This window comes from Pituophis catenifer, unplaced genomic scaffold, assembly GCF_029215685.1.
Source record: "Pituophis catenifer annectens isolate HBS135680 unplaced genomic scaffold, rPitCat1.0.hap2 SCAF_1, whole genome shotgun sequence".
NCBI lineage: Eukaryota > Metazoa > Chordata > Lepidosauria > Squamata > Colubridae > Pituophis > Pituophis catenifer.
In genome coordinates, this window is record NW_027256881.1 from 331,246,615 (window position 1) to 331,390,793 (window position 144,179).

Genomic DNA, 144,179 nt, shown 5'->3' on the forward strand with positions numbered 1-144,179 from the left:
ACCCCCCTCCCCAAATTGTCAGCTCAGGCCAAAACCCAAGTTTGTTTAAGTTGTTGCTCATTCATTCAGTTATTTCTCATTTTTTGTGATATCACTTCACCAAGTCAGTATCGGTTTTACTAAGTTCTCATAAGCTCCTGCTTGAGTCATCAGCTATAGTATCTCCCTAGTATGTTGGATTTTCAGTTTCCTTTCATTTTTCCAAGCAATAGGATCTTTTCCAATGACTCTTGGCTTTGTTTTCTGTGTCCAAAGTATCTAACCTTTAGCTTCATTCTTAGTGCTTCTAGTAAGCAGACTAGTTTTACTTAATCTAATACCCTGTTTCCCTGAAAATAAGACATCCCCTGATAATAAGCCCAATTGGGCTTTTGAGCCCATGCACTAAAATAAGCCTCCCCCCGAAAATAAGCCCTCCCTGAAAATATTTAAACACAGAGCTGGAAATCAGGTAAGACAGCAAGAGGAGCCCCATCTTGTTCCACGCGCCCCAAAATAATAAGACCTCTCCAAAAATAAGGCCAAGTGCTTATTTCAGGGTTCAAAAAAATATAAGACAGGGTCTTATTTTCGGGGAAACACGGGTATTTATCTATTTATTGTACTTATAAACCTTCCCAATCAGTGTACAACTAAGTAAAAAAAAACACTCTGGACACTCTACAGCAAAAACAAACCAAACATTAATTATTTCTTCTTATCCATCGAAGTTAGTCTCAAAAATTTCCTAGCCCCACAAAATCCTAGAAACCAGGAGACTGTGAATTCTAGTACCACCTTAGGCATGAAAGCCAGTTGGGTGACTTTGGGCTAGTCAATGTCACTCTCAGACAAAAACAGGCACTAATAATTTTTCATGCACTTTTTCTATTGATCCAGCTTTCCAGCCTTATATTTCAATTAAGAAAGAAAAAAACCCAATAGCCTTGATAATGCATGCCTTTTTGGTAGGTACAATGTCTCTGCAGTGCCCGTGACTACAATTTTCATAGTCTCCCAAGTTGTAGATGGGTTGTTATTTCATAGTTGCAGTTTCCATTCCTGTCAATTTTTGAAGCTAAGGAAATAAAGGCTCTGCTACTTCCTGCTGATTGTACTGGGTTGATATTTTCAATTGACATAATAGAACACAGTAGATGAGGGTGTCAAACTCTCATCTGGACTCGGGGGCTGGATTCGGTCCGCAGGGTGCTTAGATCTGGCCCACAGGGCTGCTCTGGAAATAGTGAAGGACTGGCCCACAGTGCCTCTGCCAGTGAAAATGGAGCTCAGGAGTGCCACAAACGGCCCTCCTGAGTTCCATTTTCTCTGGCAGAGGGTTGCCGGAGGCCGTCGCAGCCAAAAACAGAGCTCAGGAGCCTGTTTTCGCTGGCAGATTGCTCAGGCCACCACAGGGGTCCCTGACACGAGTGACATTGAGCTGGCCACGCCCACCCCGAGTTCAAACACAAGCCTGATGCGGCCCTCAATGAAATCGAGTTTAACACCCCTGCAGTAGATTAAACAGCCAACTGCCTTTTATAGTTTACCTTCAATGAGAGATTTCTTGGGTCTTCCTTGCTTTTAGCTGTTCAAGTGGTATTTCTGGGGTTGCTGATCTGTCTCCTGGAAGTTTTAATTTCAATGGCTCGTAGTTCAGCTTTTTTCATGATATATTCTACATGTGTTAAATTAGTAAATGGTTATTACACAACCCTGCTACACTCCTTTCTCAGTTTGAAATGTTTAATTTCTCCATATTCTTAGTCTTTAGCGGCAAAGGATCAAAGGAGTCTGGCAGCAGCTTTTTTTAACCAATAAATTTAGTCCGAAAAGGTATCGATTTAAAGGCATCAATTTTCATAAACTGTAATTCATTTCATCAGATGCGTTTAGTGGCTAGACTATAATTGTTGCTAGTCATCATGTACATTTTTGTATATGTGGCACAAGTGGCACAAAGAGCCATATTTGTTGTGGTCTACACAGTTAAGAGGGTTAGTATAATCAGTAAGGCAAAGCTAGATATTTGGAGGGAGCTCCTTTGCCCTTTCTATTACTGCTTGGATGTTAGCAATGTGATCCCAGGTCAATCAATCAGAATAGATCTGAAAGGGACCTTGGAGGCAGGGGTGGGTTCTACTTACCTTTACTACCAGTTTGCAACGGGATCGCGCGCACTTCTGCACATGCGCAAGTCGCTTCTGATGACATCAAGGTCAGTGGGCGGAGTCTCCTGCCGGTTTTACTACCGGTTCTATAGGGGCAATCCACCACTGCTTGGAGGTCTTCTAGTCCAACCCCCTGCTGAAACAGGAGACCCTATACCAGTGATGGTTAACCTTTTTGCCATCGCGTGCCAAAAGCGGGGGGAGTGCGGGGTGGTCATGCATGCCCACACTCATAATTCTACGAGCCCTGCCCCCTTGCGCATGTGCATGTGATCCGCCATGTTCCCCCCCACTTTTGTCATGTGATGGCACAGTGGACCTGGTAGGCCTGTTTTTCGCCCTCCCCAGGCTCCAGAGGCTTTCTAGGAGCCTGGGGAGGGCAAAAACAGCCTTCCCCTCCCCAGAGGCCCTCCGGAGGCCGGAAACAGTCCGTTTGCCAACTTCCGGTGGTCCCAGAAGGCCTGAAAATCAGCTGGCCAGCGCACGCATGCATGCTGTAGCTCAGCTAGGGCAACGCTTGCATGCCCACAAATATGACTCCGCGTACCACCTGTGGCACACGTGTCATAGGTTCGCCATCACAGCCCTATATCTTTTCACATAGGTGGCTGTCCAGTCTTTTCTTAAAAATCTCCAGTGATGAAGCACCCACAGTTTCTGAAAGCAAGCTATCCTGCTCTTGTTTCCCCAACACTTCTGAATCCAGCTTATAAATCGAGCTGGATCTTATTCTATATACTGCATTTTTAAAGTCTGGCCTGCACTCTTGAGCATTATCTTATTAACTATGAAATAAGCACAGTTGTTTGATAGTTTGAGCATTCTTTCCTACTGTCATTCTTAGATACTGGAATATCAATTGATCCTTTCTGTCCCATGGTCACTGCCCTGTTTTCTATACTTCTCGATAAACTATATCACATCACCTGCACCTCTTGTAAGAACACCTGCAGCTTTGTTCTTAAATACAGGTAGACCTTGACTTACAACCACAATTGGGACCGGAATTTCTGTTATTAAGCGAAGGTGGTTGTTAAGTGAGGTGCGCCTGATTTTACAACCTTTGTCATAGTCGTTAAGCGAATCACTGCAGTTTTAAAATAAACCAGGTGATTGTGAAACAAATCCAACTTTTCCCATTGACTTTGCTAGTGAGAAGCTGGCTGGGAAGGTTGCAAATGGTGACCACATGACCCCCAAGATGACGCAGTCATCATAAATACATGCTGATTGTCAAGTGTCAAATTTTGATTACATAACTGGGGGGATGGTGTAATGGTCGTAAGCACGAGGACTGGATGTAAATTACCTTTTTCAGTGCTGTTGCAAAGTTGAACGGTCACTAAATGAAGGGTTATACACTGAAGACCATCTGCATACCATATTTTCTAGGCCCAATTTAACTTCACTTTCCAGGATGTTCATCTCTAGTTCCAGGGGTGCCCATAGGGTGTGGTTTTAAAAAGTCAAGTTGTGTGATGGATATAAACAACAGATAGAACTTCATCTGCACCATTGTGGCTGACACCTTTGCCTTTTTTAAACTATATCCTGTGGACATTTGGTCTAATTCAGTGCTGGAGAGCAATTGTCCCATTTGGGAGCAGGGCTCAAGGGGAGAATTAGTCTGAACCCGTTACATAAACGCAAGAGGGCAAGGTCTGACCCCCCCTCCTTTCACAATTGTCCTTCAGCCTAGTCTAATCTTTCCCAGGTGAAAGCTGCCAGTCTGGGGAGATTCCTATAAAATAGGCATGCAACAATAAAGTAGCTGGTTTGAACCAGTGGTGAAATCTAATTTTTTTTTACTACCGGTTCTGTGGGCGTGGCTTGGTGGGCATGATGTGGCTTGGTGGGTGTGGCAGGGGAAGGATACTGCAAAATCTCCATTCCCACCCCACTCTAGGGGAAGGATATTGCAAAATCCCCATTCCCTCCCCACTCCTGGGGGAAGGATATTGCAAAAACTCCATTCCCACTCCATTCTGGGACCAACCATTTGCTGGTTCTCCAAACTGCTCAAAGTTTTTGCTACCGGTTCTCCAGAACCTGTCAGAACCTGCTGGATTTCATTCCTGGTTTGAACTCTACATGCATGGGCCTGGTTGATCGTTCTTGACATTCAGTGACCAAACCTTTATATGTATTATCAACTCAGATATTTTGCCCAGTTTCATTTATTACAATCCATTTTTCGTATCTTCAATAGCTTTTTTGTCTTCTTTGATTTTTATGATGTTCATCTTTGCATAAAGTTTATTTTATTTATTTATCAAATGTACAGTATATGGCCACCCATCTCACGGAAAGAGACTTGGATAGTGTAAAGTTTCAAAAAAGTAGTTCCAAACTCATTTATGTTCCTCTCCATGGAAATCTTTAGTAAAAGATGAAAATTTTATATGATTCGAAGAGAAACCAGAGTATATATAACGTTTCCCTAGATTACTCTATTTTTAAACAAGTCCCTTATCTTTCCCATTAAACTATTGGCCTCAGTTTCTTTGCATTACTTATGTAAATGTACAGTGTCTCTTCTTGTTCTTAGGAACTCAGTGTTTGACTGAGTAAATTGTCCTCTGTCTCAGATGCTTTTTCTTTCTGTCATTTTTTCAAATATTTTCAACAGGTTAACAGACATTTTGCCTTCTTTTGTTTTTGTTTGTTTGTTTCAGGATGTTTCCTCCATTTTGATGATGTCTTGAATTTCATTTCAGGTTTCTTCATGCCTTTTATTTATCAATTCCAGTCCATTTTTAATCTTCATCATATATTCATTTTTCTTTAGTTTCATTTCCAGTCCCCAACCCCCAAATAGTACATAATCTAAACTAAAATTAGCACAGATCCTGTTTTTGCTGACAAAATAGAAATTTTCCATCTCTGCTCACAGAGTATATAGACAGTTTGATTTTGGTCTTGTGCAACTGATGATGTCTGTGTACAGATGCATCTTTTAGATTGTTGGGAAAAGGTGTTGTTGTTAGTTGCAAAGTCGTGTCCAACCCATCGTGACCCGATGGACAACTTTCCTCCAGGCCTTCCTGTCCTCTACCATCCTCGGGAGCTCACACCAACTGCTTCACTGACTCCATCCAGCCACCTCGTTCTCTGTCGTCCCATTCTTCTTTTGCCCTCAATCTTTCCCAGCATTAGGCTCTTCTCCAGTGAGTCCTTCCTTCTCATTAGGTGGCCAAAGTATTTGAGTTTCATTTTCAGGATCTGGCCTTCTAAAGAGCAGTCAGGGTTGATCTCCTGTTCTGCCCCAGCTACGGAGCCCAAGAAATGTAGCACACACAAAACTCCAAACAACTCCGTTTACTACAAACACAGTCTTTTTCAAATGCAGGCTATTACTAAAAATGTCCTTAACAGCCTGCCAGAAATTCCAAAGATTAGATAAAGGCTTACAATAGTTGGCAATTAGCCCAGAAACCAGGTTTGCAAGGAAAATTCACTCTCAAATGCTCAACGAACGACCAGATGAACACACGTTGTTTCCTGCAACGTTTGCCAGCTGTGTGCAAACTTAAATAGGTTAAGGGAGTGGCCAATTAGCCCCAAGCCTTACTCTCAAGGAGACCTTCTCCTGAGTAACCACTCCTGTCTTTTGGCAGTTCTGCGTGCTCGTGCATTGAGAAGAGGCTCCTCCACTTCACTCTCTTCACTTGAAGGAGCCTCTGGAGGATCTGAAGGCCCTGGCTGAATCTCTGCCTCTGGCACCACATCTTCTTCAGCCTCCTCACTGTCTGACTTGAGCGCCGGCTGCACAGGCTGCTGGTGCGACACCACACCAGCCTCCTCGTCATCAGCATCAGCCACAATCCGTGCAGGCCACTGGCGGGCCACAACATCTCCTACATCTCCTCTAGGACTGACTGGTTTGATCACCTTGCAGTCCAAGGGACTCGCAGGAGTCTTCTCCAGCATCATAGTTCAAAGGCCTCAAAGGCCTGGGAAAAGGTATTTGCCTTCAAAAATTTGAATTTCCCCAAGCTGATGGCCTTTGGAAAATATTTGAAAACCTGGTTCTGCCATCTTGCTTGAAGCTCACAGCGGAGCACACAGCTGTAGAGCTAGTTAGTGCCCTGAAAGCCATTCCCTTGCCTTTTAATTAATTTTAATATCACTGTTTCTAACTGTTCTTGCCCCATTTTAAATGTTTACATTCAGTTTTTTATGTTTTTAACATGTTATATGCTTTTAACACTATATTTATACACTGCCCAGGGTCCCTCTGTGTGGGAGATGGGCGGTTTCTAAATTAATAGAGATAGATAGATAGATGGATGGATGGATGGATGGCTGGATGGATGGATTGGATGGATGGATGGATGGATGGATGGATGGATGGATGAATAGACGGACAGACAGACACAGAGATAGACACGGTAGGTAGGTAGGTAGGTAGGTAGGTAGGTAGGTAGGTAGGTAGGTGGATGGATGGATGGATGGATGGATGGATGGATGGATAGATGAAGAGAGAGGGAGGTGAGGGAAAGAGGGAGGGAGGGAGGGCTGGATGACTTTGGGCAGTGACTCTCAGTCCAACTCATCTCACAGGCTTGTTGTTGTGGGGAAAATAAGAGGAGGAGGAAGACGGGTTAGATATGTTCACTGCCTGGAGTTATTTATAAAAATAATAAAGGTGGGAAATAAAGATAGATAGATAAATAGATAGATAGATAGATAGATAGATAGATAGATAGATAGATAGATAGACAGATGAGACAGATAGATAGAAAGAGAGATCTTCTGCTTTGCTTCCTACTCTACAGTTAAATTTCCCAGTTATACCAGATGTTTTTACTTTCAACTTGAGAATGAGGATCTTGTTTTTCTCCACCGTTGAGTTGCCTTTGCTGGGCCCCATTTCCTGGCACCATTTGCTCTGCTGACAGTTGTTTCAGTGCCTGGCAATGTCACTAAGGCTGCTGGGTGACTCACCCATTCGAGTGTGCGGTTGTGCTCTGTGTTTCTGGGGATGAAACAGCAGTGATGATCACTGAGATGCTTTGTTCTCGCTTTGCACCTGCAGAGATCAAAGCATCTTTGTAGGACCCTTCATCTTGACACCCATCCCAAGAACAGACCTCTCTCTGTCCAACCCAACCTATAGCTCCTGGAACATTGCTCCTTCCTTGGTTGAGAGGTTGGTTTCTACTGATGAATAGCAAACAACACTCAGTTGTGTCAACTAGGACAGGGTTCTTCAACCTTGGCAACTTTAAGCCTGGAGGACTTCAACTCCCAGAATTCCCCAGCCAGGGAAGGAGAGAGACAGAAATGTGACTTGGGGCTCTTTGAAGATTATAAATGGAGGGTTTTTTTTTGGTAAATCTGTTTCTAATTGTGTGTTTTTAATAAATGTCTAAACACACATCAAATACTGTATTTAAGAAAAGCTTGCATACTTTCCACAGACATACATAATGAATGATGTCTTCTGTTAGCAATATTGCATGTAATAGGAGCAGGAGTCGGAGAACTCCGAAGTAATTTGTGTTATATGCATTTATTTTTTTTAAAAAAATGAATGACCATAAGTAAAAAGCAAACGGGAAAAAAAACAAATAGAAGGAGGAAAGGAACAAAATATATAGAAATAATTATATATATATACATCCTGGTCTCGTTGCTAATTTATCTATGTTGTTCTTGATCTTTCAAAAAATGAATTAGTATTGCTATTGCTGTGGCCTAAGTTTTCCACGGAGGTGGGTGGAAGCGGACATTCAGAAGATGAGATTTAATATAATATTAAGATTTTTAAAATGTGTCTGAAAGGGGGAAAACCCCTTTTATTCTTGTTTCTTTCTCCTTTCTTTTCTTTAACCATTAATTGCTGCTTCAGTATTTTTTAGTAAGGTTTAAACTTCAATGATTGTTACTCATTTCTGTTTAGATTGTTTTATTTTTGATAAAACAGTTTCTTTTTTCTTCAAACACCCAATTCTATGTGTTTTAATTGGCCTGGCTGGATGATATGTTAAATTTAAAAGAATTTGCTTGAATTTGGTTAGACTTCTGTTATGAATATTTTAATATCCTCTAGTTTTGGCTTTCCAAACACATACACTCTGCAAGATTTCTCTTCTCCTGTGTTGTGCCAGATTGATTCTTGCCATTGTTAGTGTGTTAGTATGATTGTGACAGTCCACAGCTGTGTTTAAACTGGATGAATTAGAAATGCAATTTAATCAAGTACAAATAGCCCTCAACTTACAGCCATTCATTTAGTGACCATTCAAATTCATAACACCACTGGAAAAAATGACTTACGACTGTTTTTCCCACTTACAACCATTGCAGCATCCCCATGGTCACATGATCAACATTTGGATGCTTGGCAACTGACTCATACTTATGACGGTTGCAGTGTCCCGGGGTCATGCGTTCTCTTTTGCGAACTTCTGGCAAGCAAAGTCAATGGGGAAGCCAGATTCACTTAATAACTGCGTGACTAACTTAACAGCTGCAGTGATTCATTTAACAACTGTGGCAAGAAATGTTGTAAAACAAGACAAAATTCACTTAACAAATGTTTTGCTTAGCAACAAATCTTTTGGGCTCAATTGTAGTTATAAGTTGAAGATGACCTGTAATTCACTTTCAATTCAATTGAAATTGGTAGCCTTGGTAGAAGAGCCTTGGTAGTACAGTGGTCTAAGGCATCCTGTTATTAAGCTGGTTATTAAGACCAGCTGCCTGCAATTACTGCAGGTTCGAATCTCGCCAAGGCTCAAGGTTGACTCAGCCTTCCATCCTTTCTAAGGTAGATAAATTGAGGACCCAGTTGTGGGGACAATAAGCTGACTTTGTATAAATATACAAAAGGATGAAGGCTATTGCTTAACGCATTGTAAGCCGCCCTGAGTCTCCGGAAAAGGGCGGCATATAAATCAAATAAAAAAAAAATCAATTGTAATTCACTTTCAATTCAATTATTTCATGCTTAGGTAAGCATGAAATAATATTTTTTTAAGTGCAATCAAATCAATGACCACTTTATATTTTTTAATTTATTTTATTGAAAAGACTGTGCCATGTCAGGATAACAATGCAAATAAAGCAAAGCCAGAGAGAGATCAATGATAAATCTTAACATACATGCTAATAACTATAACTGTACTTGCAACAATACAACCAAAAAAACCCAAAAGGAAATAAAAGAAAACTTCAACTAACTTTCTACTTACATTAGCTTATTTACAATTTTTTCCATATTAAGGTAAAGGTAAAGATTCCCCTCGCACCTATGTGCTAATCGTTCCTGACTCTAGGGGGCGGTGCTCATCTCCGTTTTAAAGCCAAAGAGCCAGTGCTGTCCGAAGACGTCTCCGTGGTCATGTGGCCGGCATGACTAAATGTCAAAGGCGCATGGAATGCTGTTACCTTCCCACCAAAGGTGGTCCCTATTTTTCTACTTGCATTTTTTACGTGCTTTCGAACTGCTAGATTGGCAGAAGCTGAGACAAGTAACGGGAGCTCACCCCATTAAGTGGTACTAGGGATTTGAACAGCTGAACTGCCGACCTTTCAATCGACAAGCTCAGTGTCTTAGCCACTAAGCCACCACATCCCTGCTTTTCCACATTATACCATTCTTAATGACACACAAATTATTTTCCATGGCAATCAGCCTTTAACTTAGTCTTTCAGGTCTTCATACCCCATCTCCACTATTACTGAGTCCATCAGCCTTACTGCTGGCCATCCTCTTCCTTTCCCTGCATTAGAGCCTTTTCCAAAGAGTTGGGTTTTCACATAATGAATCCGAAGTAGAACAATTTGAGCCTTTCTATCAGACCTTTGGGAATGGGTTACACTCATTAAGATTCATATTTTAATACAGAAAATTCTGAAAACGAAGATAAAGATGAAACCGGAAACTTTTCTTTTGGGGTCTAATGGAAAAAGAGTTGGAGAAAAAAAATTGGAACTTTGTCCCTATATAGTTTGACAGCAGCAAGACTATTGTAAGCACAAAAATGGAAGGGCACTTCGATCCCCACTATGGATGAATGGTTGCAGAGTTGGCTGAAATGGGAAAAGTGACTATTTTGATTAAAGAAAAGAACATAAGTATTTTTGTTTCCACATGGAGACAGCTTCTGAACTTTGTGGTTGAGGTAGAAAAAAACGAAACTCTGATTTTGGGGTTTACCGATTAGTTTGATAGATGCTTATAGAAATGGCTAGTTTATATTATTATGAAAAAGCAAAAAAGTTGTGGTTTGATGTTAATGCCTCATTTTACTGCAACAGAGGAAGTCGGAAGTTAACGCTTTTTTTTTCTTTTTCCCAATTCTTCCTCACTTCTCTTTCGCCCCGCTTTCCCCCCACTGCTTTTCTGTTTACTTTTGTATTTTGTATCTTATAACCAGGGGTGAAATGTAAAATTTGTTACTACCGGTTCTGTGGGCGTGGCTTGGTGGGGGAGTAATGTGACTGGGTGGGCGTGGCCAACTTTTTTTTTTTTTTAACTTTTCAAAGCATTTTTTCTAATGCTGTGAAAAGCCTCTGCCGATCAGGCAACTCAGCTGGGATCGTCAGAGAGGCTTTTTAAAAAATGCTTTGAAAAGCCTCTCTGACAATCAGGCAACTCAGCTGGGATCGTCAGAGACTTTTCAAAGCATTTTTTTTACCACCTCTTCGGCCAAGAGGTTGCAGAAAAAAATGCTTTGAAAAGCCTCTGACGATCCCAGCTGAGCCGCATGATCATCAGAGGCTTTTTTTTTTACTTTTAAAAGCATTTTTTCGTCGGAAGAGGTTGTAGAAAAAATGCTTTTAAAAGTTAAAAAAAAAAGCCTCTGATGATCATGCGGCTCAGCTGGGCATGGGTGGGGGGGGCGCAGGGGTTTTTGCTACCAGTTCTCTGAACCACTGGCCACCATCACTACTGGATTGGGCGATCTGGTCTGAACCGGGAGCATTTCACCCCTGCTTATAACCTAATAAAAGGTTTAAATTTGGAAATGGATTATACTCGGAGACTAAAACCTCCACACTTCACATGTACATTAATAGAGTTTTGAGCAGTCTGCATCTACTCAGGGAAGAGATCTCAGGGTCACAGTGAATAACTTCTTGAAGATGTTGGCACAGTATGCAGCAACTGCAAAAAAAAAGGGGGGCAAATGTTATGGTAGGAATCATTAGGAGTTTTTTGTGGCTGTGTATTTCAAATCAGTGTCAACTCCTGCTTACTGTCTGGCGAGATCTTTGCAGTTTTCTTGGTAAGGTTTCCTGCAGAAGTGATTTGCCATTGCCCCCTTTTTTAGGGTTGAAAGAGAGTGACTGGCCCAAATTCACCCAGCTGGCTTTGTGCCTAAAATGGGACTAAAACTCACAGTCTCCCAGTTTCTAGCCTGGTGCCTTAATCACAACACCCCACTGCTCTCTCTCATCAGGAATGAGATCAAGAATAACCATGCTAACATTGTAATGTTCTTATATGAATGTAGGGCAGTGGTGAAATGTAAAATGTGTTACTTGGTGGGGGAGGTGGGGGTAATGTGACGGGGTGGGCATGGCCAACTTTTGTTTTTTACTTTTAAAACCATTTTTTCTACAACCTCTTTGGCTGAAGAGGTTGTTTAAAAAATGCTTTTAAAAGCCTCTGACGATCAGGCAACTCAGCTGGGATCGGCAGAGGCTTTTAAAAGCATTTTTTCTACAACTTCTTCGGCTGAAGAGTTTGTAGAAAAAATGCTTTTAAAAGGCTCTGCCGATCCCAGCTGAGCCGTGCGATCATCAGAGGAATTTTTTTTTACTTTTAAAAGCATTTTTTTCGGCCAAAGAGGTTGTAGAAAAAATGCTTTTAAAAATAAAAAAAAAAGCTTCTGATGATTGCATGGCTCAGCTGGACATGGGGGGGGCAGGGATTTTTGCTACCGGTTCTCCGAACCACCCGCCACCATCGCTACCAGATCGGGCTATCCAGTCCAAACCAGGAGCATTTCACCCCTGACGTAAGGGGATATCAACATCTGGAATGCTGTATGCAATTCTGGTTGTTCCATTTGAAAAAGGATGCCATGGAGCTGGGAATGTGTAGAAGGGGGCATTTTATATTAACAGCAGGTGCAAACTCCTTCCAAAAGACAAGCTGAATCTTTTGGGGCTATTTAGTTTCGGGTGGGGAACTGAAGGATAATGTGATTAAGGTCTCTGCAATCATGCGGAGATGGAGGAAGTGAATCAGGAGAGATTTATCTTCTTTCAAAACACTGGGAATAGGGAAGCTGATTGGAAGGAGATTTAGAACAGAAATCACTCTGTTTCAGAGTCCAGAATTAAACTCCAGCATTCATGACAGATGGCTGCCAACCTGGATGATTTTAAAAGACAATTGGATAAATTCACAAAGGACTGGCCTATCAAGGGCTATTTGTCTTGACGATTAAATGCTGCTTCAGGGGTGGGGGCAGCATGCCTCCAATTGCAATGCCTCTGGCCCTCAAGCATCAGAGAGAGGTAACAGTTTGGCCAATCCAGAAAACAAAACATATCGTCAGGCGCAAAGGATCAGGACCGCATGTTAAGTTGCAACACAGAAAATTCATTCAAGCCTATATACAAGAATATAGTCAACTACGGGTAGTCCTCAACTTGGGGCCGCAATTGAACCCAACATTTTTGTTGCTAAGCAAAACAGGTGTTTAAGTGAGTTTTGCCCTATTTTACAACCTTTCTTGCCAAAGTTGTTAAATGAATCACTGCAGTTGTTAACAGTAACATGGTTGTTAAGTGAATCTGCCTTCCCCCTTTGACTTTGCTTGTCGAGAGTCACAAAAGGCCCCATGACCCCAGGATAAATATGTCATAAATATGAGTTGGTTGACAAGTGTCTTGATTTTTGATCACATGACCCTAGCAGTGGTGGGTTTCCAAATTTTTTACTACCAGTTCTGTGGGTGTGGCTTGGTGGGCGTGGCAGGGGAAGGATACTGTAAAATCTCCATTCCCACCCCACTCCAGGGGAAGGTTATGGCAAAATCCCCATTTCCTCCCGATCAGCTGGCACTTAGGAGACAGAGAATAAATGGGCATGGGGCGAGTCAGAATTTTTACTACCGGTTCTCCGAACTACTCAAAATTTCCGCTACTGGTTTTCCAGAACTGGTCAGAACCTGCTGAAACCCACCTCTGGACCCTAAGGATGCTGCAATGGTCATGTGAAAAAAGGTCATAAATCAGTTTTTTCAGCGCCATTGTAACTTCAAAAGTTCAGTAAATGAACTGTTGTAAGTTTAGTTTTAGTTTTAGTTTTTATTATATTTGTATACCACCCTTCTCCCAAAGGACTCAGTTGACGAAGTTGAGGACTACCTGTAACAGTCAGTGCTAAATTGGCAAGGACTCTAAGCTGATGACATATTTAATTCCAGCCCCAGCTCTGCCTTCTCCTACACCAGTGGTGGTATTCAGCCGGTTCTATCTGGTTTGAGTGAACTGGTAGCGGCGGTGGCGGGAGGCTCTGCCCATCCACCCGGACATAACAACGTCCCGTTTTTGACGCTCTGCACGTGCACTCACATTTGCGAACCAGTAGCGAAGGTAAGTGAGTACCACCCCTGCCCTACACATATAAATTTAATAAATAAATAAAAATTAGCTACCCAAAACTGCTTGATAGTGAGATGGGTGGTATATAAATTTAATCAATAATAAATTAATATATTAATAAATAAAGTGTGCCATTGTCTGACATAGTCTCTTGCAGTTCCAGTTGGCCAATATCTCCTCCCCACCGAGCATGCAAGTGAATAAACTGGTTTTAGACAGGAACATGTGAGAAAATCTGACTCGCCTAAGTTACTCACCACACTTCTGACCTAGTTAAGGCTTTCTGCAAAGTTTGATATATTCAAAGGATGTGGCTTTCTACCCACAACAAGGTGGGGCTTCCCCCCACTCGTGAAAAAAACACTAGCACAGAATGAGATGTTTTCCTTGATTTTAACCAAAGGAAAACATTGATTATTACAGGAATCTTTCTTCTGCTTTCTGAAAAGATAACACAGAGAACATATAGCAATAGCAATAGCACTTAGACTTATATACTGCTTCACAGTGCTTTATAGCCCACTCTAAGCGGTGTTACAGAGTCAGCATATTGCCCCTAACAAAATGGATCCTCATTTTACCCACCTTAGAAGGATGGAAGGCTGAGTCAACCTTGAACCTAGTGAGATTCGAACTGCCAAATTGCAGGCAGCCAGCAGTCAGCAGAAATAGTCTGCAGTACTGCACTCTAACCACTGCACCACCGTAGCTCAATAATTTAGAATTTATTATCACCACGTTTTTTTCACAGAGTACCCTTTGTTTTATCCTCCAGATAGTTCAAGATTAATCTGATATATAAACAAGATTGGGGAAGAGAAGATTATAAGATTATAAGAGTGCCGTTGATATTTACAATATGTTTAACCAGACTTTGTAAAGAACTGCCTAGTTTATTAGCACATGACTGGCTTGATTAGTTTTTTTGTGGCTTAGCCTGTTGTGTGTACCTTTGGTTAATGGTTCCATCATGTCTTCCATAATTCAGCAACCAGGCAAAGTATATGTTCGACTGCAACTTACAAACCATGAAGATGAATTATTAATCTTAACCTTCCACAAAACGATGGTTGTTAATACCATTGCATGCATCTGCTAAAGGGGATCATAATTCAAAACCTGCACGCAAATCTGATTCCAGTTTGTTAAATCTCTTGCCATATTACATTTTTAAGCTTTTTTTTTTTTAAAAAAAAACCCTTAGTTTTAAAAATACCCGTGGGCCACAGATATGCAGGCTAAGACATCGGTGAAGTCAGTGAATGATATGATTACTGAATGAAACCTCACAACTCAGAAGTTGTCTACATCAAGTTCAGAGAGAATGGGAGTTGTTCTAGATCTCACACTTGTAGGTTTTTCTTGTGAGAAAGAAGAAGCGGAGCTGTTCCTGCAAACTAGGCACACAGATATGGGGCACGCATGTGTTTGTGTGTGCTGCTGAGTCAATAGGTTCTGTGGTCAGCGCTTCGTTGAAAGCAAAGTGAAAGAGAAAAACAGGATAACGTGCACAGCTTTCTTGAAAGTGCCTCGAGCGGCGAGGCCATTGAGTTGAATCAGCTCCTCCTGGTCAAATCAGGTGTACCTGCCTTCCATTAGGAGCAAAGGGGCAGACTTCTCTGCAAGCAATGATAGATCCTGCAATAACCAGCACCTTTAGGAAGAGAAAAGCACCCATCACTCAAGGTGGAAGAAACTGAAGATGGTACAAGTTGCTGTTGCAGTGATGATGATAGTGTGGTTGGCTGCACCGGAGCTCTTGAGTGGTAAGTTTATCTTGTCTGAGGGAAGACCAGGAAGCGATAAAGCCAGCCATGCAGACACAAAAACCAGAGCTTCCTATGCTTTCAAATGCTCTTCCTTACTCTGCCATCAGTTATGAAATAGAAATGGAGGAGAGCTGGACTGTATATAAATAAATTTAGAATCTTTCTCACCTGCTGGGGAGTTTTCTTTAAAAAGAAAGTAGAGTGGAGGAACAAGGAGAATGCAACACCTTGATTTATGAAGTCTCACCATCTTATTCATTTGTTTTTCAATCTATCAATGTGGCCATCCATCTTAACCAAATAAATCTGGGCAGGTAACATGGCACAAAATCCCAAACACATAACCATAGAAACAGCAGAAATTGAGTAAACTTTCTATTAATTTAGTAAAAGTCAGTTTATAATATGACATTATGGTTTCTGTTTGCTGTAGATATTATCTTTAACTTTAGCTCTCTTTAGTGCTTTGGTGTGTGTTTGTGTGTGTGTTAACATAGTTTTAGTTTGCGTTTTTTGCGCATGTTGTTTGACAATTGACCAAAATGAGACGTATTCTATGGGAAAAGCAGGATAGGGGTTGCCCTAAATAAGTAAACATCTTACATTACTATTTCCTAATTCCAAGGTTTCCAGGAATATCATTCTTTGTCTTATATTAGCAGATCCCAGCAATTGTGCTCCCCAAAATCTGATTTGCTACAAGCCCTGCTGTGAAGCAGCCTTCCTCTGTCTTATGAACTGCTCCTGGGAAGCTGGATGTAAAGAAGATGTCAACCATATCCTCCACTTAAGGTGAATGCTGGCCCAAGCATGTTGATGCCTCTGTTATAAAATCTCTCTCTGTGTCTTTCTCCTCATCCTATTCCTAAACCATTAAGTGGCTAGTTTGATTTGGTTTAGTGTATACATTGAAAAGGAGTCTGATCTGGAGGGCATTGCTACAGATCCTAACAACAAATACTTTAATTATGCGCGGTGTTACAAAAAATGCTTCTATTGCTCCTCATTCCAGTCTATACTTGCTGATCTTGGATTCTTGGGGTGGGGGTGGGGATATATTTCTTTATTCACATTTTATATCTTTTTTTTCTCTCATTTCCCTTTGTCTTCTGAGGCTAAAGAGCCATAAACACTTTAAAGGCAGTGATAATGATGAGTACAGTACATTGCCACCATTAACCTGTATTTAATTAATCCTCCCTGTTTAAAAATGTTTATTAGCTTACCAGAATACAAAATGCAAAGAAAATGTAAATAATGGGAAACTAGGCAAGGAAAAGGGGGAAAGTGTGGAGTATAAGGTGGTGGGGGGGGAAAGACATTGATACATTTAACTAATCTTTTGTAACTACAACCAGAATTTTCACTTTCATCAGAAAGTGCAGCTGGTTTTCATGTGCTGGAATAGTGCAAAAGGCCCTTGTTTACATTAAATAAGCAGGAGTGGACTGGGAACATTTTGATGTTCACCAACGGTCCCATATAGAAGCTTAAAACTCACCTATCTTTATAACTAGTCTTTTTCTAGCACTCATTACAGAAATATGATGCTCTGGATGCCAGAAAGAAATTGGAGGCTGGGAGCTGAAAATAAACTATTTCAAACTGAGAGCCAGTTTGGTTTGGTGCAGGGCTCCCCAACCTCCAGGCCATGGCCTACTACCGGGCTGTGGGAGAGATTTTTATTTTTATTTTATTTTGTCGAGTACATATTAGATAATATATATAAGTATAAGCATGAATTGAATACATAAAATGAATACAATTAAAGGGAACATTAGGACAGGGACGGTAGGCACGCTGGTGCTCTTATGCACGCCCCTTAATTTTTTAAAAAAATATTAATATATTTATTTTTTGTTGTGGATTATTATAGTGATCAAATCTAATCCATTTGGTTAGTTTAAATTTCAATATATGTATATATTGAATATATATTGAATATACAGTATATATATTTGTTTTCTTTCCTTTTCGTAGGCTTTATGTGTATTTCTCTCTGCAGCCCTACTTCAGCCCTAGGATTGTGATTTCACTGAACTAGGGCTGCATAAAAATCTTGATTTACGTAGGAAGAACCTGGCTAAAGAGAAATACATATACATACATACATACATACATACATACATACATACATACATACATATATATATGCACATGACTGCCCTCCGCACGTACAAGGGGAGCTGTATGTGCACACATGTGCCTGCCACTCACATGTACCCCCCCCCTTCACCAGGCCAGGCCGCCAAGCTGGAAAGCTTGGGGGACCGCTGGTCTAGTAGTTAAGGCACCAGGCTGCAAAGTGGGAGACTGTGAATTCTAGTGCCACCTTAGCCACAAAAGCCAGCTAGGTGACCTTGGACCAGTCACTTTCTCTCAGCCCAACTCATCTCACAGGGTCATTGTTGTGAAGAAAATAGGTTAAAGGACATATGTTGAATATGTTTGCCTCCTTGAGTTATTTATGAAAAAAATAAAGGTGAGATACAAATTTTTTAAAAAAATACATTCCAGGAGCAGACCAGTATGATGCAGAAAGAAATTCTGATTAGGAAGCTTTTTCTGCCACAATATAAGAGATTTTTTTATTCATTTATTTCATTTTGTTCATTTATTTCATTTTTTTAAAATTTGACTTATATGCCGCCCTTCTCCGGAGACTCAGGGCAGCTTACAATGCGTTAAGCAGTAGCCTTCATACTTTTGTATATTTATACAAAGTCAGCTTATTGCCCCCTCAATTTACCTACCTTAGAAAGGATGGAAGGCTGAGTCAACCTTGAGCCTGGTGAGATTCGAACTTACAGTAGTTGCAGACAGCTGGTGTTAATCACAATGCTTTTAATCTGCTGAGCCACCAGGCTCAAATAAACAAAATTTATTTCATTTTGTTACCAGATGGCCGTTTTTCTAAGGTTGCTATCAAAGTATTCCTTTTGTTTGCTTTAATGCAGTGTTTCTCAACCTTGGCAACTTTAAGATTTGTGGACTTAAAGCATGCAAGACCTGCAGAATTCCAGGAGTTGAAGACCACACATCTTAAAATACCAATTGAAAAAAATATTTGTAGCTGTTGAACTGATGACATTACCTACTTTGGTAATGAAATGTCTGCAAGAAAATCACCAAACTAGGAAAACATTAAGGACCCCACATTTTAAAGTTGTCAAGGTTGAGAAACACGGCTTTAATAGCTAATCAAATTCCTTCCCCTTTCTCACCCGCAGGGATCAAACAGAAGGGGAAATAAATACATTTGAGGTTGGAGATCGGACCCACTTTATTTTTAATACCGACACAGTCTATGCTCGAAGAAATTATACTGTCTGGGTAGAAAGCGTGCCGAGGGACAGTTCTCCTCGGGTCTCAAAGAATCATACACTGTTGGTCAAGGAAGCCAGTAAGTTAAAAGAAGCTAAATACTTCCTACAGCATGAAGTATCTATCATTACAGTATTTCTCAACTGTGGCAGTTTAAAGATGTGTGGACTTCAACTCCCAGAATTCCTCAGCCAGTAATTCCTTACTGGTTGCAGAATTCTGGGAGTTGAAGTCAACACATCAAACTACTAAGGTTGAGAAACACTGTCCTACTGTATTCTAAAGATTTTGATTCTGCTCCTGGCTACATTTTGAGACAAACAGAAAGGGAAGATTTAGGTGTTTTCTGGGTGCATGTTGCAAGGTTAAGGGATTTCACCTATTAGGGAAAGTTTAGAATTTGGAATTTTGGAAATTCCATTTGTTGAGGAGTTGTTGTGGGCGTGCATTCCTAAAACTGTTGCAAACCACACAACTCCAGCTTACCAGAAGACAAACTGTTGAGATGGCTCCCTATTCAACTTTTCAGTTTATCATGGGTAATGCGGTTCCAAAGAAAACAGCAAAGTTTCCCTTCCTTTCCTTTTCTAAGGATATCTAGGAGTTGAAAATAAGTAGGATTCTGCTTCATTTTGGAGCAATGTTTATCATAGGTAGAGAAGATTGTACGTATTATGAATTCCACTTTACCAACAAACACATTTTCGAATGCCAAGCTCATACACAGCATCAGTGCAATCTTAGCCCATCAGTGGAAGCAGACTGGCTGATTTCCTCTGGGTGATATTCATAATTGTTATTCCTAAACCCTCAGTGAAAAGGATGGTGAAAATGAGCAGATGAGCCGAACTAAAAATCAAAAGGACCATAAAAGATTATGGGGAGGGGAGAGAAAAAAATAGTGTACAAAAATGAGTGAAGGGGCATATTATTATCTTGCATTTGTAGTCTTGCACATCTGTCTCTTACTCAGTAGCCTCAGCTGTTGTCTTTTCATTCCAGTAAAATTTAATCCACCATCAGCCAAGTCCATCAACATTTCTAGAGCGAAAGGTATCCTGACCTTGAAATGGCCTGGATCCAGCACATGTCGCTCTACACTAAGTGAAGTCAGGATGAGACAGTTCAACCATATAAACTGGACACTGGTAAGTTGCATGTAAACACTGGAAATGATGGCCATGTATAATGGTTTCCACCAAGATTCTCTACCTAGGTAGGCAAGACTTGCTAGATAATTATTCATTGTCCAGCTTTGGATTCAACCACCTCTATTCTACCTGATGTTCTTGGGCTGCCTTGATAGTTTCTTCCACTTGAAAGGTTTAGGGCGGGGGTCTGCAACCTTAAACACTCAGAGCCATTTGGACCCATTTCCCACAGAAAAGAAAACACCGGGAGCCACAAAATCCTTCCGATGCCTGACTATTTCTTGAGCGGCCACAAAACTAGCATAAGTAGTTGAATTAAACGTTCTGTTTTCTTCTGAATGTCTTTTTTTCTTTGATTTATCCATGATTGGCCTACCGGGGATTGAAAAGCTCAATAAATCGCGTGCTGGCAGGTGTCGCACATTGGTGGTTATTTTGAGTGACAGGGAGCCATAGCAGAGGGGTGAAAGAGCCACATGTGGCTCCAGAGCCACAGGTTGCTGACCCCTGGTTTAAGGAAATTTGGATGTTGAGCTCCTACATCTCGAAAAGCCTTCAGACTGGGGAAGGTAAAGTTGTTAAGTTTCACTACTGAGAAGAATGAATAAAAATGCCCAGCAGTTAAACAATCATGATCAGTCAGACAACAGTCACAAGGGCTTTGTTGAGATCAGGAGATTGCATTTATTGAAGCAACGATCATATGTATCACTGCTTCTCTCTGCTTCAAAGAGACAATTGTTTAAAACTCACTACAGAGGAAATGAGAAAGGAAAAGGAGATGAATTTAATCAGATAGACAGATAGGCAGCTTATGTATATGTCTGTTGGGGTTGCTATCTATGTGTTTTGAAACTCTCATCATAGATGATTGCCAGAGAATGAAATTCTGCAGATCATAGGGTTTTCTCCCCCTCCCCCATTAAAGTTTGAGGCATTTCCACAACCCCTCCCTTTGGAATACACCCTCTTCTTGCTACTCTCAAACAGCTGTGTGAAATGTTACCCCTATGGAAAGACTTAGGAGCAGGAAGGTGCCTGGATGACACATCGCCCCATCGCCAGCTGCTCTCCAGCTGTCGCAAAATAAATCCCTCCATCTTTACCCCACTCTGGGACTTCCGCTGAGATGAGATAATTCTTCCAAATATAACAACATCAAGAGATTATGGGGAGGAAAATATTTGGTGAATAAGGGCAGGAATGTTTAAAGAATGACGATCTTAGTGCAGTTTGCAATGAAACTACATTTAGTGCCTTTCTGGATGCAACACAGTCACAGATCTAGAAGTTCCTAGGGTCCACAGACATTGTGACTATCACTGATATGTATGTGTGCAATTCATTTGTTTGTTTGTTTGTTCATTCGTTCGTTCATTCATTCGTTCGTTCATTCGTTCAATCAATCTATTTTGTACAGCCACACTTCTTACCAAGTTGCTCTGGGCGGTGAACAATTTTTTAAAATGGTCAGAGCTTGGTTCATGATGCCACAATGCCTGTTTCATTATTTAGTTTGTAATAGATGTTTCTGCAAGGATCAATACTCCCATGGCTGGCTCTAGATTTTTTGATGCCCTAGACCAGTGATGGCTAACCTTTTTGTCATCACGTGCCAGGAGTGGGGGGCTGGGGAGGCATGCGTGCACATGCCCACACCCATAATTTTATGCATCCCGCCCCCACGCATGCACATGCGACCCCCCCTTCCCCCCTCCTGGCACGCAATGGCCTGGTAGACCCGTTTTCTTTCTCACCTGGCTCCAGAGCCTCTCTAGGAGTCTAGGGAGGGCAAAAACTGCCTCCCCCCCCCGGAGGCCCGTTTGCCAACTTCTGATGGGCCCAGAAGGCCTGAAAATCAGCTGGCCAGCACGCGCATGCGCACCAGAGTTGAGCTCACGTGCCCACTGATATGGCTACGCGTGCCACCTGTGGCACGCGTGCCATAGGTTCGCCATCACGGCTCTAGACAAAGCCATTTTTTTTTTATTTAATCTTCATAATTTTATTTAGTTATTTATTTGATAAGTTTGTCACCTATCTTGCTACTCTAGGTGGCTTAAACAATAAAAAAAGAACCAGTATGGCCTAGTGGTTAAGGCATCAGTCTAGAAAGTGGGGACACCATGAATTCTAATCTTGCCTTAGCCATGAAAGTGACTTTGGGGCAATCACCAGGAGACTAAGAGTTCTAGTTCTGCCTTAGGCATGAAAGCTGACAGAATAACTTTGGGCCAGTCATTTTGTTGTGGGGAAAATAGGAGGAGGAAAGTGTGTTGGATATGTTCAGTTTTTTAATAAAAAATAATAAAGGCAGGATACAAATAAATAAAAAAGGAAGAAATGAAAAGAGTATAAAAGGAACAGAGGTAAGATAATAGAACAATAAAATAAACAATAAAAAGAACACAAGAATACATCAATATGATAACCAAAGAATAGATTTTAATTTTGTTTTATATTATCTTTTTTACCTTTTGTTATCCTGTAAGCTGCCTAGAGTCCCTTCAACAGTGAAATGGGCAGTGTATAAATTTAATAAATTTAATAATAAATTTTAATAATTTAATAATTAATTTATTAATACATTTAAAAATAATTAAATATTGGTGCCCCTATGATTCGGTTCATCTTCCAGTTTTGGTGGAAATCTCAAAAAAGTCACTTTCTTTTTCTTTTTTCTTTTTTCCCCTTTTTTCTCCTTCTTTCCTTCCTTCCTTCTTTTCTTTTTTTTTCTTTCAGTTTTTACTCTTAAGATTTCAGCCCTGGATATTTTTTTTTCTTTCGTCAGACATTTTCACACTATTTACATTGTTTTAATTACATCTGTACCTATTGTGGTCAAATTCTGTATTCTGCAGAATTATATTTAGACCTCGAGTGGGCATACTGGGTCACAGAGTGCATTGGTACCATCCATTGCTTTTTATAAACTCTGTTCTTTTGGAAGTCTTTTCAATCTTGGCATCCCTAAAATGTTGTATCCTTCGGCCGGTGCTGGCTCAGCCATAATTTAAAGCTAGCCCTGGATTGCCCATCCCCAGGAGTGAAATCCAGCAGGTTCTGACAGGTTCTGGAGAACAGGTAGTGGAAATTTTGAATAGTTCAGAGAACTGGCAAATACCACTTCTGGCTGGCCCCAGAGTGGGGTGGGAATGGAGATTTTGCAATATCCTTCCCCCAGTAGTGGGGAGGGAATGGGGATTTTGCAATATCTTTCCCCTGTAGTGGGGTGGGAATGGAGATTTTGCAGTACCCTTCCCCTGCCACGCCCACCAAGCCACACCATGCCCACCAAGCCACGCCCACAGAACCTGTAGTAAAAAAAAATGAATTTCACCACTGCCATCCCCCCACTTCGGCTCTGCCATTTCCCCCCATTCCTTGCTTTAGCTCCACCAGACGTTCAATCCCCAACAAATTATTGAGGGAATTCATTGCTCAGAAGAAGAAAAATTCTGATCCCCATTTAAAAGCAAATTCCTTTGGCTTCCGTTGAGCTAACAGTCAAGTTTAGGGCTGCAATGTTTTCCATGTGGAGGTGGGGGAAGGGCACTTTTAGTTTTAGCCATTTTTTATGCATTGTTGTGAGCCACCTAAAGTCGTTATATGAGATCGGCTACCATCTACATCTTGTAAATCAATCCATCAATCAATATTTTTTTCATCCTGCTCATGTGCAAGTGAGATGATGAGTATAAACAAAAAAACTTCAGCATAATCTATTTATTAGTCTTACCACATAAAACAGCTCAGATTTTCCGTTGGGCGTTTCTGAGAAGAATATGTTTTGTTTTGTTTTTGCTTAGTTTAGTCCATTTATCATCAGCCTTCTCCTCATTCTGAATATTATCTGGGTTGCTTTCAGGGAAACTGTAGTTCTGATGACACCACGGAGGGATTAATAGGTAGGTTGATTCCATTTCTAATTCAGACTTTAAAATTTTAATAATTGTGTGCTTTTAATAATAGCTCTGACTACCAAAGATATGGGCCTGGTTGGTGTGATGGGGTCTCCCTTTGCTTTGGGCAACTAATTTTTAACAGGGTTTAATAATTTTTGCCTCCTTAATTTTTTTTTTATAATTTTACAATTTTTACAATTTTTAACTTTAACTTTTTAATTTTATATACTTTGTCTTCTGATCTTTGGTATATTATTGTACACCTGCCAGAATCCCTCTTTAAGGAATATGGGAGGTTCAGAAATGTGAAACATAAATAAATTAATACATGTACCGTTTACAGAAAATAAATGTTTCTGAATTCTTACTGTTTTAAAATAAGTGGCATTCACCCTCAAAGAACATGATGACGGATCTCTCATGATTTATTGCAAAAATTAAGCTCCAGCTATAAATGAAGGCTTCCTGGAGGACATTGTGGAGGGTAGGATGTTAGTCTAAAAGGACTAAAATGATCATCCCATACAACAAATCAGTAACATCCATGACCCAGCTTGATGTAAATTGTGCCAATATGTCAACCCACTGCTGAGTCAACCTTGAGCCACTAGGAAAGAGTCTTGGTGGCGCAGTGGTTAGAATGCAGTATTAAAAGCTGACTCTGCTCACTGCCAGGAGTTCGAACCTGACCAGCTCAAGGCTGACTCAGCCTTCCATCCTTCCGAGATTGGTAAAATGAGGACCTAAATTGTTGGGAGAAATATGCTCACTCTGTCAACCGCTTAGAGAGGGCTGTAAAGCATTGTGAAGTGGTATATAAATCTAAGTGCTATTGCTAAAAAATATGTAACTATTAATTTACTGTAATTAATATACCCCTAAATTCTCAAAAAAGTCTTCTGGAGATATGTAGTGTAACCAAGAAAATAATAAATTCTATATATGTCATCAAATCTATAAACCATCTATTCACCTAGCAACTGATAAAGTCTAGACTTAGTAACATGTTTAAAGGATTAACCATCTACCATGTATTCATTTCTATTCTGATTTAATTATAACTGAATTATTAAGATAATACTGGAAGTTTTTAAGAAGAGATTGGACCACCATTGGTATAGGGCAGTGATGGCAAACCTTTTTGCCATCGCGTGCCAAAAGTGGGGGGAGCACAGGGGGCTTGCGTGTGCGTGGGCCCACACCCATAATACAATGCTCCCCACGCACACATATCCGTGCATGCGCGTGTGACCTCCCTGTGCTGCCCTGCCCCCTGTGCATGTGCACACGACCCACCCAAACCCCTGAGCCCCATTTTGGGCCTAGCAGGCCTCCCTGAAGTCTCCAGAGGCCGGAAACGGCCCATTTCCGGACTTCCGGTAGGCCCATTTTTCACCATTCCAGGGCCTCCACGCACTTATTTGGCATCCAAAACAGACTCCTGGGAAGGGCAGGGCAGCATGGGCATGCGTGCGCGTCTCCCGCATGCGTGACAGAGACCTGAAAATCAGCTGGCCAGTGGGAGGCGTGCCACATGCGCGGTGTAGCTGATCTAGGGCGACGGCTCGTGTGCCCCCAGAGATGACTCTGTGTGCCACCTGTGGCATGCGTGCCATAGGTTCGCCATCACGGGTATAGGGTTTACTGCCTGAGCAGGGGGTGGACTAGAAGACCTCCAAGATTCCTTGTAACTCTCTCATTCTGTTATTCTGTTACCTTCTTCTTCTTCCTAGCATATTCCCGCAAGTGTTGGGTTGGCTTTTTGGATCATTGAATGCCACTTTGCACGGTCAGCTGCGTCTCCAGGGCACAGGCCTGCAGCTTGGATATCTTTGTTGATGGTGTCTTGCCATCTCTGTTTTGGGTGCCTGCAAGGTCGCCAGCCATTGACTTCTAGTTGGTAGGCAGTCTTGGCAACGGTGGAAGGTTCTCCTCTCAGGACACTCCATACCAGCGGAGTTAGCCTGTTATTCTGTTATATGTCCTTCTATTATATTTTGGTTGCAAATTTCATCAAAAATAGAAGTTATTAATACACCAATGCAAAATAATTATTAATTTTTACAAAATGAAGGACCCCCTGTCTAGGTGAATGTCTGCAACTGTTACGTAAGAATAATTATTCCTAAAGTTTTAGTGCACAGTTCAGCTGAGTCTTTATTGTAATCATTTCACGGAATGAAGGGACCTTAAATTAGATTATGCTCATTTGCACTCTTTATATATAAAGAGTGTATTTATATATATGCATCATGAAGGTCCTCGTGGTTTTCAAAACTCTGGGAGATGATATAGAAAGAGACACTTAGCGCACTAATGAACAAACATTGAATCCAATGAAACATGACCAAAATCTTTTATCAAGAGTTACGGTACCTTGTGTCAATAAGACTAACAAAACGTAGCTATTTTTCTGCTCTTAACGTGTCAGTAGGTTCTGCTCAGGATGACCCAATTTTGGAAAAGGAAGGGTGTCTGAGGAACATTTGCAGAGCTGCTGTGAAAAATTATCTAGGCATCTGTCAGATAAAATTAATCAGATCCACTCTAATTTGGATTTTAACTGAGGCACAGTTGCTTGAGGCACAGTCTTGCTCGTTATCTGGGACAAATGTGAGCTCCTTAGTCCTGCTGAAGTGGATTGAGTTCCTGGATGATGAATGCATCCTTGAAGGAGAAGGTAGTTCTACTGGCTCTTAGTGAATCAGTTGTTGATCCCTTCCTCAGGAAGTCATCACTATATCTGATACTGTTAGACAGGGATGGGCTTCAGATCCTTTAGCAATAGGTTTGGTGCCCCGTTGCTGGGTGGGTGTGACGATGGTGGGCATGGCCTAGTCGGCCGCATGCACCATGGTAGTAGGGGGGATTTTTCGCCCTCCCCAGGCTCCAGAGCCTTTTCTCGAGCCTCCGGGGTGGCGAAAACTGCTTCCAACGAGGTCCGGAGGCCCTCCGGAAGCCAGAAGCAGGCCTGTTTCTGGACTTCTGGAACTTCTGGGAGGCCTGTTTTTCACCCTCCCCAAGCTCCGGAGGCTTTCCTCGAGCCTCCAGGACGGCGAAAGCAGCTTTCCCCAGGGTCCAGAGGCCCTCTGGAGACCGGAAACAGACCCATTTCTGGACTTCTGGAACCTCCTATAGGCCCGTTTTTTGCCCTCCCAGACCCTCCGCACGGCCCCTGCACTTACCTGGAATGATGAACGGGCTGCATGGAGATTCCTGGAAGGGGTGGGGTAGGGCGGGGTGGGGCGGGGTGGGCATGGCCAGTCAGGGGTGGCAATTGGGGGTTCGACAAACCATGGCAATCCTTGGCTAGAGGATCGCCCGAACCCTACCGAACCCCCAGGAGCCCACCTCTGGTGTTGGACAACATTTGTTCTAGCCCTAAATTTCTCTCTTTAGGAAAGGTAATCAGTTTAAGAGGATCTTGAAAGAAAAGGGATTTTCCCAGACTCTATTTACTTTAATTTCAGACCAAGATTCAGTACTGAGATGGCATTGATTTTCCTTGTGCTGGGACTGGATGAGGGTAGTGCATTAATTCTGGCCCTCCTTGACCTAGTCATATTCCTTCAGCTCAATTCACCTCACAAGACCCAGCATAAGCCCTTGAAAACTTGGCATTTCTCCCGGGATTGAACCAGGATGATAGATGAGTCTATCTGTAATGGGTGTTACTTAATGACTGGCCTTGATTTGTATCATGCTTTCTATTTTTTTTATTTTTTATTTGCTAGAATTGCATTGGTTTTAATTCTACATTAACCAGCCACTATTACAATTTGTTAGTCAAGCAGCCATATAGATTGAATGAATTTGATTCATTGAATGAAGAAGAATCCAATCCTGGAGATAACCTCTGCACCAAGTCATAAAGGATTTTATAGGTTAATACCAACACTGTGAATTGCAATCATGCTAGTACAATTGTCACAAATTTGCTCCTTCAGAGGAAGTGCTGGTTTGTTCAGAGGCATAATGAGCAGATCCTCATGCTGGTCTTTCTCCTTCCACCGTTATATTTCTTCCCAATCCCCTGACCTCATTCCAAGGTTACAAACTTGAGACTACTTTTGGATGCTATCCACTTAAAGAAAATAACCCCTTTAACACCAGTAAGTTAAGGATGACTTACACTGGCCTCATCCAAGGGCTGGGGATGAAATGAACATTATAGAAACATGGAGAAAGAAGATGTTGCCAAGGTGTGTTTGAGTCATAGAATACAACACCTTAAGCCAGGAGTGTCAAACTCAAGGCCTGGGGGCCATATCTGGCCTGTGAAGTGCTTAGATCTGGCCCGTGGGCCCACACTGAACCAGCCTGCGGTGTGTCTGCCAGTGAAAATGGAGCGTGCGGCCCTCCCGAGCTCCATTTTTGCTGGCAAAGGATAGTAGGAGGCTGTTGCAGCCGAAAACGGAGCTCGGGAGCCTATTTTTGCTGGCAGAGCGCTCGGGCCACCACAGGCGCCTCTCACATGCGTGATGTCGAGCTGGCCACGCCCACCCCAGCCTCCCAAGGTCAAACACAACCCTGATGCGACCCTCAATGAAATTGAGTTTGACACCCCTGCCGTTAAACTGAATGATATAGAACAATGATGGCTAACCTTTTCTGGACCGAGTGCCCAAAGGGGGTGTGTGTCCAAACCCCCAAAATACAATGTGTGCACCAGTGGTGGGTTCTGCCCGGTTCTGCCCGGTTCCACCGAGCCAGTAGCGGTGACGATATGATGTCACCGAACCGGTTCTGGGCCCCCCGCCCCCTGCCCCCCCTGCATTATTCTTACCTTTTATTTGCCCTCACCCCCATCTATTGCTGCCTCCTGAATCCCAGCGGATCAGCTAGAGGGAGAAAAAACTGTTTAAACTCTTGCCGCGGGGCTTCAAAGGGCCGCCCTACAACTGATCAGTGTTAAAAGAAAACAAATAAGTAGACTGGTGCCTGCAAAAACAAATGGGTAGACCGGTACAGCTCTGCAAGCAGTTAAAAGCCTGGTAGACCAGTACCTCTGCTAAATCCTAAAGAATTGTCACATGACCATCAAGCCACACCCACAAAATAAGCCACACCCACAGAACTGGTAGTAAAAAAATTAGAACCCACCCCTGGTGTGCACCCCCCCGTGCAACATCCCGCCCCCCCCGCGCATGCATCCTGCCCATGCATGCACGGCCCCTGCATGAGTACCACCACCCCACACATGTGCACACCCTTGTGCACATGCCCCGCCCCCTGCACATGCGCTCCCCCTGCACATGTGCCCCCCTGCGCATGCGCAGCGGAGACCTAAAAACCAGCTGGCCGGCGGGAGGCATGCACATATGCACAGTGGATCTGAACTGGGTTGCTGTGTGCCACCTCTGGCACGCGTGCCATAGGTTTGCCATAACGGATATAGAATCATCATCTAATCCAACCTCCTGTCCAAGGCGGGCATCCTTATACCATCCCAGACAAACAGTTGTCCAATCTTTTCTTGAAAACCACCCGTGATGGAGCACCCAAAACAGCGGGAGGCAAGCTGTTCCGTTGATATCTCTGAATCAAATCCACGTGATAGATTGGACTCGCTGCCACCTTCATGCTTGAATAGCTAAATTCTGATCAGATTACAATGAAGGATGCGGGCTAGAAAAGAAAGTAGTTCTGTAGATAACCCCGCTTAACAGCTACTATAGTCTTCGTGTCTGCAGACAACTGAAGACTGATCCAGATATCCTTGCCTTTGTCTAGTTGCCACATGTCACCTGGAAAAAAATATTCGTTATGAAGTGCAGATTCGGTATCGAACTGATCACTGGAGCAGTCACTGGAGCAGCTGGAGTGAAATCCTCTTTGTTCCTTATGGTGAGATTTGTTTGTGTGTCTTTTTCTTGTCAGAACAGAACAGAACAGAACAGAACAGAACAGAACAGAACAGAACAGAACAGAGAATTCTTTATTGGCCAAGTGTGATTGGACACACAAAGAATTTGTCTCCAGTGTATAAAGAGGCTTGGGGGGAAATTAGCAAAGTTTCCAGACTCTAATAAATGCATTTTTTTCCTTCTAGAAATCCTCAGAAGTCCCACAGTAAATTATACTGTGGAGTCCCTAGGAAAGGAAGGCCAGAGGAACATAACTCTGCAATGGGAGGTAAGGGGAATGCTTTTATTCAGTCTTTGGGGCATCTGAATCCATCAGTCAAACATCCTGCGGCTCAGATTCCTAATCCACCCTGCATTTGGATTGCCTGCATTTCAAACATTAAAAATATTGTTTCTTAAGCAGGCAGAAGACAAGAAAAACATGCAGTGCGAATATTTAAGCTCCCATATGAATCTCCCATAAATATGAAAGTTATACAGGTAGTCCTTGATTTATGACCATAACTGAGCCCCAGATTTCTGTTGCTAAGTGACACATTTATTAAGTTATTTTTGCTCCATTTTTGAGATCTTTCTTGCCACAGTTGTTAAGTGAATCACTGCAATTATTAAGTTAGTAACATTGTTGTTAAGTGAATCTGGCTTTGCTTGCCAGAATTTTGCAAAAGGCAATCACATGACCCTCCGAGACACTCCAACCGTCATAAGTATGAGTCAGTTATCAAGCCTCTGAATATTGATCACGTGACCATGGGGATGCTGCAACAGTCGTAAGCGTGAAAAATGGTCATAAGTCACTTTTCTCAATGGTGTTGTAACTTTGAACAGTCACAAAACAAAATTTAGTAAGTTGAGGACTACCTGTATGTTCGGGGCTGATGCGTTCAGCTGGTGGTGGTGGTTGGAGGGCAGAACTACCATTTGCAAATATACTCCTGGATTTCAGTCACCCGTTATTTTAATTTGCTAAAGATGTCTATAGGGCCAATGTAGGGCCCAGAGTGTACTTGTAAATCAGGGGAGTCAAACTGGATTTCTTCGAGAGCCAGATCAGCATCCGCAGTTGTCCTCCTCAGGCCAGACGAGTGGGGGTAGAGATGGGATGGACCACAGACGAGATGGACACATCCTGCAGCACCTGCCAGCCAAAATGGGTTGTGGGGGCCCCCCACACGCACTCACCCCACACCAGGGTTGAAATCTAAAATTTGTTACTACCGGTTCTGTGGGCATGACTTGGTGGGGGGTAATGACTTGGTGGGGGGTGGGTGTGGCCAACTTTTGTTTTTATTTAGTTTTAAAAGCATTTTTTCTACTACCTCTTCCGCCAAAGAGGTTGCAGGAAAAAAAAGGAAAAATGCTTTTAAAAGTAAAAAAAACCCCAGACTCTGATGATTGTGTGGCTCAGCTGGGCATAAGGGGGTGGGCACAGGGTTTTTTGCTACTGGTTCTCCGAACCACCCGCCTCCATCGCTACTAGATCAGGTGATCCGGTCCGAACCGGGAGCATTTCACCCCTGCCCCGCACCCCATTTTTGGCTTGGACAGCCTCCTGCAGCACCCTGCCGCACCCTATTTTTGTGCCCCCTCATACCCTGTTTTGGCCGGCCGGGTGTTGCAGGCCGAAAACGGGGGGCAGGGGTAGGGCGCACCGTCCTCCTGTGCCCCGTTTTCGCTAGCAGAGGCACTGCGGGCTTGTCTTTTGCTATTTCAAGGCCAGCCCCACAGGCCAGATCTTGAGTTTGACATCCCTGTTGTAAATGAAATTGGAATCTGTCATTTTATTTTACAAGGTGACAACCTTTCTTAATTCAAGAATCTAAAAAAGAAGAGGATTAGTGGGTCATGAGGCCTGATGCAAAGTCTCTGCAGATCTTTTAGTGCTGTCATGCAGACATCACCCAGCCTAGACTGGATAGTGCTCCCTAATGGTTTTCTCCCCAGAAAAAAAAGATAGAAATGGAAGCATTAGCTGGTGGCTTGGAAAATGCTTTCTATCCTCTCTTTTGTATTTTTGCAGAGACCCTCCGTGGAGCAAGGGGTGGTGAGCTATAATCTGACTTTCCTCATGCTGGCCTGCAAGCAGTGCTTTACTGGCTTCGAAAAGTACAGCATTACCGTACATAGTGCAACTTTGTGCCACACTGCTCTTTCTGCAGCTGAATATAACATTTCGCTGGTGGCATTTAACAAGGCGGGACCTTCTCCAGCTTATTCCTTTAAGTTACCACCAGAACAAAATGCAGGTTGGTATACAAAGAAATGGTCAGGCCCAGCCCAAGAGCAACATCGCATAATCCCAGGCAAAGTTCAATTCATTATTTATTTACACGATATAGACAGAATCTTGCCAGACTAAACATATACCACAGGTAGTCCTCGACTTACGATCACAGTTGAACCCCACATTTCCATTGCTAAGCGAGGCAATTAAGTGAATTTTGCCCCATTTTACGGACCTTTCTTGTTGTTAAGTGAATCACTGCATCATTGTCAAGTTAGTAACCCGGTTGTTAAGTGAATCTGGATTCCCCATTGATTTTGCTTGTCAGAAGGTCACAAGGTCGCAAAAGCTGATCACATGATCCTGGGGGACTGTGGCCATCATAAAAGTCAATTGCCAACTGTCTGAATTTTGATCACATGAGGATGTGGCAATGATTGTGGGAAAAACAGTCATAAGTCACTTTTTTCAGTGCTGTTGAAACTTTGAAGAGTGACTAATTGAACTGTTGTAAATCAAGGACTACCTATACTCTAACCATAACGAATATACCCTGGGAGATTCTACGGAGCAGCTGTCCTAAATATCTTCCTCTTTCTTTGATCCAGCTCCAGGCTGTATTGACTCTTGTCTCATCCCCGTCCTTGGAGCGTGATCTCCTCCTTTGTGGGAAACTGCTGCTTCACTGTTACCCATCACAACATCTTCCCCTTTGTAGATAAAATCCATCACAGCAACCCATCTTCTAGTAATCTCATTTTGTATGGGGACCCTCTTCCACCATCAATTGCTCCTTTATATTTTATGTGGTATAAATTGAGTAAAATGACCAACCTAGTCCTAGAAAAATTTCTCTGGAGCATCTCTCCATCAGGTCACTCTCTGATTGCCATTGAACTGGTCAGTGGCACCAATCACTACAGAAAAGATGGACCTATTGAAAGTCTGCTCCAGACATTGGATGTATCCAGAAATTCCCAAGATCCTGGCAAGCTGTTCACCAAGGCTTTAGTTACCAGTTGGGACATAAGGTTGATGGCAACATGGATAGACTTGCTTTGAATGGCTTCCCTCTGTTTTACCAAGCCTGGTTTATTAGGAGCTTCAAGAAATGAAATAGCAGGAGAGAGAGAGAGAGAGAATGAAATTGGCAGAAGACAAAAAGTGAATTTGACCAATTAAGAGCTCAGGTTTGAGCATATATTCCATTTCAATAACAGTGGCATATTGTAAATATACTATATCTGATATTTTTAATTGCATTGCAAGATTGTTGCCCCATGGCCCTTCTTTTGTGAGATCTCAGGAAAAAGTAGGGCACGTATCTGTCAGAGATGCTCCATGGCTCATTCATTGACCACGGTTGGTCTAGACAGTGTTGCCTATTCTTAACAACTTTAAGAATGCGTAGACTTCAACTCCTAGAATTCCCCAGCTACCTCTAGATAGCCTTAATGTTAATTTCTAATGCTATGATTCTACAGTCCTAGGTCTCAATTTTCTGAATGTCAATCTGTCCGGAAGGCATTACACTCTGGAGTGGGAAGTAGATGAGGACATGGCTAACTTTTGCTTTGAAGCTCAGCCTCTTGGAGAAACCTTGCCTAAGAAAGACTGCATGGGACCTGAAGCTACTAACGTGGTTACAGGTAACACTGAAAACTCTTCCTAAGGCCCACCCAGGTTCCTCCACTAGAATATCACTCTTTCCATCAGAGAAATTTTCAAAGTGGCATAGCTTGCTTGGCAGAAGCAGCAGGATCAAGAGAAAGTGCTCTTTGTTGCTGTGTCGCTTTCTAATTTTATCCCCTCCAGATTGGCCTGAGTGCATCTCTAGCTGGAGCTATACTTGGGTTGGGAAGGAGTTTGAAAACGGTGGTGTTTCACTGGAAGGGATTAGCGAATAGCTTTGCCATTAATTTAAACCAATAAATCAGGGGCAGGAAGACTAGCTGAAATATACTATAAAATGGTTATTTTGCATGGTGCATCTGTCAATTCCTCTAGGATTGCTGAATTTTGATATTTTGTCAATAGTGCCATCTTGGAATCATAGAAGAAAGCTAAAGTGGGACATCCTGGGAACACACAGCTAGTACAATATAGGCTAAAGGAGGAAGCGGGTAGTAATTTAGTCCACCTCCTTTCTCTATATCATAGTTGAATAGACTTCAGACCTCAGGATCCTCTGAAGAAGCTGTGAAGGGACTTCAGGACAACTGTGATAAAGCACTTGTTTATACAATAAGAGTCTTGATTTGTTTAGACCTCTAGGATGAAATTGTAGGGATGGTCATCGACTTCAAAAGGAAATTAGAGAAATGGATGAAATGGGTAAATGGATATTATTAGCAAGAGCTAATTGAAATAGTCATTTATGGAGTCAATCTAGCTTGATACCAGATGCTGGAGGGAAAACAGTCTCTGATGTTTATTGACTGGACCTTGAGAAATATCTAGCTAATTACTGTTAGAAATATGATGGTGTGTAAGAGAAAGCTTTGGTCTGATCCAACAAGTCTCTTCTAAGGTTTTGAAACCTGTGATTTTTGCTCCTCAATTCCAGGGGAAATTGAATCCAACAGATGTTATCGCTTTGCAGTATACAAACATGACTTTAAAAAGTGGAAAACTTTTGGATATAGGTACCTTTTCCATAGAAATGGTGAGTATGACATGCTGACTTTCCACCCCCGCTTATCCTACCAGTCAGACCAACCAATAGCCCTAAATAGTTACTTCATGTCTGGACAGAGTTAAAAAAAAATGTTTCTGCCTGCTTCATTCACAGAATTTTGTAATCTAGATGTTGTCTTTTGATGATAAGCTTTTTGAACGTCTCCTTTATTACTTCTAGCTTTGTACTTACCAGAAAAAGATAGATAAGGACAGAATAGTTGCAGTTTTAAATTGGCAACCGTAACATTTCTGCCTCGAGCACTTTGAAGTTCTTAGATTCGACTCAACTTGCAATTTATCATCGCACAATCTTATCTTGCTAAACCCAGTCTTCCCCTTAGTCCCGCAACACTATCCTCGTCTCATCCCCAACCCATGAGTGAAACCGCCTACTAGTCATTATTAAACAAACTGCTTAATGTAGTGTTTCCTTTTAAGCACCACAACTTCAAACATTTCCAATCTGTAACACTTTGTCACCCATTAGCCCTTTCTCATAACTAGGTTAAAGTGCATTACTTCAATCCTTGATTTGGCGGAATAATATGGTTCTCTTTTTTTTTTTTTTTAATTTGATTTATATGCCACCCTTCTCCGGAGACTCAGGGCGGCTTACAGTGCGTTAAGCAATAGCCTTCATACTTTTGTATATTTTATACAAAGTCAGCTTATTGCCCCCACAAACTGGGTCCTCAATTTACTTACCTTAGAAAGGATGGAAGGCTGAGTCAACCTTGAGCCTGGCAAGATTCAAACTTACTTTAATTGCAGACAGCTGGTGTTAAATTACAGTGCTTTAGTCTGCAGAGCTATCCAGGCTCCTCCTCCAGGCTACTCCTCTTATTTTTCCCTCCCGCCCAATGTCACTAACCAGTTGGGAGCGGGGGACAGGACACCTCTAACAGCTCCTTAGCAGGACAGTCTGGGGCAGAATCTGGGGATGGAGCCTTTAGCCACCTTTCAAGTTGCTGGAACAATAGATCATAGGTATGGAGTTGCTCTGGAGTTGCAACAGTAACCTGTCATTCAGGCAATTTCTGAAAAGGTGATGGACCTTGTCTACAAACAGCACAGGCAACAGATCAGTGGGGTGGAGGAAAGGGTGGAGGGAATTTCATGGTGCATTGGAAAGTCCATCAAGCTTCATCCCAGCTATATTTCATCCTTATTGACTTATTCTCCAAAGCACTGGGTGTGGGGGGGAGGACAAGAAGTCATGGGTGGAAGTTGCTTAAAGAGAGATCCAATCAAGAAGTAAGGAGAAATTTTCTGACAGTGAGAACAATTAATCAGTGGGGTTATGGGTGCTCCATCCCTGGTGGTTTTCAGAAATAGACTGGACAACCATGTGACTGAGATGGTATAAGGCTTGTGTCTTGAGCAGGGGGTCAGATAGAAGACCTCCGAGGTCCTTTCCAGCCCTATGACTCTATGATTCACTCTTCTAAGCTGTTCTAGAAGAACCTTCTAGAGAGGTTTACCAGTCTTCCCTTCCCTTCAGCTTAATATGGGAGTCTCTTGTTAGTTTCAATCCCAACTCCCAAATATTCCAAATCAAGAAGGGTTGCAGGGGAATGGCAGTGCTGGCAGCAAGTGGCCAGAGCTAGCAATATCTAGAATTATCCCACCAGCCCCGCCCCCCAAGTGAGCAGAAGCAGTAGGAAACTTAATTCATTAATTTGAGCCAGAACCAGCAAGTTTTCTAGCCAAATGCAAATTCAGGTTGCTTTTATGAAATCTTGGGGATGAGACAGAGGCTGCATCTCATACCTCAAAAACAGATAATAGAGCAGGGGTATCAAGCCTTGGGGCGCCTACAGCCCACTATCGGGCCATGGCCTATTAGGAATTGGGCCGTGTGAGTGGCTCTCTGGAATGTGCATGCGCACAGCAAAACTTGGGTGAGCGGTGGGCCAGTGGGCAATCGCATGCATGCATGCTGGCCCGCCACTCACCAGCCCACCCACTCATGCAAGGGCTTCATGTGTGCTTGCATGGCCCAGTTCCCCTCTCCCCACTCCCCAGCCAGGTCCCAAAGATTGGGGACCACTGTAATAGAGCATCTATTATTATCACTGTGGTTAGCAGGCCATCTAGAAAGCCCATTATCTTGAAAATACTGTAAGGTAACCTCTTGTAGGGGTTATCAAAGATGACTAAATAGAGAAATGCATGAGCATTTTCATACTCTACAACAGGGGTGAGCAAATATGGCTCTTTTACAACCTGTGGACTTCAACTCCCAGAATTCCTGAGACAGCCAAGCCACATTTGCCCACCCCCGCCCTACAGTATTTCACTGTACTTATCTAACAAAGAGAGCCAGTTTGGTATAATGGTTGAGATGCTGGCTTAGAAACCAGGAGTCTCTGAATTCTAGTCCTGTCTCAGGCCTAAAAGCCAATTGGGTGACCTTGGGCCAGACATTCTCAGCTCAACCCACCTCACAGGGTTCTTGTTGAGGGGGAAAGAGAAGGAGGAAGGAGTATGTGTATTTACTGCCATGAGTTATTTATAAAGAAATAAAGGCAGGATAAAAATCTAATTAAAAAATGCCATTTCTGTAATATAAATTTATATTTTGTCTTGTGTAACAGGCAACAAGTGGTTTCTATAGTTCAGTGTTTAATACAGGTTAAGCAATTGTTAAAAGAATTGCATGGTTGTTAAGCAAATCTGGCTTCATTGACTTTGCTTGTTAGACGATCCATTGGAGGGTCGCAAATGGAGATCACATGACCCAGGACTCTGTCACTGTCCTAAATACATGCCAGTTGCCAAATGCCCCAATTTTGATTATGCGACAGTTTTGCAGACAAATTTTGATAATTGTGACAGTTATAAGTGTGAGGATTGGTCACAAATAACTTTTTTCAGGGCCATCATAATTTGAATTGTTGTTAAACAAATTATTGTGAGTCAAGGACTACCTGTATCTGGAAATTCACTATAATATTGATTGTAATAATGCATGGAATGGAAGGAAAGAAGGTAAGATTTTTCGGGAAAGAAGGAAGAATGATAGCTTCTATGAGGGCCAGTGAAAAGTATTTCGGTTTTTCAGGAATAAACAAAGATCACCTAAACGAAGTTTTTCAAACTGTATTCCACAGAAGTCTAGAGTTCTGCAAGAACTTGATAGGCAGATGTCCACACAAAAGGTTCATTTCAACGTAGCCAATTTATCACCAAAGCTTCAACCAGAGACTCTGAAATTCTTTTTTTAAAACAGCTTCTACAACTTAAGAACATTTCAAAACCTTGACCTTGACTACCCTTCTTTGGTAGCCTTGTCTGACTATCTTACACTGGTCAACAATTGACTGCAATCAGTGTTGGGTTTCTCCTGGTTCAGGCTGGTTCGGGCAAGCCGGTAGTAGTGATGATGTGACATCACCGAACCGGTTCTCCTTGACTGGGAGCTGGGCCCTCCCGCCCACCCCCACATTAAACTTATCTTTATTTCTCATTTTTTAGCCCAGCTGATAGGCGCGACAGAGTGGATTGCCGCACCTCAGCTAGGCAGAAACCTAATGCGCTTGCGCGATCGTGCGCAAAGCACATGCACGAAGACAACTGGTGGTAACACTGGTTGGAACCACCACTGACTGCAATTCATCCTTAGCTCTATATTCAGGTTCTCAGGGAAGTGATGAGAGAACCTGGCCATCATCCCAAAGATGGAAGAAATCAATGGAATTTATGGTCTTCAAGAGCCAATGATAACTGTCCTCTTTGGTCTGCAGCTTCTCTTGAAGATGCCATCCATGTAAATGTGACTAACCAAACTGCGAATTCTGCTGTCATCCAGTGGAAGCCTCCCAGACCCCTCTCCGATTGCCCAGGTCTACTGAAGAAATATATCATATGTTGTCAAAAGGAGCAATACGGTAACTTAACATGTGAGTTTGGGGGTCTGACCTTCGTGTCTTGGGTCATACAATTTGGAAGGGAAGGTTAGTGTCCTGGCAAGGTTCCCCATTGGAATTTGGGCCAAAATCTTGGTTGCTGCTGCCATGGTGCTGTGGAAAATGCCAACCAAAGGGCTCTGATTACTGTCTTATTCTTGTTCAGATTATGACGTCGACATGTCACAAACATGGTATACGATCCAGGACTTGCAGCCTGACACTGTCTATCTTGTTGGCATCTGGGTCTCCACAGCAAACAGCAAAGACAACTGCAAAGCTTTTTATCGATTTCTAACCAAAGCTCCAGGTATAACTTCTCTCCCCCCTGAGTTCTCCTTCTGAAATCCCAATAGTAGCAATAGCTTCTCGTGTTTTTTTCTTCCTCTCTAGATCCCAAGCAGCTACCTCTGGTGCTTAGCTTTCTATTTTTGGGGATTTTTGGAGGCATCCTTTTTGTCACCATCATCTTCTGCCTTGGCAAAAAAAGGTAACTGTGATGAAGCCATGTGCAATAACTATTTCAAGGGCAGGAGAGAAGTGCCTGCTTTAAGACACAGGAAGCTTAGTCTATACACTGGCTATATAGCAATGATGAAGGGAGAGAATACAGGTAGACCTCAACTTACAATAGTTCATCTGGTGACCATTCAAAGTTACAATGGTACTGAAAAAAGTGACATGGCCATTTTTCACACTTATGACCATGGCAGCATCCTTGTGGTCACGTGATCAAAATTCAGACACTTGGCAACTGACTGATATTTATGATGGTTGCAGTTTCCCAGGGATCACGGGATCACCCTTTGTAACCCTCTGGCAAGCAAAGTCAATGGGGAAGCCAGATTCACTTAACAACCATGTTACTAATTTAACAACTGCAGTGATTCACCTGACAGCCATGACAAAAAGATCATAAAATGGGGCCAAATTCACTTAACAACAGTCTCACTTAGCAACAAAATTTTGGCCTGAATTGTGGTCGTAAGTCAAGGACCACTTGTACAACACATTTTATTACATTTACAACACACTTTATTACATTGACTCTTTGCATAGTATTCCAGCACTTGTTGTCCAAGAAAAAGATTCCTGTTTTAATCAACTCTTTTTTTGTTGATTTTATGCTGAAATTACCTAAAAAAATTGGTGTTAAGAAACATATAAAATTAACTCCTAAGCAGCTGCCGTGAGCAACTGTTATCTCCCTGGATAGTTGATTTCAAAGTCGTCAGCTAATTAATCATCTACTATGTGGCTTCAGTGAGTTGATGCAGTAAAGCAGCTGAGAACATGAGCTGGGGAATTGTTACTTGTTAACCCAGCTCTGATAGAAATTCTAGCAAAGGCATTGTCTTGCGTGCTGACAATAGCATTCCATATCTGTAATATGGGAAATCATGCTATCGGCCTATCTTTCAGGACAATCAGATGTACTAAAGTTCAATGACCTAGTTTGCACATAATGCCAAGGCATAATATTGTCTGCTTTTAATTGGACATGATGGTTTAGCATTATAAGTGAATCTACTATGTTCCTATGTAGTATAGTTCCATAGCAGGGGTCCCCAACCCCTGGTCCATGGACCAGCACTGGGCCACGGCCAGGGGTGAAATGCTCCCGGTTCGGACTGGATCACCCAATCCGGTAGCGAGGCGGTGGGTGGTTCGGAGAACCGGTAGCAAAAATCCCTGAGCCCCCCACCATGCCCAGCTGAGCCGCACAATCATCAGAGGCTTCTTTTTTTTTTTTACTTTTAAAAGCATTTTTTCTACAACCTCTTCCGATGAAAAAATGCTTTTAAAAGTAAAAAAAAAAGACTGATGATCGCGCGGCTCAGCTGGGATCGTCAAAGGCTTTTGAAAGCATTTTTTTCTGCAACCTCTTTGGCTGAAGAGGTGGTTAAAAAAAATGCTTTGAAAAGTCTCTGATGATCCCAGCTGAGTTGCCTGATCGTCATAGAGGCTTTTCAAAGCATTTTTTTCTGCAACCTCTTCGGCCAAAGAGGTGGTAAAAAAAATGCTTTGAAAAGTTAAAAAAAAAAAGTTGGCCACGCCCACCCAGTCACATTACCCCGCCACCACCAAGCCACGCCCATAGAACCAGTAGTAACAAATTTTACATTTCACCCCTGGCCACGGCATATCAAAAACCGCCCTGCGCAAACAAGCGAAGCCCCATCTGTGGTCCCTGGTACCCAAAAGGTTGGGGGCTGCTGTTCTATAGGACTTGGCTGTAGGTCCTGGCTTAACTTGATTTGCAAATGCATAAATTTTTTAAAACTGGAGATATGCAAAAGAACCACGTCTGTATCGTGAGCCTTTCCTGGCCTTCCAAGAGCTAAGCAATTCCCCCCTCCTACTTCTGCTTCCCAAACCATTGTTTTAACATTTGTTCCAGAATGAAGAAATCTCTATGCCCAGCATTGCCAGATCCTACGAATACAGAAGCTGTGAAGTTCCACACCAGAGCAGAAACAGGCCAGGTGAGCATCAAGTGAAGATTTTTCTACATCACGGTATTTTGATTTCTTCATTTATTGAATGAGGATCTCTGCATGTTTTATCAGTAGGAGATAGTAGTAGCAGATCATCTCTTGATCGCTGGAGACCTCTGTATTTGAGACAGAGAAGCTAAGAAAAGGTACTTCTGAAGTTCACAGAACAGTATGATCTCGACCTGCAACAGTTTGTTTAGTGATTGTTCAAAGTTACAATGGCACTGAAATAAGGGACTTATAACAATTATTCACACTTGTGACCATTGCAGCATCCCCATGATCATGTGATTTACACTTGGATGCTTGACAAGTGATCCATATTTATGACAGTTGCAGTGTCCCAAGGTCATATGATCCCCTTTTACAAACTTCTGACAAGCAAAGTCAATGGGGGAAGCCAGATTCACTTAACAACCGTGTTACTAATTTAACAACTGCAGTGATTCACTTAACAAACGTGGCAAGAAAAGTCATAAATGGGGCAAAACTCACTTAACAAATTTCTCACTTAGCAACATAAATTTTGGGCTCAATTGTTGTCGTAAGTTGAGGACTAGCTGTAATATGGGAGGAGGACATTTTTTTGAATATACCAAAAGCACAATTGTCAAATGGTTGACATTACAGCACTTTGGATCTGTAGGATGAATCTTTCTTTTAGGATCTTTTTGTCTTGCAAGAGTATCTCTTTGGCCTAGACTCGTGCTATACTCTTGTACACTGTAGATCAGTGTTTCTCAACCTTGCAACTTGAAGATGTGTAGACTTCAACTCCCAGAATTTCTCAGCCAGCACTAATATACAGCAGTGCACAATTTCATAGTGCAGGTTTCCTCCCAATTAAGTTAGAAAGAGGACTTAACCTCTGCTAGCATTTCCAGATGGCCAAATTAGATCAGAATTGCCAATCAGAGCACACAATACTGGATAAAATGGGTAAACATCCTAATTTGGTAAAAACATGGTTCCTTAAGACCTCACCACCACTCATCTTAAAGCAGCTTAATAGAGATCTGCAGATCCTAGTCTCCCACATTATGCTTAATGATATATTCATTTTTTGGCACATTGGTTTGGGTAAACATATCTACTGTAGCTTGTAAATCATTTGTCTTACCCCAGGGTGCAAGCCCTCCCAATTGTCATTGATCCAATAAACTATGATTAAACAAACAATAGTTTGGGATGACTCCAACCCCAGACAGACATTTGCTTAATGTTTTTCAGGCCCAGGTAAAGTTGGATTTTATGGAACCAATGGAAGCCAACAACTCCATGCAACCATTAGTTGTAGAGCCTTCATCTGACAAAGAGGAGCCAGTTACTGATACATCAATGGACTTGTTGGGATTTGTCAAAGGTACAGAAGAGGAAAATTCTCCCAAGGAGGACGAGGTGGTCTCTGATGAAATTCTATTTTCTGAATATAAGGGGCAAAGATTTCTGAGTCCTGTGGAAGAATCTGAAGATTTTGTAGGTATCTCTCATGAAGAAAGCACTGGGGATGGTCCCCATCTCTTACTGAACAATACTGAAGCTGGAGACCAAAATGGCATATGTATGTCCCAAGTTCCACTCTCCTTCAAACTGTTTGATAAACTGGTGGTGATTAAGAATGTAGGTGAAGGCTTTGACATTCCATGCAGTGATGGTACTTCAACCCAGAACTGTTTTTGAGCTTCTAGAAAACAACTTACTATCTTGCAGACAGCAAATCGAAAAAAAGAAACCACTCTCTGAGGAAAGACACCATAGCCCAGAGGCACAGTGTAATTTTCAAGAAGATATTTGTTGGATTGTCTAGAAGTAGTGCTGCATAGTTTTCTTTACCTGAGATCTTGGACAGTTATTGCTAGTCGGAAAGCTGACAGTAGTGGAACATGTGGCAGAGATAGCTTCAATTGATAGATTTCACTGGATTCAGTATTTAACATCAGACTTTTTTTCTAGCATTCTGGGCCACAAGGCTGAGAAAAACTATCCATCACGGGGGCAGAACATGAGCCCCCACCCCTCACATGATGCGTCCTATGGAGTTCATTTTAAAGCTGCCACTAAATTGTACATGTTACGTTATATGATAAAAATGGAGTAACCCTTTAATTGTATTCAATGAATTGAATTTCAAATTGGTTTGACTGAATTTAATAGCAATAGCAATATAGCAGACTTACATACTTCTACATAGTGCTTTTACAGCCCTCTCTAAGCGGTTTACAGAGTCAGCATATTGCCCCCAACAATCTGGGTCCTTATTTTACCAACCTCAAAAGGATGGAAGGTGATGCTCAAACTGCCAAACTGCTGGCAGGGGGAGGTCAGCAGAAGTAGCCTGTAGTACTGCATTTTAACCACTGTGCCACAACAGCTCTTAATTTTTGTTTGTTTGTTTGTCTTTGTTTGTTTGGTTTGGTTTAAGTTTGTTTGTCCCAGAAAATTTCTCAAATGCAATCCTTCACACATGACTTGAAAATTGAGTGCAGTCCTGAGATTTCAAAAGAAATCACACATTCCTGGTCTTTTAAACTCTGCAGAACTATTTCTGTAGAAACTGCTAGTGAAGAAACATCATGAACCCATAACATACAGAAAGTCCTTGCCTTCTACTGATCGTCACTTGTCCCTCTTCCAAGCTCTACAGTTAATGCACAGTTTCATTCCTACATTGTCGGGGTGTCAGATCCACCATTGCTCTGGTGTCCTGTCACTATGCTGCAGGGAGGGGAGGGAAGTGGATAAGCATGCTTGAGATTTTTCTGCTTCTGCTGTTCGCTTGGGAATTAGGGAGGGGGACTGTCTTCAGAGATGGGACGGACTTCTTCCCAGCTGGTTTTCACCAGGTTCCAAGGTCGTCAGACCCTGAGTGTGAACTATTATCTGCCTAGTTCACCTCACTACCCTTGAGCACCTCAGAGTTCTCAAAACATCTTCTCGGCATGCCGGTGGACTGGTCTGGGGGGGTTGGGATTGGGAAATCGAAAGAATTACTTTGTGCTTTGCACGGGGACTTCAGATTCTGCCTGACTTTATTGTATCCAGTGACTCTCAGTAAAAGTTCTTTTGATTCAACTCAATGGATTCAAGAGTCTTGCTTTCCTGAGAGCCCAACTGGGGCAGGTCTGACACAGGGAATTACACAGCTGGTGTCCAAATGGAGTCAGAGATGCTGACACAAACTTGTAGTTTCATATAACTTGGAGTACTGCATTCAGTTTTGGTCGCCACGATGTAAAAAAGACGTTGAGACTCTAGAAAGAGTGCAGAGAAGAGCAACAAAGATGATTAGGGGACTGGAGGCTAAAACATATGAAGAACGGTTGAGGAACTGAGTATGTCTAGTTTAATGAAAAGAAGGACTAGGGGAGACATGATAGCAGTGCTCCAATATCTCAGGAGCTGCCACAAAGAAGAGGGAGTCAAGCTATTCTCCAAAGCACCTGAGGGCAGGACAAGAAGCAATAGGTGGAAACTAATCAGGGAGAGAAGCAACTTAGAACTAAGGAGAAATTTCCTGACAGTTAGAACAATTAATCAGTGGAACAACTTGACTCCAGATGTTGTGAATGCTCCAACACTGGAAATTTTTAAGATGTTGGATAACCATTTGTCTGAAATGGTATAGGCTTTCCTCCCTAAGCAGGGGGTTGGACTAGAAGACCTCCAAGGTCCCTTCCAACTCTGTTATTCTAAAAAATATATTATGTGAAAAACTAAATATATTTTACATCTATGTATACAGCAAACTAAGCAAAGAGGAACATCATCAGGTAAATCAATACAGCAGGAACATCAGGAGGTAAATTACAGAGCACACAGAGGGGAAAAAAAGGCGGGAAACAAGGAGGCTCCCCCTTTACACCCACAGCAACCAATCACAGTTTAGATTGCCTCATGCAGGAGCCAGTTCTCTCCAACCAATCAGTTACAACTTGGTGTTCTGACTCATTGTTCAAACCCCACTGTCCCCGCTACTAAATTTAAATATCTTAACATATATTTACATGTAAGGATTACAGCATTGCCATATATGTCCATTTATCTGCTCCTTGACCAATAGAGCTTTTAAATTTTCTATGCAAGGTGACTCTTCATGGTCAAATAGTCTTTAGGGAGCTAAAGTGGATGTAGTAGCAATATGTTTCTTATGTCAGCTCAAGGGCACAAAATACTGTAGGCAAGTTTGTCAAATCTCCCAAACTCTTTTGTCAGCAAAGAAGTAAATGAAGGGGGAAATGAATAGCTAAGGCTCAAGCCACAAGGCTTGGTTGTAATTAAGTCTTTTGAATGCTGGAATGAGCTGCAGATATTTAACTGAAGTAGGCCAAGAAGTCCCTTTATGTGAGTTGAGAGGAGGCTGCCCTGTGATGCAGGAGGAGATTTTGGTATCTCTGCTGCTCATTCTAGTCCACTTCTCTAATGGCAACTGCATTGCCAGTCAGGTCTATAACAATTCGCCATGGCCAACTCACCACGGCCAACTTGCCACAGCCCACTTTCCATGGCCAGCTCACTGCAGGACAACTTGTCATGGCCATCTCGCCACAAAACAGCTCGCTGCGGGACAAGAGTTAAATAATATCTAAGAAATGGTGGAATAGAATCATTGAAAGGATGCAAAAGGAGGGACAGAATGAAATGTGAATGGCAAAAATTAAAATAATTTTTATTTATTTTAAATGATTAAATAGAATTGTTAAATTGTCTCGCAGCGAGTTATTCTGTGGGGAATTGGCCATGGCGACTTATCCAACGGTGAGTTGGCCGTGATGAGTTGGCTGCAGCGAGTTGGCCGTGGTGAATTGTCCCATTACCCTGTCAGTCACCCTCCAGATAGCTGGTAGGCGGTAGCTCTACCACAAACCCTCTTAAAATAATGCTTATGGAAGGCTGACTCAGAAGATAAGCAACATGGTTTAGAATAGATAGAAGCTGATGTGATGGGCTTTAGTTGGGAGGGTACATGGTCAAATATGAGAGAATCATGCAATTCTTTCTCAATCATCTATCTTACAGTCTTTTTGAGAGGATCAAGTGGAGAATGGCATATTATAGATGGTGCTCTAAGTTCTTACAAAGAAGGTGGGCTGTAAAATGGCTGCTTAAGAAACTACTTCTGAAAGAATTGTCCCAATCTGTTGCTCTTTCTGGTCTGCTGCCCAAAATTACTACTTCAGTCAGCTTAATGACAGAGTTGGCCTTTCTATTACACATTTAATTTAGCCTCCGAGCTAATTTCAGGATATGGCTAGGATTCTTCCAACAGCAGCAATGGTTCTTCTTTCCCTCCGTTCTGAAACTATAAAATCCAGCTTTATTCAGAACTGTTTTCCTGACAAAGTATACTAAATCCCTTGGAGTGTGGAAAGCAGAACCAATTATACTTTTTGATATTTACAGTGTTTAAGATTATTTTGAAGTATATTTTTAGGAGTCATAATAGGTAAACAGTATTAAAAACAGGAACAACACACATGTACTCTGTATCATCAGAGGTTTACATTTTTTCATTGTAAAAGTTTACAGCAGGGATTAGCAGGTTCATCAGCAGCAGTTAATACAGGCAGTCCTCGATTTACGACCACAATTAAACCCAACATTTCTGTTGCTAAGTGAAACATTTGTTAAGTGAGTTTGCCTCATTTTACGACCTTTCTTGCCACAGTTGTTAAGTGAATCACTGTAGTTGTTAAATAAGTCAAACTGTTGTTAAGTGAATCTGACCTCCCCATCGACTTTGCTTGTCAGAAGGTTGCAAAAGGAAATCACATAACCCCGGGACACTGCAACCTTCATAAATATGACTCAATTCCCAAGTGTCTGAATTTTGATCACATGACCATGGGGATGCTACAACAGTCCTAAGTGTGAAAACTGGTCATAGGTCACTTTTTTTCAGGGCCGTTGTAACTTTGAATGGTTACTAAACAAACTGTTGTAAGTTGAGGACTACCTGTATAGTTTATCTTTCTAATACTAGGCTTCCAAGATGACATGCAACAAGGTTTTGTTATTACAAGATGTCTTTCTACTGGGTCCATGAATCACTGATACTCTGTTAATTTTTTTTAATGGATGTCAATGTTGGAGCCCATTTCTAGCATGTAATCAATTTCTTAAATTTTTGCAAAGCTCTCTATTGCCAACTTATTTTTTAATGTTGAAGGTCATTTCAGATAGGATGATATGAACAATGAGGAGGAGGAGGAGGAGAAATCAAATTAGATAATTGTATGGAGACTGCAAGGGTTCTATCTTCAGAAATATTCAGTGTTCTAAAATTATATTCTTTCAGGAGAGGCCCCTCCTTCTTATATGTTGAATTCAGTATTTTAATTTCCTACTTTTTTTCCCCTTATGACTTTGTCCATTTTCAAGAAAGAGTATTTAATAAAACATGCTGCACTCAGAATCTTTCTTGATTCTATTAAAGGTGATGCATCTTCAGAATTAATTTATTATCTTCTTTATATCACCTCTAGAATAATTCAACACACCCTTTTATTGTTAACCTTCTGGAGGCTATGAAAGATAGTTCTTGAGGGTCTTTGGCAAATGAATAGTATCCCTGTGTCCAGATATGTGTTCTGATGTAGGTTTTTTTTACTACTTTGGTATAAAAAGCACAATGTCATAAATTCAACACCTAGGTTGTGCTCACAGAAATAAATTGTGTAATTCATTACTTTATTGAATAAACAACAATTGGCTGGCTTTGCAAGAAGAATTAAGTCATAAATCAGTTTTTCTGATGAGCCTTAGTGGCACAGTGGTTAGAGTGCTGTATTGCAGGCTACTTCTGCTGATCACCGGCTGCCAGCAGTTTGGCAGATTGAATCTCACCAGGCTCAAGGTTGACTCAGCCTTCCATCCTTCAGAGGTGGGTAAAATGAGGACCCAGATTGCTGGGGGAAATAGGCTGACTCTGTAAACTGCTTAGAGAGGGCTGTAAAAGCACTGTGAAGCGGTATGCAAGTCTAAGTGCTATTGCTATTCTACCCTAATGCTCTTTGTACCGGTTCAGCTCCCAGAATTCTTTAGTTAGAATAGTTGTTGGTTGCAGCATTTGTGGAACTCTGAAAATTGTAATCCCAGAAGATAAAACTAAACTTTCACAACAGTTTTAAGCTTTAAAAAAATCCCCTAATGCACAGCTTGGTATTGTAGAGTTTGTAAACACAGCAAATAATATCCTTACTTTGAATGGCTGTTTGTAGAATTCTGTATACAGTAACTTCCATCTTATTTCTAATCTGTCAATAGAGTTTAAAAAAACCAAATATCCTGTCCTCCTACAGATAGTCCTTGATTTGCAACCACAATTGAGCCCAAAATTTCTGTTGCTAAGCAAGACAGTTGTTAACTAACACCAGCTGCCTGCAATTACTGCGAGTTCAAATCTCACCAGGCTCAAGGTTGACTCAGTCTTCCATCCTTTCGATGTAGGTAAAATGAGGACCCGGTTTGTGGGGGCAATAAGCTGACTTTGTATAAAAAAGAACACTGCTTGGGAGGGGGGGGGGCAAAAGCCCTACTAAGCAGGTATATACAAAAGTATGAAGGCTATTGCTTAATGCATTGTAAGCCACCCTGAGTCTCCGGAAAAGGGCGGCATATAAATTGAACCAATAAATAAATAAATAAATAAACTGAGTTTTGCCCCATTTTACAGCTTTTCATCCCACAGTTATTAATGAATCACAGCTGTTGTTAAGTTAGTAACATATAAATTAATTAAATAAATAAATAAATAAATAAATAAATAAATAAATAAATAATTGTTAAATGTTAAATGAATCTGGCTTTCCCATTGACTTTATTAGAAGATCGCAAAAGGTGATCATATGACCCCAGAACATTGCAACTGTCATAAATATGAAATAGTTACCAAGCATCCAATTTTGATCACGTGTCCATGGAGATGCTGCAACAGTCGTAAGTATGAAAAACTTGTACATAGATGTTTCACTAAAGCTGATTCTCAGAAATTGTACAGGGAAGAAATAAATAAGCATTTAACAGATGTAAACATCTGGAAGCAATGTGGGGAGAACAAAGCCTGTAATTCACTGAGAAATGATCAGATAACCAATAAAACATACAGTAATTTTGACAAAAGTCTACTTCCCTTTTCTCCCCCACCCTTCTTCTCTCTCACATCTACATCTACACACGCCACCACCACCATGCTAGATTTTAGCAGTTTGGCCAGCTCAACCGTGGCAATTTTATGATGTGTGGACTTCAACTCCCAGAATTCCCCAGCCAGCCATGGGAATTCTGGGAGCTGAAGTCCACACATAAAGATGTCAAGATTGGGAAACACTGATGTAGGCAATGGAATGTCCATCTTGATTGAAATATGGGTTACAGTATTAGTGACAAACTGCATTGTGACCTCAAAGCTAATCTGTAGCAGATGAAATGGAGAGCCGATTGCAATGATAAAACAGGTTTGTTTCCAAAACAGAATCACAAGGCTTCTTGTTGATTTAGCAAAACAAAAATCAGAGCGGATCCTGGATCTCACAATACGTCTGGTTACAGGAGAGTGGCAGCTCCCATCAGGCCTCCCTCTAACCCAGCACAGCTTGGGACCTGCATCATTGGCTCCATCTCTTCTCCAGTCCCACACAAGGCTTTTGTTTGTCTGAATCATGAGTTGTCCTGTTGTTTATTTTATTCTTAGGGGCCTGGCAGTCCTGAGCGCCCAGTTTGGTGGTTCATGGGCTGTCCGAGAGAGCCCCCTAGCGACCATTTGACTCTCCACTCACCAGAGGGGGATAACCTATCATGAGAAACTTCATCAAGTTGGGATGAATTCTCTCTTCTGTGATGCCGTAAGCTGTGTTCCATTCTGGAATGTCAGAACTCATCAGAAAACAAAGGTGTATTTGATTGACTCAAGCAGCATACGAGAGATTGCAAATATTGAATTCATGGTTCCTTATTGCCCTTTAAACCACACACATATTTCTGGAAGAAGGCTATTTTTCTTCTACACATCCCCTTTTTGAAGAGATATGTATAGCTTTTACTTAAAATCCAGAAGTGATAGGCCTCCTTGCCAAAAATAGAGATTTTTTGGCTTCTAGTTTTATCTTTCCTCCTGTGAATTTGGCTAATCTTCTCCCGGTTGCTACCTAACTGCAGGTTGCAGAATGCCCTCCACTTCCTTCGAAAAAGTCCAAGCTCCTCTGGCCTCTGAATCCTTCCTGAGGGCTTCCCATTTCAAGCTGGGCTTTGACCAGAGGCCTGAGGGTAGCACAGTAATCTCCCCTTATCGTATAGACTATCCTCCTAGATGGGGCTCCTATCAGCGACAACCCATTCTGCCTCCAAAATGTGCTGATGTCCTAAACCAAGAAATGGGCGATGCCTGGGACACCTGCTCAGAATCATACCTTTCTTATCCGACCTGGCCTTTGGAAATGAAATCTGCTATTAAAATACCTGTATCCAACTTCCAAATGCATGCAGATCCCCGCCACAGCATCCTCACTTCTGTTACCCGAGAAAGCTATTCTTATCCTCCTAGCCTCCCACATACCACTCCCAACCGTGTAGACAAGTGGGACGACAGTTTTCCCAGTGGGGACAAAGAGAAGGAACCCCTACCAGAGACCCTTTACCAGCAGTCCTACCCAGCCTACCAAGGGGTGGTACCTCCAGTCAGGGCTCCAAGCCAACACCTGGGTGCGTTTGCCAAACCTACAGCAAGTTCAAAACCTTCTAAACAGTGGCTCACTAAGGCAATTTATGTCCACGAAGACATATCCCAATGGTGACATTTGTCTAGAACTGTACCTGGACAGTCTTTGGGCATTGCTTTTAATTTTCTAAATACTTAAAGAGTGTTTCCACATTTCTGCAGTGGGCCTAGACTGAATCTTTTGACCAGGGCTACCAGCCAAGTGCCACTGATGTATGCAGAGTGCATAAAATAGATAAAATGGGCAGGCAAAGTTCAACCTCCGAGCTGTAACATCTCTTTGGCATGCAGGTGATCTCAAATTCATCAGTTAGTTTCTGCAATTAACATATTCTCAGCCAAGTTTGGAAGAGCTGCTGCCAAGCAAAATAAATAATATTAAGCTAGATGGAGCAGTGATGTGCAAAAAAACAGTGCTGGAGTTCAATCTCTGTAAATAGGCAGAAGCTTCCCTCTTCCAGACAGATTGTGAAGCTATTGCTGGTGGGTTGGTTGTACGGTTGGATGGTTGAATGACTAGATGGATTTTAGCATATGGTAAGTGACCCAACAACATTCAAAGAAGACTTTACTTGCTGAAGTTTAATTTATATCCCTCTCACACAAACATTCATACAGGACAGGACAAGTTAGATAGCTATTCTGATTGATCCACCATGATGGATTTTCCGATTTTCTTTGGCAGGAGGTGGTTTAACCCTGAGAGGTGATGATCATAACTATTTCAACACGTCTTACCAATCACAGTTCACAGGTGAATGGGCACCTCCAATCAAGTGCTGCACTGAGGTAAGTGTGTCTTGGGTTACTTGGCCTCTGATCTGTATTTCCTAGCTACCAATTTAGGCTTAGCTAAGGGAGGGGATGTACAAAGTATTCATTCTCACATCAGGAGGAGGAGGAAAATGCAGCTACATTAGACAAATCTGCTCCACGAATAATCAAACGGAATATAGCCAACAAAAAGATGAGGCAAAGATGGTCTCATTATGTAGTAGAGGGAAGAGGAATTAGCTGTAACAGATCCTGAGAAATATAGATGAACAAGATGGCCTGCACAAAGGAAGTGGGGGATGGACTTGCATTAAACCAGAATTGGATGAGATTGCATTTTTAATATCAAAAAATTAATGACAATTTTTTTTACCTGAGCACTGATAGAAAATCAACAGGAGCTGAAAAATGTTCCAGATTAACTGTTCCTAAGCAAGATGGAGGAACATTTTTGATCTCCCAACTGTAGATATAATACAACTAGATCTTTACATGCAAAATCCAAGATGCTGTTATTATAGGGAGACCATTTCTACCCACAGAGATACAAGTCAGCTAACATGGCTAATAGCTACTGGCAGATTCATCCCAACATAAGGAAAACCTTGGTGAATATTTAGTGGGCCATCTAATTGAGCATTTCTCTTCTGACAGTGATTAACTGAATATTTCTAGGGAAATGTGGAAGCGGTAATCCAGCTTTAATCAGAGGTAGACTGTTTCTAAGATGAGAAATGTCACCCACATCACAGCCATCGGTGGATTCATTCCACACAATAGTGCCTACCATTTTAAAAGCACCTTCTGCTAATGGCGCCACAATACAAGATGGAAAGACATTACTTGCAGCATTGGGTCACTTCATGCATTTTCCTATTTCAGAATGTGGTATCTATAGTTTTGGGTGACCCTCGATACTCCCAGGCAGTGAGTGAGCAGAAGCGTGCATATACTGTCCAAGAACCTGAAGGTCAACGGTAAGCAATGCAACACTTGCCTCAGAAAGGGATGGCTGGAATGGAGAAGGCTATAGTCCAGTGTTTCTCATCCTTGGAAGCTTGAAGATGGCTGGACTTCAACTCGCAGAATCCCCCAGCCATCTTCAAGCTACCAAGGTTGAGAAACGCTGCTATAGTCTCTTGTGCGTCATGCTAATATATTGCATCTCAAGCCTCCTAGAATTACAAACTCCTTTCCACATTAACCAATCTTTTAAGAAACATACCTGGATGTCCTCTGGTTATACTCATGATTTTCTTTCAATTGCTTAAAATGTTTACAAGTAGTCCTCGATTTATGACTACAATTGAGCCCAAAATTTCGGTTGCTACTTGAGACAGATGTTAAATGAGTTTTGCCCCATTTTTTTTACTGTGTTGGCCACATTTGTTAAGTGAATCACTGCAATTGTTAGGTTAGTAACACAGTTGTTAAGTGAATCCGGTTTCCACATTGTCTTTGCGTGTCAGATGGTCCTAAAAGTTGATCACATGACACCCCCGGGACACTGCAACTGTCATAACTATGACTCAGTTGCCAAGCACCTGAAATTTTATTAGGTGACCATGGGGATGCTGCAATGGTCATAAGTCTGAAAAATGGCCAGAAATCACTTTTTTCAGTTTGTTATGATTTTGAGCAGTCACTAAACAAACTGCTGTAAGTTGAGGACTATCTGTATAGTTTATCTTTCTAATACTAGGCTTCCAAGATGACATGCAACAAGGTTTATCAGCGTGACTCTCAATGATATTATCACCCTTTTAATGCTGCTACCTGTCTTCTCTGGTTTTAAAAAAGTTCATTTGAAAAATTAGAAAGTAAAATTATTTTTGACTCAAGCTTGACTACTGGATGTAATGAATCAGTTTTCTTAAACAATATGATTTACAATATCATTGCCTTTTTCTGGCGTGTGTGTTGTGGGTTGCATATATCTATATCTGGCCTAAAGTCTGAAATCTATCCATTTTAGCATATAGCTTTTGGCTTCCAGATATTTACTGTAGTCTGGTTACTGTAGTCTCCTAGCTTAGGCAAGGTCAGCTAAATGGTGCCACCTACTGGTAATTAAATCATCATTATCACAACATCATCATTATCATCATCATCATCTGTTTTTATAGATCCTAGCATCTCCTGAGATTTGGCCTTTTAAAATTTATACAATTATAAGACTTTGCTGTAGTTGTTGACTAAGATTATACCAGCTTTCCCCAATCCTCAAATGCATTGGGACTGCATTATATAAAATTCCCTGCCAGCAAAGTTAACTGGAACTGTTGTTCTTAATTTGTTAAAGCCTGTTTTATATTGAAACAAGGTTAAGGATTTTAACAAAGTCTGGTTCTCTAATTAGTTCCTTTTGGAAAATAATGTATAGTATATATTTGGAGAATGCTATTGAAGTTATGAAAGTTGGCTGTGAAACTGGACCATAAGGAAGGCTGAGCGCCAAAGAATTTGAGGCCTTTGAACTATGGTGCTGGAGAAGACTCCTGCAAGTCCCTTGGACTGCAAGGCGATCAAATCAGTCAGTTCTAGAGGACTGACTGCTCTTTAGAAGGCCAGATCCTGAAGATGAAACTCAAATACTTTGGCCACCTAATGAGAGGAAGGACTCACTGGAGAAGAGCCTAATTCTGGGAAGCATTGAGAGCAAAAGAAGAAGGGGACGACAGAGAATGAGGTGGCTAGATGGAGTCACTGAAGCAGCTGGTGTGAGCTTAAATGGACTCTGGGGGATGGTAGAGGACAGGAATGCCTGGAGGAACATTGTCTATGGGGTCACGATGGGTCAGACACAACTTCGCGACTAACAACAACAACAATTGAAGTTATAGTTGAACTAATTTGTACTGTAGTGTACATTTTGTCGTTGTGTCATTATGGTAGATTGAGGGGGAACAGTTTTCTGTAGAAACATTCATCCCTTATTCTAGTATTTCTCAACTGTGGCAACTTTAAGATGTGGGGACTTCAGATCCCAGAATTCCTCAGCCAACAGTAACATCTTAAAGTTGCCAAGGTGGAGAATCACTGCCCTATTCAATGCTTAATAGCCATTTGTGACACATTCCAGCTTTGTGTAAACTTTGTTCTATCTTGTGATTTGATGACTGCACTCTTCATATGATTTCAATTTTTGTGTACCATCTTGAATTTTCTTTGATTTGCAGCCTTAGAAATCTAATAAAGTATTAAGTTCATTATTTTTAATCACTAGTAATTCAAATTTTCTCCCACAGCTATGACCCACATATTGCCTCAGCGATGGTTCACCATTCAAACGTTCAGCCTGGAGATGGGCAACACAGGTTTTCTACTATCATGTCTGAGTCATACTTATGGCAGCAACCTGGTATGGTGATAGAGAGGGAACCAAGATTACAACAACTCAGGCAGTGTCTCCAACTCTGTTAAATATGCAACATGCCCAATAATATATACCCTGCACAATGTATATATTAGAGATCCAAATTCAGCAGAACCCCTGTAATAGGATAAGTGAATTATAGGTAGTCCTCAACTTATGGGCACAACTGAGCCCAAAATTTCTGTCGCTAAGCAACAGACAGTTGTTAAGTGAGCAGCCTTTTTTGCCATAATTGTTAAGTGAATCATTGCAGTTTTTAAGTTAGTAACAGCTGTTAAGTGAATCTGGCTTGATTTTCTTGTCAGAAGGTCGTAAATGGTGATCATGTGACCACAGGACAGTGCACCCGTCATAAATATGAGTCATTTGTCAAGCGTCCAAAATTTGATGATGTGATCCTAGAGATGTTGCAATGGTCGTAAATGTGAAAACGGTCATAAGTCACTTTTTCAATGCTGTTATAGCTTTGAATAGTCACTAAGCAAGTTGTTGTAAGTCGAGAACTGTCTGTAATACTGAGCAGCACAATGTACACACACAGAGAGAGACAAAGTATCTGTGTGTATGTTCATACGTGGGTGGGTGGATGGATGACATATATAAATCTTGAATGCAAAGCATGGTCTTCGCCCAGCTATTAATGAATGCTAAAAGAACATTTGTGACATTTGATGGAAAAGGAACATTAGATGTAATTGAAATCATACATAAGACATTCTCTGCATCTGGATGAAGTTTATGAAAGCTTATGCCTTTTATAAACCTTGTACAAGTAGTCCTTGACTTATGATCACAATTGGGACCAGAATTTCCATTGCTAAGTGAGGCAGTTGTTGTGACTGATATCCCAATTTTATTACCTTTTTCCTGCGGTCATCCAGCGAATCATGCAGTTGTTACATGAATCCAGCTTCTCCCACTGACCTTTCTTATCGGAAACTATCTGGGAAGGTCACAAATAATGATAATATGACCCTGTGAGGCTGCCACCATAATAACTACATGGTGGTTGCCAAGTGCCTGAATTTGATCATGTAAGGACACTGTGATGGTTTTAAGTGCGATGATCAGGCCTAACTTTTTTCAGCACCATTGTAATTTTAAATGGTTGCTAAATGAGCAGAGAATCACCTGTAAGTTAAAAAAAAAAGTGCTACTAGATTCTTATACTGTGTTTCCCCAAAAATAAGACCAGGTCTTATATTATTTTTTGTTCCAAAACACGCATTAGGGCTTGTTCTTTTGGTCAGGTCTTATTTTCGGGGAAATACAGTACTAAATGCGTCTATTTGGCTGACAATCTTAACTGGTGTTTATTTTTGGGGTATGGCTTATATTACAAGCATCCTGACAAATCATGCTAGGGCTTATTTTCCGGTTGAGTCTTATTTTCGGGAAAACAGGGTAAATTTCTTAATCTACACATAAGGATAGAAATATCTTACTTCTGCTTCAAGGGCATCTTGAAAAGAAGGAAGAACAAGAGAGAAAGGAAGACAGAAAGTTCCTTTTTCTTTTTAAACACCGAGACTCATTTCGCTAAGATGAGATCATTTCACTCATTTCACTAAGATGAGATGGGAACTTTACCAAAATCTCTCTGTCATCACTTATGCCAGTTGTCAAAACAGGTTCATAAGGTCAAAGAGTTGTTTCCATAAAGGAGAATATTTGTAGCTCAGGATTGAAATGAGGGGTCCTTGGTGCTCTTTGAGTTTGTTTGTTTTCTTGCAGGCGTTTCATTACCCTAACTAGGTAACATCATCAGTGCTAGTAACTAGCACTCTTGATGTTATCTAGTTTAGATAATGAAATATTTACAGTGGTATCTCGGTACTCATCATTAATTTGTTCTGGGAGGCACAATGAATACCAAAAATGATGAGTACCAAACAATTGGAATAATGTAATGAATTATAAGGCAGCCAACATAGACAAGTTTTGGCTTGTGTATTGAGTACCAAACAAACAATGAATCCTGGGACAAAATTGTTACGTAAAAATGTGTTGAGTACCAAATCAGATAAGTATCAAAGAGGTTGAGTACCAAGGTACCACTATACAAGAAAACAACCAAGCTCAGAGAGTACCAGGGACCCCTCAATTGATTCCATTTTCAACAGCGCATCTGTTCAATGTGCAAAAGATCGCCTTAAGGGCAAAAGACAGGAATTCACTCTCTCTATGCTTAGAGATATTATTCTTAATTCGAAACTACTAGAGGAGGATGGGAAACGTTTAGTCCAGTGATGGCTAACCTTTTTGCCATTGTGTGCCAGGAGGGGGCAGAAAGGGGGGGTTGCACACACGCATGCCCACATTCATAATTCTATGCGCTCTGCCCCCGCGCATGCAACCCCCCCACTCCTGGCACACGATGGCATGGTGGGCCCGGAAGGCCCATCTTTCTCTCTCCCCAGGCTCCAGAGCCTTTCTAGGAGCAAAAAACGGGCCTTCTGGTCCCACTGGAAGTTGGGAAATGGGCTGTTTCTGGCCTCTGGAGGGCTTCCAGGGGGGTGGGGAAGGCTGTTTTCGCCCTCCCCAAGCTCCTAGAAAGGCTCTGGAGCCTGGGGAGAGAGAAAAATGGGCCTTCCCCACCACCCTGTTTCCTGCTTCCGGAGGCAGGAAACAGCCTGTTTCCCTAATTCTAGTGGGCCCAGAAGGCCAGAAAATCAGCTGGCTGGCACATGCATGCTGAGCTCATGTGCCCATCGATATGGTTACGCGTGGCACCTGTGGCACACATGCCATAGGTTCGCCATCACGGTTCTAGTCCATAGTTTGAATGGAACCTTGGAGGCCTCCTCCTCTTCCCTTGATCTGTGAAGGCCTTGACAAATCTCCTGAATGATTGTACCTGGAGCCAAGTACTCAGAGGAGGGAGTTTCTGTATGAAGAAAGGAGCTGTCCCCTAAAAGATGTACGTTTCTTTCTGCTCCACTGCTCATTATTTCCATGGCTCCTTGTGTATTAGAAATGGACTGCTGGAGCCAATGCTTCCCCTGGTCAATTTTCCCATCTCCCTACTTTGTTTGTGATATTACTTTGGTTTTTTAAAAAATCTGGGCACCCAGAGGAAATAGGCAAGAGATGGTTGTGAAGGAAATACAGATAGTCCTCGACTTACAACCACAATTCGACCAGAATTCCCATTGCTAATTAAAGCGGTTAAATGAGTCGCACCCCATTTTGCAACCTTTTTTTTTTTTTGCCACATCTGTTGAACAAATCACTGCAGTTGTTAAGTGAATCATGCAGTCGTTAAGCGAATCCGGCTTCCCCCATTGACTTTGCTTGTCAGAAGCCAGCTGGGAAGATTGCAAATGGCGATCACTTGACCGCAAATGGCAAAGGGCAATCACATGCTGCAACTGTGGGTCATACATAGCAAGTGTCTGGATTTTGATCATGTGACTGTGAGGATGCTGCTTAATAACTGTCTTGCTTAGCAACGGAAATTTGGGGCTCTATTGTTGTCATACATTGAGGACTACCTGTACTACATTTTTCATCCACATACAGTAAAAGTGTGGGCATGAATGGGATCAGGGGAGTCTGCGGAAGGGTCAAAAACGTCAGGAAGGTGGTCACAATGTGTGATCAAAATTCTGCAGGTAAAAAAATAGCTTGACTTTTTGACTCCCGCTCTCTATGTACATATTTGAGTGAGGTATGGGATGAGTGCATCTGAAAGATTTATTTATTTATTTATTTATTTATTTATTTATTGGTTCGATTTATATGCCGCCCTTCTCCGGAGACTCAGGGCAGCTTACAATGCGTTAAGCAATAGCCGTCATGCTTTTGTATATATCTGCTTAGTAGGGCTTTCGGCCCCCCCTAAGCTAAGGTGACCAGATTTTAACATTGGTAAAGAGGGACACCATTGTGGGCGTGGCTTATTTTGTGGGCGGGGCTTGGAGGTCAAGTGACTGGGTGGCCGTGGCTAGCTGGTCATGTGACCGGGTGGCCATGGCTATGTGCATAGGGACTACTCAGAGGGCTGAAAAAAGTCATTTCTGACAGGTCCTCACACTTATGACCATCCTCACATTTATGCCCGTGCAGCATTCTTAACAACCATGTCACTCATTCACAACTGCTTCTCTTCACCATGGTGATAAGATAGGGCAAAAATGTAAAATGTGAGGACAGTCGTAAGTTCGAGGACTGGTCAAAAGTGTGAGGACCAGTCAAAAATAACTTTTTCAGCCTTCTGAGTAGTCCATATGCATAAAAGGATACAACAATAGAGAGGGATGAAGGAAGGGAAGGGAAATTAGAGTAGGAGTGAGGGTAAGAGAGGGAGGAAGAGAGGAGGAGAAGGAGAAAGGAAGTAGGGAGGAGAAGAAGAGGGTGGGGGGAAGAGAAAGTAAGAAGGAAAGAAAAGAGAGAGGTGGTAGGTTTGAGGAGAAAGATTGCTGTACAATAAAAAAGATGAAAGGGAAGAAAGCCAACCCCAAACAAATATAAAGATATTAAGATAAAGAATGAATTGTTAAACTTTAAAGAATAAAAGAGAACAAATATGAATAAATAACAATAATTAGAAACACACATACAAACATACAATGTATTTTCTTTGAACAGAGTATTTGGCCAGTTCACAAATTTAAACAGTGTTTAGTCATTTCAATTAAATTTACAATTTCTATATTTCCTTTTTGCCATATTTATTCCTCATCTATTTTTTTAAAAAAAACAATATTACCCTTCATCCTCATCTCTAATCTTAATCAAATTCAATTTTTCCCTTCTATTCTATATTATACCCCTTCTCATTGTCATCTATTTTTATATCCATCCTCACATTGGTTAATTATGTAATTATGTAATACAGTTGTTTAATACAAATTCAACATTTTAATATAAATCAATTAGTTATATAACTATCTTTTTTGTATATTAATCAATATGAACATAAATATTCCAATTATTTCCATGCAATCCAATTTCTTACAAATCAATTAATTATATTTACCAATAATAATAAACCAAATAATTTCCCCCATATATTCCTCCAAACCATAACTTAACCATTTCTGCTTTCAACACAATATACAATTAATAGTATCTCAATTATTACAGTTCCCTAGTTAAATAGAGCTTTTTTTCTTTTGTGTTTTAAAATCTTGAACTCTCCTCTTTTGCCCTAAATTTCCCATTGTTTGCAGTTTTGCACCTACCTTTTTTGGTGAGGAAAAAGAAAAAGAAATCTCTCTCTGCCTCATTTTGTCACAGTGCAGCAAAGACCCTTCTTTATTTTCAGTTTCCTTTTTCAGCATAGCTAGGGGGAAAAAATCTGCTCCAGGAACTCTTTGCAGCTAGCAACAGAACAGAGCCCTGCGCAAAACAGCTGAGAGCAAATCAGCTGAAAGTGGGGAAGCCAAGCTAATCAACTTGTGCTAATTAACCTATGTGGAAGCTGTAAGGGGCTGTTTTTTCTATTTTTGCAGGCATCGGTCTACTCATTTGTTTTCTTTTAACACTGATCACCTGTAGGGCGGCCCTTTGAAGCCCCGCGGCAAGAGTTTAAACAGTTTTTTCCCCTCTAGCCATCAGCTGGGACTCAGGAGGCAGCCGGGACTCAGGAGGCAGAATGAAAAATCGGGACTTTTTTCAAACGCCGCAGGATCCAGGACAAATTGCTAAAAATCGGGACTGTCCTGCCAAAAGCGGAACGTCTGGTCACCTTACCCTAAGCGGTGCTCTTTTTTTATACAAAGTCAGCTTATTGCCCCCCACAATCTGGGTCCTCATTTTACCTACCTTGGAAGGATGGAAGGCTGAGTCAACCTTGAGCCTGGTGAGATTTGAACTTGCAGTAATTGCAAGCAGCTGGCAGCTAAGTGCTACTTAACACACTTTAGTCCACTGCACCACCACACTCTTAGATGTGTGTGGAAGAGGTGAGATGGGGATCAACAGAATTTGGATCCTGGCCTGCTCACCATATACCATTTACCTTTTACATTTTTTACTCCTCTGGCACTAAAAATCCCAGGACTGAACCACAGTTCTGATTAAGTCTCCATCTATTCTCTGTCTTTGTGGTTTTTCCAGGCCCTCCATCCTATTCTAACTCCAAAAAGAATGAGTCGTTTGTTCTCCTAGGAGATCACAATGAGAAGAGAAAATGCACCGGTATAACCAACAACCAATTTTACTACAAAGCGGTAATACCCAGCTTCTCATTGTTAAGAATTTAACCTAGGGTGTAACTTAGTCTAGCTGTGGATTTCAACGATGTGTGGACTTCAACTCCCAGAATTCCCCAGCCAGCCATGCTGTCTGAGGAATTCTAGGAACTGAAGTCCACACATTTTCAAACTGCCACGGTTGAAAAACACTGCTCTAGCTATTTGCTATTTTTATTTTATAATTTTATATTTTATTTTATAATTTTATATTTCTAGGCTATTTCCTATCCTCAGCTGCTGTCAAGGAAAAGAGATGTATAAGTTAAGAGCCTAAAGGAAGCCATCTGGGTCAGATTTAAAAGCTATCTGAACAGTAAATCATATAGCAATGAATTTCACATTTTTACTATGACATCTGCAATGTTAAGAAAAGGAAGAGAAGAAAATAGTTTTCTTAATGTGCTTTTAAATTCAGGATTATTGAATGAAGCTGAATGGGGAAAGATTCAGGACACATAAAAGTATTCATGTCTTCTCTCCACTCAGCCAAACGCTAAGGACTTTGTGACCCAGCCACGGACTCAACCACCAACAAAGCTGTGCTTGGGAGATAAACAGTTGTTGCCGTTGTTTCAAAGTATCCATCATTCTGACTATCAGCCACCTCCTGAAATACACAAATTGGATTCCAAAAACAAAACTTCAACTGATAGCCACATTTTCCTCAACTATGAAGGTACAGTCCTATTTATTTCAGGTGGGATCATGAGCTAAGTCTTACAGGGTTCTCATTCACACACCGGTAGTCCTCGACTTACAACCTGTCAACCAGGGGTGGGTTCTACTTACCTTTACTACTGGTTCGCAACGGGATCGCTTTGCTCAGGGGTATGCCTTACTTCCGTGCATGCGCCTTACATGCACAGATCGCTGATGACGACATCCAGGGCGGTGGATGGGCCTCCTGCCGGTTTTACTACCAGTTCTTGCGAACCGGTCGAAACCGGGGGCAGCCCACCACTGCTGTCAACCCTGAAGCTGACCTGACCAAAGCCATATTGAAGCTTCAGTGCTACCACACTGGAGTTGAGGGATAGGGAGGGGGGATTAAGATAGAGGGGTTTGTGTAGCTCAGGGGTGTCAAACTGGATTTCTTCAAGGGCTGGATCAGCATTGTAGTTCTCCGTGGGCCAGCGGGGGGGTGGGGGGGAGACAGGACAGATGCCTTCTTCAGCACCCTGCTGTACAAAATGGGGGCATGGGGGGGTTGCCATGCGTGCCCCCCGCATCCGATTTTTGACCTGGACGGCCTCCTGCAACACTGTGTCAGCCAAAACGGGGCACCACAAGCCTGTCCTTTGCTATTTCCAGGCCAGCCCTGTGGGCCAGATTTAAGCACTCCGTGGGCCAGATCTGGCCCCTGGCCTTGAGTTTGACACCCCTGGTGTAGCCAAAACAAAATATTTTCTCTTGAGAACCAAGGTCATTCCCACACCTGGACCGTGGAAGGAGAAGTGAGGTCACCAGATGACCAGACAGCGTCTTGATTGGGCCATGTGACTGATTGTTTGGGGTTGTGGGAAAACTTTCTCTTTTAACTAGGTAAAAACCGTGGGAACGCATATCGGTTTTCACCAGATATGTGCCAATATGACATTTCCAGTAAAGCTATTCCTTGAGGAATCTCTCTTCCTTGGAGTTTTGCTTGCTATGGATCTATTACTTGGAACCCTGACATTAAACTGACTCTGAAGGTTCCCACGGTTTTCACCTAGTTAAAAGAGAAAGTTTGATTAGTGGCAGAAGTTACAACAGCAAAAAAAGTGATTTATGATCGTTTTTCACAATTACGACCCTTGCAGCATCCCCCTGGCCATGTGATCAAAACTCTGATGCTTGACAACTGGTTCATATTTATGACGGTCACAGTGTCCCGGGGTCATGTGATCACCTTTTGCAACCTTCTGACAAGCAAAGACAATGGGGAAGCTGGATTCACTTAGCAATTGTGTTGCTATCTTAACAACTGCAGTGATTCACCTAACAATTGTGGCAAGAAAGGCCATAAAATGGGACAAAACAACTGTCTTGCTTAGCAACACAAATCTGGAGCTCAGTTTTAGTTGTAAGTGGAGGACTACCTGTATACAGTACATAGAAATCGCCAGCAAAGAAATTGGTTGCCAGACTTCCCTTTGAAAAAATGAGAGGGCACTCCATTTAGTTCTACATTTATGAAATGATGAAGTTACAGAGTTGTCTTCCAGTACTTGACGGGCTGCCATAGAGAAGAGGAAACAGACTTATTTGCCAAAACACCAGAGGGGAGGACAGGAAATTAGGGTAGAAACTTGTTAAAGAGAGATCTAACTTAGAAATAAGGAGGTATTTTCTGACCATGAGAACAATTAAACAATGGAATAGCTTGACTGGGATGGTATAAAATCTCCTACCTTGAACAGTGGGTTAGACTAGAAGACCTCTAAGATCCCTTCCAGCCTTATGATTCTATATTCTAAAGTATCTCCTGTATCCACTTTCACCAGCACTCTGCCCTCCAACCTCAGGAGCCCTGCCAAAAGAATGTTTATTAGATAGAGTAAAACTTTATTGTTCATTCTCACCTCTGACAAAAGATGCCATTGGAGATATCATATTGAAATAAACAGATAATAGCAATAGCACTTAGTCTTATATATATATATATATCGCTTCATAGTGCTTTTACAGCCCTCTCTAAACAGTTTACAGATTCAGCATATTGCCCCAAACAAACTGCATCCTCATTTTACAGACCTCGGAAGGATAGAAGGCTGAGTCAACCTTGAGCTGGTGAGACTCAAACTGCCGAACTGCTGGCAGTCAGCAGAAGCAGCCTGCAGTACTGCATTCTAACCACTGCGCCACCATGGCTCACAATCCTATGAGAAACAAATGTTCTTGGGGGAGGGAAAAGAAAAAATTAACAGGAAATTATATGCCCCTAATATTTCCATATGAAAAACATAAAGGTGATGTTTATCATGAAATCATGATAATGACCTAGATATCCTTATATATAGCTGGGGTTTGGAATTATTGTAGGAGAAGAATTCATGAGATTTCCCCAATTAGAAAAATAATCAGTAAGTATGCTTACATAATGCACTTAATCAGGTCAGTTACAAACCTAGTGACTGCATTCATTCAACAGATTAAGTTCAGCTATTTTTAACCTGTATTTTTTGTGGCTTCATGTGTTCCTTAGTTGCTTGGGCAATGAACTGTAAGTCAGTTTATGTGTGTGAATGTGACAGTTTGTTCTGAGAGGAGATAATTTTCACCCTTTTTTTTGTTCCATTCGAGATGTATCTTGACGTAACTCTTATGTAATCTTTCTGACTTTTTGTAGGAGGGAAAGCAATGTTTGATTCTTAAATATTCTGTTTTCTAAGAGACTAGGCAACCACTTCTCTGGAATGGTATAGGGTCTCCTGCTTGAGCAGGGGACTGGACTAGAAGACCTCCAAGGCCCCTTCCAACGGTTACTCTGTTATTCTGTTTTTCATTCAGGGCCTGGAGTGCCCACCTTCAACACCACTACAACTCAAGATATGCTTGTTCCTCACCAAGGGAGGAAGTATCAGCTGACAGAAGAAGACCTGCAAAAGGTTAGGAAGGTTCTTCTTACTGTCTTGAATGCCCTACTGAAGCATGTGATATCTCTCCCACACGCTTGGCATTGTCAGCTGGGCCATGTCAGAGGAAAAAAACACCCTTTCTCATTGATACTGTACTTCCTCTAAGTATTCCTGGTGAAAAAAGATAAAGTTCCCTTCAAATCACACATTAGATCTGATGATTCCACCTACACATCAGTGTAGGTTTTTTGGCAATAGTACAGAACGGTGTTTTTGGGGGTTTTTTTTACTTCCTAGTCTATTCTACTGTTCTGAATTCTTGTAAGACCTCTATCCAAATACTAACCAGGTTGGATGCTGCCTAGCTTTTTGAGACCAACCAGAGTTGACTAACTACTCTAGTTATGAGATAGCAACTGGTCCCATCTACAGCAGGGGGTCTCCAAATATGGCAACTTTAAGATTTGTGGACTTCAACTCCCAAAATTCCTCAGACAGCCATTGAAGAATTCTGGGAGTTGAAGTCTACAAGTCTTAAAAGTTCCTGAGTTTGCAGATCCCTCTCCTACAGGATAATAGAGCTCCTGAAGACCATCTTTAGTAGCATCCTTTTCCCCTCTCCATCTTTTCAACTTGTATCTCAGTCTCCAAATTCAAAACTAGCCAGCTCTTCTTTCTCTGCCTCCCTTCCCTTCCCTTCCCTTCTCTTGCTAGCTCTGTTGGATATTTCAGACAGCGTGATCAGGAGCTCGCTTTTAAGCAAGAATTCCCATTGAAGAAATATTAATTGGATATTAACCTAGGCCCAAACTACCCAAAGAACAATCTCCTTTCTTATTAACCAGCTTGGTGGGAGGGTATTTTAATTTTCCTCTCCTCTGTGATCTATTGGACCCTCTATCCCAGTGATGGCAACCCTTTTAGACACCGAGTGCCCAAACTGCATGCACGCGCACACACCCAAACTGATAGGTGCACGCAAACGTGCGAACATGCCCATGTGTGGACATGCGCGAAAACATGCATGGATATGTGTGAACGTGCGCATGCACAGACATGTGCCGATATGCACATGTGCGGACATGCGTGAACAGCTGGTCGGCAGGAGGCGGGGCATCCCAACACCAACAGCACGGCAAGAAGTAAGATCTTTTTCTTTCCTGAGCTTCTGTTTCGTCGTTTGCAAGGAAACAGCTCATGAAAGAAATTCCACAGAGATCTGACCTGGGGTGACGGCAGCAGAGCGGGCTCTAAGTGCCACCTCTGGCACACTTGCCATAGGTTTGCCATCATAGCTCTATCCTGTTTTGCTTCTTGGATGTCTTCTCAGTTCAAGAGGCTGTTTCACTTGCTAGCTTTCTAATTTTATTTTTTTATTTTATTTAGTAAAGTTATATGGCCACCCACTCACTCTTATTGACTCTGGGTGGCTTACAAAAAAATTGGACTCAGTTATACATTCACATTCCGGCTGGTGGACACCAACTCTGCTATGGAGTCAAGATTGGGAGGGTTTGGGGGACTGAGCTGTCAAGCACTATGTATGGTCTGATCTTGTGGAGCTTAGGAGGAATGCCTTCCCTGGAACAGAGTCTGCCTCTGAAATCCACATGGCACAAACTCTGTTGGGCATTCAAAAAGCTGTGAAAACTTTGTTTTTCAGCAGCCCTGGAGTAGGCTGTGGTGAATCATCTTCTTAATAGTTTATTTTTATGGTTTAATCCTTTTGAGTTGGATATCCTCCCCAGTAAGTGGTAAAGTAAACTTTACTGTTTTGTTATTGTTTTAATCCCAGTAGAGGGGGCATGCATAAGTGTACTAATGTGGATAGCATCCCTGTCATTGTATTTTTATTCTTTTATTCTTGTTCTCGTTTTTGTTTGACAAATTCTAATATATAAATAAAATAAAAAAATTTAAACTGCCTAGAGTTACCTTGGTGATTTGAGCCAGAATAGTATATAGATAAGTGAATAAATAAATATATTTGCACCTATTTTCAGCATCATTGTATTGTTCATAATTATTGTACTAATTTTTCACAGGATCTTACCATTTCTAAATTGTCCTGCCCATCCTGTATGCTGCAAATATCACAAGGAGGGCAGGATTTAAATGACCAATGACAATAAAACTATATTGTAAAAGATTTATTATTTGACCTTTCTGCCTTTCCAGATTAAATATTCCCATTTTGTCCACCCATGGAAGGGGAAACGTTGGTTCAGCACTGAACAGAGAGATGCCTACACAAACAAGTACAGTGGACCAATCACACTTGCGACGGCAGACTTCCAAGGAAGCAATGTTCCCCTTGGCACGATGGTCAAGTATCAACCCAGAAAGAAGCTTGGTTCTTGAAAAATGTCTCTGTAACTGAGATGTTTGAATGAATAAATCAGATGCCTGTTGGTTGACTATTGAAAAATATCCATGTGGTGTTGAGGCCATCAAGGTCTTCAGTCCCATCAATCTTCACAATCTTGGCTTCATGATAGAATTGGTTTTGCAGATTGTTGATGTCCTAATATATGTGATTCTCATCCAACATTAAGTCATTTCTAGCTCTCTCCTTTCTGATCATGGTCACAGTGTTTCTCAACCTTGGCAGTTTGAAGATGGGTGGATTTCAGCTTCCAGAATTCCCCAGCCAGCCATGCTGGCTGAAGAATTCTGAGAGTTGAAGTCCACCCTCTTAAAGTGGCCAAGATTGAGAAAAACTGCCTCTAGCATATACATAGCTACACCACAGCAAAAACATCTATGGTTTGAAGACAACATTGTTGGCTTAGTTACTAATGATAACTTTTATTTTTTAAAAAAAAACAAGTTTTAATCGCTTCAGAATTTCTGAGATTTTATTTTATTTTTTTACTTTATTTAAAACATTCATGTAGCTTCCCATCTTTATAACAGCTGTGGGTTGCTCCCAATGAAAAATTAAAAGAAACGTAAACGTAAAGTCATATTAAAGCTCTAAAACTCAACCAACAAAAACGTTAAAACCAGCAAAAGCCTGGCACCAAATCCGTTCTAAAGTGTGATAATCTAATCTTCTCCCAATGCTTGGGGAAAAAGACTGGTCTTCAAAGCTTTATGGAAGGCTAAAAAGGTGGAGGCCAACTGGAAAGAGGAAAGAGGAAAGAGTGGTCTATAAGGCAAGGACTGCCCCCGAAAAGGCCCACTTCCTAGTTCCCATCAGATGACAATATTTGGAGGAAGGAGCCAGGAACATGCCTACCCTATCTGACTTGGTAGGACAGGTGGATGTCCTTAGAGAAAGGTGGTCCCGCAGATAGCCAGTTGGCAACTCTTCATCAACACCAAAGATCTTTCCCTGGATGTCCCAAAAGTGTTTTCAAAAAGGCGACTGCACTTTCTGGATTTTAAAGACGTATCAGTTCTTATCCATGAAGCCTTGTTGAACTCTTGAACTGTAGAAACTTCTGGGATGGAAAGCACCTTTGGGTGCTTCTGGAAAACACCTTTGGGACAACCATGATCTGGATCAGGGGTCTCCAACCTTGGCAACTTTAAACTGGGAGGAGTTGACTAACTGAAGGAGATACTGACTAATCAAGGGCAGCCGTTGAAAGTTGAAGGATTGAGCTAAAGGCTTTCCTCAGGAGGCTCAAGAGAGTTTAGTTTTGTAATGGTGCCAATACATCCTCTGTTGGGACTGCTGCTTCTTCTGCCATTATTTCTAAGTACAGGTCATTGCTAAACTCTAGAATCATTATTCATTTGTCTTGTGGATTAAACCTTCCCTGGTAGAGACAGTTTACAAATATATTTGAATTTTTTGTTGTTTAAGGAATGCTACAAGGAGCAGCATATCTTCCACATGCAGATATTCTACTCTAAATAGCTTCCTCCTTATAAGTATGAATTGGAAGAGCAAGCCTATGATAGTTGCGGCAAGACATTTTGTCACATGGTTTTGCATACTGGCATAGTTGAAATGATCAAATTAGCTAAAGTGCAGTGAGTACCAATAAAATCATGTGAACTATCACAACAACAGTAATTGGATTGTGAATTATAAGATGGTAAAAGTAAGCATAAAGAAAGAAATAGAAGCAACATCCAAAGAAATATAGTGAGTATATATTTAGCATGCTAAATAATGTTGAATCAATTTGAATATATACAAACTAAAAACAAAATCAAACCAATTGATAAAACAAGACAAGAAATATGATCTCAGCCTAAGTAAATATTATGAAAGGAAAAGAAAATAATTGCTTGAAGAATTTAAAAATATAACTTTGGTTTTGTTAATTGATTCACCTTCCTTGGTGGCTCAGCAAAAACTTCCTTTAAAAAAGTTGTTTTTATGCCTAGCTCATTGATCCAAAGGCCTTAACAAGAATTGAAATCTTGACTGCAGTGCTAAGCCTTCCTCCCAAGTGAGAACAATACATTTCTGCAAGTGAGATGATAGAAATCAGGAAGAGGAAGGAAATTGTAAGTGTAAAGGAATAGCAACTGCAACTGATTCCTCTGTACCAAAGCTTTGCTGGCTGGGGAATTATGGGAGTTGAAGTCCTTCCAGCTTAAAGTTGCCAAGGTTGGAGATCCCTGATCTGGATGACTGAGAACCTCCACAGAAATTTTGCCCTGGATATTTTGCTCATTGTCTCAATACCATAGAAAAGGTATGGCACAAATGTCCTCTTAGATACAAAATTGGCAGCCAGAGTAGCATTTTGTCTTATATCATCAATCAGAACAATAATATTATCGTTTTTCCTCACCATTTCCCTTAATATTAATACCATATGACCTGCTGAACAAAGTAATTAATTTTATTGCATACTTTCTCATTTGCTTTACACTTTTTTTAATTCAGCAAAACAATGCAATTTCAGGGGTTGTATGTTTCGTATTATCTTATGTCACAGTTGAGTAGCTACACTCTTTCTCATCCATAGTCCTGGTATGATGCATTTGTCTGAAATTAGTGGGAATACAGAATAACAAAATTGGAAGATATCCTAGAGGTCTTCTAGTCCAACCTCAATAACCCTCTCAACAAATTGACTGCAGGCACTTGGCAACTTTGCTACCAAATGAGATCCAGTCCCATTTATCTAGTAATCTATATAATTTTGTATTGTCTACTTGGATTACATAAATTCTCCAGAAGGATTCTGGTAGCTTTTCTCACTAACCAAGTTTTTTCAGAGGTTTCATGGGCTGTAGCTGCCTTCATTAGATGCATTGAGTGGCTAGATTGAAGTAGGATTTGCACTTGGATGAGCTGCTAAATTAGACAACTGCTAGATTGAATTTAGATTCGGTTGCATCCCAAGCACCTAATCTTAAATTTACAAGTGCAACAATTTGTTTAGGGACACAAAATTTAAGATGTATTTCCAACAGTCAATATCCCTTTTTTCTTCTCCCACTCCACTTCAATTCTAATCATAATTTTTAGGCTTTGAAGGGAATCTTAGCAAGAGAATTCCTGAGGGCTCTTTTTCCAGTCAGAAAATGAGGATAGCCAATAAAAGCCTAATCATATAAATGGAGCATTGAGACTGACCCTTGGGTTCAAGAATTGAATGTGAGCCCAAACAACACTTGACACACAAAACAGATCTTCACTTAGACAATGCTGCCATAAGCATACAATTTCTAAAATAAATAGTTTCTAAACCATTCAATCATTTCTAAAATAAGTCTAAGAACAATTGTACTAATTCAAAAGCTAGAGATAAAAGTGCAGCAATCAAATCACAAACCATGGGGAACAGAAACTATGGTGTCATGGGTATGGGATTCAAATTAAAACAGGTTTCTTTATACCGTAATACTTACAATAGTTGGTAATTACATTCTTACTTTTTTGTTGAGGCAGCCATATAAATTTTTTAAATCAGGCATCTCCAACCCATAGGCAGCATGTGGCCCTGAACAACTGCCAGCCTCACCAGATTACAATCTTTTAATTATATTATGTGATTTATATACATTAGCTATATTCTATATGTGGCCCATGCCAATTCCTCTCCACTCAGTGTGGCCCAGGCAAACCAAAAGGTTGGATCCCTATGCTTTAAATAAATATATACAAACATGCATATATACTTTGTGGTGGTATATGAATCTTCCGAATAGATAAATCTGCAATCTTCCAAATAGAAAAATGCACACAAATACACACATAGGCAAATACAAATGAATGCTCATGAACACACTATGTGTATAAGTAGGTATATCCTTCCATGTTCAATTAATATTTTTCTGCTCTACTTTTCCAAATAAAACCCAATGATCAATAATTAAACACCCAAAACAACTTAAAACTATTAGGTAAATTAGGCAAATGTGACTGTCAAGTGTGGACGTATACACACACACACACACACACACAGAGAAATATATAATTAGGAGCATTTCATATACAATACCAGTTTTTAACAACGTTATAACAAAATAGAATTAACCCTGGAAATAGTTATTAATTGGTAACCAACAACCATGCAGAACGTGAGCATTTGCCCATTCGAAATCATTATTCTGCTCATCCCAAAACCAAATTAAAAAGCGGCTGCTATCCCTATCGCGAAGGGTTAAATGCAAATATGCAAGTGTCAAAAAATGCGCAGCAGGGAAATGACTGGCTTGAACTTCTCCACCTCCATCCTGCGTTTATTGTTATCTCCGCGCCTAGGGCTGAGCGACGTCTTTGCACGCTGCACTTTGGAGACACTCCCTGAAAGAAAGAAGTGGGGGGTGGAGTGGGGGGAGCAGGAGTGGGAGGTGTCTCAGCTGCTGACGCTCCTCGCCTGTTGCTGTCAGTTGTACAGTTAAGGCAAGGCGATGCACCTAATAAAGTCAACAGGAAAGAGAATCAGCCAGCCAGTCCCCCTTGTGTGATTGCAGATAGCGGTTGTAGGCAAAGCTCAGGTCTTCCCTCTCCAAACCCCGGGCCCTTCGACTGAGATAAGGAGCATCTCCAGACCCGTGGATTCTGCACCACACCTGCACATCGGAAGGCCTGATCTGATACACATCAGTTGTGCTGTGGAGCACAGCTCAGGGCTACGTGCTGAAGAGCAGTTGCACCAAAAAAAAAAAAAAAAGACACCCTGCCAACATCGCGCTCCTGCTTCAGAAGCAGCCTCCAACCTGTCTCGCTCTCCAGCGGCTTGCTTGGAGGTCCCCTGCAGCCCGAAATGCAGCATTTCAGCAGGATCCGCACTTTTATGCTGGAGCTGGACGCAGGACGCGGTCCTGGAGTCGCTTACCGGGGAGGAGAGCTGCTATCCGGCCGAGTGGTGTTGGATGTAGCCAAAGGACTAAAAGTGAGAGCTTTGGCGGTCTGTGCGCGAGGCTTGGCTGCTACCCACTGGCTGGAGAGCAAGAGTTTTGGCATGAACACGGTCTATAGCGACTACACTGCCTACGAGACCTACCTGCGAAGACGGCAGCACCTGATTAGAGGTAAGAGGGTCTATTTTTTTCCCCCTGTTTTCCTCCCGGTGTTGACTTTCTGGCTTGCCTGGGCAAGGTAGAAATACAGGATTGTCTTTGCAGCTTCATGATCTTGTCTCTTTGGTCCACTCCCACCATTTGGGGAGTGGGTCCAAGACATGGAATGTGCCCCAAAGCACCCCTTATCTAAGCAGGTGACTATTCTGCTAACTAAAACCCGAACTTAATAATTAACAGCAATTTAACCATTTCCCTGTCTGACCCACCCCAAAGAAACAACCCTGCCTTTTAAACATAAAGTGTGTGTCAAGACTTATTATAGTATTCCCAAAACTGGAAAGGTTTCTGTTCTCAGGGTTTTGGCCAAAAAACAAAAAACCACTGGGTGAAGAGGGTCCCATTATTGTCCAAGTTTGCACTTCCTTTTGTTTATGGTTATGCATGTTAAGCACTTTGCAAGGGAAAAGATATGTTGCTTCATAACTGGTGCCTTTCAGGAAATCATTTGTCAAATGTCAGCTAAACACAGAAACCAGGTTTCCAAGATACTGTATGGGCTTGAGAAGAGCTGACATTTAAATGCCTGAAAGGTTATTGTGAACGGTAGTGCAGGCAGATCTTGTCAGTTTTTCAGTGTGATTTGTTTGCGCCTCGTGTGGGTTGTTTTGATCTTGTTGCGTTGACATTGTTGTTTTTCCTTAACTACTTTAGGTTTGGGCTGGAAAAGTAGAATGTAGAAATAGGAAGGAAAGGAGGGAGGATGGGTGGCAGAAGGGAGGGAGGGAGGAAGGAAGGAAGGAAGGAAGGAAGGAAAGAAGGAAGGAAGGAAGGAAGGAAGGAAGGAAGGAAGGAAGGAAGGAAGGAAGGAAGGAAGGAAGGGTGGGTGGGTTTCTGGCCAAGAGCAGTGCAGAGGCAAGAATTCCATTGGGAGAATTAATTACTTCTTGCCATGATGCCAACAGGCTGCTATACAGGAGTGGCAGCAATTCTTCGTATTTAATGAGGACTACAAACAAGCAGAGAATTTGTAGACAGCTGGGTTCGCTAATATGCTGGAAGCGCAACAGGGCTTTGAAACACCCATGTGCATGCTGGAAAGTGCCTTGGCGCAACTGGTTTGTCATTTTTGCTGATGAATACTGAAACATGCATTGTTCTTTGCACCCAAAGTAGTCAAAATAGCTACAGACTAAATAGCTATATTCTATGCTTTAATGGTAGTTGAATATCAAAGGAATCACCGTTCTTCACATTTCATTTAAAATATTTGTGTCTTTGGGTCCCACCCATGGACTGAAGCAACTGGTGAAAACATAAAAAGGCTTTGCAAGATTTTTCACCCATCAGAGCCAAGAGAAGTGGAAGAAAAAGAAAAAAAAATAAGAGAAATGCAAGGGAAAGGGGAAGTGAAAAGGCTTTATTTTGTTTGAAAAAGTAGCAGACCTTTAACTTTCCCAGCCTTGTTTCTGTTTAAATTCGGATGAGAAAGGATTCGGTATTTCTCTCCTTCATTTCTATGAGAAAGTCAAAGAAAAATGCAGAACAATGAAAAATATGACATGGATAGTTCCAGAGTTCTGGGTTCTCTTGAGGCAAAAAAAAATATGTCCTTTTTACACAGTTCCAGACTCTAGGCCAGTGCATGGCTGGCTAGGGAATTCTGGGAGTTGACATCCATACATTTTCACGCAGCCTAAGTTGGGAAACACTGTTCTAGACAGTGACACTATAAGCAGCAGAAAATGGCAACTGTACATCTCTATTTTCAGAGGGAATATGCCACATGGCACTTGTTAGGATAACCATAAAGGCAACTTTTTTCAAAGGCTTCTAATAAGCCTCTAGCAGGTTGAAACACTTAAAATTAAATGAATTCTCCTTTGCTGGGTTTCTCTGTTGCATTCTTTGCTTTGGTAAATAAATAGAACTTCCATGTTCAGAAGGGAGCTGAGATGAAATACATTCAATTTAATAACAACAGCCAAAAATGGCAATTGCCTTTCGTTTTCTGTTTGTAGACTTCCTGAAGACATCTTGCTGGTCTAGATGGACTTGATCTGGACTCCTGTTTTCTTCTTAGGGTGCTTAAGAACAAAAGGACCATAAGCACTCTAAATATGCAAGGGAATTTACACAAGGATTGATTGCTCCAGGTTTTGTACACAAAGCATAATAGATAAAATGCAAGATGAATGCAAGTTCTGTTTTGGTGGAGAAAGGCCACACCTTATCTGTTTATAATCAGTATACAACTGGTTTGCAAAACAATGAACAATCAATGAAATAACTCCCCAATCATTGTAAACTACAGGGTATATATTTACGTTTATACTTATTATTCATAAATTTGTATCACAAAGTACAACATGATTGAGTCTTAAAAATGAAATTAGGCGATTACAAAACAATGTACATTCAAATCAATCAAATTTAAATCACATTCTGCAAGAAAGGTGGAAGAAAAGAAAACAATTCTTCACTTTAACATTTAAACACTATTAACATAAGAACCTCTCAGTGTAAAGATCTTCTCCAAAGACATGTCCCATCAGAGAAAAGATTTTGTCTGTAGTTTTTGCCCTCCATAGCAGATGCAAAATTGGGGACAATTAGAGAAGGAACCTAACAGTAGTAGAGTGGCCGAACAAGTACTCTTGAAATTGCTGCATTCAAATATCCCACAATTTTGGAAAAGAATTTTAGCAAGAGCATGAAGCCAAGGAGAGAACATACTAATTCAGCACTCCTGCATAGTGTTTGCAGAATCTCCTGGTGCATTTCTTATTTTCTTTAGTTATCATTTTCGGAAATCTTCCTGGGACCCAGGATACCAAGCCTGGAGCTATTTGCACAAGGATGTGTAAACATAAAACGCTTTTTCTGAGATTTGACTAGGAGCAATTAACTACCTTGGTAAACAACACCCCTCCTTAGGCAATTCAGATCTTGCCTCAGTTTATGAGTCAGCAAGGCAGGAGCACCCAGGGGCTCATGATAGGTAACCTTCTTTTCTATCAAAACAGCTGATTGATCTGCCTACTTTATATATTGGCAATGCAACTCATGTAGAAACATGCCTAATCTAGTTTCGCTGCCTAAAATCCTTTAGATGGAGGTCAGATAGGGAGAACTAGGCCTAAATTTTTGCATACAGATCAATGGCTCAGTCACTATGACTTATTCTGTATTACTAATTCAGCCAAGTGGTCCATCTAATCCACTCAGGACCAGGAGGGGTGAAATCCAGCAGGTTCTGACAGGTTCTGGAGAACCGGTAGCGGAAATTTTGAGTAGTTCAGAGAACCAGCAAATATCACCTCAGGCTGGCCCCACAGTGGGGTGGGAATGGAGATTTTGCAGTATCCTTCCCCTGGAGTGGGGTGGGAATGGGAGTTTTGCAGTATCCTTCCTCTGCCAGGCCCACCAAGAGAAAACCCACAGAACCCATAGTAAAAAAAATTGGATTTCACCAATGGGACCAGGCAATCCTTTTGGGCCCATTTAGAATATTAAAAATATTCCTAAAATGGCTGTTGTGGGAGATTACCTTATTCACAAAATGGCTGCCACAACACACGCAAAAACAGTCACAAAGCCTTCATTTGCCATGAAGCTAACTAATCTTAATATACTCTGTTTTGTACAAGCTGATATTGCATGGAATCCAAGGATATTACTGAAAAGAAACACAATGGTAAAGATTAGTGGTTCACCTGGCAGAATATTAACTTTCTATTCATTTGTTTTAATTTATAAAACCATTGTAAAATTTCAGATGGGCAGAGAGGGTAGAACATGGAATCATAGGGCGGGAAGGGACTTCTGAGATCTTCTAGTCCAACCCTCTGCTCAAGGCAGAAGACCTTATACCATCTCAGTCAAATAGTTGTCCAGTCTATTTTGAAAACCTCCAGTGATGAAACATCCACAACTAGAGGTGTCCAACAGATTCTGATTTCTAATTAGGAGATGCTAGTCTACTAGTGATTCCAGAACAAGAATTACTGCAGCTTCAGGATATCCCTTAATGGATGCCATTATCATCATCTCCAGAGGAGTTTTGAAGGGCTTGAAAGATCACCCTGTTTTATTTTTCACTCTCTTACTTGGTCTTAACAAAGAGGCTAGCATATTCTTTTTAGCATTTATTATATTTTTGTAATAACAAAACCCTTTTGTGGTTTAACAAAAAGCAAACAACTTTTAAAAATTCAACTGGAATCCCACACAATTCATTACGTGCCAAGAGCAGATTTACAACCAGCCCTTATTCCCAAAGAATTGGCTCATTCTCATTAAGTGATGTGCAACAGGACTGAACTTCTATCCCAACGTAAACTGGCTGGAAATTTAGCTTTAATCCAATACATTAAGAGGATGTACTACATTTCTAGGTTTATAAAATAAATTAGAGGATACTCCTTTCAAATATTAAATTCTAGAGTGGTAGCGAACCTTGTTTTTTTCAGCATCAAAGGGGAATTAAAGCAACTCTGTAGTTTTAATCTGGTAAAAAATTCTCATTAAACAGCCTTTGATTGGCTGTTAACCTTTAAGGTACCCTAAGGAAGTATGTCTAAATACTTAAGAGTGGGAGAGAAGAAAATTATTATACTACATACTAAGAGGGGTCCTTGTTCTTTGGAATTTGTGCTCAACTTGGATCCATTTAAGAATCTATTTTATAGGAGCGTCCTCAGTTGGATTCCTGCATTGTGAGATTCTGTTTATTACACATGAAATGAGTGGCTGGATGATCTACCAATGTTGCATCTTCATTGAAGAAAAGTGCAATGTATGATAGTCCAGAGACTACAGCATCATTAATCCATTCCCAGAATTGTTTTGGTTACTTAGGACTATTTATTTCTGGGCCATTAAATATAACCAAACAATAAAAATTACCTCATGCAAAATGCACTTGTTATTCCCCCTGGTCCCCATATGAGGGCAGTGTACGCCAAAAGTTGCAAGATATTTCTTTTTCTCTGGCATGACCATGTCTTATGAGCAAAATATGGGTGTTTTTATGCTCATCAAGTGACTGCTTTGCCAGAACGCTTGTAATTTTTCCTGGTATTCAGGAACCTCCGTGTCCTTAGGTTGTTTACTTCTGAATACCAGATGTCCAAGATGAGAAGATTGTTGCCTTCCCTTTTTTATTATTAAAGTTCTATAAGATATGAAAAACAGACAAAAATTATTAAGAAGGAAATAATAAGGGAAGGGAAGGAACAAAGAAAAATGAAAAGAAATAAAGCAAGAGTAACTTCCAACTTTCTTTGACACAAATATAAAAAATATTAACTTTTTGATCTAAAATTCAATAATAAATACCCAGTATTTCTATAATCATAAACATTTATAATTGTCAAATCGCAAAATTAATTCTCTATTTCTTTTGGCCTGTATCAAAAAGTCTGACATGGTTTCCGGCTAGAAATAAAGTCACAGAAGGTGTTTTCTTTAATCAAAGTAGTCAATTTTGCCATCTGAGCCAGTTCTTTTAACTTCATCTATTTTTCCATTGTGGGAATCTTTCCATCTCTGGGAATACAAAAGTCTTATGGCAATTTTCATATATATAAACAATCCCATATTTTTTCTTCAACTATTTTTCCCTCAAATGTAAAACCTCTGGTTTCCATTGTACATTTTTTATAATAATTCTCGGAGTTAAAGCACATATTTGACCCTAATAACTCTTAGTCTTCTTATATCCACTCAAGGGGATTGAACAGGTGTCAGCAACCTGCGGCTCCGGAGCTGCATGCGGCTCTTTGGGCCCTCTGCTGTGGCTCCGTCAGGTGATCCCACCACTGGCTGGCCCAGCCCCTCACCCTCCCCTCCCAGTCACTTCTCACCTAGCCTGAGAATGTAAGGGCGATGGCGGGTGATGGAGAAGCGTCCGGGGCAGAGACAGAGAGATACAGAGAGAGAGGTGGGGAGAGAGGGGGGAGGGGGGAGGGAGAGAGAAATGTCAAAAGGGTTTTGTGATTCCCAGTGTTTTTTAACAACTGGTTCTCTGCCCTAATGACCGGCTGGATAGGCGTGGCTGGGGGGGGTGTCATATGACTGGTAGAAGTGAGTGATGTCAAGTTGACCACGCCCACCCAGGTTTTGTGGCTCCCGGTGTTTTCTTTTCTGTGGGAAACGGGTTCATGTGGCTCTTTGAGTGTTTAAGGTTGCAGAGCCCTGGGATAGAAGATGCCCTCAGAATGTTACCTTCCCTTTTTCCTTGTAATCCTCCACTGGCAATTTTTGAGTTCTTCTTAGACCTAGGAGCTAACCAGGAGGAAATCTCTAGTATTCTTGCCACCCCTCTCTATTACAATTCTACACACTGCTTTTAAGTTACAGGTTTCTCGGTAGCCCAGGTGAGCCTGCCAAAATTTTGAAGAGAGATTGAGATTGTACCATTCTGCATTTGATCTTTAGGCGGGAAGAATTGTATAGGAACAATAGTGCCAAATTTCCCAAAAATAATGATGATGTTTAACTGAAATCTATACTTGTGTGTGGGTGAAAAGACACCCTCTTGTCCCAGATTCAGAGCTAGGGTTGATACTGGATCTTGCAAGAAAATAAAATGTCCTTCCTTGGATCAGGCAGCCTTTCTATTCCCCCCACTCCAAGACCTTGGACTTCCCAAACTAATGCTGGAAAACTCCTGGCTGCACCTGGGAGCTTGGATGGAAGGAAGGCTGCAAAAATCAGTGATGGAAAAAAAGGTGTATCCAGCCTTTTTCTACAGGGATCAGAGTCCAATTCTTCCCCAGTCAACTAAGGTCTTTACCAGAGAATGACAGAAGTGACATTTGCCGGGAACTAGATTAAGTCAGTTCTGGAATGGAAAAGCAGGTAGAGGAGAGGGGAATTTACGAAGTAAATTCTCCCGGCAAGAAAACCAAGTATCCCACAAAGGAATGCATATTGATTTAGCCTCAGGGCAAGATAGGGCAATACAGTTGCACTTTCGGTTGACTGAAATAGAAATTCTAGTCAGATCTGGTCTGGAGAATGTCCACCTTAATTATAGAAAGATGCGGAGAAAAACAGGGAAGGAGAGAAAAAAAAACACAACCTCCTGGATGCTCCTGGATTTGGGTGCTGTTTTTTTTTTTTTTTTCTCTCCCGGCTGATATTCCCCTTAAATGCCCGCACCCTGTTTTTCTCCGCATCTTTCTATAATTAAGGTGGACATTCTCCAGACCAGATCTGACTAGAATTTTTATTTCTATTTCATTGAAGGACACCTTCTTTCCAGGATAGGATGCATTGTGCAAGGCGGGAGAAAGGCGGAAAAGTCATCACAACAAACAACCTTACAGCAGAGGTCTTCAAACTTGGCAGCTTTAAGACTTGTGGGCTTCAACTCCCAGAATTCTCCAGCCAGCTTTGCTGGCTGGAGAATTCTGGGAGTTGAAGTCCACAAGTCTTAAAGCTGCCAAGTTTGAAGACCTCTGACCTACAGTGTTGTTTTTCTGACATGGACCTATTTCAATTCTCCTGGGGTTTCCTAAATCGCAAGGCATTTTATTCTATTTTATTATTTTAAAAAAAATATATATATATCTGGCCCCGGTTTACCAAGCTAACTTTGCCCAGTGGAGGAAAGTTTATCTCTCTGGAAACTTCTCCCACCTCCCACCAGCCAACCCCCGTTTGCAAACTCGACAGCAAAGCGAGGGGAGTGGGGTCAAAGAGGCAAGCGAGCAGCCCCGCCAGCCAACTTTTCAAAGCCGGAGGAGCGCCTGTTTTGTTGACTTGTTTTTCCAAGGGCTTTCTCTCGCCCCGCCTTCCCGAGGCCCAACCTTTTTTTTTTTTTTTTTTTTAACCCTCACCCTCGGATTGGCCGCTCGGCTGCCGGGGGCGTGGCTTTCGGGCTGCGGAGGGGGCGCTGGGCAGGCGGCTGAAGCATTTAAAGGGGCCGCGCGCGGAGAAAGAGCCGAAAGCGCCACTTGCGCCCCGCTTGATCGCACGTCGAGTTTTCCCGTCGAGGGTTATTATTATTTTTTTTTTCCCCTTCCTCCTCTTCCTCCGCCTCTCGGCCATGCTCTTCGATCGGCTGAAGCGCTTCTCCATCGTGCTGGACTGCCCGGAGTTGGCCTCTCCGCCGGTCTTCAGCTCGGGCGAGAGCGTGACCGGTCGCGTCGTGCTGGAGCTGTCCGGCGAAGCGCGCTTGGGCGCCCTCCACATCCACGCCGAAGGCTGCGCCAAGGTCCACTGGACCGAGTCCCGCAGCGCCGGCTCCAGCACAGCCTATACGCAGAGCTACGGCGACCAGGTGGACTTCCTCAACCACCGGGAGACCCTCCTCGCCCCGCCAGGTAGAGACGACAGAGCATCCCGGACTCGTGCGGCTGGGTGGGTCGGTGGGTTTTTCCCTGGCTAGGTGGCTAAAACACTCAGCTTGTCGATCAGAAAAGTGGGCAGTCCGACGGTTCGAATCCCTAGTGCAGGTCTCCTGCTTGAGCAGGGGGTTGGACTAGATGACCTCCAAGGTCCCTTCCAACTTTGTTACTCTGCTGGGGCGGAACGGACCCCGATCCCAGCCTCCCTGGGCTCCTTCATCCATCTTCATTCATGTTGTTGAATTTTTATCTTGTAAGCCGCCCTGAGTCCTTCGGGAGAAGGGCAGCATATAAATTGCAATAAAATAAAATAAATAAAATAAATCTCTCTCTCTTGGGGAAGTGCCGGAGCTGCGCGTCACGCCTACCCAGCTTCGGGCTTCTTGCGAGAAAGAAAGAACCGGGCAAGGGCGCTGCGCTAAGACTTGGCTGGCTTCGCTGCTGCTCGTGGCGCAGACGGGCTCGGTCTGATGGGGAAGGCGAGTTTGCCCGAGAGAGCTGGATTTTATTTTATTTTATTTTATTTTTCCCCCCTCTTGGGTTAAGGCTGCTCCGATCTTTGTGCAGCTGCCCTCTTGCAGAATTCCTCCGGCGGGGCCGGTTGCCCGAGCCTCCGTGCCAGACGGGAGGTGGATGCAACTGGCAAATTTGGGACCAGCCAGTTCTCTTCTTGGAAACCGCGCATTATATAATGTTTGGGGGGTGGACGAAGGAAAGAGAAAGGCCTGAGACATTATGCACTGCTTCTCTTGAGTTTAGCAACTTGCTTTGAAGTCTGGTAGTTTTATTAGGCAAGCCAAGCGCGAGTTTCCCAAATGCCTCTTGTAAGCCAGTAGGAATTCGGTGTAGCTTCGACCTGTTCCATTGACAGGTATATCAAGATATTTCCCTTGGGTGTATTGATGTCGAAAGCAGAAAGATAAGGTTATGGTGGGGAAAAAATGTATAGACAGCCCTGTTCCGTAATCTCTTGGATGACTTGAGGCTTTGTTTTTCCTTTTTTAAAAACACCTTTGTGGTTAATGTAGTTGAACCTGATTCTTGGTTCCCTATCTCCAGGTTTCTATCTCTTGGATGTGCATGTGTGTTTAATTTCACCTAAGTTCTGTTGGTTTGCTACTGCATAAAAGCTTGGCACAACTTTATGCAAAAAATTAAAAAATTAAAAAGAGCTTTTGTTCTTTCTTCTGTTCCTTAACAGACAATGGAGATGTCACGGTCCTTCAGGCAGGAAGGCATGAATTTCCCTTCACTTTCCAGCTCCCAGGGTAAGTCCTTGTCTTTTTCAGATATATTGTGGGTTCATAACAGTGACTATTTTAGGCTTTTTCTAGCTGGAGCGGTTGACACCGGCCTTGTTCTTAGTCGCAATATTTCTTTTTCCCGAAACAGGACCTTGGCCACCTCCTTTGAAGGCAAGCATGGCAGTGTCCGCTACTGGGTGAAGGCCAAATTACACCGGCCTTGGTCTTCCGTCAAACGAGCCAAGAAGGAGTTCACAGTCATTGAACCCATTGATATCAACACACCAACCTTACTGGTAAGCTGAGATAGGATGTCAAAGGAAAGACAGTCATTCCAGATTATTCCCAGAAAGCTAACCTGGATCACACTAGCAATTTACAATTGATAAAAGACTATATTAGTTAGGAGGTAGTTGGATTGCAGGTAGTCCCATACAGTTTTGTCATGTATACAGCAGTGGTTTGCAGCTGCCTTTTTCCAGGCTGTTATTAAAGTTTTCCTGTCTTGGTGCAACCATAGAATTCTTTGGAGATACTTAATTAGGTCTTATCTAGTCTCACAGCCCAATCAAGAACAATCTTAGACTCTCCTTAAGAACTACAGTGGCTTAATGGCCTTGTACAGTTTATTGCCAGCTTATTCTATTCTTGTGTCCAAAGTATTAGGTTATAATTGTCTATAACGTATTACTTAAACACCAGAAAGTGTAAGTGTTTTTTATCAGGGCAACCTGATTTACCCAAATATGGGATGGAGCATACTGCTTCTGCTTTCGCCTTTCAGCCCCAGTCCAGGAGCCTTTGCAGGCAGTCACTTTCACACTAAATTAATATTTACCAACAAAGAAATAAAGGGAGACTATTTCAAGCTATTTAGTTCTCGTCAGCTAAGACATACCTTTCTGGGATTCGAACCCGGGCGTTCTGGTGTTAAAATATAAATTTAACACCAGAAAGTATAGTATTTAATTCAGTAGCATTAAATACATGCTACTTGGGTTACCTAGCATTAAATACATGCTACTTAATTGAGGTCTCTCGTTTATCAAAACCATCCCCATCATGTTTGCCTCTTGTGATTCTCTGCAATATCCTGGTGAGATGTTGAAGATGAATGGTGACAATATGAACGAGCTGAAGTCTTTTAAAGATTTCTGTCATAGGATGGCGAAGCTTATTGCCATGCTTTTATTGAATATCATAATCCCGCCTTCCCTAATTTAGCGCTGTCCAGAATTTGCAGCCTTAACACATTTGTCCAGTATGTCTGAGCTGCTTATTTCATCACCATGGTTTGTAACTCCTAATACCAAAGTTGGTAGTTCCTAGGTAACCCAGTCATAAGCTTGTCTAATTCGTGCTGAAGGACAAGCAAACTCTAATCATTTGTCACACTGTGGTTCATTTATTTTTATAAATAATATATAAATATATAAATTTATAAATTTATAAATTTACAAGACCCAAAGAATCCAGCACCCAAAGAAAATCTAAAAAAAACCAAAGTGCTTTGTTGGAAGGAATCTGCTATTGTCTGTGAACCTTTCTCCAAGTTTATCCTCTTCCTCATTGAAACATTTTTTAATATGGAAAAAGAAAAGCAACTTCAGATTCTTCTTTTCCTGCTGCTAATGTGTTTCTCTTCTTTTCACTTTTCCCAACAGACTCCCCAGGCTGGTGCCAAAGAAAAGCTGGCGCGAGCGTGGTACTGTAACCGTGGCCAGGTTTCGGTCTCAGCCAAAATTGATCGGAAAGGCTACACACCAGGTGATCTTTTAGGCAATTGTTTAGGAGGGGGCTGCAATATGGGATCGTTCCTCTTTTCATCTTTACCCCAGATGTGCCCAACATTCAGAATTTTGGTGAATGGCTCATTTTTATACAACTGCAGTCACTCAAATTCCAAAGCTGGCAGGGGGATTTGAGAGTGACCTGCAACCCTGAGTGGTTAGTGGCTTGATGGTACTCCCGCCACTTTTTAAAAATCTAGTCCTGTTTTTAACTTCCCCCCCCCCTCCAAATCTATGTACAATCATCTTGTACATGGTTGTATGGGTTATTTATTTATTTATTTGTATCCAGCTTTTATTATTTTTACAAATAACCCAATATACCTTCCTCCTCTTTAATTTTCCTCACAAGGGCTGAGAGACAGTGACTGGCCCAGTGTCACCCAGCTGGCTATCATGGCTAAAGTGGGACTTAAATTCATGGTTTCCCAGCTTCTAGCCTGTGCCCTAACCACTGAACCAAACTGGGTCTCTTACTTTCCTTTTTTTCATTTGTAAACCACCCAAAGTCACTTAGGTGAGATGGGAAGTGTATAAATTTGATAACTATATAAATCACGAACATAGCATTAGCTAAGATGTTCTCAAAGTTCCCTCATAAAGAACCAGGCCATCAAAATTCTTGGGGAGAGGGGTAGGGAGAAGCAGTACTGTTGCCATCAAATATTTGCGTGCCCTTACAAAAATTTCAAAGACCAGCAAAAGGTTAGAGAAAAAGTTTAAAAGAGCAGACGAGTAACTGTAGGAGATTCCTTTCTAATACCCGCCTCTCTTCCATTCCCTTTGCAGGTGAAGTCATCCCCATCTTTGCTGAAATTGACAACTGCACCAACCGTTCTATCGTACCAAAGGCTGCCATCATCCAGACACAGACATTCATTGCCCGAGGCACTAAAAAACAGAAGAAATGTGTGGTGGCAAGCATTGCGGGAGACTCTATTATAGCAGGGACGAGAGAGGTGTGGCATGGCCGTGCGCTCAAGATCCCACCGGTTGGGCCCTCCATCCTGCAGTGTCGCATCATCCATGTTGAATATGCACTGAAGGTGAGGTGAAAAAGGGCATCCATGTAAACATAAGAGAGGTTAGAGATTTGGGGTTGTCTGGTGGGTTAACACACTGCATCCCAGAAAAATCTCATTTTTCTTTCCTCATCCATTTATCCTTCCTCTTCTTAAAAGAGCTCAGGCTATTCGTATAAATGAATGATTTCAAAACATCCGTTTTAATCTGGTACTTAAACAGCAGCCAAAGTTGATAATTCACAAGCTGGATAGAATCAGTGAAATTAACAAAAATAGAATGGTTGAAATCGGTTTTGTGAAATATTCTTTTTTCCACCTAAAGATGTCTTGAAACCAGGAGACTATGAGATCTAATCCTGCTTTAGGCACAGAGCCAGCTGACTTTGGGCCAACCTTTGTTTCTCAGCTCAGGAAAAAAGGCAAAGGCAAACCATTTCCCAAAAAGTGTGGCCAAGAAAACTGCATGGACTTGTCTATGTAATCTCCAGAAGTCAAACTGACTTGAAGGCACATATCCAAATGAGATTTCTCCTATCTCAGACCAGGGGAGTCCAATCTTGGCCACTTTAAGACTTTAAAGTCCGATTTTGGCCACTTTAAGACTTGCAGCATGGCTATCTGGGGAATTCTGGGAGTTGAAGTCTATATGTCTTAAAGTGGTCAAGATTGGACACCCCTAGTCTAGACTCCTTTTAGGGCGATAAAAAGAGCTTCCCTGGGGAGAATACTCCAGTCTTTACCAGCCCCACTATCAGTTGACTTTTACTGGATGCAAATATGCTTATGTGTGCATTGTCCCACTTTGGAAAAATAGAAGCTAAACATCCTCACTCAGACTCATAGGATTTGGTTCCCCCCCCCCTGCCTCCCCAATCTTTCTCACTGCCCTTTTCTCCTGTTGCAATTTGAGCCCTATTTAAGGTATAGCGCTCAGAACTAGAAAAAATGTTGAATGTCTTCACTTATGCAAAGAATGCAAAATGAAATGCGGTCTTAGCTTTTGAGATGTAGAACAAAGGGGGCTTGCTTTATGTAGGGCAATCTGGAAATGATGGATGAGATAGAGTATCTATTTTTCTCTCTCTCTTTTTCCTAAAAGCTAATGGTGGGCTTTCTTATTGGCAGGTCTGTGTTGACATCCCAGGGACTTCCAAGCTGCTCCTGGAGTTGCCACTAGTGATAGGCACAATTCCTTTGCATCCATTTGGCAGCCGCACGTCCAGCATCAGCAGCCAGTACAGCCTCAATATGGATTGGCTACAGTTGGGGATCTCTGAACGGCCTGAGGGTAAGCAGCTTAAGGTTGAAGTGAAGAGTGAAACAAACTGGGAGATTTAGGGATTGAAAGTCTATGGAGATTCTCAGTCATCCAGATTCCAGGTCATGGTTGTGCCAAAGATGCTTTTTCCAAAAGGCAACTGGATTTCTTGGTTTTTTTTCCTTTGAAAATGTTTTACTTCTCATCAGAGAAGCTTCTTCAGTTCTAATTCAGCTAGAACTGAAGAAGTTTCTTACATGAGAAACGAAACTTTTTCAAAGGGAAAAAAAACAAAACAAAGTCCAGTTGCGTGTTAGAAAAAGCATCTTTGGGTCTGAGTGATTGAAACTAGGCAAAGAAAATGGTTCTCTAGTTGGTGGTCCTGAATTTGCAACATCTCTACTGAGAAGGCCTGCATCAAGTACAATTCCAAAAATTGTGCTTTTGTTAAAAAGAAAGAAAGAAAGAAAGAAAGAAAGAAAGAAAGAAAGAAAGAAAGAAAGAAAGGGACACGGTGGCTCAGTGGCTAAGACGCTGAGCTTGTCGATCGAAAGGTTGGCAGTTCAGCAGTTTGAATCCCTAGTGCCGTGTGACTGGGTGAGCTCCCATTACTTCTCCTAGCTTCTGCCAACCTAGCAGTTCGAAAGCACATAAAAAATGCAAGTAGAAAAATAGGGACCACCTTTGGTGGGAAGGTAACAGCGTTCCGTGCGCCTTTGGCATTTAGTCATGCCGGACACATGACCATGGAGACGTCTTCGGACAGCGCTGGTTCTTCAGCTTTGAAACGGAGATGAGCACCGCCCCCTAGAGTCGGGAACGACTAGCACATATGTGCAAGGGGAACCTTTACCTTTACCTTTTTAAAAAAAACACAAGCCTACTTTGGGATGGAGTTACTGGACTGTATTTTGCTTGTTCTAAAATATTAAAGTTTGTAATGGGGAGGGGGGAGTTAAAGGCAGGTGGATGAATTCCTGAGGTCCGTGGCTACATTGTGCATTTATGACATTGAAGCTTTCTCAGTGTAGCAAGTTGCAACTTCTGCAATTCTAAGACCTGACCAGATACCATCTTTCTTGGAATGGTTAAAAGCAATACAATTTCATTTGCATGAATCTACTCAAGTCGGAGTTAAGATTCTTAGTTTAGGTTCACGTACTCTGCTAAGCTATGACAAACTTTGTCCTTAGATAGTATTTGGGATAATTTATGTAACAACAAATGAGGCCCTGCTGGTAGCATCATTTAGATTTAAGTCTAGAAATCATGTGTAAAAGGCACTCAAGTTAATCTACTGTGTTTCTCCTTAGCTCCTCCAGAGTACTCTACTGTAGTGTCTGGTGAAGAAACCATTGAGAACTTGTCCCCTCCTTCTCAGGATGAGTGTCCTGCCTTACTTGAAGGACCTTTCTTTGCCTACATCCAAGAATTTCGTTTCCGACCACCTCCTCTCTACTCTGAGGTGAGCACGGGAGAGTGATGCACAACTTATTGCTTTGCTGGCAAAGTTCTTCTTTTTGTTGCCCTTCTTATACTAACCCAGGGGTCGGCAACCTTAAATACTCAAAGAGCCACAAAGGTCCTAACCAGAAACCCCCCATCCAATTCTGGAGCCAACTGGAAGTCCGGTTCCCCCACCATAAAGCCCTCTTCCTAGCGTGGCATCCTTTTTCCTCTGCCAGCCAGAAGTCTGGTTCCCCCACCATAGAGTCTCCTCCTAGTGCAGTGTCCTTTTTCCTATACCTGTCCTAACCGAAAGCCCTATCAATTGTGGAGCCAACAGTGACAGGCAGCCGCAGCAGAGGGATGAAAGAGCCACATGCAGCTCCAGAGCCGCGGGTTGCCGACCCCTATACTAGCCGCTATCAGGATCTTGCTAGTAAATGTGTTTTATCAAATCAGTTTTCCCGGGGGAGCTGTTCGTAACATTTTCTCTTTCTCTTGCTCTCCTTGAAATCTAGGTGGACCCCAATCCTCCCTCTGACAACAGCATCCGTCCACGTTGCATGACTTGCTGAAGGAAGCACTGCCTGACTTGAGATCAAAGGAAATCCTTTAATAAGAGAGATTACCGCGAGTGGAAGCTCAATGGTGGGGTGAAGAAGAAGATTGCCCCAAGAGCAAATGTGGGTGCCCATTCTTAGTCGGTGCTCTACACAAAATGCTTCATTGGACTCTCTCTGAAACAGAGCGAGCTAGATCGGCATTCGGGATGAAGAGCGAGACGAGAGCTCTTCCTCAGCGCATAAAGTGGTGACTGTTCAGGATCAGCACAAAAGCATTTTGAACTCTAGACCGATCTACTGTGCTTTCCTTGGGTGCATTTCACGATGTCCTTCCTACACCTACAGAGGGGTTTTTTACTCTGTGTAGACTGAAGCTGCAGAAGGAACCCATTCACCCTGAGAATCTGAGAAGATGCTTCTGTTCCATTGCCTAGAATTCCATAAATGACTTTCAGACGGAAGTTGGCTAAAAGAAGTCCTGCCTTATGACACTGTCTATGTCACTGTTAACACTTCTGACGTTGGTTTTTTTTTTTTTTTTTTTTGGGGATTACCCAACTGGGTTTCCCTTTTAATTTCATCCATCAAGCAGACGCTTATGGGAATGGTCAGGGGTTGAGTGGATAAGAGTCTCCAGTCTAAAAATTGTTGATAAGGACAGAAGGGGTGCACATATTTTTTTCTCCCTTACATCAGGGAGTGGTTTGTTTTTGATTAAATGCAACAGAATTGCAATTGTACTATCAGGGAATAGGATTGACGTGGTTGTAACAGGTGGTTGATTTTGCAATTTCATTTATAGTGCGTCTAAATTCTCAAAACTAACCCTTTGAGTTACAGAATTTAGAAAAAAAAATATCTTTGGATTTTGTTGGCTGTATGAATTCAACAGAAATGGAGAATAGAAATGGATTGTATGAAAAGTTATTGGGAGGATGCTTTCCCCCATTTCAAGATGGGTCTTAATTAGACTCCCACGAGGCGTGGGGTGGGGAGTGAATCCCCCCCTCCCTCAAATGCATTCCAAATGCTTCTAAGCATGTAAACATCCTGCTTCTGCCCCATGTGGGGCTGGTGGCCTTGTTTTTGTACCTCCTTTCTGTTACTGTATACTCTGGTTTGATACGGACATAAACCTATTTCTAGGTTTGCATTTTATAAACGTGGCTGCCTTTAACTATTTGAAAGCAATGTGTGTTTCTCAGAATTCCTAGTTTTGTACGAGGTTTGCAATTAAATTAATCAAACTTTTTAATCGCTGGAATTTTCTTTCCTTTTTTCATTCAAACCGTCTTACTTACTTACTTACTTACTTACTTACTTACTTACTTACTTACTTACTTACTTATTTATTTATTTATTTATTTATTTATTTATTTATTGGTTCGATTTATATGCCGCCCTTCTCCGGAGACTCAGGGCGGCTTACAATGCGTTAAGCAATAGCCTTCATACTTTTGTATATACCTGCTTAGTAGGGCTTTCGGGCCCCCCTTAAGCAGTGTTCTTTTGTATACAAAGTCAGCTTATTTCCCCCACAATCTGGGTCCTCATTTTACCTTCCTCGAAAGGATGGAAGGCTGAGTCAACCTTGAGCCTGGTGAGATTTGAACTTGGAGTAATTGCAGGCAGCTGGTGCTACTTAACAGCACTTTAGTCTGCTGCGCCACCAAGGCTCTTTAACACTTAGGTTTTACCCATGTCCAAGTAGAATGCCAGAGTTTATACGACATGCTTCAGATTGCTAACTGAATCTAATAAGTGGAACTGCTGTGTCTAATTCAGGGGGTCGGGAATCTGTGGCTCATACCCTCCCGCAAACACCACTGAGATCACAAAGCCAAAATGCTACCATAAATGGACAATGTTGTGAAATATTGATGCGCGCTCTCTCTCTCTCTCCAGAAATAAGGGTGGGGATGGGAACACCGAACAACTTTCTCACCTAATTGCAGGCGTGAGAATTGGGCTGCCTGAAGTCCCAGAGGCTTCAGCTGGGCCTCGGCTGTGACCAAGCACTTGCTATTTAGGGAAGGGTTACGCAGACATGAATTACAGTTTGACATCTTGAGCTTTTCAAGCATTAAGGCCTCGATGTTCCTGTCCAGTTACTCCCATCTCTACTCTGCCTTACATTTGAGGTAGGGAATATCTTCTATTCAGCGGATTGGTCAGACGTCCAGACATCCGGAGCATGTCTGCTTCCAAATGGGAACATATATATAAAAAGAACAGTAGTTCTAGGACAGGAAGTCTCGCCTCCATAATCGCTTACATTGTCCTGCCAGATTGCAACCTTAAATCTTTTGCTGCACTTGTTCACCTTTTCCGCGCTGCTACTCAGTGTGTTTAGAGAATGGGACATTCCCATGATTGCATCAGACACCTCCATTCATGGTTGTCAGAGCCCCCCCCCCCCCCAAACTCACAGGGCTCAAACTACAGGGTCAGTTTGGAGAAGAGGCATTCTCCGTTTTCACCATAAGCTTTACAATTACAGCTTTTGAAAGTCTTGAAATCTCCCCTACAAAAAAAAGAATCACGCCCCTTTCTATTTATTAAGCTGTGCAAAATCTAGTGTGACTCTTAACAGAATAAGAGTTGGAAGGGTCCTTGGAGGTCTTCTAGTCCAGCCCCCTGCTCAGGCAGGAAACCCTATACCAGTGATGGCTAACCTTTCTGTCATCACGTGCCAGGAAGGGGGGGTGGGGGAGGTTCGCACACATGTGTGCCCACACCCATAATTCTATGTGGGCCATTTCGGGCCTCTGGAGGATCTCCGAGGGGGTGGGGAAGGCTGTTTTCGCCCTCCCCAGATGCATAGAATGGATCTGGATCCAGGTGAGAAAGAAAAACGGGCCTTCCCCACCCACCCCAGGCCCTTTGGAGGCAGGAAACAGCCTGTTTCCCTACTTCTGGTGGGCCCAGAAGGCCCGAAAATCAGCTGGCATGCATGCCGGAGCTGAGCTGGGGTGCCTACTGATATGGCTACCCGTGGCACCTGTGGCACGCATGCCATAGGTTCGCCATCACGGCCCTATACCATTTCAGACAAATGCTTGTCCAGTCTCTTCTTAAAAGCCTCCAGTGATGGAGCACCTACAACTTCTGAAGGCAAGCTGTTCCACTGGTTAATTGTTCTCACGGTTAGGAAATTTCTCCTTCGTTCTAGATTGCTTCTCCCCTTGAGCAGTTTCTATCCGTTGTTTCTTGTCTTGCCTTCTGGTGCTTTGGAAAGCCGGCAGCTGCTATCGCCCCCATCAAATTCACAAGCTGTCAGTTGGAATGGCCCAAGTATGTTGAACATGCACCTTCTGTGTGTTTCAAGGATTAGAAAATAGCAAACATGGATTCTAATAATGTTGGAGGGGATGTTCCTACTTGAAAAACAATATAAGTCTGAGTTAGCCTGCTTTGCAGAGTTATAGGTGGAAAAGTACCAGGGAAATTGTATCTTCAAGTCTGAAAGCAAAGATACCATTTGAGGATGTGACATCCACTTAATCCAGCTTTGGCCCACTAGGCAGATTACTCCCTTGGCTGTGTTCCCTATTTTGTTAGCTATTTTTGTGATCACAAGGCAAGGTAGGACCTAGCCAAGGAACATATCTGGGATTTCAGAGAAGTGGTAGATTACCAGGCAGGAACACAGGTGGAGAGGAAAGGCAATATTTACTCAATATTTTCTTTATTGATAGGAATCTAGGTAAGACAAAATTCCAGCCAGAGTCTAAAATTACAACCCTCTAACTAAGCAAACACTTGAGAGATCCAGGACAGGTGGAAAGAAATCCTTCTACTTACAATATGTAACTAAAGTTGGGATTTAATTTACTGTAAGTCACGTGGAGCATCAGTAAAATCAGTTAAAACCTACCTAAATGGTTTTAAAAGACAACAAGCAAGTTTCATAAATAAAGTTAATTCAGCAGTTACTAATCTTGACTACTGCAACGTGCTCTACATGGGGCTGCCCTTGAAGAGCATCCGTAACCTCCAGTTGGTGCAAAATGCAGCAGCCCGCATGGTTTTGTGCAGACCTCGATGTGCACATATATCACCTCTCCTGCGAGAGCTGCATCGGCTGCTGATTTGCTTCTGGGTGCAATTCAAGGTGCTGGTTGTCACCTTTAAAGCCCTTCATGGCTTGGGACCAGGTTATCTGAGGGACCGTCTCTTGCCAGTCACATCTACCTGACCCATCGGGTAGGCAGGGAATGTGGTGGGTCCAGTGGTGGGTTGCCCCCGGTTCGGACCAGTTTGCAAGAACTGGTAGTAAAACCAGCGAGGGGCCCCGCCCACTGCCCCGGATGTCATCATGTGCAGAAGCAAAGTGCGTGCACGAGTGAAGCGAGCACATGCATGCAAGCGTGTTATGAACCGGTAGTAAAGGTAAGTAGAACCTATGTGGGTCCCATCCCCTAGGGAAATACACCTGGTGGGACCCAGAAGAAGGGTCTACCCTGTGGTGGCTCCCTCTCTCTGAGGGAGATTAGAATGGCCCCCACTCTGACACTCTTCCGGAAGGTGCTGAAAGACCTGGTTCTGCCAGCGGGCCTGAGGAATGCAGAGCGGGATGGAGCCCATTAAAAGGTTTGTATGATGTGTTGTCGCCAACGTGGGGGGTGGGGGGCTATTTTATTATATATGATTCTCTCTTTTATGAGTTTTATTGTTTTTATATTCTTGTAAGCCACCTTGAGTTGCCATGTGCGAATAGGCGGCAATATAAATCTCCTAAATAAATAAATAAATAATAAAAATAAATAATATCAGAGGCAATCCAAAATGGAAAATAATTGCCTCTCAGGATTTTATTAGCACACTAAATCTTGTTTTGCTAACTCGTTGCTATGTAGGGATGATCATATCTGTCTGATGTCCTCCCATCCTTGATTAGTTCGTATTTTATTTTCTTCTCTGAATGTGAATACGACCTTCTCCACTGGGCAATCCTGCTAGTGATCTTTATGCAACCCAGGCTGTCCTTTTTGCATCTGATTTAGAGAGAGCCCCTGAAATTCACTGATATTTCATTACTAAATGTGTTCAGCTTGTAATGATCAGAGTTAGAAGGGACCTTGGAGGTCGGGGTCCCCAACCTTTTGGACCTCAGGAACCACTAAATTCATAATTTTAAATCCTGCAGACCACTAATACGATCTGCCTAATGACTGGCTGGGTGGGCGTGGCTAGATGATCATGTGACTGGGTGGGCATGGCCAACTTGATGTCACTCGCATCAAGGGATGCCTCGCCAGCCTCTACTCACCCACCCAGCCAGCCACTCCTCACCTGCCTGCCTGGGCTCTTTAGGGCCCCAATAGGAAGTAGTTGTTGGAGCTAAGCAGCCACCACGAGAAAGAGTTGGCAAAACAGCTCAGTTCAAATTGGATCTCACTGAGAAGGAGGCTCAGCAGAAGCACCTCACTGAGGACTATGAGCATAGGCTTTCCAAGCAGAGGGAAGACCTGCGGGAGTACAAGGCCAGGTACCGGCACCTGGAGGCTCAGCAGGCTGAGATGGTCAGCCAGTTCCAGGCCATGATGCAGTCCCACTGGAACAAGGCCCTCCGGCTCCTTGCCACCAGCGGTGCTTCCCTCCAGCCTTCGCCCAAAGCTCTGCATCAGGAGGCTGAAGCAGACCCGAAGTTGGAATTTCTGCCCCCGACCAACCCACAGAAAAAGACCCTGAAGGGGGAGACTCTCTGCAGCAACACAAGTGTTCATTGCATGTATCCAGCCCAGGGGCCGTAGTTTGAGGACCCCTGATTTAGAGCAATATAAAAAACGCAAATAATTTTTCTGCGGACCACCATAATTTTCTCGTGGACCACCAGTGGTCCACGGACCACCAGTTGGTGACCTCTGTTCTAGTCCAACCCTCTGCTCAAGCAGGAGACCCTATACCACAGGTGTCAAACTCACTGTGTCATGTTGCCGTCATGTGACATTTTGTGACGTTTTCCCCATTCAGGTGGGTGTGGCCTGCGTGTGACACTTCCAACCCACGGGCTGCCAGCTTGACACCCCTGCTATACCATTTCAGACAGGTGGCTGTCCAGTGATGGAGCACCCAACACAATATCTCAACTTTTTCAGTTGCTCCTGGCTGGGCAGATAGAAATTTAGGGATTGGAGGTTTACTGTAATTTCCCAAAGTCTCCGTAGTTGGTAGTTTTAAGCCTAATTTGCTTACTATCTTTATTTTCATATAATTGTAGATACCAGATCTCCAGTGGTGGGTTGCCCCCGGTTCACACCGGTTCTATAGAACCGGTAGTAAAACTGTCGGGAGGCTCCGCCCACCAACCCTGATGTCATCAAAACGCTTCTGCGCATGTGCAGAAGCTTCTGCGCATGTGCAGAAGAGCAAGCGAGCAAGCAAGCAAAGAGAGCGCGCATATGCGGCCCCGCTGCAAACTGGTAGTAAAGGTAAGTAGAACCCACCCCTCCATTGAGGGGCCCGGAATCCAGAGACTTTTTAAGTTGTCTCTGGAAAAACGTTTCCTCGCATGTTTCAGAAGATGACAAAAGCAGTCCTCTTTTAAGAGAGCATTTGGATTCATTTTATATTTGCTATGGCTTTCCTTGCGGTTGTAGCAGCTCTGATTAATGATTGGTTTTACAAATGGATCTCGTGAGTTTATTAATTGCACGCGTTGTAAACCTTCTGGAACTGGAAAAGAAAGGGGCGTATATATTTTGGCAAATAAATAAAAAGCTTGAGAAAGGGAAAGCCAGTACTTCATTTAGGAATATTTGAAGAGCAGCTGTTCTTAATATGGCTGTAGGCTTCGCCTGCAGACGTCCTAAGTTCAATACCTAACATTTTCAGATGAATGATCCAGACAGTTGGCTTGGAGAAGGCCTGTGCATAGAGCAGGGGTGTCATTGAGGGCCACATCTGGGTTGTGTTTGACTATGGGGGGCTGGGGTGAGTGTGGCCAGGATGGGCATGGCCAGCTCAACATCACTCGTATCAGGGGTGCCTGTGGGGGCCCGAGTGCTCTGCCAGCGAAAACAGGCTCCTGGGCTCTGTTTTCGGCTGCGCCGGCCTCCTGCAACCCTCTGCCAGCGAAAACAGGCTCCCGAGCTCTGTTTTCGCTGGCAGAGGGTTGCAGGAGGCTGGCACAGCTGAAAACGGAGCCCGGGAGCCTGTTTTCGCTGGCAGCGGGTTGCAGGAGGCCGGCGCAGCTGAAAACGGAGCCCAGGAGCCTGTTTTCGCTGGCAGAGGCACCACAGGGTGATACTCAGCTGTTTCCAGGGTGGCCCTGTGGGCCAGATCTAAGCACCCCGCAGGCCTTGAGTTTGACACCCCTGGCATGTGGGGGAGATATTGCCTGCTAAGGGCTGTGTGTTACTAGACCGGTTGCTTTAAAAGTAAACATTCTCATTAACATATGTTCCCTTAGAGAACCTACTGCTCAAAGTCCAAACGTGGGCATTCCATATATCGCATCTCAGCTTAAGATACAAAGCTGCTGGGAAGTCATTCCCTTTGGCTAAGACTTTGGAGGGACGTTGCAGAAAAGCTCTGAGCATCTCAGCTAGGCTGCAACTGAAAATACAGTATAAAACAGAATTCCTAGTACAGTAGAAGCTGTTATTGTCCAGCTCAGCTCACCTGAGTGACTTGCGTTTTTTTTGGCTAAAGAGCAGTGTTTGTGGTCAGCTACCTCTAGGTAAATTTTGCCAACTCTAGGAAAAGGGCGGTGTTGTCATTTTGTAAGAGGCCCCCAGATACATACGATAAGGCTACAGCCAAATGGGAATCATGCTGAGAACCTTTGTGCTTTAGGACACATTCACAGCCTTTGGCCTGGATAGAGAGCTAACTCAATTTGGGACAAGGTTCATTGATGCAGGAGCTGGGGAAATCAGTCAAAAATAGTACCTCTGAACATGTGTAGGATATAGTCAAAACTTACTCAATCTGGGAGTAAAGGTGAAGAATTCAGGTGGATATGAAACCCAATCCAAGTGGTTCTCGACTTATGACCACACTTGAGCCCAACATTTCTGTTGCTAAGTGAAACAGTTGTTAAGCGAGTTTTGCCCCAGTTTACGACCTTTCTTGCCACAGTTGTTAAGTGAATCACTGCAGTTGTTAAGTTAGTTGCAGGGTTGTTAAGTGAATCTGGATTCCCCATCGACTTTGCTTGCCTGAAGGTCACAAAAAGTGACCTGGGACACTGCAACCGTCATAAATATGAATCAGTTGCCAAGTATCAGAATTGTGCTGATGAGACCATGAGGATGCTGCAATGGTCATGAGTGTGAAAGACGGTCATAAGTCACTTTTTTCAGCGCTGTTGTAATTTTGAACGGTCACTAAACAAACTGTCGTAAATCAAGGACCACCTGTACATCTTAGGATCCTCTGATCTTTCCATTCTCATTCCATCCACCACAATTTCAGATTCTTTGAGCGTCTCCAGTTGAAGCACTTTCCTTTTCTTTAAGCCTGAGGTGCTGAATTATATTACCCCTTATATCAGCAGCCCCCAAACATTTGGGTACCGGGGGACTGTTCTGTTGTGGCCCGCCGGCAGCCAGCAGAGCTGGCAGCAGATTCAGACAGTGAGGAGTTTGGGGAGAAACATGGGCCAGTCCTGGAGTCTGGGGAAGGCTCGGATGATGGCTCTGAGTCAGAGGCAGAGAGGGGGCCAAGGCCATCTGGTAGTTCTTTGCTGCCTCCGGAGTCTGACATCAGCGAGGCAGAAGAACGGCGTGAGCCTGTTCCCAGTGTGTGCATGCGTAGAGCTGCCAGGAGACAGGAACAATTAAGGAAACAGGGTCAACTTGGGAGTAAGGCTTGGAGATGATTGGCCCCTCCCATAAGACATAAAAGAGAAGCGAACGGGAGGTGAGCTTTTGCAGGAAGCAATTCGTTCAAGATTTGAACATTCTGTTTGTGACTCAGTGCCAAGTTTGGCCTTGCCCTGCGTCTGGAAATTAGCTCTTTGGCAGCGTTCCATGTGAGATAGGTGGGTGTTGATAACCTTCCTCTGAAAGACTGTTTATCAAGCCTTGCGGACTGTAAATGAAAGTAATTTACAGCCATATAAATTAAAGAGGTTTGCCAGGACTAAGTTTGTGCTGTTTAATTTCTAAGGAAGCCTAGGTCAGAACAGGTTTCTTGGAGGGTGTTTTTTTGGTGGACCAGGGAAGTGTGGTTGTGCAGACTGCCTGGATCCCACACATGCTTGGATGGGTTTTTGCTTGCTTGTGTGGCCCGGTTTCTGGCGGCCCGCAGCCCTGTGCTGGCCCATGGCCCCGGGGGGTTGGAGACCCCGATCTTCAGAGATGGGTTTCAGCAGGTTCTGACCAGTTCTGGAGAACCGGTAGCGGAAATTTTGAGGAGTTCAGAGAACCAGTAGTAAAAATTCCGACTGGCCCCGCCCCCATCTATTCTCTGCCTCCCAAGTCCCAGCTGATCGGGAGGAAATGGGGATTTTGCAGTGACCTTCCCCTGGAGTGGGGAAGGAATGGAGATTTTACTGTATCCTTCCCCTGCCATGCCCACAAGGCCACGCCCACCAAGCCATACCCACAGAACCGGTAGTAAAAAAAATTGAAACCCACCACTGTCCACCTTATATGGTTTTCTAAAGCCCCTGGCCCAGGACTTCAACATCTTCTGTTGCAGAGGTGCCACCAAAAGCTGCGTCTGGAGGGGCAGAATCAATAAAGAAGAGCCTTCTCTGTGGGGGCACCCGCCCTCTGGAATGAGCTACCCCCAGGGATACGACTGATCCCGGACCTCTGTACCTTCCGCTGGGCCCTGAAGACTTTTTTATTTCAGCAAGCCGGGCTGGGTTAAAAATCTTTTAATTGGGGAATTTTAGGGGTAAGGGGTTTTAAATTGGAGAAGCCAAAGATAATTTAATTTCGTTTTAATGTATTTTAATATTTGTATTGTGTGTTTTTAATTTTGGCTGTTCACCGCCCCGAGTCCTTCGGGAGAGGGGGCGGTATAAAAATTTAATAAATAAATAAATAAATAAATAAATAAATAATAAAAGACAAGAGGGCAGACAGACAGCTACGTATAACAAGATCATTTTTGTGGCAAGTAATCCTCGTGCACTGATTTGATTAACCGAATTGAAATCCAAACGAAATGAATTGTTTTCTCCAATTCCATCTGCCCCTTGGACTATTGCCCCGAGTAGCAAAAGCAAAAATACTGAAAAGCAAAACCCTTGGCTTGGGGAGGAAAAAAATATTATAAACATCTGCTGTCTCGCCAACTGTTGATCTAAAGTGCTGCTGGAAGAGTCTGAAGGAGGGGAATTCTCCCTTTTCCCTGGCCACGAGTTTTCCCACAGCTTTTGAAATGAAAGGATCCAGGTTCATCACATTTGGAAGTCGTAGACTGCAGTGCCGATTCTTCAGGGAAAGACGAAAATAGTAACAAACAACCCGTGCTTCCAAAAGAGGCCGTCTCCTTAGGAGAAATGACAGCTACAGCGGAAAAAGAGAGTTGTTTACAGACTGGATGTGGAGAGACAACGGACGGCATCACTGCTGGACCATAATAATCAGCGTCATTTAGCCTGGGCGTGTTTCCCCCGTTGTTTTTCAACTGTTTTCTTTGAAAAGTCTGTTTATAGGGAAAACATAGCACACTCAAAATGTTTTTCAGTGTATGAAGGTGCCTTTACAATAGGTCAGGCTACTAACCCCTGTCACACAACAGAGAGTTTTCCCAGCCTTCACTTTGTATTACTCATCGTTTAGCGACTGTCCAAAGTTACAACGGCTCTGAAAAAAGTGACATTTTTTTTTTAAAAAATAATTTTATGCTGCCCTTCTCCAGAGACTCAGGGCGGCTTACAATGTGTTAAGCAATAGCCTTCATACTTTTGTATATTTATACAAAGTCACCTTATTGCCCCCATAATCTGGGTCCTCATTTTACCTACCTTAGAAAGGATGGAAGGCTGAGTCAACCTTGAGCCTGGTGAGAATTGAACTTGCAGTAATTGCAAGCAGCAGATGTTAGTGGATGTTAATAACAGTGCTTTAGTCTGCTGAGCCACCAGAGCTCCTCTGGTGTGTTTTTCACACTTACAGTATGACCATTGTGGCATCCCCAGGGTCACATCATCAAAATTCAGACGCTTGGCAACTGACTCCTATTTATGATGGTTGCAATATCCCGGGGTCATGGGATCACGTTTTGTGACCGTCTCAGAAGCAAAGCCAACGCTTGTCAGAAGATTCACTTAACAACCGTGTTACTAAATGAACCACTGCCCTGATTCCCTTAACAAATATGGCAGGAAAGGTCATAAAATGGAGCAAAATTCACTTAACAAATGTCTCACTTAGCAACAGAAATGTTGGACTGAATTGTGGTCATAAGTCGAGGACTACCTGTATAGCATAGCCAACATACCCAGTCCTTTAAAAAGTGAACTGTCCCAGCAGTCCAGCTGTTCCCCAAACAAAGGTTTTATAATCTGTAAGGCTACACACAGGTGCAACACAAGGAAGATGGGAATTTCACAGAGAAGACACCGCAGTTATTTCCCTCAATCACAGGAAGACATATGGTTTTTACATGATAATTCAGCAGTCAAAATAGATAACTCCCTTCTGGGTTATACAATAATAAGGATTTTCTCTATTAGTATCTCCTCTGGGCCTAAAACTCGAAAAGTGCCATTCAATCTTTTGAGTAATTAGTCATAAATACAGCCACTATAACCTGGGAGAAAGGAGACATGGATGGGTATTAACCATAATCACTAAATGGGCTCTACATAAACTGTGGCACTATTTATCTCTAATTTTAGGGACAAAAGAACAAACGGATGGCCATGACACTCACTTTTAAAACCCGCCTGTGAACTCCGCCAAGTTAATCATTGCTGGAAGCAGAATTGTGGGCTAGGAGAAATCATCTGACTCAACAGGGCAATTCCCTGCATGCACAATGCACATCCCAGAACGAGAAGCAGCCATCCTCCAAACAAGAGATCTATTTTCTAAGAAGCTGGAAGAGATCCCTAAAGTACTGTATGACAATTCAAAGAATGTGCACTAATAAAATCCTTATAAGCCATTTAGAAATGGAAATAACATGTGCCACACAGGAGACGCTATGCAGCTATGAAGCGTAAGGATTGGGGGATGGGGAAATATACCGTGCTTTGTGAATTATATCTTAGAATCATAGGGCTGGAAGGAAGGGACCTTGGAGGTCTTCTAGTCCAACCCCCCTGCCAAAGGCAGGAAACCTTATTGCATCCCGGACAAATGGATGTCCAATCTTTTCTTGAAAACCTCCAGCAATGAATGAATAGGTTTTATGGGATAGTTTTTAATTGTAGCTTGGGGTTTTAAATTGGGAGGCCGATTAATTTAATTTATTTTTAGTTATCTTAACTTCTATATTGCATGTTATTTTAATTTTCGGCTGTTCACCGCCCTGAGTGCCTTCGGGGAGAAGGGTGGTATATAAATTCAATAAATAAATAAATAAATAAAATGGAGCACCCACAACTCTGGAAGACAAGCAGTTCCATTGTTCTCACTATAAAATGATTGTTCTATCAGGATATTTCCTCTTAGTTCCTGATTAGACCTCCCTCTGACAAGCTTCCATCCATTGCTTCTTGTCCTACCCACAGGTAGTTTGGAGAATAAATTGACCCTGTCTTCCCTGTGACAGCTCTTCAAGTATTAGAAGAAGGCTATCATGTCACCCCCTAAACCTTCTCTTTCTCAGACTAAACACACCTAGTTCTCTTAGCCATTCATTGTAAATGTCTATGGAGATTCTTGGTCATCCAGTGTTCTGACCCAGCCTTAGTAGAAACAAGAAACAGACTCCTTGTCCCGAAAAACCTCTTTATTTATCTCCTGTGAATTAATGGCATTCACACACAGAAAAGTCCAGGCAATAGTCCTTCAAAGAGTTAACTGCAGTAACAGACCTTTTCAGTTCCTTGAGCTCCCAGCTGCAAAGTTGCAAATTAAATTCTGGCAAGCAGTCTCTGAGGCACAAAACACGATGAGCCAAATCTTCAGAAATCTGAACTATTGTCTCCTATAACCACCACCACTTTCCTTCTATTTATTCCCCAGCCAGGGAGGGGCCATTCAGCGTCCATGTGTGCCTTGTTTTCCCGAGTAGAGCCGACTCCTAGTCCTCAGTTGTTCTTCTCTCCTAACAGTTCTGCGCATTTGCGCTTCTGGAACAGGCCCCAGCTGTTCTTCCTCCTCACTCATATCAGCCTCCAAAGGCATCTGCCTCTCCGGTGGCTGGGAAATGTCAGAAGGCTCTTTCTCTGCGTCCGATGCAGAACATCCATTCAGAGCCTTCCCCAGACTCCAGAACTGGTCCAAGTTCCTCCCCAAGCTCCTCATCATCCGAGTCTGCCGCCAGCTCTGACAGCCCACAACATCCAGGTCATGGTTGTCTCAAAGATGGTTTTACAAAAAGCAGCTGGATTTTGTTTTTCTTTAAAGACTTAGTGACCATTCAAAGTCACAACAGCACTGAAAAAATGACTTATGACCCTTTTTCACACTTACGACCGTGTCAGCACCTCCATGATCAAAATTCGGACACACGGCAACTGACTCATATTTATGACAGTTACATTGTCCCAGGGTCTTGTTTGTGACCTTCTGACAAGCAAAGTCAATAGGGAAGCCCAATTCACTTAACAACCGTGTTACTAACTTAACAACTGCAGTGACTCACTTAACAATGGTGGCAAGATAGGTCGCAAAGTGAGGCAAGCATTTTGCTTCTCATCCAAGAAGCTTCTCCAGTTCTGAACTGAAGAGCTTTTTGGATGAGACGCGAAATATCTTCCAGCAAAAACGAAGTCTTTTGTAAAATATTTTTATATCCATTTTCTATTCCTCTCTATTTTTCCATGTAACACTGCCTTGAGAGCTACACTGGTTACCAATTTCCTTTTGGTTAAAATTCAGTGGACTGAATTGTCACCTGTAATGTCCTTCATAGCTCACAACCTGTGCAACTGCCCCTTCTCAATACTGGTACTACCTGCCTGTCTAATTAGAGCTTCCTAGATTATTGATTGCAATACCAAGAGCCTTGGTGGTGCAGCAGACTAAACTGCTGTTAAGTAACACCAGCTGCCTGCAATTACTGCAAATTCAAATCTCACCAGGCTCAAGGTTGACTCAGCCTTCCATCCTTTCGAGGTAGGTAAAATGAGGACCCGGATTGTGGGGGAAATAAGATGACTTTGTATAAAACAGAACACCGCTTAGGGGTGGGCCAAAAGCCCTACTAAGCAGGTATATACAAAAGTATGAAAGCTATTGCTTAATGTATTGTAAGCCGCCCTGAGTCTCCAGAGAAGGGCAGCATATAAATCCAACCAATAAATAAATAAATAAAATAAGCCTTGGGATGTTTATCGTACGGTTTAGCCTACAGACCCATTATCATCCTTGTTGCTTTTCTCCGCACACTTTTTAGGACCTGAGCATCTTTTTTGTATCATGGTGACCAGAACTGGATGCAGTATTCCACAAAGTGGTCTTATTAGTGCAGTATAGAGTGGGTACTCCCACTTTTTGTGGTCTTGATCAGTGGTGGGATTCTACCAGTTCAGACCGGTTCAGACAAACTGGTAGCTCCGATGATCAGCTGGGAGCGAACTGGTTTGTCTTAACAATCAGATGGGCCCACCCACCCGCCTGCACTATTTCCCTACCTTTATCTCCTCAGCTGATTCGCACAGCAGAGCAGATTGCCGTGCGAATCAGCTGTGTTACTCCTCCGAAGAAACCCGGAAGTGAAGATTTCTTCAAACTGTGCACACGAAGCGCAGGATCACCGAACCGGTTGTTAATCCGGGAGGATCCCACCAGTGGTCTTGATGCTACCCTTTTGTTGATGCAGTCTCGGATTTAATTGGCTTTTTTGGCAGCTGCAACACATTGCTGGCTCGCATGCAGTGGTACAGTGGTTAGAATGCAGTACTGCAGGCTACTTCTGCTGCCTGCCAGCTGCCTGCAATTTGGCAGTTCACATCTCACCAGGCTCAAGGTTGATTCAGCCTTCCATCCTTCCGAGGTGGGTAAAAGGAGGACTCAGATTGTTGGGGTCAATATGCTGACTCTGTAAACTGCTTAAAGAGGGGTGTAAAGCACTGTGAAGCGGTATATAAGTCTAAGTGCTATTGCTATACATCAGTGGTGATTCATCAGGATTCTTGGATCCCTCTCACTATTACTACTATTGAGTCAGGTACTACCTTTGGTTTTTTCTGTAAAAGCAAGGAAAATTAAATGTAGAACCTTACTTTTCTCACTACTGAAATACATCTGGTTGGCTAGGGCCCAATGCTCAAGTCTGTCAAGATCCTTCTTGGGTCTATTCTTCCTAAAGAAGGTCCCACTAAATTCTCTAGGAAGACCCTTAGTAGGCTGCATTCACCCACTGTTCAAGCTGCCTATTCAAAAACCAATATCTTGTGAGCACTATGAAACCCAACCAAAAAAAGGACATTGTCGGCATCATCCAAGCAGCGTCCAACTGCCAGGCACAAGGCAATCGTGTGGCTCGACGGCATCATGTCATCACCTTCAATCCCCATTCAACAGTGCTGTCAGTTTCAATCTGAGCCACAGTGACGGTAACTCAGTCTGTGCTTACTCAGTAACACAGCCCAAATGAACTGGGTTGTGGCAGAAACATATATAGATTGGATTACATCAACCACCAGGGCCCATTAAACATGCGTATTTATAGTTCTTGGGTCTTGACAAGAGAATACTTTTGAACCCACCTGTTTAAAAATAAACTGTAAACACAGCTCCCTGTTTCTGTTCCTTCTTTTTAGGTTGTTATTGTTCATTCTGCAGTTTGTCTTCCGCTGTGCCAGAGTACTGGGGAAAGCTTTGGCAGCCTTTGGAAAATCAATTTTATTTTTAAGGACAGAGCATACAAGGACTCGTGGTTGCATTGGCTATAGCTATTGGTTGACAACAGCTTCATTTGCAAAACTGCTGACTTTGTGCAGAGGAACAGGAAGATTACAGCTCGTCCTCAACTTACAACAGTTCCTTTAGTGACCATTCAAAGTCACGACGGCACTGAAAAAGTGACTTATGACCATTTTTCACACTTCAGACCATTGCAGGAAAACCCCCCCCCATGGTCACATGATCCAAATTCGGACACGCAGCAACTGACTCGTTTTTTTTTTTTTTAATTTGATTTATATGCCGCCCTTTTCCGAAGACTCAGGGCGGCTTACAATGTGCTCAGCAATAGCCTTCATACTTTTGTATATTTTATACAAAGTCAGCTTATTGCCCCCACAAACTGGGTCCTCATTTCACCTACCTTAGAAAGGATGGAAGGCTGAGTCAACCTTGAGCCTTGGCGAGATTCGAACCCTGCAGTAATTGCAGGCAGCTGGTCTTAATAACCAGCTTAATAACAGGGTGCCTTAAACCCCTGTACTACCAAGGCTATTTATGACAGTTGCAGGGTCCCAGGGTCATGTCTGTGACCTTCTGACAAGCAAAGTCAATAGGGGAGCCCAATTCACTTAACAACCGTGTTACTGACTTAACAACTGCAGTGACTCACTTAACAACGGTGGCAAAATAGGTAGCAAAGTGCACTTAACAAATGTTTCGCTTAGCAACAGAAATATTGGGCAAGATTGTGGTCTTAAGTCGAGGGATTCCTATACCACGTTCAGCACAGAAATTCAGTCCATTGTTCTGAGGGTCTTACCTCTACCCTAAGTGGCTTACAGTGAAAGGTGGGAAAAGCACATCCATTTAGCAGGATTTGCAAATGGATAATATAGAACTGCCAGATCTGAACCTGTATTCACAAAGTTTTCCATACCTCATTGCTAATATCTGGAGTTTGCCTGGAATTTTTTGAAGACAGGGTCTAGTAGCCCTAGGATGTATCTTCCAGCCATCATAATTCATAATGTACATTCTTTATGCTAGTCTTTTTCAGGAAAGGCATCATTTCATGGTATCTTATGACCGATCACTTTGTTGATTGTATCTTATGATTTATTATTGTATCTTAATGATTTATGACTTTGTTTTTGTATGCACAGTGAGAGCTTATGTACCGGAGACAAATTCCTTGTGTGTCAAATCACACTTGGCCAATAAAGAATATTCTTATTCCTGTTTATATTCCTTTCCATTCCCTTCTATTCTGCAAAATACAGAAAAGGAGCCAAAGCAAATAAATGGCACAAGAGAAAGAAAAGAAAGAAAAGGAAATACAGCTTGGGGCAGATATATGTTTATTAGTTTATTTCATTTATATGCTGATTTCACTGACAAGTGATTCTGGATGGTTTATTTATATCAAGACAATTCACTTCATCCATTGCAAGTGATCTTTATTTCCACCATGTCTACATGCCATTTCCCAAGCTGCCTTTTGTTTTTTAAACTGCTTAACTTCTTTTTGAAGACCTTTTCCATTCAAACCCAACTTTCCTTGATATTTCCCTTTCACTCAATGCATTCTTCATATATTTGTTTTGCAACTCAGTTCTCATTCATTCTATTATCTCGTCCCTCTTAACCATGACTTGAACATGACTAGTAATTGCTATGCAATACTGTGTCCTAATGTCTATGGAGATTCTCGGTCATCCAAGTCATGGTTGTCCCAAAGGTGTTTTTTTAAGAGGCAACTGGACTTTCTGGTTTTTTTTTTTCTTTGAAGACGTTTCAGCTGAAGAAGCTTCTTGGATGAGAAGCGAAAAGTCTTCAAAGAAAAAAACCAGAAAATCCAGTTGCCTCTTGAAAAAGCACCTTTGGGACTGTGTCCTAATGATGTTGCTTTCATCACATCTGCAGCTGAGGCAGCTTAATGCAGTCTTTAACTGTTCCGGCTTTAAAGTCATGTTCTCCTGGCACAATTGTTGCCATGGATAAAATCTAGCACACTACATTCAAAATGTGGCTGTTGATAGGAATGGAATTTGTCCAGCTCCAACTGGGTATGGAATGGAATGTTTCTCCTGGATCACATTCATTCACAACCTTGCACAATTTTTCCTAAAATTAATCTCTGACTCTTCTGCTATTACAGTTCATGGATAAATAGCAAACTATTATTAACCCTCGGATTCCTACTTTCATAGGCATCCACATATCCATTTGATCTGCATCTGATTATCTAGACCACATCCAGAATACTGCATCCAGTTTTGGTCACCTCATTATAAAAAAAATGTTGAGAATTTGGAAAGAGTGCACAGAAGAGCAACTAAAATGATTAAGGGCCTGGAGACTAAAACACATGAAAAATAGTTGCAAGAATTGGGTATGGCTAGCCTAGAGAAAAGAAGGACTAAGGATGAGATGATAGCAGTGTTCCAATACTTGAGGGGCTGCCATGAAGAAGAGGGGATCAACCTATTTTCCAAAGAGGCAAAATAAGGAACAATGGATGGAAACTAATCAAGGAGAGAAGCAACATAGAACTAAGTAGAAACTTCCTAACAGTGAGAACAATTAACAGTGGAACAGCTTGCCTTCAGAAGTTGTGGGTACCGCAACACCGGAGGCTTTTAAGAAGAGACTGGACAGCCACTTGTCTGAAATGGTTTATGCTTGAACAGGGGGTTTATTTATTTATTAGTTTGATTTATATGCCGCCCTTCTCTGGAGACTCAGGGCGGCTTACAATGCTTTTAAGCAATAGCCTTCATACTTTTGTATATACCTGCTTAGTAGGGCTTTTGCCCCCCCCTAAGCGGTGTTCTATTTTAGGGTTGGATTAAAAGACCATGAAAGTCCCTTCCATCTCTATTATTCTGTATTCATAAATAAATCAAGAGCTTCACTTCTCTGTATGTCTTCATTAACCCATTTCAACAAATCAGATTACCTTCATTCAGAGTTATCACATCCATCTGTTTGGGTGTTTTCGCATAGCATTCATTCATTCATTCATTCATTCATGAATTGTTTTATTTAATAAATAAAATTCATTTATTCTTTACCATTTTCAGCTCCTGCATTTCACATTACGGTCTTGTAATATAACGGGGGAGTCTTCATAATAAGGAAAGAATTTTGCAGAAAGCTTTGGATACAGGCAGGAAATAGAATTGGGGGAAGATTAAAGATCCGATCCAACCGCAAACCTTAAGATTGGTGGATGTGCTCTGTGTGGGCCATGCCTGAGAACAGAATGTGCCAGGTTGTGGTGGGGGAGACAGAGCTCAGCAAGAATATCTGCTTGCTGTAGCTGACTTGTTGATTTTCTGCTGCACCATCGATTCCTAAAGGGTAGATCTGGAGGGCCTCCAATTCTCCTGCCTGAGATAAACAAGAAGCCTGGGCCAGACAGAGCAGGAAGGACCCAACTGGTAAACACAGAGCCAGTTGTCCTTGGGCTTGGCTGGGTTGTGTACTGTTTTTACATTCAGGTTTACAGTGTGGGAGAACTTGCCTTTATCCCAAAATATGAAAGGCACAGTAGGCAGACCAGACAGCGGTTAAAAATAGTCTCTGTTAAGAATTTCTTCAGATCCAAGTTCTCCCCGTCCTGTCCTGAAAAAAAAGTTTCATTGACTATTCTGTGTATATTTCAGTCACCTGGATATGTGTAAGGGAGATGGTGATTTGGCCAAAAGGAAGGCTAGTTAACACAGCAACAGAGCACCTGCTATGAAAGCAAATAGTCCCACATCAATAACAGTCCTTGAAATCTATAACTGAGAAAATGAGGAAACAGGTAGATTATAAAAAGAAGAGAATTATGTTGAAACCACAGTGTAAGAGGCGAATTTATAATTGTACCTATATCTGCTGAAAAGAAGTGATTTCTTTACATATTTCCCCCTCCCCTTTCTTTTCTGTGTTTATTTTACTTCTTTCCACTTTCTTGGACATTCAGCTTTCTCTTTCTTTCTTTCTTTCTTTCTTTCTTTCTTTCTTTCTTTCTTTCTTTCTTTCTTTCTTTCTTTCTTTTTTTAACCGTATATTAGTTTCAGATTAGTTTTTAATCTTCCTTTTAAATTTTTTAAAAATTAAATTAAGTAAAAGAAAAGAAAAAGAGGAAATGGATGGCAGGAAAAGGTTTTCTTTCCCGTACTCGCAACTGTGCAAAAACATTGCCAGTCAAAAGAATTAGGACTGGGTTGGTTGGTTGGTTTGTTGGTTGGATAGATAATTAATCTGGTTTGGCATAAGACAGATGTTTCCTAAACATTGTTTTTGAAAGTTGGTGAGCTACAACGATACAGGCTGTATAGTCCTAGCAACATTAGAAAAGGCAGTTATAAAATGTCAGATGGCAGGAACTACCTTAGAAAAAGCAATCTTTTCTCTCAAAGCTCTCCTCCGCAAATATGCATAAAGCTAAATACTTCAAAGAAGAAAAACACTGGGGACCAGTCTCTGAACTCGGTTAGTTTTTTTTACAGACCTTTCATTACCCAACTAGGTAATATCATCAGTGCTAGAAGGGAGTGGGGCAGTGGTGGGTTGCCCCCGGTTCGGACCGGTTCACAAGAACCGGTAGTAAAACTGGCGGGAGGTTCCGCTCACCGCCCCGGATGTCGTCATACGTGATCTGCGCACGATCCCGTTGCAAACCGGTAGTAAAGGTAAGTAGAACCCATCCCTGGAGTGGGGTTCTCTCTGTGTTTATATAACAAGCGGCTTGCCCTGTCCAAGTGTTGGTGGGAATTTTTTTGGTGTTCCTTGATTAGGCTGTGGTTTACTGAGTTGGTAGTTCCTTGACTGAATGAAAGAAAAAGAAAGAGAAGAACGTCATAATAGCAATAGCACTTAGACCGCTTCACAGTGCTTTACAGCCCTCTCTAAGCGGTTTACAGAGTCAGCCTATTGCCCCCAACAATCTGGGTCCTCATTTTACTGACTTCGGAAGGGTGGAAGGCTGAGTCAAGTCAACCTTGAGCTTGGTGAGGTTACAACTGCCAAATTGCAGCCAGCTGGCAGTCAGCAGAAGTAGCCTGCAGTACTGCATTCTAACCACTGCGCCATCACGGCTCAGTATAACCCCTGCCCTCATCTATCATAAGCAGAGGAGGTATTCAGCCGGTTCGGACCAGTTCAGATAAACCAGTAGTGGAAATTGCAGGTGGGCCTGCCCACCAGCCCCAACTCTATGCTGTCCTATTTAGGTAGGTTTTTGAGGCCAGGCGCATGCATGGAAGGCGCACATGTGAGCAAAGCGCATGTGCAGAAGGCTGGGTGCGTGTGCGCGCGCTCACATTTTCAGTGCTGGGAGAACCAGTAGGTAAATTATGTGAATCTCACCTCTGATCATAAGTATACAGTGAGTACTTAGACATGCATTTAGAATAGAATAGAATAGAATAGAATAGAATAGAATAGAATAGAATAGAATAGAATAGAATAGAATAGAATACTTTATTGGCCAAGTGTGATTGGACACACAAGGAATTGGTCTCTGGTGCATAAGTTCTCAGTGTACATACAAACAAGTAATATAATCATAAGATACCAATAGAGGAAAGTAGTAGAAAAGATGGGAAGGATAATAGTAATACTGCCATACTACAGCCATCTGTATTTGGAATAGTAACTTCCTATAATTCTAATATTTAGAGAGAGACTGCCACTCCATTAGCAGTTTTCCACTCTCTTCCATCCAATAGCCAATGTAATTGTAACCAAAATGACATTTATAAGTCTTATCAAAGAAACATCATCAAAATAAAATTCTTGACAACAAAACACTTCTGAATAAAGTCAGCAGGGTTGCTTGGAAAGCTATTTTTTACTCCCTGCCAGCTTTTTCCAAAGCCTTCTCCTTAACTGGCCTGCCACCTGGCTAAATAAAACACACCTGTTTGTGTAACCCTTTAATCCTATCTTCCTCAGCCAGGCAATTGTGATTTTTTTTTTCTTCACAGGAAGGAGAAAGACTCGGCATTACTTCCTGTTGTTTAGGTCCCTTTCCTGGGACCCAGAACAGCCAGTCAGTTGTAATGTCTTTCCTCCTGAATCATTTTTCTTCCTTCCTTTGGAGATAAACAGTGCCCTCGAGTCATTAGTAGGGGAGTTTCCTATGAAAGGCTTATGAGAGCTCCACCATATCAATGTTCTGTTATTAGTTTCCTTCTTTCCAGAGCTCAGATTGTGGGAGATTTCTTCTGCCCCTTCACCACACCACATGTGAACTTGGCCCGTCCTCCATTCTCCTTGGTACCTCTATATTTTAAGCCAATCTACCTTTCCCAGATGCTTAAAATTTTGGCAGGCTGTAGGAGAGAGGAGGCCTACTTGGAGGTCACCACCATAGTGATAATGGTGGTGTTGGAAGAAATGTCCATCTGGGTTCAGTTCCAAGTGGGGAGAAAGACACTGGAAACATGGAGGCTATTTGTAAAGATGGTTTAATGGTGGACAGGATCACATGGTTTGAGGTCCTGGGCAATTGAGCACATGAGTGAGAGAGATTTATACCCCTCTTTTGGGCCCCGCCTTGGAGCGTCCTGTTCCTGTGTAAGAAATATACTCTGATTGGTTGTCAGACTCCCATGGGGCCATGCAGGGGTAACTTTGTAGGTTGTCTTGCGTCCCAGGTCTGGTTGAATCTTGCTGGGTGATGATGTAATGAAGAGGCTTTGGGCAATTCCTATTAGGGCTTAATGGCTTTGTTCTAGTTTGGACCTTGAGTGAGAGCTAATCCTATCATGTCCTGAGGGTGAAGGTCTTTTGTGTTGTAGATAGGTTGGCCCAGACTTTTGTCTTGTAGATAGGTTGGCACCAGTCTTTCTGGGGCTATTAGCAAAAGGTGGACTGCTTTCCAAGAGTTTCTCCTTTTCTCATCCAGGGAGGTATAATATTCTGCCTTTTTAATATTTCCTAGAATATTTCATTCTTCTAGGAGAGGGGTGGGTGCTAACTTCCTACAGTGGGAAGCTTTAGTTGTCTCAAAAGTCAAGCTTCAATTCCCCACCCACAAAGCAGGAAGAAAACTCAAGTTTTTCTTATGCAGCCATGTTCTGAATTTAACTGCTATTGCAACCTGTATGTTTGAAGGAATTTATCTGGGAAGCAGTCTATCTTACCAAATACAAAAGAATTTTGTTTGAAGGAATTACTTGCAGTAGATGCTCCATTAGTGAGAAAATTAAAATGAGCGGTCCCCACCATCAGTGCTGATGATGTTATCTAGTTAGGGTAAGAAAACAAGCAAGCTCAGAGAGCACCAAGGACCCCTCATTTCAACCCTGAGTTTCTCCTTTATTAGAAAATTAAAAGTTTGTGTCGGATGGCAAAAATCATGACAGTGTATAAGCAGAGAACCATAGAGAAAATAAGGTGGCCTGATGGCAACATGGAATATCCATGTGCATAAAGAAACATATTGTTGATTCCAGATGTTGGAAGGCACGACACGCGAGAGCCCATACATCCATGCTCAGGATATCTGAGAAATTATTTTATCCCAATGGGACTGGCCCACCCCACAGAAGGGGCCTACTTGCAGACTCCATCAGCCAAGGAATTTTGGCTGGTGGGGACTAGAAGAGTCTTTTCTGCCAAGGCCCCCCTCCCCCTTTGGAACGTCTTCCCGCTGGAGGCGAGATTCACCTTATCCTTCTGGCCTTCAGGAAGAGCCTTAAACTCAGCTATGCAGGTTGGCATGGAGCCCCGATGAAGAAGCTGGATCTGGTTGGTATAGTGACAGAGAATCCATCACCTCTGCTCCATTCTAAATCCATGGGTTTTTTTTTTTTTAGTTTGTAGTTAATCTTCTGCAGTTTTAATCTGGTTTATATTTATTATTGTTTTTATATCTCCATTATTTCAGTATATTGTAAGCCGCCTAGAATCGCTTTGGATAGCGAGATGGACAGCATAAAAACTGGAAGAATTAAAATAAAAATAAAAAGGTGACCCAGTACATTTGGTTCCAACAATTACTGCCCACTGAGACATTTCTGGCTTTAGTCATAAGAATAAAATCTTCCTGGATTTTTACACCTTGCTTTTTCTTGGTCTATATCCGTCTGCCTAATATCATATGCTCTCCAGGGTTCAAACACCTAATTTCCTGCCTCTAATACTACTTAATCAGCTCAAGCTTTTCCATAAGGCTTAGCCAGGCTCTCACAAAATTCTATATTATGCATTGCAAAAGCACTCAGGCCTTTGCCCACAATCCTTTATGAAACAGTCCAGATGCCATCTGTTCCACAGAAGTTGCTGCTTTTTCTTACTCTGACTGCACAGGGAGAGAAATACCAAGCTGGAGAGAGTGCAAGGTTAAAAAATAAAAAACAGGTGAAAGGAAGTCTGTCATTGACCATATCTCCCTTAACTATTTTCTTGCCGATAATTTTTAAAAATGAATTTTTTATATACAAAGCCTATGAAGACCGGTTGCAGAAATTGGATATGCCTAGTCTAGTGAAAAGAAGGATTAGGGGGTGACACGATAGCAGTGTTCCAATATCTGAGGGGCTGCCATAAAGAAGAGGGAGTCAAGCTATTCTCCAAAGCACCAGAAAGCAGGACAAGAAGAAGTGGGTGGAAACTAATCAAGGAGAGAAGCAACCTAGAACTAAGGAGAAATTTCCTGACAGTTATAAATACATAAATAAATAACTTCATTGTCATTGTACGTGTATACACAGTATACCCATACAGCGAAATTCACTTAACACCCAAAGACCAGGTCCAACACATATAACAATCCCCAAACACACTCCCACCCACCACAATTCTCCACCCCTAAATCACCCAAACATCCACACAATAGACCAAATAATGCTGTCCAACAGCTCACTGGTGGTGGCCCTTTAGTTCATTGCTGAGTGCAATTATAGCTCTGGGATAAAAACTATTCAGAAAACGTGTGGTCCAAGTTTTAATTGTTCTGTATCTTCTGCCAGAAGGCAACAGCCCAAAAAGATTGTAAGCAAGATGGGAAGAGTCTCTGAGAATGTTATGCAACTTTCTCAAACAGCGAGATTCGAAGATGTCGTCCAGGGCTGGTAGCTGGAGTCCAATGATATTCTGGGCAGTTTTAATTATTCTCCGTAGAGCTTTTTTGTCCGCTAGAGAGCTGCTCCCATACCATGCAAGAATGCATATGTCAGGACACTCTCAATGATGCTACGATAGTGTCCTGAAATATGGCATTCTTGCATGGTATGGGAGCAGTTAGGACAATTAATCAGTGGAACAGCTTGCCTCCAGAAGTTGTGAATGTTCCAACACTGAAAGTTTTTAAGAAGAGATTGGACAACCATTTGTCTGAAGTGGTATAGGGTTTCCTGCTTGAGCAAATGGTTGGACTAGAAGACCTCCAAGGTCCCTTCCAATTCTGTTATTTTTGGAACAAAAAAAAAAAAGAAAACTTACTAAAGTAAAGTAAAGTTTTTACTTACTAAAGTAAAAACTGATTGACTGGGCCAGGATCCATCTATTGGATGGATTGTTTTTCCCAATAGTGTTGTGTCAAAATATTTCCCACAAGCAATGCCCACAAGCAGGCAAGAAAGCAGCAGCCATATTTCTGAGTATTAAGAAATGTCCAGCCTCCAAACAAGCAATTCTGGTACCGCTTGTAAAGCAGCTTTCCCTTGCCTCATACCCATTAGAAACTTTAAGACTGCAATGCCCACAATGCTGTACCATACTATGTGGCTAAGAGATTTGGGAGCTGCAGTCCTGATACCTTAGACAGCTGTCAGGAAAGAGGAGGCATAATTATATCATCAACAACAACCACCACCATTAATAGAGCTCTACTCTTCTAGAAATATTTCAGAAGAGAAGCTCAGGGCAGTAGTCAACATGGTATCAAGTGGCATGGTTTTTAAGCCGCTTACTTCAACAGAGCTGTCGGGTTAAGAGATCATCCAACATTCTGACATTTGGAATACAGTTTCTAGGAAAAGAATCAACAGACCAAATAAAAACAGAAGATGAAATGACTCGAAACAAATAGAAGCAAAAAAAAAATGCCACGTATAATGTTCAAAGTAGAGTACAAATATTTAAGTGGTGGTTGGCTGTCATGAAAAAAAAATGGCCCACCCCCAAAATTTATGCTGGCATGTGAGGCATTCTGACCTCAGCCCCCGCCCTCAACCCACCCATCCCATTCTCAGATTTAAGCACAGTTTGTGCTAAACAATCTATAGCGTTGCAGGGGCTGACTGCTCACTCCAGAATTAAAAACACTTAAGCACCTTCATTTCCTGTAGTGTGAATAAGCTTGGATTGGTAGATTTCTATTTTCTTAATGATAAAAAAAAAAATACAATGGAGATAAAGATGTGGTATGGATGGGGAGAAAAGATGGGGTGGACAAACATTTCCCTTCTCTCACTTGAGCTCAAACATAACGATGGCAGAAACATTTAGAAGTTTATGGCTTATATAAAATGTTCTATAGGTGGCATCTACCACCAGAAGATTAGCAAAGTTGTTTAAAGGTATGTCCGCCAAATGTTGGAAATGTAACCAACCACCTACTATCATATGTGGTGGACATGTGTAAAAGCAAAAAGATATTGGACCAAAATACGTACATGGTTGGAGAAAATGTTAAAACAACATGTAGATTATAAAACAGAAATATTCTTGCTAGGCATAATACTTGAAAAGTATGATAAAGGGACTCGATATTTAATAGTACATATCTTGACAGCAGCAAGAATTGTATATGCACAGCACTGGAAAAATGAGGAAACTCCCACAGAGGATAACATAGTTTTAAAAAGCTTAGATTGTGCAGAAATGGATAGATTGGCATTAACAGTAAAAGAAAAAGAAGATACATAGTGGTATTTTAGAACATGGGATTTGTTTTATAAATGGTTGGACAGCAGAGGTAGAAATTAGGAGTGGGAAAAGTATTATTGTATAAAAATAAAATGATCCAAACAATACGTACCGGCCAGTACGCTCGCACAGAGTGGGCCTCCTCAGGGTGTCGTCCGCCAGACAGTGTCGGCTGGTGACCTGCAGGGGGAGAGCCTTCTCTGTGGCGGCGCCCACCCTCTGGAACAACCTCCCCCCAGAGAGATGCACAATAACAGACCTCCGGACTTTTCGTCGGGCCCTGAAAACTTATTTATTTCAACTAGCTGGGCTGGCTTGATCCCACAGTTTTGAGTTAAATTTTAATTGATTTTAAATTGGGTTGTTTTAAATTACGGCCAAAAAAATATTTAATCATTTTAAACTGCTTTTAAATTTTGTATGTTCTGTTTTTATTTCGGCTGTTCACCGCCCTGAGTCCTATTGGAGAAGGGCGGTATATAAATGGAAACAAATAAATAAAATAAATAAATAAATAAATAAATGCGCTGTTCACTAAGCACTATGTAATGTAAAAATATATAAATAAACTTTTTTTTTTAAAAAAAGAAGTTTATAACTTAGTTCACAGTATTTTGTTTTGCAAACGCCAACGCCACCCACCCCCCACCCTCCAAATTCTGCTATGTTGCCTCATTGTGGCAGGGGAGGCTTCCTGGGAGGGACGAGTGAAGGATGAGTTTATGCCAAGGGTATATATACCCTGCAGGGTCACCCAAGGCATAAGGGTCATCCCAGCTCATCAGCTAAAGCAAGTAAGCAGGCACCTATCTGGGGCAGCAGCAATATAAGAAGATGCTGGAGGCAGATCACTTTTAGTAATAATGGCAAAGAAATCAATTCATCCTGCACTAGAGAAAGCAACCTGGTCACCACGATATAAAAAAGACGTTGAGACTCTGGAAAGAGTGCAGAGAAGAGCAGCAAAGATGATTAGGGGACTGGAGGCTAAAACATATGAAGAATGGTTCCAGGAACTGAGCATGTCTAGTCTAGTGAAAAAAATGACTAGGGGTGACATGATAGCAGCGTTTCAATATTTCAGGGGCTACCACAAAGAAGAGGGTGTCGACCTCTTTTCCAAAGCACCAGACGGCGGGACAAGAAACAATGGATAAAAACCAGGGGTGAAATCTAAAATTTGTTATTACCGGTTCTGTGGGTGTGGCTTGGTGGGGGGGTAATGTGACTGGGTGGGCGTGGCCAATTTTTTTTTTTTTACTTTTAAAACCACTTTTTACATGTAAAACGTGTAAAAAAAATGCTTTCAAAAGGCTCTGACGATCCCAGCTGAGTTGCCTGATTAGCAGGCACCTCAGCTGGGATCGTCAGAGCTTGGATCATCAGAGCCATTTCTTTTAAATGGCTCTGGCGATCTCAGCTGAGTTGCCTGCTAATCAGGCAACTCAGCTGGGATCGCCAGAGCCATTTAAAGGAAAAAAACTGCTGAGTTGCCTGATTAGCAGGCAACTCAGCTGGGATCGTCAGAGCTTGGCTGGTCAGAGCCATTTAAAAGAAAAAAAAGGCTCTGATGATCGCGCGGCTCAGTGGGCATGGGTGGCGGGGGCAGGGATTTTTGCTACCGGTTCTCCGAACTGCCCGCCACCATCGCTACCTACTCGCCCGAGCCGGGCGCATTTCACTGCTGATAAAAACTAATCAACAAGAGGAGTAACTTAGAACTAAGGAGGCATTTCCTGACAGTGAGAACAATCAACCAGAGTTGTGGGGTGCTTCATCACTGGAGGCTTTTAAGAAGAGACTGGACGGCCATTTTTCTGAAATGGTATAAGGTCTCCTGCTAGAGTGGGGGTTGGACTAGAAAACCTCCAAAGTCCCTTCCAACTCTGAGAATGTTTTATGTTCTATGGTAAAGAATTGCCCCCCCTTTTTTTTTTACCAAGGAAATCACATGGATAGAAAATATAAAATGATTGGCAAGAGAGTGCCAAAGGATGGGCCCCTGAGTTCGGATGGGACACGACATGCTACTGAGGAAGAGCTGAGGATCTTTCACAATGCTAATGCTGTTTATGATGTGGCTAGCTTAAAGTCTTCGGGACATCTAGTAGCTGATGTTACACTACAGGGAAAGAAAAGTCAAAGCTGCAAAGGGAAAATTGTAGTGTGAACATGGAATGTAAAAAGGATCAACAAGGGAAAAATCAACACAGTGAAAGAGAAAATGAGACAAGTACAAATTGGAAAGAACTGAAAAGAAAAAAAAAGGAGTCAATTTGGTCCAGTGGTTAAGATGCTGGTCTAGGAACCAAGAGACTGAGAGTTCTAATCCCGTGGCAGGCATGAAAGCCAGCTGGGTGACTTTCGGCTCTTCTCAGCCCAACTCACCTCACAGGTTTGCTGATGTGTGGAAAATTAGAGTAGGAAGGAATACTATGTATGCCTTGAGTTATTTATTAAAAATAGTAAAGAAAGTGTAAAAAATACATTAAATAAAATAAATTATCCATCTTAGGCATCACTGAACTGGACTGTGGGATAGGACACTTTCAGTCACAAGATCACACTATTTATTACATTAAATAATAAAAGGATTTATAGTTATATACATATAACTATAGTTATATATATAGTTATATAAATATAAATATATTATAGTTGGATTGTCCAAGTTAGGAAAATGAAATTAAGCAGGAGACTCACTTAATTTCTGCACTGAAATGAATTCTTCACATCTAACAGCCAAACAACCAAAATGGTACCTGTATGCGTGGACATCACCAGATGGGATATATGGAAATCAAATTGATTCTGATATTGCTAAAAGGAAGTGGAGCAGCTCAATTATGGCATCAAAGGCATGGCCAGATGTTGATTGTAGAACAGATCAAAAGCTGCTCCTGTGCAAGTTCCAAGTTAAGCTAAAGAAGAAGAAAGCCAACCAATTTCTACAATATAATCTTGAGCATATATCCATCACCTTCACGGAAAACATCAGAAATCATGTTGAAGTCCTAAACCTCATGGAATCGTAAATCATGGAACCATGGAAACAACGGTATTTCCTGTGACATTTTATGGAAGTGAACATTGGATTTTGAAGAAGCAGGATAAGAATATTCACCCTTGAACTTTGCTGTTGCAGAATACTCCTGAGATTACTGCGGACGGCGGAGAAAACAAATAGATGCATCATCAAACAAAGCCATCCGTTATGTAAAAGACTTGGCTCTCTAGAGAATGTTCTAATGCTGGGAAAGGGGGAAGGAAGGGATGACCAGTGGCAAGATGGATGGACTCAGTTACAGAAGCAATGAGTGCACAGTTCGAAGACATGAAAGATCAGGTTAGGGACAGACTGTTGTGGAGAAAATGGATGTGGCCACTAGAATCTACACAGAATTGTATCACCATAATCAATCAATGCACTACTGTTGCTATTCAAAGGGATGCAGAAATATACATATACATATACATATACATATACATATACATATACATATACATATACATATACATATACATATACATATACATATACATACATACACACACACACATATTTATATGATAGATAGATATATCAATAGATCTACAATTGAGGTAACATAAGAATGAAGAATTTTATGCAGCAGTGCTATAATTTATTATATTTAATTTTGTTGTACATTACTGGTATAAAACGTTTAGCAATGTGATTTATAATTGCTTATTTCTGGCACATTTTTAACATAAAGGTGGTGTATTAAAAACTCGGTGTTAGGACTCATGATTGATGTAGGACTACTAAAATGTGCACAGTTGCATTGCAGCATAAGCAAACCACTGCAGGCATACAGTACACAGTTTGAGCAGTGGTGAAATCAATTTTTTTTTACTACTGGTTCTGTGAGCGTCGCTTGGTGAGTGTGGCAAGGGAAGGATACTGCAAAATCTCCATTCCAAGCCCACTCCAGGGGAAGGAGATTGCAAAATCTCCATTCCCACCCCACTCCAGGGGGAAGGATAATGCAAAATCCCCATTCCCTCCCCACTCTGGGGCCAGCCAGAGGTGGTATTTGCCGGTTCTCCAAACAGCTCAAAATTTCCGCTACCGGTTCTCCAGAACCTGTCAGAACCTGCTGGATTTTATCCCTGAGTTTGAGACAGACAATGCTCTCAAGGCAGCAAAAAAAAGGGCAAGTCGCAGTCCCCAATATGCCCTCCAACCCAAAAAGGCTGTTCATCTGTTGTGCAGTACTATCACCCAGTAACCAAAGAATACGTGGCATTCACTGACCAAGCAAACATCCCAAGTACTTACAAGCAAAGATGACCCGATAGACTCAGTCTATCCTGAAATAATCTGTCTTTGAACAACTGGGACTCTGATCTCCACTGACCAAATTTCCTGGCGTTCTTCTGAACTTTTAAAAGTCTGGCCAGTTTACTTCTACTGCTTCCGCTTCGTCTTGCCACAGTAATTTCAAATCTTCAGCTATTTGCTTACCTGAAACCTCTGGGAAAACAATTGGGTGAGATTATAATTTTTTTTTTCTTTCGTGCTGATTTGGAGGGATTTTCCAAATGTAGCAAGCTCTTGATTTATGGCACAGGGAATGCTCTGGAAACCAAGCTGTTTTCTTAATGTTTACATTTGCTCTTATCAAGGGAGGATAGATTGGGTAAGTTTAAAGAGTTTAGTCAACAGATGAATGTATTACTATTAATTGATTAATCACGGCATCGGGAGAGCTTAGTTATGTAAGGACAAATATTAAGGGCATTACAGTATTGTCTACTTTGGGTGTTATTGTAGAACAGAGATGAAAATGTACAAAAGAAAAGCAGCAGGAGGAAGGCATCGGAAATGGGGCATGGTGCAAACGACTAACAGAAAAACCAGAAGAAAACTGATCACGAAACACACTAATCACTAAACAGAACTACTTACTACTTACTAAAAGGAAGTAGATTGCCCAAGATATTTAACTGAAAGCACATGGGTTGGTGAACCCTGAAACACAAAGCCACTGTTTCTACACCACTATTCTGAAAATATTTTTCTGCCTAGACACGCATTTACAGAGCTCCCTCAATGTAAAATGCCTAGAAACAAATCCAAGGCAACATATCCAGGGGTGGGTTCTACTTACTTTACTACCGGTTCGCAACGGGACTGCACGCTTCTGCGCATGCACAGATCATCCATGATGATGTTATGGCGGGGGGGGGCGGAGCCTCCCGCTGGTTTTACGACCAGTTCTATAGAACCGGACTGAACCAGGAGCAACCCACCACTGAACATATACTAAAATAAAGTTGTAATACAGAGAGACTAGCTTCCACACCAAAGATAAACATAATGGGCACCCACAGCATAGGCAGAATAGATATCTCTTCCCATACATCAGTGGTTCTCAACCTTCCTAATGCCGCGACCCTTTAATACAGTTCCTCATGTTGTGGTGACCCCCAACCAATTTTTTTACTACCGGTTCTGTGGGCGTGGCTTATTTTGTGGGCATGGCTTGGAGGTTATGTGACTGGGTGGGTGTGGCTAGCTGGTCATGTGACCGGGTGGCCATGGCTATGTGTATAGGGACTACTCAGAGGGCTGAAAAAAGTCATTTCTGACAGGTCCTCGCACTTTTGACTGGTCCTCACACTTATGACCATCCTCACATTTATGCCCGTGCAGCTTTCTTAACAACCATGTCACTCATTTCACAACTGCTTCTCTTCACCATGGTGACAAGATAGGGCAAAAACGTAAAATGTGAGGACAGTCGTAAGTTCGAGGACTGGTCAAAAGTGTGAGGACCAGTCAAAAATAACTTTTTCAGCCCTCTGAGTAGTCCATATGCACAAAAGGACTACCCAGAGGGCTGAAAAAAGTGATTTCTGACAGGTCCTCGCACTTTTGACCGGTCTTCGCACTTATGACTGGTCATCATTTATGCCCATTGTAGCATTCTTAACAATGTGTCACTCATTTCACAACTGCTTCTCTTCACCATGGTGACAAGATAGGGCAAAAACGTAAAATGTGAGGACAGTCGTAAATTTGAAGACTGGTCAAAAGTGCGAGGACCAGTCAGAAATAACTTTTTCAGCCCTCTGAGTAGTCCATATGCATAAAAGGATACAGCAATAGAGAGGGATGAAGGAAGGGAAGGGAAATTAGAGTAGGAGTGAGGGTAAGAGAGGGAGGAAGAGAGGAGGAGAAGGAGAAAGGAAGAGGAAGTAGGGAGGAGAAGAAGAGGGTGAGGAAGAGAAAGTAAGAAGGAAAGAAAAGAGAGAGGTGATAGGTTTGAGGAGAAAGATTGCTGTACAATAAAAAAGATGAAAGGGAAGAAAGCCAACCCCAAACAAATATAAAGATATTAAGATAAAGAATGAATTGTTAAACTTTAAAGAATAAAAGAGAACAAATATGAATAAATAACAATAATTAGAAACACACATACAAACATACAATGTATTTTCTTTGAACAGAGTATTTGGCCAGTTCATAAATTTAAACAGTGTTTAGTCATTTCAATTAAATGTACAATTTCTATATTTCCTTTTTGCCATATTTATTCCTCATCTATTTTTGTAAAAAACCAATATTACCCTTCATCCTCATCTCTAATCTTAATCAAATTCAATTTTTCCCTTCTATTCTATATTATACCCCTTCCCATTGTCATCTATTTTTATATCCATCCTCACATTGGTTAATTATGTAATATTACAGTTGTTTAATATGAATTCAACATTTTAATATAAATCTATTAGTTATATAACTACCTTTTTTGTATATTAATCAATATGAACATGAATATTCCAATTATTTCCATGCAATCTAATTTCTTACAAATCAATTAATTATATTTACCAATAATAATAAACCAAATAATTTCCCCCATATATTCCTCCAAACCACAACTTAACCATTTCTGCTTTCAACACAATATACAATTAATAGTATCTCAATTATTACAATTCCCTAGTTAAATAGAGCTTTTTTTCTTTTGTGTTTTAAAATCTCCTCTTTTTCCCTAAATTTCCCGTTGTTTGCACCTACCTTTTTTGGTGAGGAAAAAGAAAAGAAATCTGCCTGCCTAATTTTCCAACGTGCAAAGCCAACAGCCTACTTTACTTTCTCTTTCGTTTTTCAGTATAGCTAGGGGGAAAAAAATCTGCACTCTTTCCAAGCAAGCAAAAGAGCCCTGAGCAAAAGAGCTGAGAGCAAATCAGCTGGGGGTCGGGAGCCGATCTAAGCAAGGGCTAATTAGCCTATGCTGAAGCTCCGGGGGGCCAATAAAATTACAAAAAAACACCGAACCATTTGTTAAATTGCTGGCTCCCCCGCCCCTCGCCCACCACTATTTATTGGCAATAAATAGTGGTGCGGAGGGGCGGGGCAAGCCAGCAATTTAACAAACGGTTCAGCTGCACCACTGGCTCTAGGGCGGCCCTTTGAAGCCCCGCGGCAAGAATTTAAACAGGTTTTTTTCCTCTAGCCATCGGAGGCAGCAATAGATTGGGAGTGGGTGGGGTAAACGAACGGCCGGCGATCCAAAGAGCAGAGAGTGAAGGTGAGTGAAGGCGTGGGGGGGGGGCGAGAGAGGGCTTTGGCGACCCCTGTGAAATGGCCGTTCGACCCCCAAAGGGGTCGCGACCCCCAGGTTGAGAACCGCTGCCATACATTCTCCCTAGCATTTAACCCTTTCCCTTTAGAGTTAAAAACTTTTGTCTTTTTCTTTTGAGGCTAGAAGAAATGTTTCAAAATTAAGCATCACTTGAATAAATAAATAAAGCTAGCATTGGAGACCTGCATTTTGCTCTTTGGCCAATTAAACCACAAAACCAAAAATTAAACAAAAAGGGCAGGGAGTCTGCCAATACCAAGTTTCATTTGTTGACACAGAGATGCCTACAATAACTAGGATTTAAATCCCAAGTAAAGGAAAAAGTTTCTCTGTCCAGTCAGTCCAGCTCTAGGGCGCAATGCTCAACTCCATTTCTTGGCCGAGGTAGCCAGCGTTGTCCAAAGACATTTTCTGTTGTCATGTGGCCAGCATGGCTATATGCCAAAGGTGCATAAGCGCTGTTACCAGGGGTGGGCTTCAAAAATTTCAGCAACGGGTTCTCTGCCCGGTTGCTGGGTGGCCGTGGCCATAGTGGCCGTGGCCTAGTCGGCCTCCTGAACCACAGCAGGGGGCCTGTTTTCACCTTCCCCAGACTCTGGAGGCTTTCCTCGAGCCTCTGGGAGGGCAAAAACTGCCTCCCGGAGGCTTTCTGGAACTTCTGGGAGGGCCATTTTTTCCCCTCCCCAAGCCTCTGTGCAGGCCCTGCACTTACCTCGCATCCAAAACAGGCCGCGTGGAGACTCCTGGAAGGGGAGGGCAGGGTGGGAGTGGCCATCCGTGGGTGGGATTTGGAGGATCTCCGAATCAGCCATAATGTTAGCTACAGGTTCTCCCGAACCCAGGTGAACCCGTAGCAGCCCACCCCTGGCTGTTACCTTCCCACTGAGGTGGTACCTATTAATCTACTCATATTTTGCATGCTTTCGAACTGCTAGGCAGGCAGGAAAGGGAGTTCACTCTGTTGCGTGGTGCTCAGATCTCAAATCTGGGCTGTCAGCTTTCCAGCTGACAAACTTGGTGTCTTTAACCGCTGAGTCAACGCACCCCCTTTAAATCCCAAGTAACCTGCTACAAATTACGTTTTGGATTATTCAGGTAAATAAGCATGTATTTGTAATTATTGACATTCATCTCTAATCTTAGAAAAAGCACACAGGGTTTTTTACAGGAAAGGAGCAAAATGAAAAGAACCAGCCATTGTGTATCAATGAAGTTGATTCTGGTTGGTGCACTACATAAAAAAAAGATCAAGATAATAAAACAATGGCATTAAACAGGGGCACTGGTGAAGGATCATTTGCTAAAATTAAAATCTCATCTCCCTCCAGTGATAGATTCCTGAATTAGGTGTTCTCCAAATTAACCACCACAGAACTTTATGAGGCATCTTGTCTGATTAAGAAAAAAGTCTCATCCACAATTTTGTGCATGTTTAAATGGCCCTGTTTTTTAATTTTGTAATTCTTTTATGGACTAACATGGCTTATATCAGGGCTGTCAAACTCATGGCCCGTGGGCCAGATATGTCATGTGCTGGCCATGCCCACTCCCGGTTTAGCGAAGGGGGGAAAAGTCACAATACGTCATATGTCACCAGTGGTGGGTTGCTCCAAGGTTCTTTCCAGTTCTTGCGAACTGGTAGTAAAAGCAGCAGGAGGCTCCGCCCACCCGTCATAATGGACGATCTGCGCATGCGCGCACGCTCCTGTTACGAACCGATAGTAAAGGTATGTAGAACCTACCCCTGCGTATCACCATTGTGACAATGCAAGTTTGACCTCCCTGGTTTATATTGTTTTATTTTACTCAGATTCCCTTTCAGTCTGTAGGAAGTTAGCACCCACCCCTTTCCTAGAAGAATGAAATATTTTAGGAAATATTAAAAAGGCAGAATATTATGTTTCCCTGTATGAGAAATGGAGAAGCATGTTTTAAAGACACAGCAGCTCCCACCTTCCTGCCATCCCCCACCCTTTGTCAATGGACCATCATCTGCAACACAATAGGACCCATCTAGCAACAGAAACTAACACAATAGGACCCATCTAGCAACAGAAACTCACCACATGGCACCTGGGAAGATTACATCAGCCAGCAAGGCCAGCTAAGACCCCCACCCCCTGGGAGTCTGACAACCAATCAGGATACTCTTTCGGGGCCCCAGGAAGTTCAAAACCAGAGAAGGCATAAAACCAAGGGACTCGCAGCATCTCTGCCCTTTTTCTGTTCAGGAACTCAAACCATGTGATCCTGTCCATCATTAAACCATCTTTCCAAGCAGTCTCCATGTTTCCAGTGTCTTTTTCCCCACTTGGAGCTGAACCCAGAAGGCTATTTCTTCCTACAAGTCTTCCTTTTAAAATATTCTGAATTTTGGGAAATGTTTTGCTGATCCTTAGTGAACGGTAGCCCAAGCTAACTAAAAGTTTGACTTCCACCAGCTGAGAAATTCATAACCCATTTACTGAAACATCCAGGAATATTTTTAATCGGGTACATTAGTGTAACATGCTATGCCTGATCAGTATTATAAAGGATAATAAACATTTCCTCCAAATCTAAAAGTTCCACGAGCATAAAAGAGCCTTGGTAGTACAGTGGTCTAAGGCACCCTGTTATTAAGCTGGTTATTAAGACCAGCTGCCTGCAATTACTGCAGGTTCGAATCTCGCCAAGGCTCAAGGTTGACTCAGCCTTCCATCCTTTCTAAGGTAGGTAAATTGAGGACCCAGTTGTGGGGGCAATAAGCTGACTTTGTATAAATATACAAAAGGATGAAGGCTATTGCTGAGCACATTGTAAGCCGCCCTGAGTCTCCGGAGAAGGGCGGCATATAAATCAAATTAAAAAAAAAAAAACATCCTTCCCTTACTAAAAAGGACTAGCCGACGGGCAAAGATTTTTCAATTTGAAAATCTTTTTGTCCTAATCAAATCGAGCAAACACTTCCTTCTCTGCCCTTGACTGAATCAATGAAGCACTTAGTAATACATTCCTTCTGGTACTATTTGCTAAAAAAAAAAAAACCAAAACCAAAACCACAGTTAAACTAACAATTAAAAGTATCACTGTAATCCCTTTGAAGTTAATTACCTAATTGGGAAATCTCTTTTTATTCACTGCACGTAACTGTTTCTGAAAGGGGTGGGTGGGTTAGAAACTGTCAAAACAACAACCAATCAAAACAAAGCTTAACAACCAATTAAAGTTAACAACCAATCACATTGTTTCTATCTGGGAATTCAACTCTATATAAATTTACCTCTCCCCCGCACCTGTGAACATTCTACTTTCTCTACAATTTGGAACCCAAAGATTGTTCGTATAATAAATCCTGAGCTCTCCTTCCCAGGATTCTGTTCTTCTTCCAGAACAATATTAAATTTGCTTACCTTTTTAATAGCTTAGTCAGTTGGGTAAATTTATGATTTAATGTATTGTGTGAAAGGATTAATTCAGTAACCAAGTTAAACATGAATGCCTCGATAGTGAAATGTTAGAAGGGGAAAAAAGTCAGAACACTCTTATTTCGTGTAAATGTTAACAGTCTCATGTTTGAGTGAGCACTGCTATTGAAATTCAGAGACAAGTAGAAATGTATTCTTTCCAGACCTTCTTTTTGCCCTGACAAGAATAATTAATCAGTGGAACAACTTGCCTCAAAAAGTTGTGGTTGCTCCAACATTGGAGGGTTTTTAAAAAGAGATTGGATAACCGTTTGTCTGAAACGGTATAGTGTTTCCCTGCTCGAGCAAGGTTGGACTAGAAGACCTCCAAGGTCCCTGCCAATTCTGTTTTTCTCCTGAAAATATTTTTGAACCTTTCACCTCATTCTTTCATCCCCAAAGTCCAGATTTTCCTTTTCTTTCTCCCTCCTTCAACTATTCTTGAAATGCGACTTGTCATGTCTACGTCATTGGGTAACACCCTTTCTGCAGACAGGTGATAGATAGATCAATCACCTGAAACAGTAAGAGCCTGTTTTCGTCAGAAGGCCCATGTGACTTCTGGAAGGACAGGTCCTTCGGTCTGGCTGGTAGAAGGCCTCCATAACTTGTGTCATGGTTTTGCTATGCAGTGTGAATCCCATTGAGCCCTTGGGGCCAGTCTACCTGCAATCTCCCCTTTCCCCCACTTCTCTCAATATTGTTCTCTGAAAAACAAATACCTGAAAGTTTTCCTCCTCTATTTTCCCATGTTACTGAAAAACACCCAAAGGACAATAAACTACCATCCTGAATAGCAGCTCCAGGCTACTTACCATTTCTTGTTTATTGAATGTTTCCTCTGCTGTCGATGGAATTTTTTTTAAAAATGCTTGCAATCTTACACAATCCTTCAAACCAAAGGAGTATGTAAGGAAAGGATGCCCCTGGGAGAGAAAAGCAACAGATCTTTAGATCAACAAAAGTGCAAATGGAAACAACAGAATCAAGAACAGCAGAAAAGGACCTGGCCAGTTCCAAGAATTTTACTATCTCATTTTCTACCATTCTATTAGGGAGATGGCTCAGGAGTTGGAGACCCTGAGCTTGTCAGCTCGAGCTGACAGCCCAGGTTTGAGACCCGAGCTCTGCGTAACGGGGTGAGTTCCCATTATTTGCTCCTGCTCACCTAGCAGTTCAAAAGCATGCAAATGTGAATAGATTAATAGGTACCACTTTGGTGCGAAGGTAACACTGTTCCATGTGCCTTTGGCGTATAGTCATGTTGGCCACATGACCACGGAAATTGTCTTCGGACAATGCTGGCTCCCTTGGTCAAGAAACGGAAATGAGTACCGCTCCCTAGAGTCACACATGACTGACAGGGAAATCTTTACCTTTTTACTAGGGAAGAGTGTTTTTCTCTGAGCAACAGGGGGAAAACACCTTCCCGTCAAGCCACTCTGTTTATATTGATATTCTAGACAACAATAGTCAGACACTTCAAGGGTAAAATGATGCAGTACCAACCTTATCAACCTGATTCATGAACCAATAAACTGGCCTAGGGATTGAAAACAAATAAATGATCAACTTTTTTTTTTTTTTGCCTATCTAGGCCCCTAATGGATTTTGAAAAGTAATTTTGAAGTAATCAATGATCAGAGTGGGGAGGACAAATTCTTTGTGCACTGTGCATACAATCCAGTTGGAGATTATATTTTTTAAAAAAAGGTTCCACTGATTTTCACTACCTTAAATTAACTTTTCCCCATGGAAGGGGTAATTATATTATCACCACCTGCTTAGAGTACTGCAATACGCGCTACATGGGGCTGCCATTGAAGGAGTGCAGTGGCCTACAAACTGATCAGAGTACTTCAGTGGCAGCACCCTCCATACCCTATTCCTGAAGTGTACAGGTACTCCTCGATTTACAACAGTTCTTTTAGGGGCTGTTTGAAATTACAATGATACTGAAAAAAGTGACCGTTGCAGCATCCCCAGGGTCACATGATCAAAAATTCAGGTGCTTGGCAACTGACTCATATTTATGACGGTTGCAGTGTCCCGGGGTCATATGATCACCTTTTGCAACCTTATGACAAGCAAGATCAATGGGGAAGCCAATTCACTTAAAACCCTTGTTATTAACTTACCAACTGCAGTGATTTACTTAACTGTGGCAAAAAAGGTTATAAAATGCGGTGGTTCCCTGGAATGGCCTTGCAGTGGAGATCTAGTTGGATTCAGGGGTGGGCTGCTGGGAGTTCGCAGGGGTTCGGGAGAACCTCTAGCTAAGATTCTGTGCAGTTTGGAGAACCCCCAATCCCACTCCTGGCTGGCTCCACCCTCCCCTCCCCTCCCCGGAGTCCCCACATGGCCCATTTTGGATACAGGTAAGTGCAGGGTGCGTGCGGAGGCTTGAGGAGGGCGAAAAATGGGCCTACCAGAAGTTTGGGAAGGCTGGAAATGAGCCCGTTTCCGGCCTCCAGAGGGCCTACGGAGCCTGGGGAGGCCATTTTCACCCTCCCGGAGCCTTGAGGAAAGCCCTGGGAGGGCAAAAACACCCCCACGCCATGGTGCAGGAGGCCAACTAGGCCATGCCCACCATGGCCACACCCACCCAGTAACCGGGCAGAGAACCCCTTGCTAAATTTTTGAAGCCACCCCTGGTCGGATTCAACCACTATTACTTCTGGGAGCTGCTCAAACTAGATCTTTTCCAGAGGCCATTTGGACCTTAATGTCATCTTGGTTTGGTCAGATTAAAGTTTTCTTTAGTTTCTGGAGCTTTATTTATATAACTTTTATTAACTATATGATTCTTATGTATAAACAGCTGGAAGTTCTTAGGGACTCAGTGATCTAAAATGACACTATCTAACTTTATAATATTATCATGCATATTATTATTTGTATTGAGATCATACAAATACACTTTTTCCTACAAAGAGACTTATAACAAATGGAACCGATCAGCAGTTAGAAAGTCATCCAAATGAAAAATAGATTTGACTTTATTTTATTTAGTGTATTAATCAAATTTACATAGTTTCCATCTCGTGAGAAACGGGCAGCCGTACAAAATCAATAAAAACGATGCATAGGTAAAAAAACAGACATTTAAAAATGTAAAAAGAGACATTCAAATAAAGATTAATTAAAACTGGAGAAAAAAATACACAACTGTCCTTAGACATAGGTAGAGAAGCTGCATCCAGCAAATAATGTTCCCATATGTGGATTAAAGAAATTAAAGATGGCTGCCAGTAGCTAAATTTTGGCTGCCGGAGAAAAATGGAATCATCTGACTAGGTCTTTTACCTTGGATGTTACAGAATTTTAACAGCCACAGCCAAGCAGTCACAACTATCATGGCCAAAGATGAAAATGCTGGAAATTGTAGTTCTGAAACATTTGGAGTCATATAAATTGTCAACTTCTTCTTACGGGAGATAGCTTGATTTTCCTGTTCATGTCATTTCAAGGAAAGATGAATTGGGAAAACTTAACAAAACTTTATGCACCTGACAGACTGCATACAATATTAGATTCCCAAAAGTGGGGAGGGGGAATTGAGCTCAGCAAGCAATGAAGTTCATAAGTCAACGATAAGAGCTTTGACAGAAGGCAATAACTATTGGTTAGTACATCAACTTTAACACTGGACAAACAGATTGTCCTACCAATCTGCATAGAGAAAATAGATAGAGACATGGGGAATTACGGATTTAGAGCAATGTCAAGTAGAAGAGAACGGAAGTAGATGCGAGCCTATTTACCTTCTTTCAGGACTTTGTGCTTGGATGACTCACTTGTGTCCCATGATTGGGTGGTTAAAATTTGTGCAACAAAATAAATAAATAAATGTGCTTAAAAGTCACAGCATCTGGAGATGAATTTCAGCCTTTGACCCTGAGATGATATTTCCCACTGAAAAGCGGATAATGGAGAAAGGCAATGAAGCACAAACCAATAATGGATGACGAGATTATTAGTGACCATGGAAAGTGACATTCCAAATAAGGTTTGAAATAGCCCTGACATAATGGCTAAGGGTAGGACAAGATAGCAAGGAGTGGGTTATATGCCCCTTTATTTCTGGAAAACTTTTAATCAAGGCTGAGAATATTACCCTGTATCTGGTATTCTTTGCATATTTTAGAATTTTAATTGCAGTTAACTCAGAGTATAGGATAACTTTATCCAAAAGCTGGAAAGATACTGTAGGGCTTCCTATTAAATACTACGTCCAATGTTGGATACAGAACATTGGAGTAAAACAGGCAGTCCTTGACTTACGACTGTAATAAAGATTCCCATTTTATGGTTGTAAAATGCATCTGGGAGTTAAGAAGCCAGTTAAGGGGGTGTTCCTTGGAACCCTGATAGCATCATCCTGTGACTGATCTGATTTTATGACCCTTTTTTTTTTTTGGTGGTCATTGAGCGAATGCTACAATTGTTACACAAACCCTTGTTGGTGATGGGGCATTTTTGCGGAAAATTGGAAGTACTTGCCAGTTTGGGGCAAAAAATATTGTGAATTGTGATCACGTGACTGTGGAGAGGCAGGCCATCAGAACTTTGGAACAGGATCATAAGTACTTTTGGGAGGTCCCTCATAACTTTCTGGTCGAGGACTATCTGTAAGTTAGCTTCCTTGCAAAGAATTTATGCAGAAATGAAGGGCATCGGTTAACAAATCCAAAGTCTACATAGTATTGCTCTCCAACTCAACCAGATTGCTTTTCTCAAAATGACAACGCTTGGCTGGATTTCCCCCAAGTTAATGTTTGCAGTTCTCATTTGTTTCCCCTGTGCTGGTGATGATATGAAATCACCATTTAGATATGTGTACAAACTGTAATGTGTCTGTGCGTATTCTGTCCACCCTTCTTTTCAAAATGCTCAAGCATGTTCCCTATCTCCTCCACAGTCAAGACATTTGAGGATTTGGGAGAGAAACAAATCTGTTTCCTTCTCTTTGTTGAAATTGCCCTAGGAAAGGGGGGAAAAAAACCCCCAGAAATCTGAAATTATTCCATTGATGGCATTGCTTCAAGAGTCTCTCAGTTGTCATAATCTGAAAGTATTTCCAAGAGGAGGGAGACAGAACTTCCCCAAGGGGGAAAATAGATATTCAAATAAATCTTTAAAAGGGCTCATTTCTGAAACTCCGATTGAGGTAGTTTAATAAACAGTGCATAAACAAGGAGATGTATTTGTGGTATCAACAAGACACACACTGCATTCCTCGTGTCTAGAAAACAAGGGAAGTTGAGCTAAAAAGTACGGTGACCTTTCCCAGATCTGAGCTCAAGCAACATCACAACATCCCGTCTAATTAGAGTGTTACTACCAGTTACGATATCTTGAGAGCTCAAAAACATACACAGACACACCCCCAGGGCAAAGCTGCGGCTGTTTATGAGAAATATTACACGGTAAGTTGATGATAAAAATCTTCCAAGCGGCTACAAAATGTTTATTACCTGAAGGAAAGCCTCTTGTTTTCTGTTGCTTACGAAAACAAATTTCAAAAAAAGTCCATGCCATCTGACTTCAAACAGTGGATGATGTGTTGTTGACAGATGCAACAGAGATGGGATCCCATGGTCAAGTTGCAGCCCACAGAGGGGCTGGGGGCCAACAGAGCATTCCTGATGAGGGCTGGGCTGAACCCATCTTTATTATTAGATCGACAGAGACAAAATATTTGGCTGCCTTCAAAAGCAAAATGCATTCATTCACCCAAACAAGAGTTTAAGGGTCTGAAATCTTTAAACAACAGAGAGCATGCAGAGAAGAGCAACAAAGATGATTAGGGGACTGAAGGCTAAAATATATGAAGAACCATTGCAGGAATTAGGTATGTCAAGTCTACCGAAAAGAAGGACTAGGGGGTGACATGATAGCAGTTTTCCAATATCTGAAGGGCTGCCACAAAGAAGAGGGAGTCAAGCTATTCTCCAAAGCGCCTGAGGGTAGGACAAGAAGCAATGGGTGGAAACTAATCAGGGAGAGAAGCAACCTAGAACTAAGAAGAAATTTCCTGACAATTAGAACAATTAATCAGTAGAACGATCTGCCTTCAGAAGTTGTGGATGCTCCGACACGAAGTTTTTAAGAAGAGATTGGACAACCATTTGTCTGAAATGGTATAGGGCAGTGATAGCTACCCTTTTTGCTATCGTGTGCCAGGAGAGGGCGTGGGGGAGGTTTGCGCGTGCCCACACCCATAATCCTATGCGCCCTGCCCTGCGCATACACGTGCAACCCCCCCTCCCCCCTCCACTTTTGCCATGTGATGGCCCGGTAGGCCTTTTTTTCTTTCTTACCTGGCTCCAGATCGTCTCTGTGTATCTGTGGAGGACGAAAACAGCTTTTCCTACTCCCTTGGAGCCCCTCCGGAGGCCTGAAACGGCCCATTTCCCAACTCCCGGTGGGACAGGAATTGACATTTTTTACTGTCCCCAGCCTCCAGAGCCTCTCTCTTCCCAACCTGAAGTTGGGAAATGGGCCCTTTCAGGCCTCCGGAGGGCCTCTGAGAGAGTGGGAAAGGCTGTTTTCGCCCTCCACAGATACACAGAGAGGATCTGGAGCCAGGTAAGAAAGAAAAACGGGCCTTCCCCACCCACCCCCAGGCTCTCCGGAGGCAGGAAACAGCCTGTTTCCCTACTTCTGGTGGGCCCAAAAGGCCCAAAAATCAGCTGGCCGGCGCACGCATGCACGCCAGAGCTGAGCTGGCGTGCCCACTGATATGGCTATGTTTGCCACTTGTGGCACGCGTGCCATAGGTTTGCCATCACGGGTATAGGGTTTCCTGCCTGAGCAGGGGGGTTGGACTAGAAAACCGCCAAGGTCCCTTCTAACTCTGTTATTCTGTTATTAAAGCAATTAAAGAACCTTTTTCCTCAACCAGGAAAGGGCACTCTCAAACTTAACAAGTTACACCTTTTTACAAGGTCACTTTTACTTTAATCAGTTCATTAAAAATAAACAGGAATAAAGTTCTGCAAAAAAACAAACCATAAAAACACGCCGTTTGAGGAAGTCTTGCACATTTCCCCCCTTCAGATGCTATCAGGGTTTCATGTGGCTCCTACTAACATATAAAGGCAGTCCCCAAATTAAGAACTTTCAATTTAGGGACAACTGGTGCATACAAACATACAGCCTGCTATATTAAACATATGAGTTAAATACAATGGTTTGCGGTAACAAATACATGCACTACTTTGTGATGCTCGTGAACATACATGCATGCTTCAGCAGCGCATGGATTTGAGGAAGAAGAATGCCACTATTTTAAGTTGGATTGTATCTCCAAAGTGCTTCAAAGAAAAGGAAAACGAACATGACTGAAAAAAAGTGGAAATGAATAAAGTGATCGGAAAAGCCCTCAGCGTGGAAGGGATCTGCCCTCAGTGTGGAAGGGATCTGCCCTCAGTGTGGAAGGGATTGCCACTCTCGAATTGGCCTTTTTAGTCACACTAGATGCTGTTTTAGGACCTCTTTTCAGAGCATGATACCATAGTCTCTTGAGACTGAAGGATGCCAATGAATGATCGGAAAAGCTGGTGATAGCATTTGAGGAATAAGATTGAGGCCTAAAAACTCCAGAACCAAAAACGTTTCTAACAAAGGAGTTAGCTGGAGCCTTTCATCTTAGTGAAGCAGGGATGGCAAATTTAGAGAAGCGAAGTCATAATGCAGAGAGAAGAGATTCACCAAAGTTTACCACACGGTTACCAAGGGCCGCAGCTGCTTATAGGGCCATTTATGATGAGGCAAAGAACTGTACAAACATCCCTTGATGCCTACTTCCAGGTAAAGGTGCTGATTTCATTTATTTGATCAGCAGAGATTGAAGATGCCACGTGTAAATGGGACAGTCCCTGAAGGTTCAGTAACTGGTTACACGGCACCTTCGGTTATAATAACTGCAACTAACTCATTCCTAGAGGAATACAGAATGTTGTTTCAAATTATGTCAGATCATTAGTTCTTCTAGTTCAAAAGAATCAGTACAGATCACTAGTCTTCAGAGTTCTTTCTGCACAGAACAGAGATGCTCATTTCAAATCCAGCTCTATATGGAGCATATAATTCAGGGGTAAAATACATGTTTTGTACTATATGCAGAAGATCCCATATTTAATCAGTAGCTGTAGTAAAAAAAAATCTCAGGTGCTAGGGTTAAGAAAGAACGCTTTCTGCTTGAGATTTGAGGAAACGGCCCTGGAATAATAATAATAATAATAATAATAATAATAATAATAATAATAATAACAACAACAACAACAACAACAACAACAACAACAACAACAACCTTTATTGTCACTGCACAACATATGTACAATTAGATTGGTGGAGCTCCCTCAGTGCATGCCCCCAACACAATACAACTCACAGTGGAAACAGAAAATCCCTAATCCAATAAATCATATTAACAAACACCCAGTCCTATTACACCAGTGTGAACATGTTACACGTTGCGACGGCCCTGCAAGTCCATTGTACTACGTAGTTATGATATTATTTCGCATTCAGGAGTCCGACAGCCCATGGATAAAAACTGTTCTTCAGCCTGTTTGTGCAGCTGGCTATACTTCTATATCTCCTTCCCAATGGTAGGAGGGTAAAGAAGTGCTAACCAGGGTATGAGTCATCCCTGAGGATTTTCCTCACTGTTCTAAGGCAGTGAGCCCTAGTGATCTCATCTAGTGGTATCAGGTAGCTTCATTTTCTCTGGCAGAGGGTTGCAGGAGGCCATCGCAGCTGAAAACGGAGCTTGGGAGCCCGTTTTCTCTGACAGAGTGCTCGGGCCGCCATAGGCGCCCCCTGACACGAGTGACATTGAGCTGGCCATGCCCACCCTGGCCACGCCCACTCCAGTCCCCCTAGGTCAAATACAACCCTGATGCAGCCCTCAATGAAATCGACTTTGACACCTCTGTTTTATGTGATCATATCAAGCATTTTCATAAATGTATTATTTCTACTGTAGGAAGTTAGCACCCACCTCTCTCCTAGAAGAATGAAATATCCTAGGAAATATTAAAAAGGCAGGATATTATACCTCCCTGGATGAGAAAAGGAGAAACATGCTCTTGGAAAGCAGCCCCCACCTTTGTTAATAGCCCCAGAAAGACTGGGCCAGCTTATCTACAACACAAAAGGTGTTCACCCTCAGGGTATAATAAGATTATCCCTCTATCCAGGGGTGGGTTCTACTTACCTTTACTACTGGTTCACAGCAGGGCCACACGCATGCACGAGCAAAGCTTGCACACACATGCCCACTCTTCTGTGCATGCGCAGAAGCTTCTGCACATGCACAGAAACGTTTTGATGACATTGGGGCGGTGGACGGAGCCCCCCACCAGTTTTACTACCAGTTCTATAGCATAGGACCTAGTTATCTTCGAGACCGCCTTCTGCCACCGACGACCTCCCATCGACCCGTGCGCTCCCACAGAGAGGGCCTCCTTGGGGTGCCATCAGCCAAGCAATGCAGGCTGGTGACCCCCAGGCGGAGGGCCTTCTCTGTAGGGGCTCCCACCCTCTGGAATCAGCTGCCCCCAAAGATATGGATAATCCAAGACTTCTGTGCCTTCCGCCGTGCCCTTAAAACTTACCTTTTCCAACAAGCCGGGCTGGCCTAACAAATCTTTTAAATGATTTTAAATTTGTTTGTCTTTTTAAATTTTGGGCCAAATTGAGATATTTCCTTTTAATCTGTTCTTAATGTATTTATTATGTGTTTTTATTTGGCTGTACACCGCCCTGAGTCCCTAGGGAGAAGGGCGGTATATAAATTTGAAGTAAAATAAATAAATAAAAAAATCTCACCACATGACACCTGAGAAGATTACATCACCCAGCAAGATTCAACCAAGCCTGGGACTCAAGACAACCTACAAAGTTACCCCTGCATGGCCCCATAGGAATCTGACAACCAATCAGGATACATTTTTTGCCACAGGAACAGGAAGCAAGTTCAAAGCCCAAGAGAGGGTATAAATCTCTCTTCTTCTCTCACCCATGTGCTCTTTTTGCCCAGGACCTCAACCCATGGGTTCCTGTCCATCATTAAACCATCTTTCCAAGCAGTCTCCATGTTTCCAGTGTCTTTCTTCCCACATGGAACTGAAGCCAGATGAACATTTCTTCCAACAGTACCAGAGGTGGGTTTCAGCAGGTTCTGACCAGTTCTGGAGAACCGGTAGCGGAAATTTTGAGTAGTTTGGAGGACCGGTAGTAAAAATTCTGACTGGCCCCACCCTCATCTATTCTCTGCCTCCCAAGTCCCACCTGATCGGGAGGAAATGGGGATTTTGCAGTAACCTTCCCCTGGATTGAGGAAGGAATAGAAATTTTACAGTATTCTTCCCCTGGAGTGGGGTGGGAATGGAGATTTTACAATAGGCTTTCCGTGCCATGCCCACCAAGCCACGCCCACCAAGCCATGCCACACCCACCAAGCCACACCCACAGAACTGGTAGTAAAAAAAATTGAAACCCACCACTGAACAGTACCCTTTATTCTAAATCTGCAATTCAAATTGGCTTGCCAAATCTGTATTCTTGAGCTATCCAGGCATTTGGTATCCAGACATTATCTTTGGTCACAAAAGTCTGAAACATGGCTCTCTTTTCCATGTGCTGATGTTGAAAAGAACTGCAGCCAAATTCTGCTTTCTTTGAAACTTCTTCTTTTTTTTTTTTTTTGCTTGTTTCCTATAAAAGCCACCTGAGGTGAAAAAGGAAAGGCGGCAACAGGGATAAACCAGCAGCCTGGGCCCAAAAACAATCTACTACTTCCTCCACAGTATCAGGGGGTATGTTTGCTTTTAAAGAGCTCTGGGAAATTGCTGGGAGAAGTCCAAAGAATAAATTAATGCCTGGGGTTGGAAAAAAAGAGGAGGAGGAGAAATCAGATTGAGTTCAGGGACAAGTCTCACTATGGCTCTGGATTTAAACATCATTTTATTACATTTTAGAACAGGGAAATGTGACATTTTCAACAAAGTCAAAATTTCTGAAAATAAGTTTTCTGAATAAATGTTGTCTTTTTGAACTAACAAAAAGAGATGTAGTGGTTATGTTCTTTAGGAAGTGCCCTCCTAGTCTTCCACCTCTTACAATATAAGACAACACAGTATCAACAGTAGAGACTTTCAGATTCCTTTTTTTTTTTTAATAGTTTTTATTAATAATAAAAAGAAAAAAACAAAACCAACATAGATACATTGAAACAACATACAAAACGAACACACATCAATTCAGTCCAATGACTGACTCTTAGAAGATGTTACAACGGTGGGTTATTTTTCATATTTCTATTTGTATCAATATTTACAGTCACCTATTTACTTAGTTGTATATGTACATATATAATTGACTCCTTATTTACTTCTATGCATTTCTATTGAGTACTCGAAAATCATCTTTATATTCCTATTTTTGCCTCCAGCCAGTTGTACCATCTTTGCCATCCTGGGCTCTATAATCTCTCAGGACTCAAAATGGACACCTAACATTAGAACCATCATTAAAAAAGGCACAACAAAGTTAATACAAATATGTGTATTATGATCGTTTAAAAATAACTGTACCCAAACCACCTGCTGTTTGATGAAAAGTGAATGTTATACGAATAAAACAGATAAAACGTTTTTTAAAAAAAAGGCACAGCAAAGAAAGTTCTTCCTGCATCAACTAGGAAAGTTCAGACTGCCCAAGGAGCTGCTGATATAATTCTACAGAGGAATGAATGAGTCTGTCATTTGTAGTTCTATAGCTGTCTGGTTTGGTACAGCAACTATTCAGGACAAGTACAGACTGGGCCCATTTTAGGCATGAAAGCAAGATGGTTGATTTTGGGCCAATCACTCTCTCTCAGCCCAACTCACCTCATAGGGTGGTTGTTGTGAAGAAAATAGCGGGAAGTAGGAGTATTTGGCATGCTTGCCACCTTGAGTTATTTATAAAAGAGATAAAAACATCTGAAAAAAATCCTTAGTAATACAGTAATACAGCCATTGTGGTGCATGGGCTAAGTATTAGACTAGGGAAACCCAGATTTAAATCCCCACTTCACTATGGAATTCACTAGATGCAGAGGTGGGCTTCATATAATCTAACAACTGGTTTCGCTTATGCATGGCTTCAAACATACCACGATTTCCTGCGCACAGCTTCCAGCACATCTTCTCGAGCAGCCGCAGTGAGTAGAGTAGGCGAGGCGCAGAAATCAGCTGGGCTGCATGGGCGGGGCAAGTGAGCCAGAGAGTGAAATATATAGCACCAGGGCAGTTGGGCAGGCCCAGCCGGTGGTCGGAACTACAGATTCGCCCGAACTGGTCTGAACTGGCAGCAGCCCACCTCTGACTGGATGACTTTGGACTATTCACTCACTCTTAACCTAACCAACCTAAAGAGATAAAATTAATTTGAAATTAATTTTAATTTAATTGGGTTATTTTAAATTGTGGCCGATGTTATTTAATATCTTTTAAACTGTTTTAATTTTTGTATGTTGTGTTTTTACTTTGGCTGTCCACCGCCCTGAGTCCTGCTGGAGAAGGGCTTTATAAAAATCAAATAAAATAAATAAAAAATAAATAAATAAAATTAGAGTAGAATCACTGCCTCAGAGTCTCCTGAGCACAGGAAGAATATAAATGCAATAGCCGATAAAAAATAGAAATTAAAAAATATTTTATCTCCTTGCACCTTCCTCTCCTTCCCCAACACACTCATATTCACAGGCCATTTATCTAGAGCAGTACTGATAAATCTGAAGGCTTATATAGTACTTTTGGGGGATTGGATTGTTGGAATATATTTCTTATATATTTACAGTAAGTTTAATTAAGAATTGATGAAAGATTGTATAGGCTGTAGTAATACCATTTTATAAAGACTGGTTCCTCCCAGTCTTTATAAATATTAGGTAGCAAAATCCATGCAAAGGGAGATATGTATCTTATTTCTATCTAACGAAATGAAATTCAATGGTGAGAAAAGTAAGGTTCAACATTTAGGCAAGAAAAACCAAATGTACAGGTATAGAATAGAACGGTACCTGGTTCAAGAGAAGTAACCGTGAAAGGGATCTTGGAGTCCTAGTGGACAATCACTTAAATATGAGCCAGCAGGGTGTTGCAGCTGTCAAAAAAAGCCAATGCAATCCTAGATTGCATTAACAGAAGATAGAATCAAGATCATGTGAAATGTTAGTACCACTTTATAATGTCTCGGGAAGACCACACTTGGAAGGTTGCATTCAGTTTTGGTTGCCATGATACAACAAAGATGTAGAGACTCTAAAAAGAGTGTAGACTTTACTGACATGAATCTGTTGAAAAGGAAAAATTGTTAAAGCTTTCTTTTTGTTTTGTTTTTTAAAAACGTTTTAATAAAAATTATTAAAAAAATAAAAAATAAAAAGAGTGTAGACAAGCACAATGAAGATGATTTAGGAGACTGGAGGCTAAAACATATGAAAAATGGTTACAGGAACTGGGTATGTTTAGTTTAATGAAAAGAAAATATTAGGGTGATAACAGTGTTCCAACATCTAAGGGGCTGGCACAAAGAAGAGAAGGACAACCTATTCTCCAAATGATATGAAGACAGAACAAGAAGCAGTGGGTGGAAACTAATCAAGGAGAGAACCAACCTAGAACTAAGGAGAAATTTCCGGAAAGTTAGAACAAATAATCAGCGGAACAACTTGCCTCTGGAAGTTGTGGGTGCTCCAACATTGGAGATTTTAAAGAAGAGATTGGACAACAATTTGTCTGAAATGGTACAGGGTTTCCTGCTTGGGGTCTAGAACAACTGACAGCGGGAAAACTTGCCACAGGACAACGTTCTGTGGAACTGTTGTAACCCAGGCCCACGTAATTAATATTAAATGCAAAACAGTTCCAAAAAACAAACAGATTTTATTAAAACAGCTGAGAATTAACTCATTCTCAGAGTATTCCAAATTAAATGAAAGCAAAGTCCTCAAAACACCATTCTTCAGTTTATCTCTAACCTTGGGATAATTAGGCAACCTACCAAAGGCTTTTCTTGGCAACAGTTCAGGAACAGAAGATGATGACAAGAAAGAAATATATCCAAACACAAAGCAAATCTCTCAACGGTTGTTTTCCGGCAAAGAGGCCAAGAGCCGTTGCTGGTCTTTTAAGCCTTATGGGAGGGGCCAATCATCTCTTGGTCCTACACCCGAGTCGTTCTCTCTGCTTTAGTTGCTCCTACCTTCTGGCAACTCTTCTCATACGTGCACTAGGAACAGGCTCCTCCTGTTCCTCTGCCTTTCTACTGTCAGCCTCTGGAGGCTCCGAAGTCTGTGCATCACTCCCCGATGGCCCTGACCCCATCTCTGCCTCCGACGCAGAGCCCTCATCTGGGCCTTCCCCAACCTCCAGGACTGGCCCATGTTCTTCCTCAGCCTCATCGCTATCCAACTCCGCTGCCAGCTCCACAGGCTACTGGCGGATCACAACAGGAACAACTTGCTTTGGGAGAATTGCAGCAGAAGAATGGCAGCAGGCTTGTCTTACTTTAAGTTTAAACCATCTCAAGTTAGAGGTCCTCAAGGCCGGGTTCAAACCTCGAGAAGGTTCAAATCTAAAGCAAGACAAGGCCTGCTGCAATTCTCCCATGGTGAGTTGTCCTACGACGAGTTGGCCGTGGCAAGTTGGCCAGGGGAAGTTGGCCATGATGAGTCATCTCATTCTGTCCTGGTTTGAGCTGGTGGTTGAACTAGAAGACTTCCAAGGTCCCTTCCAATATCCTGCATTAAAAAAAACTTTTATATAAGAACTGAACATCTGCTTTAACTCTAATATAAGGAGGCATCTGTTCTAACTCTAGATAAGGAAACATGTGTTTGTAATACCAGAACACATTCCATTCCATTCCATTGATAATGATTGGCTTAATCCTCAAACTTAAAAAAACCCCTATAACAAGGGAGGCAGAAGAGCAGTACAACAGCCACCCAAAGTAACTTGACAACCCTGGGTTGAATAAATTTATTTTATTTGACCTCCACTGATCATCTGGTATCTTTCATTGGATTTCTGGCTTCGCATGAACAGCAGGGAAAGATAAAGGAGAATAGTTGTAGCTCAGGGTTGAAATGAGGGGTCCCGGTTGTTGTCTGACCTTGGTTGTTTTCTTGCAGATGTTTCATGATCCAAACTAGGTATCCTAGTTTGGATAATAAAAACTCTGCAAGAAAATAACCAAGCTCAGAGAGCAATAGGGACCTCTCAGGAAAAGAAGCATCTGAGTCTTCTCACGGGGTTTACTCTGAAATTCATTGTACAGAACAGTACCAACTCAAAATAATCATCATTGCCAGGGGTGAAATCCAGCAGGTTCTGACAGGTTCTGGAGAACCTGTAGCGGAAATTTTCAGTAGTTCAGAGAACCAGCAAATACCACCTCTGGCTGGCCCCAGATTGGGGTGGGAATGGAGATTTTGCAATATCCTTCCCTTGTCACGCCCACCAAGCCCATCAAGCCACACCACACCCACCAAGCCATGGCCACAGAAACGGTAGTAAAAAAAAATTGGATTTCACCACTGATCACTGCTTGTGTACTTTGTTTGACCACAGTGATATAAGCACTATAAACTTACAAGTATTCATCCATTAGTCATGATGACAGCTAGGATTTAAACTGATTGACAGTATCCTTGAAACAGGACAGTTATAGAACTGGGCTTAGTATATGTGAAAGGTTGTAAATTTTCGTACACTTTACTAATTTCTGAAATAATTCTCATATTTTCCTTAGAAGAATGGATAACTAAATTAAGTAACATGATAGTTAAGTGAATCTGGCTTTCCCCAATGACTTTGCTTGTCGGGAGGTTGCAAAAGGGGATCACATGACCCTGGGAACACTGCAACCATCATAAATAGAAACAGTTGCCAAGCGGCCAAATTTTGATCACGTAACCATTGGGGATGGTGCAATAGTCATAAGTGTGAAAAATGGTCACAAGTCACTTTTTTCAGTGCTGTTGTAATTCGAATGGTCACTGAATGAAGTATTGTAATTCGAGAACTACCCGTACTGTAGAATGTCCCTATTTAAAGACAGCTCATCTCCGATACCTGGAAGCCTACCTAGATAGTTGTCCTGTTTTGGAATTTTCCAGCAGACGGTACTTGCTGTGGCCCGCCAACGGCCTGTGCAGCTGGTAGCTGATTCCGACAGGGAGGAGGCTGGTGTGGTGATTTGCCAGCAGCCTGTGCAGCTGGCACCCAAGTCAGACAATGAGGAGGCTGGAGAAGATTTGGTGTCAGAGGCGGAGATTCAGCCAGGGCCTTCAGAACCTCCAGAAGCTCCCATAAGTGAAGAGGAAGAAGAGGAGGGGCCTTTTCTCAATGCACGGGCACGCAGAGCTGCCAAAAGGCAGGAATGGCTCCTCAGGAGGAGGTCTCCTTGAGAATAAAGCTTGGGCTAATTGGCCACTCCCCTAGCCTATTTAAGGAATGACAACGACTGAGGCAATTTGCAGAAAACAACTTCGTTCATATTCCTTCGCGTATTGACTCCAGAAACGTCTGATCGGCTCTTGCTTCTCTCTTGTCATTTTTCCTGCAAATTGCTTCTGGGCATTCTGCCAACCACAGTAAACTTACGGTTATCTTAAAGATGTGCCTCAGAATTAAGTTATTATTCCTTGGACTCTTGTCAGCTGTTAATGAAGTTAAATTAACAGCCCTTGCTCAGAAAAGACTGATTTAAACTGTACTTGTGTTTGAACAACTACTAAGTAAGCTCATTAGTAGTCCTTAATTAGTAAACTAAGGTTTGTACGGACTTCGTGTGTGCGTCTTCTGGACAAGAAGAAACAACAGATGAAAGAGCTCATGGAGCCTGTGAGGGAGGGCTTTGCAAGAAAGCAAAGAGAAGGTACTGCTCTGTTCAGATCTTTCCTGTATTTCCACACATAAGCAATTCTTGTTTAGTTTTTACAAACAGAAGGAAATTGGGAGTCTTGAGACTGATCAACAGCCTGGCAAGATAATAGGGATTTTTTTTCTCTTGGAGATGAGGTTGATGATGAAGCCTTGGTGGCGCAGCGGTTAGAATGCAGTATTGCAGGCAAGCTCTGCCCACAGCCTGGAGTTCAATCCTGATGGGACTTAAGATTGACTCAGCCTTCCATCCTTCGGTAAAATGAGGATTGTTGAAGGCAATATGCAAATAATGCTTACACTGTAAACTGTCCAGAGAGTGCTGTAAAGCACTAAATGGTGGTATATAAACCTAAATGCCATTGCTATAACTTCCTGGAATACACGAAGTAGGGAAATTAAAAGAATAACAACAAAACAGAGTTGGAAGGGACTTTGGAAGTCTTCTAGTCCAACCCCCTGCTCAGGCAGGAAACCTATACCATTTCAGACAAATGATTGTCCAATCTCTTCTTAAAAACTTCCACTCAAAAATTCTTCAAAAGGACAGTTAGATCTGTAATTCCTCCTTACAACCACTTTTTCTTGCTATAAACTCAGTTCTTATAATTAGTATCAAATAGTATCTTGATATAACAGACCAATTATCCTCTACCTGAGGATGAAACACAATCTGATTTTCCTATCTTTCAGAACAGCATGAACCACAGCTATGAGTCACCCATAAGGCCTTGGTATACTGTATGAGAGTGACATCCAGTAGCTGAGGTAAAAAATTCAGAACACTTCCCAAGACAGAACAGAACCTACTCTTTGTAAATGTGTTAATTTGGAACTTTCCACTGTTCTAGCCTCCTAGCGAACAGAAATATCAGATGCTATAATTAATTCCATTCTTGGAATGAAAGCAGACACATGAAAATAAGAGAAGCTCCTGGTATGATTAGACTGTGATCATCCAAAACCTACCCGATACCTTGGCTAAGAACAGCTAACATCAGATGGCAATGACATAACCCACGTTCTGCAGAATTTTAACTGACCTACAGAAGCCAGGAATAAATAGTAGTGCCTTTTGTGGGATTTCAGATCAAACAAATAAAATGCTGAGGGTGCTGAGAAGTTTGATTAAGTAAACAAGACCAAGTGATAGACTCATATATTAAAAATATTGTATAGGCCCCTTTGTTTCCTATATTTCTGCAATGGTATCACGAGGACATTAAGAGGTCCTTGGTTAGATCAGACCAAAGGCCCATTCAACATAGTATTTTATAGCCTAGACCTGCCATTGAAAAACTCATAAGGAGCCATGTTAGAAAATTAATGAGCAAAATTGAGAATATGGAATCTACCCTAGGCTCACCGCCCACCCTTTCCCTCCCCTCCCAGGAGTCCCCACGTGGTCTGTTTTGGATGCAGGTAAATGCAGGGCATTCATGGAGGCTCGGGGAGGGTGAAAAATGGGCCTACTGGAAGTTCAGGATGGCCAGAAATGGGCCTGTTTCTGGCCTCCAGAGGGCCTCCGAAGCCTGGGGAGGCCGTTTTCACCCTCCTGGAGGCTTGAGGGAACCCT

At 42.1% G+C, this 144,179-nt stretch overlaps 3 protein-coding genes and 1 non-coding gene across 5 annotated transcripts; 3 read left to right on the forward strand and 1 right to left on the reverse strand.

The window, feature by feature from the left end:
• Positions 1–4,461: 4,461 nt before the first annotated feature.
• LOC139309177 (U5 spliceosomal RNA) lies at positions 4,462–4,577 on the reverse strand. Its single transcript, XR_011599829.1, has one exon. It is a non-coding gene; the product is annotated as a U5 spliceosomal RNA (small nuclear RNA).
• A 10,846-nt stretch (positions 4,578–15,423) lies between these two features.
• On the forward strand, positions 15,424–42,754 carry IL12RB1 (interleukin 12 receptor subunit beta 1). The gene is made up of 15 exons (XM_070931737.1): positions 15,424–15,487; positions 16,153–16,282; positions 18,721–18,893; positions 19,817–19,962; positions 23,834–23,873; positions 29,604–29,717; positions 29,923–30,005; positions 31,758–31,983; positions 33,446–33,610; positions 34,528–34,626; positions 38,387–38,542; positions 38,715–38,858; positions 38,942–39,038; positions 40,950–41,034; positions 42,277–42,754. The coding sequence occupies exons 1-15, from the start codon at positions 15,424–15,426 to the stop codon at positions 42,724–42,726; spliced, it is 2,172 nt and encodes a 723-aa protein (XP_070787838.1). The 3' UTR covers positions 42,727–42,754.
• Positions 42,755–50,207: 7,453 nt separating this feature from the next.
• On the forward strand, positions 50,208–67,029 carry SAXO5 (stabilizer of axonemal microtubules 5). The gene is made up of 8 exons (XM_070931738.1): positions 50,208–50,742; positions 51,444–51,547; positions 52,415–52,509; positions 54,781–54,893; positions 60,972–61,084; positions 61,595–61,784; positions 64,601–64,698; positions 66,847–67,029. Exons 1-8 carry the CDS (start codon positions 50,208–50,210, stop codon positions 67,027–67,029), a joined length of 1,431 nt encoding a protein of 476 aa, XP_070787839.1.
• Positions 67,030–71,512: 4,483 nt separating this feature from the next.
• Positions 71,513–89,046, forward strand: ARRDC2 (arrestin domain containing 2). Of its 2 annotated transcripts, none has more exons than XM_070943407.1 (8): positions 71,513–72,120; positions 81,667–81,733; positions 81,858–82,005; positions 83,374–83,476; positions 84,289–84,545; positions 85,650–85,812; positions 87,096–87,247; positions 87,747–89,046. In XM_070943407.1, the coding sequence occupies exons 1-8, from the start codon at positions 71,853–71,855 to the stop codon at positions 87,801–87,803; spliced, it is 1,215 nt and encodes a 404-aa protein (XP_070799508.1). In that variant the 5' UTR covers positions 71,513–71,852; the 3' UTR covers positions 87,804–89,046. The 2 variants fall into 2 exon arrangements, with proteins under 2 accessions (XP_070799508.1, XP_070799500.1); XM_070943399.1 differs by lacking the exon at positions 71,513–72,120 and adding an exon at positions 80,065–80,441.
• Positions 89,047–144,179: the final 55,133 nt, after the last annotated feature.

Bases quoted from the DNA above. Each gene is read 5' to 3' on its own strand.
- SAXO5 (XM_070931738.1), top strand. From the start codon at position 50,208: ATGCCCTCCACTTCCTTCGAAAAAGTCCAAGCTCCTCTGGCCTCTGAA. The intron at 52,510-54,780 runs GTAAGCAATGCA...TTTCTCCCACAG, and splicing joins CAAGAACCTGAAGGTCAACG to CTATGACCCACATATTGCCT. The intron at 64,699-66,846 runs GTTAGGAAGGTT...CTGCCTTTCCAG, and splicing joins CAGAAGAAGACCTGCAAAAG to ATTAAATATTCCCATTTTGT.
- IL12RB1 (XM_070931737.1), top strand. From the start codon at position 15,424: ATGGTACAAGTTGCTGTTGCAGTGATGATGATAGTGTGGTTGGCTGCA. The intron at 16,283-18,720 runs GTGAATGCTGGC...TCTCACCCGCAG, and splicing joins AACCATATCCTCCACTTAAG to GGATCAAACAGAAGGGGAAA. The intron at 23,874-29,603 runs GTAGGTTGATTC...GCCTTTGTCTAG, and splicing joins CACCACGGAGGGATTAATAG to TTGCCACATGTCACCTGGAA.
- ARRDC2 (XM_070943399.1), top strand. From the start codon at position 80,165: ATGCTCTTCGATCGGCTGAAGCGCTTCTCCATCGTGCTGGACTGCCCG. The intron at 81,734-81,857 runs GTAAGTCCTTGT...TTCCCGAAACAG, and splicing joins TTCACTTTCCAGCTCCCAGG to GACCTTGGCCACCTCCTTTG. The intron at 85,813-87,095 runs GTAAGCAGCTTA...GTTTCTCCTTAG, and splicing joins GATCTCTGAACGGCCTGAGG to CTCCTCCAGAGTACTCTACT.